Source organism: Cyanistes caeruleus, chromosome 8 (assembly GCF_971803275.1).
Source record: "Cyanistes caeruleus chromosome 8, bCyaCae1.hap1.1, whole genome shotgun sequence".
In the NCBI taxonomy this organism is placed as follows: domain Eukaryota; kingdom Metazoa; phylum Chordata; class Aves; order Passeriformes; family Paridae; genus Cyanistes; species Cyanistes caeruleus.
In genome coordinates this window covers 33,531,176-33,675,354 of record NC_141708.1, presented here as the reverse complement: position 1 = coordinate 33,675,354, position 144,179 = coordinate 33,531,176, and the positions used below count along the sequence as shown (strand labels likewise).

The 144,179-nt window shown below is 42.5% G+C and overlaps 1 protein-coding gene and 6 long non-coding RNA genes across 8 annotated transcripts; 3 read left to right on the top strand and 4 right to left on the bottom strand.

The window, feature by feature from the left end:
• Window positions 1-25,378: 25,378 nt before the first annotated feature.
• LOC111931521 (uncharacterized) lies at window positions 25,379-26,552 on the bottom strand. Its single transcript, XR_002865597.2, has 3 exons — window positions 26,377-26,552; window positions 26,043-26,100; window positions 25,379-25,479 (listed from the first exon to the last, which is right to left on the bottom strand). It is a non-coding gene; the product is annotated as an uncharacterized LOC111931521 (long non-coding RNA).
• Window positions 26,553-39,361: 12,809 nt separating this feature from the next.
• On the bottom strand, window positions 39,362-40,545 carry LOC147651984 (uncharacterized). Its single transcript, XM_086900654.1, has 2 exons — window positions 40,010-40,545; window positions 39,362-39,914 (listed from the first exon to the last, which is right to left on the bottom strand). Exons 1-2 carry the CDS (start codon window positions 40,375-40,377, stop codon window positions 39,848-39,850), a joined length of 435 nt encoding a protein of 144 aa, XP_086756780.1. The 5' UTR covers window positions 40,378-40,545; the 3' UTR covers window positions 39,362-39,847.
• A 295-nt stretch (window positions 40,546-40,840) lies between these two features.
• On the top strand, window positions 40,841-57,247 carry LOC111931522 (uncharacterized). The gene is made up of 5 exons (XR_002865598.2): window positions 40,841-41,043; window positions 54,423-54,578; window positions 55,287-55,351; window positions 55,899-56,172; window positions 56,964-57,247. It is a non-coding gene; the product is annotated as an uncharacterized LOC111931522 (long non-coding RNA).
• A 767-nt stretch (window positions 57,248-58,014) lies between these two features.
• On the bottom strand, window positions 58,015-64,839 carry LOC111931525 (uncharacterized). 2 transcript variants are annotated; one of them, XR_015290106.1, is made up of 3 exons: window positions 64,660-64,839; window positions 61,635-61,730; window positions 58,015-61,150 (listed from the first exon to the last, which is right to left on the bottom strand). It is a non-coding gene; the product is annotated as an uncharacterized LOC111931525 (long non-coding RNA). The 2 variants fall into 2 exon arrangements; XR_015290105.1 differs by having other exon boundaries at window positions 64,637-64,835.
• An 85-nt stretch (window positions 64,840-64,924) lies between these two features.
• On the top strand, window positions 64,925-84,877 carry LOC111931524 (uncharacterized). Its single transcript, XR_015290103.1, has 4 exons — window positions 64,925-65,175; window positions 65,259-65,311; window positions 81,559-81,745; window positions 84,618-84,877. It is a non-coding gene; the product is annotated as an uncharacterized LOC111931524 (long non-coding RNA).
• LOC111931527 (uncharacterized) lies at window positions 84,878-121,909 on the bottom strand. Its single transcript, XR_015290102.1, has 2 exons — window positions 121,365-121,909; window positions 84,878-86,299 (listed from the first exon to the last, which is right to left on the bottom strand). It is a non-coding gene; the product is annotated as an uncharacterized LOC111931527 (long non-coding RNA).
• A 2,720-nt stretch (window positions 121,910-124,629) lies between these two features.
• Window positions 124,630-126,739, top strand: LOC111931523 (uncharacterized). Its single transcript, XR_002865602.2, has 3 exons — window positions 124,630-124,733; window positions 125,964-126,039; window positions 126,164-126,739. It is a non-coding gene; the product is annotated as an uncharacterized LOC111931523 (long non-coding RNA).
• Window positions 126,740-144,179: the final 17,440 nt, after the last annotated feature.

The window sequence follows — 144,179 nt, the reverse complement described above, 5'->3', positions numbered from 1 at the left end:
CCATCAGAAAGGAAAATCCAATATGAACAATTTAGCAGTGGGCACTGGCATTTATTCCCACTGTAGGAAGTAGCAGCAACTAGAAACCAAAATAAATTTTTATGATGGAAATTGAGACAGATAAAGCACACTACTGAGGCCCTCTGCAGATCAGTCTATAACAGTCAATCTAGAAAGATACACACAGGCAAGGAAAAAAGTATTACCAAGGCTAAAAAGAAACAAATAAACAAACCCCCACAAAAATAAAGGAAACCCTGGGTGTCATCAGTTCAACTGATTTTCTCTTGATGAATACAAGGGAGCCTAAAAGAATGAAGAACAGAATACACAATAATTGCCCACAGGGAACTGCTGTAACAACTGATGTGCAGTAGCTAAGGACCGGGTTTGTTTTGGGGGTTTTTTGTCCAGGTTTTTGATGAGAATTTCCCCAGCACTGCAGGTATGGGTTTTGCACGAAGCAGACAGATTTCAGGATGTACCCTTCTCGTCCCACAGCGAGTGTGAAAGGCACGTGCACGGTTTGTGAAGGCAGTGTGGTGCCGATGCCCGGCAGCCCCCACAGCCCTGGCAGCCCCAGCAGCTCCCACAGCCCCAGCAGCTCCCACAGCCCCGGCAGCCCCAGCAGCTCCCACAGCCCCGGCAGACCCAGCAGCTCCCACAGCCCCGGCAGCCCCAGCAGCTCCCACAGCCCCAGCAGCCCTGGCAGCTGAGCTGTTCCATCCATTCCCCAGGGAGCCCTGCCCAGCCGCCCCTCCAGGGCCAGGATCCCAAACCTGCCCATTCCCATGCACACTGCCCAGCCCAAGCTCTCTGCAGAGGCACAGCTGCCACTGCTGCCTCTGCTACGACAGCACCTGAAGGGTCTCACACAGGGAGCCCTGAACTGAAGGGACAGCGGAACAATCAAATGATGCTCTCGGGCTGGAGGAGCTGCCAAAGTCAGCAAAGCAAACTTCTCTGCTCTGCATCAATTCAAGCTGCCAGCAGTCAAAACCAGAGGCTAATGAAGCATTCAAATGCTCTCTAATTACTTCCTGAGCCAAGGATGATCCTTCAAGTCCTCAGTTTTCCCTACAATCACTTAATATCATTAAAATGGAGAATCTTTCCATTTCACATCTTTTTTAATGTCCTTTTATTTTTTTTTATTTTTTTTTTTGGTTACTTACTACATGCTAGATTTCAGCTTGAGTGCAGAGACCTTTTAAAGTAATTTTGGACTCCTCTTTCTAGGACTTCTGCATACACATTAGAAAAAAGGAAAGGATGAGTAACTATGCAAGGACTCCTTCATTTACTTCGGCACAATGTTTACATAAAAAAAAATCTTCCAGGAAGGTAGAGAAAGAAGATTTGGAGAGCTGCTCTGGGACAGTGATTTTAAAGAGTTCCCTTGCTCCTCTTGACTTTTCACTCTCTCTTTAACAAGTTAGGTCAGCTGTAGAGTCTTCAAGTAGGACTTGTACAGCTGCCCCTCATTGTTAGGCCTTTCATGGATTGCTCTGCTGTGGAGCTGCCAGGTTTTGAAGGGGCAGCCTGGTCATCAAGGGAAAGATTTCCCATTAAGAGCTCCTCCAAACACAGAGGCTGATTGATTTCCTCCTCCGTGATGTCCTGAAGGGCATCAGCAGAGAGTACTCACAAGGCATCAGTGCCTGAAGAAAGCATACTGACTAAAGGCCAAGTCCTATTGTGCCATCAGCTGCAAATCCTTGTCCTCTCCCTCACATTTTCTTGAAAAATGGGAAAGCCACTAAATTCAGAGTCCCAGCTAACCATGAGCTGGTGAGATAAATCTTTGCTCACATGGGCAAATCAAGAAATTGAAATTAACTACATAAAACGAGCAACTTAAACCAGTTCTTCATCAATGATTTTTAGCAAGTTCTAACAGAACAAAATAAATAACAGCACTTTTCTACAGCTGACAGAGGCAGTTACAAAACTGTTATGCAGGAGATTTTACTTTCTGGTCTGCATTTTGTAAGTGTAGATTTAAAGTGAGATCTGAGGATTACAGGGCATTCTCTCCATTTTCCGTATTTGGGGAAAGGTACTGTAAAAACCGGGATACTCTTGAGCTTCCCCTTTTTTCCTCTTCAAATTATTCTTTGATAATCATTTCTCATTCCAGCCAGGTGTTGCCCTCCGTCCCTCCCTTCTTCCTCTCTTCAGACCCATCTCTAAAGCCTCATTGAGCCTCAGCACCTGTGGGAGCAATTCATGAACCTCCATCCATTGGCACCTTCCCACCCCTCTGCCCCAACCGAGGTTTCACGGCATCTCCTTGAGAACACCTGGATATCCCCTCCACAAAGAGATAAATCCCCAGCCCCTGCCCCTCCGTGCCAGGCTGTCCCCACCTCCTTCACACGTGTGACAACAGGAGCAGCCTCCCACCAGGGCAGGGCACATGAGCCCCATGGAAATGCAGGAGGAGGGAAGAGGCAGCGGAGTCCCCAGCAAATACAGGTTTGGAATGCAAGCAGGGAGCCGCTTTATGGAAATAAACCACTACTCTGCAAACAGTCAGCTTGTTTCCCAAGATGCCAAATCTGGACATGGCACTCCAGCAATCCTATCACTTCACAGCAGCACATGATTCATTAATGGGCTCATCTCTATCTGTAACATTCTAAGACAATTGGATAGGAATTGGTGTTCCTCCAGAGAGGCTTCTCCAGCTAAAAACAAAATAGAGCTGCGACAGTGACCGGCATTATTTATATCAACAATTCTACTGCAATGATAATACAGCAGCTTTCACATGCAAATATACATACGTACAGATGATTTAGGATGGATTAAAATAAGGAGCTTGATTGTTTTCTTTGCTTATGCCCAATCTTTTCATTTGATTAAGAATCTTACAAAAACTGCCTCTCAAAGCAATTCTTTTGGACTGTGAGATGTCATTATACTACACTGAAAATATTCTTGCCACATATGAAAGAAACAGCAAGTGGTTACAAAGACACATAAATAGCTTGTTCTGAAAAAGTTGACTCAAATCAGCATCCAACAACACACTAAATCTAAAGGAATAACCAAGATGTCATGTAAACATCATGAAGATACTAAAGCTTTCAACAGAGGACACGATCATTTCCACAAGATCTACCCTTCAAAGACTGACCTCATGAATAAATAGGAATCTACAGTAACATGGTTCTTAGCAGATATACAGTAACAAAGCACCACCAAAATGGGCTGGGTCCCACTGCTGTTATCCCGGCACATACAGCAATGGTTCCTGTCCAGCCTTAGACAAATAAAAATAGGGTTGTGTCTGAAACTTCTGTTTGTGTTTTCTGTGTGCCATTCATACATGGGAGAAACACTGCAAAAAAAAAGTTCATTTACACTGAATTTTCACAAGCATATTTTCTCCGCCAATTTTGACAGCTTTCAGTGGCTGTAACACAATGCTACAGAGAAACAGACACTAAATCAGAGTTCAGATACCAACATTTAATTGCTTGAAGAACAATACCTTGTCTCTGCAAATTACTGCAATACAGAGCTTTCCATATCATGATGTATAATTGCAGAAACAGCACACATTTCTCTGAAGAGCCATATACACACACAAGGTTTTCCCTCCTAGTTCATGCTAAATTCTTTACCTTCACTTACCCCAGCACTACCAGTAACTAAACAATTGCACACATCTCAACTTTTAAGATTTCTGATCCTCATATTCCTATGATCAATACTAAATTAGCACAGGCACTGAAGGGAGATTTCCATTCCACAAGACTAGAAAGGAAAACCAGAGTGAACTTTAATATGCCTAGACAGACATTAAAAACAAACAGATGTTAGTTTATACAAGAGAAAAGCCTCATACTTCCATCCAGTAGTAATTTTAACACTTCAGAACAGCAAGTGTAATCCTAAGTATGATTTTTAGTTTTCTCTGGAGAGTTAAGACATTATTAATTAGCATTCTTTGTGAGGTCAAAATTTTGCTGGTTGTTAAACGGTCTCAATATGTTTGGGTGGACTTATTTTCATGAAATTCAACGTTTGCCTTGAGTGTTTGTGTGGGGGACAGCATTTGTGTAATCAAATGCAGAAACATTTTTTCCTTCATGTTAACATCTCAAATTTAATGACTTGCATTTGTAAGTTAGTAAAAGATAAGTTTTAACAAACAGTTATCCAAATAAATAGAATTTAAGTGCCCTGTGAGGTTTCTTAGTTCTATTTTAAAAGGCTTACATAGAAGCAGACTTCTTCACTGAGCAAAAGTGTCTTCAAAACTGTGACTTCTTGCTGACCCATTTATCAGATTCTCCCTTTGCTCTCATGAACAGTGTCTCTCCCTACATTTAACCTCTAGGCAGCATTACAAAAGCACCTGTATGAAATCACTGGTGGTGTTTTCCAGGCTTTCCCAGGAAGAAGGTCAGTAGTTCCAGGTCTGACCCTGCCACTGAACACTGGCTGGCCCCCCAGGTTTCCAGCTCCAGGAGCACAGAGGGGCTGAGGCTTTGCAGCGGAGCCACTGAGGCACCGAAGGCTGACTGGCTCTGCAGAGAGCCCTTGAAGCCAAGGAGTGTTTCTCCAAAACTCACTGCTGGCTGCCACAGCATGCTTCCTTCACTACTGGGAGGCACACATGCCACCAAAAAATACAGGCAATCTTCAGAGCAGCAAGAAAAAGGGGCTCTTCTGATCTCTACAAAAGGAACAAGGGTAACTACTTCATTAGCCAAGATACTCTGCTCCAAACTCCAGCATCTCACATAATGCTGAGCCACTGTCTCCCTGGACTTGTCCCTCACACAGGAGGATAAAGCGTGGGGATAAGAATCAGAACCCACATCTGTTCTTTGGAACAGCTATGGGACTCCATTTGTGTGTTACCACATCATAAAGATAAGCATGATGCATTAAAGATGTGAACCCTCTCCTATTTTCTCAGTCCACTCCCATACACTCTGTATACAGATTAGAATTCCCTTTCTGTGCCCAAATGCACCTGATGCCCACAAACCTAGAAAAAAGTGCTGAACTGCGTGTCAGCACAAACAAGGGGTAAACTGCAAGCAGCATTTCAGAAAGCTCTGCAAATAGTCTATGGCATTTCCCCAATTTACAGACATCTTCCACTCAAACAGAGCACCAGGATTTTGCTTTGCAGGCAATGAAGACGTGACCTGGATTAGCTCTGAAGTGTTTATTGCCACTAATGATGGCAGCCCATCCATATCAGGGTATTATTGTGCCTCTAAACCCAAAGCCACAGACAAACACCTTGCCCTGATCATTCCTGGTGTTTCATTTCAGATCTTTAGTAAAAACCTGCAGAGTCCAATCAGATCTGTTTTACCACTGTCCAAAAATACATACCATATTCTGTATAGGAGACACTGAAAATCTGACACAATTTCATAAATCACTAGCTAAGTGTGGATGTACTTTAACTAATTGATTTCATTTACTTCAAGAGTACCTTATTATGTTTGCTTTACTTTAAGTAATAAACACAGTCTCAAGTGATAAACCAGAAATATTCCAAGGAGACTAGTGTGAGTCTTTCTCATTTTTTCACCTCTATCTAAATTGTTAATGTTGTGCCCTTGGCCAGACAAGCGTGTGATGCTTTGTGGAATTTCATCCCTTGTGGAAAGAAAAGAGTAATGCTGTCAGTACAGAACTATATTTTATTTGCTTTACTTATCCACCTCTACCTGTGTCCCTCCATAGCGAGTGTGAACTTCACCCTATTGCAGATACTTTTACTTACTGAACCATTTCTTGATGTATTATTACATATAATACATATATAATGTATAATATTCTTGTATAATAAGAAGTTAAGCTCAGCTTAGTCATAAAAGCTGAAAAGCAACTTTTGTCCTGAACATGGTACACTACTGTTTCATTTGTGTCAAAATAGATTTTTGACAAAACGAATTGGGTTTTTTCCTTCCAAGTTCTGTATATTTTCTTTCAATATAACTTTTGTTAAAAAAATAAAAAAACAAAAAAAATTTAAAACAGCTCTATAATGAAATAGATCTTCACAGTAGAAAGTGAAAAAATATTTTCAACTTCTCAATTATTTCCCATTTCATACTTGAAATAGCTTAAAAATTGCACTCACACCCCCTCCCCATCTGGCTATAAATATAAATTAAGAAAGCAACAAAACAAACCCATAGTTTGTTTTCCAAAAAAAGAGCAGTTGAGAGCAAGTCTGAAAGCCAGGAGATGTGCTGGGAGCTGGAATAGCAGCCAAGGCAGCTCTATCAGCCACTGTCACTGAGAAAGGAGACAGGAGCTGCACACATGAAGGGCATGAAGGATGGTCTGGATATAAGAATAATGACTCTAGAAATTAGTAAATGTGTATAAGCTGTACACTAGTGTACATTACATAAATGCAGAAAATCTGAGTGGTGAGGCAGACCAGCTGCCATCCATGGGTCCTTCTCAAACTACGTCATTTTTTAATTCTACAGAAGTTTCAGAACAGCCTATTCCTCAGACACTCTCCTCCATACCTTCTAACATTTAGTCCTCTTTCCCATTTCAGAATCTCAGATACTCTCTGGTTTTAAGCACTGGTAAGAAACAAAAACCCACTCCAACAGAAATTCTTTTACTTTAGGTCAAAAATATCCACATTCTTTTTTTTTTTTTCTACAGTTCACCAAACTGATAGGTGCTCATGACAGAACTATTAATAAAACTGCTTTACTGATCAGATTTCAAACTCCTGAATGGGAAGACAAACCAAATTATTCTCATTACCAAAAATAAGATTTCTTTAAGAAAGCAGAGATAGTCAAGGGGCAACATATGCAACAGGATTTGATTTTCGCTTGGGTCAGTGCAGCAACCTTTACAAGCACCTGAAATAAGTGGTATAAAACTTGGTATCTAATACAAATACTTGCTAATAAAATTTTAAGAAGTCAGTGGAAGCCTTTATAGGATTTTTTTTGCTGTTAACAGATTCTGACAGCTTGCAGGTGTATACTTCATTCATTTTCTGCTCAGAGAAAAACCTGTTGGGCTTTCTAGGATGATGGAAGTGTTCATTGCTGTCAACATCTAATTTTAACTATTCCAGCTAACCCTCTTCCCAAACTTACAAGGCTTCCAGCTGACAGTTCTTCCACTGTATGAAGAATTGAAACATCAGCTGTGGGTGACTTTGAATGATGCAGCTGCTCAGTGCCCTCAAGAAATCACATATGCAAGACTCAGGTGGCCAGATTTGCAATATAAATGGAGTCAGGTGTCAAGCTGCTCTTTTCAGTAATGAGGGATTCATTTCTCCTCAAAAGAACTGGAAAAATTGGATAGCTACAAACCCAAATTCAGTGCCAAGATCCAAGACTCCCAGCTGTTTGGATCTTCAAAACCTGTAACAGCGCATCTTGAGTTTACCAGGGAGAGTTCACACTTAAGGCAGGTATTTTAAATGGCAACAGACCACCTCAGCTTACTGAAACAACCCTTAAATACAACCTCACAAAGCTGTTGCAGAGCTTGTTCCCTAACGCGGATTGACACACTTAAACACTCTGTAGAAGGATGGAGTATATAAGGAGTTGTAAATTCTGCAGTACCGGAAAGTAGAGAATTGTACATCACAAACAGTGGGATTCCAGCTCATTTTCTCCATGTACTTAAGGAAAAAGGCAGCTACCTTATAAAAATGCATAGGGGGTAAACAGCTACTCTTCGTTACTGCTCACAAAAAGATAAAAACCCCTGGTTATTTTGGACACTTGGTACAATACACTAAAGGCCAAGAACTAACATGGTCCAAGCTTTCCTTTTCTAGAGCTGGCAATGTGACCACAAACCAACACAAACTTCAGTTTTAAGTAGCTCTTTACTGGAAAAAACCACTCCGACAGCCTCTGAAAGCTCCCATCAGCAAAGAAAGCCCCAAGGCTCAGGGGACAGACAGAGCAGAACAAAGGACCACACTGAATGCAATGTCTGAATCCAGAGTGGCTCTTTCCAGCCTGCTTTCAAAACCCACAACCTGCAGAGCCTGAGGTGAAGTAAACCCCTCCACTGTCCTCTCTCCAGGGGCACCTTCCTGTCACAACAGTTCCCATTCCCAGATAGGAGCCCTTTCACTTCCCAAGGCTTCTATTTTGGTCCAATTAACAGCACACAGGCTCCTTTGCTTTGTCCAGGCATCTGCCAGCCAAATTGCAAGTTTCTTTTCAACACTGCCCTCCCCAGACACACAGAAATGCTTTGAAGCCCAGAACACAGGAGCCAAGGGCCCCTTCTGGGGCCCACGCGGTCAATCTCCACTCATAGCACCCAAAATACAGCTCTCACATACCCAATTAGCGAGCCTGAACCATCTGTTGCACACATACTTTGGGTGAGATGCTGAGCAGGGAAGCCAAGAGCCTAAGGATGCCTCTTCCCCTGATCAGCTCCTCCAGCTGCACCTGCATGCTTGGCAGGGCACTTCTCTGGCCTTACACATCCAAATTATGTTCAACTGGGGTCATCCCACTCCCTGCTGCCATCCCACACAAACCTCACAGGGCTGCAGGGCAACCCCAACTATTCCCATGGTCTGCCAGAAACGTCTGAGCTTTTTGACCCCTGAAATGATCTGACTCTGGCACTGCTGAGTCCCTGCACACTGCTGGGAAGAACAAGCACAAGGTTAGGACTCCATATTTCTTCTACAGCTCTAAGTCAGGCTAAATTTGATATAAAAACATGCAGAGGTCCCCTATGTACTGAAGGGAAATAAGGCTTCCAGAGACCCACTTAAAGATTTCAGAAGCAGGATGACAACCCCTAATAATCTTCTTAGCTATTCAACGTAATCTGACAGGAGGAAAACATCTCTCAGGGCTGTGATTCCTCTCATTTTGGTCAAATACACAGCCCTCAGAAAACGCCTATTTCTATTTACTGCCTAGAAGTAGGAGATGATGAGCTCACCTCCTCACTTCCATATTCTGAATGTCTAAAGATAGGTAGGATGATTTCTCATTGAAGATTTTTAACTGAATTCCAACAGGCTGAAAAAGGATAATGACCTACCTAAAGGGGAAGAAGGGCAGAAGCAGCAGGGCATTTCCAGTTTCCTCTTCACTAAACTGAAATCCTCATTCTCAGCTATCTCCCTCTACTTGTGTACCTGGTTTATCAATCTTTGTACTTCACAGAAAGTCAACCACCATTATTACTGCATGGAAGACAAATACTGCTTAGAGATCTGTAAAGCATTTTTAAAGAACTCTTAGTAAAAGACTTTTATTAAAGGAGCATTCTTAGGTAGGTGGTGCTGTCTGTAAATACTACCAGGCTGCCATGAGCCAGCTATGAGTAAAAGCTTTTAAACTGGCTTCATCTGGAGATAACTATCAACATTATTTTATTCCAGCATTCCATACTGCTGATTCCAATGGCAATAGGCATGAAACCAAATCATTAAGATTTGGAATTTGCAAACTCCATCAGCCCAATTGCAGCCTTTGTTTAATTAGAAGGGTTCCAAATAATGATACCTGTGTGCAGGGTGAAGCCCAAGGCACTACTATAAAGCACATCTGGGAGCGCACGAGGGATCTGGAGGCCATGTGCCACATGAGGAGCTCCAATCGGTTAAAAACAGCAGTCCAGGAAGGAATTCTTAACATTCCACGACACAGCACAAGCACTTCCAGCCCTTCACAGGATGGCCTTGGAAGTGACTTCAAGATGATTGCCTGCTTTCACCCCCACTGCCATAGCCAGGGACACCTTACACTAGCCCAGGCTGCTCAGAGATCCAGCCTGGCCCTGAACGCTTCCAGGGATGGGGCAGCCACGGCTTCTCTGGGCAGCCAGTGCCTCAGCACCCTGACAGGGAACAACTCCTTCCTAATCCAAACCTACTCTGTTTCAGTCCAGATCCATTCCCCCCTCTCCTGTCACCGCATGTGCCTGTAAAATCTCTCTCCATCTCTTTGGAGGGCGTGCTTCAGGTACTGGAAGGCCACAGTTGGACCCTGCCTAAGCCATCCTTCTCCAGGCTGAACAAAGCCAGTTCCCTCAGCCTTTCCTCACTGGAGGGTTGCTCCATCCCTCCCATCATCCTGGAGGCCTCCCCTGCGTTCACTCCAACAGCTCCATGTCCTTGCCATGCCCTGTGCAGTAGAAGCAGAGAGCTGTGAAGAGTTCTGAGCTAATATCCTGAGCAGGGCAGCAGCCCTGGCACCCAGCAGTGACACCTCAGGCCGGAGTTTGCTGCCTTCTGGATTAATTGCTCAGCAGTTTTCTAATAGCATGGCTAGACTACATGGAACCTTCAATGTACAGGAAATAATTGTCTGCAACTGAGAACTAACTCATCAGATAGAACATTGAAATGTAGGCAGCGAGGAACCTTTCCAACCACAAAACTGGGTTAATCAGATAGGGTTTTCTAACTGGAAACAAAAAGCAGTATAACCTTTCTGTTGGGCTGCTAGTTCTTTTCACACACCTGTTTGACTGCTCAAGTCTCCAACAAACTGTTATTTGAAAATTAAATTTCATTTCCATATTTTTAAAAACAGAAATGAATATGCAGCAGAAACTTCAGCAAAGTAAAACAAAAATCACTTTAAAACAGGAATTGTTTTTTAAAATGTAATGAATTAAACCGTATGTGATTTCCACTGCAAATGCCAAACACTAATTTTTGGAAACCTTTTCAAGGAAAGCCAGCAGGCCAAATGTGTCACTTAAAGCCTGAAGGATTCTAAACTAACAGTGCACCAGCAGTGTACCAGCAGTGCAAGGAAGTGAAGACTGCCCAAGCAAGTGACATTTCGCTGTGTCTGTTCACAGCCAGCAGATGTAGTGCCACCAACTAAAACTCAATCTGCAGTGCTCTCCAGCACTTTGACAACTTCTGTGTTAAATCCTTAGTTGTGATCAGGAATCCTAGTTGTTTACACATGAAAACTATTCTCTAGAGGATACCATGTTAAACACTCTTTGAAACACAGACAGGTAGTACTTAATTAACACTCAACAGATCCTGAAACATTTCTTTGCACCAGAGCCTGAAAAATCAATCACATACAGCAACAAATCATCATAGCATCTGAAAACTACACAGAATTCACGTGGGAGAGAAAAATGGGTTATTTCACCAGCTGAATAATAATGAACTGTTCTATCTTGGATATGTAAACTGTAAGCACTGAGTAACCACCTAATTTCTTAACCAACCCAGCAGCAGTTTACAGCAGCTCTCTGATGGCACCAAGGCATGGATTCAAACCACAAGGTTACATATTTAGCTACAAGCTCCTTTGCCCACCCACACTGCAGTTCAGTACAGGACAGTCACAGAAGCAGATCCTGTGAATACTAATTCCTTCACTCCTTCACCAACAGAGCTCTCTTCCACTGAGCCACAGAAGAAACCTTCAAATAATTGCACTAAAAATAAGTGACTTCCTTTTGAAACAACTTCATTGTGAAATGCAACAGCTGTTCTGTTTGCTGCTCCACTCTAAGGCTCAGTGAACTTTGGGTATGTCAGCTCTGGAAACAAAATCCATCAAGAACAACAAAAACTGTAAATACACAATTTCTTCTTAAGCTCCCTTCTGCTGCTGCAGTCTGTCTGACTGAAAGCTCTCACTGCATTCCTCACCAATTTTGTTGTGAGGGTTTGCCTCACCAATTTTGTTGTTCAGTGCCATTAGTATGTGAGTCATGGAGAGAAATGCAGTCTTTCTAGCCATGAAATCTGGATTCTGGAAATCAGTGTAGTTTGACACAGTAAGTACTGCAGACAAAAGAAAAGGAAAGTTTAAAGTGCTGAAAATTAAGACAAGTGAAAAGTAAAAGATGGCAGAAAACACTTTTCCCTGGGGATTATTATAAGTTATTAAATCTTCATAAAGGCTGTCCCATTGCCAGCCCACAGAGCTTTTTTTCTCTCGTCACTTTGATTACAGAAAAATCTCTAGTAAGACAGACTTCAAAATTCAGAATTCCTTCTAATTCTCTATTCTTCAAAGACTATTATCAATTAATTTCAGATCTCTCTGATCAAAGAAACAGAAATTTATTTCCAACATTGTGAGAATATAGGTGACTGTCTATCAACACTAAGATCTGAAGAACAGATGCAATGTACTGAGGAAATTTCACTGCAGTAATCAACAACAAAACCAAAAATTATGGAATCACATCAACAATAAACAAACTTGAAATTCTGATCAACCACAGGGCTTACCATAACTGCAAGCAAGCAATTGTCAGACACCACCAAGTCTGAGTTTAGGAATTAACAGTCTAATAGGGAATGCCAATACGTATTTTTGACAATTATGAACTCAAGGGCAGGTCTTTCTTATGACGATTTGGTATTTCTTACAAGAACTGAAAAGCAGCAAAAACACACCAAACTGCTGCCTGTGGAGCTCTTGGGCTGATGAACTTGTACCAAAGGAGCACTGACAAGCTGGGGAGGTGAAGCAGCTCAAAACGCCAGATTTGTGATTTTACAGCCACAGCCACACCTAAGCCACTCCTGATAACCACAGAAGCGAGTGCCTCACAAATTGAACAAATGCAGCACGTGGTGATCTGGGGAGCAACCTCAAGAAGAGAGATGCAAGCTTGCCTCTCCAAGATCACACTGACACACCCTGTCAGCCTTTGCCCACAGCCAGCCCATAGCCTAGAAAAGGTACAAGATTAGGACACACTCGAGTCTCATCCTCTTGCCTCAAGCCCAGTTGTTTGAGCACTGCAAAACCACGCAAGCACTCTATGTACTTTTAACAAAATTAGATTACGAGTGCTTTGCTGCCTTTGGCAACTCTCATCATACAAGACAAGGCTGTTCCTTTCAAAGGGCTGGTTTGCCCGTGCAGAGGAAAACCCAGCACCTCTGAGGGAGCAAAAACCAGCTGACATTACCAGAGAAATATCCTTACCACTGGTCCTCTGCTGCATCTTGTATGAAGGACACTCAGATCAAATAAATACTAAATAAATACTAAATACTGCTCACAGAAAATTCATCAGCATTTTCAAACTTACGTCCTTATTAGAAAGACTCATAACTACACTGGGAGAAGGTATCAGATCTGCAGCAGCACCCTAGAACTAGTAGCTTGGCTTCACAGAAGAGAGGCTTAAGGGAAGAGCACTAAATCTCTCAAAATCCTCCAAAATTCAACAGCCTTTCATAATGACATGGTTTCTTATTTCTTGATAAGGATTTACACAAATAGGTTTTAGTCTGAAAGCTGATTGACACTTGTGTTTCCAATCAACCTATTCAGGCTGAATACCTAAGTACTTTGGGATCTTCACGCACAGTCTTGTTGTTAAGAGATTATTCAAACATCCTTTCAGGCTGTACTCCCACAATAGTCCTGTTTGCTGACTCTGTGCTAAAGGAAGAAAAATTTTGAAACAAAGAACATGTTAAGAACCTCCAGCACCACACAAGTTGCTCTAAGTATTTTTGTAGTGATGGATCACTTTTCATATACCGATTTTTTTTATATTTGCTGTAAACCTCCTGCCACATTCACAAAATTCTATGTTTAGATTTGAGAAACAACAGGGGAAAGAGAAATTGTGCATGTATATTAAAAAAACCCCTGCATGTATGTATGCATATCTGCATATCCTAGTAGCTCTGAGGAATCCTTTTAGTGTCAAGCATTCCTTGCAGATTCTATCAGAGAAACACTCCCAGAAGAAAAAAAAAACTAATCCAGGTCATTTCATTTCACTTCTTTGGAAACATCCATTTATTCATTAGACAATCAATTTACTGAATGCTTAGGGAGGTGCAAGATTCATGAACAAGCAGCTCCACAGTACATTTGCTGTTTGTCCTTTGTCTTTTCAGTGTGACTCAGTGATAAATTAAAAAAAAAAAAAATCATCCAAAGGAAAAACATAGTCTGTATTTTCATTCAGCTTTTAGTTTTTCTGCTGAAACTGATGACAGCCGGGGAAATCTCTTCTCTTATGTGAATTTTTATCCACTATATGCTGCACAGCTAAGAAATAAATCTACACTGGCTCCTCTGGTCTGTCCAACTCAACCTGAGCTGCTGAGGAAGTTCCCAGACAACCGGAATCAAGACACCTTAATTAACTGTCTCAGCCTTCCAAGAGCTCATAGCTCCTAAAAATCTTGTTATTTGACTCTCGAACTACTTGGGAACTGAAGATATTAGGATTTCATATACATGAAAGATGATGTCTGATACGGAAATCAGCTTCGTTATTAAAAGATGCAAATGAGAAGTCAGCGACAGCTGCTTCCGTCGATACCCCATGTGAATGATTTCTTTGTTTTAGTTTCTGGAAATCGTCTGAGAGCCCTGAGTGGAGGCAAGGAATCTTTTTATGGCAGAAGATTAATACTGAAACATTTAACCATTAAATCATATCATTAGGGGAAATAATTAGCACTTCACAGACACGACAAGCTGAATATCAAAAGGCAGTCTATGAAGTATTTTACAACATTTTGTTTGAATGAACTAAAGTACCAGAATAAAGACAGTAACCACATTTTATTTCCATGCTTAGGAAAAGCTTAAAAGGACCATGAAATAAGGTTTCACTGAGGGTCTAGCACTGGGGGTTTACCTCTGCTTTGTCCAGCACAAACAGTCTAATAAATGTCACTGATAAACAGACTTCTGAAATGGTTTGTGGGTTTGACCAGTGGACAAAATAGACCATTTCACATGTGGTTTATTTTTCAGTGATGCAAACATAGCTCTGAACAGTCAAGGATTGTTACCACATCAAAAGCCCAAGCAGTGACCAGAGGGAGGAGTGCAGAGCTCTGTGCTCCCTTGTCAAAGCCCAGGACAGAAAAGGTAATATTTTTACAGATCATGGCAGCGCTCAGACACAGCAGGAGCCTGAGGCAGATTTTTGTACTCTTGCCTGGCACGCTGCCACACCAGGCCCAATGCAGGCTCCTTTCCCAAGTTTCCACCTTTAAATACATTTGTTACTCAAACCCTGTATGCCACACAGGCGATCAAACCTCCTAAATGGGTCACCAGATGTAGGAAAGCCAGGAAATATACTGCAAAAAAGCCTGACAATGTCCTTCCACATGCACACCAAAAGAGCTGGACAATCCATATTTCAAGTAACATCCAGATTGTGGCTTTTATCCAACTTATCAACTTTTTTTTCCCAACTTTTCCAACTCTGTAGTACCAATTTTAATTCTGCAGCAACATACAAAATGAGTATATGCCTCCCCACAAGTTTAAGCCTTACCTACCTTCAAGTATTGAAGAAACTCCCCCAGAAAATTGTGAGGCTTACAATTGTCAAACTTTTTTTCTCAGTATTTATAAACAATTGAAAAGACATTACCTTCCCCCTCAAACTTACATCTGCTTGCTTTAGTTGCAACACCTTCGTTTATATTTTTGTTACTCTATTTTTACTGTATTTTGTTATTGTGAGGGTTTTTACTAAATTTTTTATGCACTGCCAAATCTTCTCTTGGCTTCTTGCAATGTCTTTGTCAAAATTCTACATTGACACTTTCCCAGCATCATTATACCTACCTCAGCTTTCATGAAAAATCAGGCTTGCTTGTAGGAAGCCATTCATCTTTATCCCTAAAATTGTATTTGGCTGTCATCTCCAAAAATTTCTGTGCAGCATTAAAAATAATGCAGTAGCACAGTAACAGAGAAATTACTTTTTTTTCCTAAATGCCTCATTACTGATATTTCTGGTATTGTGTATCTGCATCTGATACAAAAGGTATCTCAAGGGTAGTTTTAGGAACACAAGTGATAAATAATCTTGTCCTCATTTATCTAACAAGAAACTCATACAGATTTCCATATTCATAAGCCATTATAAGTATTACCAAATGCCATATTCTTTGATTGCCTCGTGTAAGATAGACGTCATCATCAGAGGTGTCCAGAAACTTCCATTATCAGAGGCAGTAAGAATGAATCCCATCCCCACAGCCACCCAAAGCCTGGCAGCAGCAGGTTTACTTCCTGCAAGGCAGAGCCTGTGAAAGGGGAGGGAAATCCCTCCAGTTTCATTAAGTGCACCAAATGTCGCCTTGATTTAATAATCACTGAAATAATATTAAGCCAAACAACAAAGTGCTGGTAACAGTCTGTGTATCAGGAGCAACAATGCTGTAAAGGGAAAGACTGGAAATTCAGTCCTGATTTTCACACCACACTTGCCTGCTTTCAGAACGAGAGCTGATGCTCCCAATCCACCGCTTATCATCTCAGCACTAAAGCTGAGCAGCGGAACGAATTCATGTTCATTCATTCTGCTGTACCACTTTTACAACCCAGTGCCCCAAATGCAGGGGTAGGAAGACAGACACAGCCTGCAGCCTGCGTTTGAACAGCACAGCTGTGACAGGGTGATGACCCTGCACAGGCACGGGCACAGAGATTGCTGTTCCATGACTCTGCTGTGCAGTGCTCTGACCATGGAAGGTGGCAATGCCTGCATCTGTCCCCTGTGGCTCCTGGTGGAACTCGGGCCTCACAGTCCGGTTTAAATTCCCAGAACACACTGAACAGCAGTAAAGAACACTCTCCTCTGGGAAGTTCATTAAGCAATGTTTGAAAGACTGAACTTAGAAATTAGTACCACAAATTCTTTTAAACCAAGCAGTTAAGGAAATCTGGGTACATCTGAAGGTTCTTCCAAGGGAGGCAGTCCTTCATGTAACACAGCCCTTTGCTTACATCAGATGCCCAGGACCACTACTCCTCTCTTAAAATACACCAAAATAGAATAAAATGTCTGCTTTAGACACTTCAAAATGATCTATCCTACTCATGGACTATATATTGCTGATATACTGCAGTGCAGCATAACCTGCTGGAAAGTCCTATGCTTTTTAGTTATTCCGTAGCACACTAAAATTGTGACAAACACAAAAGGTGCATGGGTGTTGTAGTGCATCTAAAAATCTTGGTACCTCCCAAGGGTAGAACTCACCTCTGGTTTGTGTAATGTTAGTTCCTACCTGAAAACCTTCTTTCCCTCCCCCTCCCCTTCCCATTGGCTGTGACCTCCCTGCATCCCCTAATCACCCCTGCCCCCTGGTATAAGAGATAAGATCCAGAGCATTTCGCTCTCTCTTGCCCCGGATGGACGACAGACAATAAACCCGGGATTATTCCAGCAAGTTTGAGCCTCCTGTGTCTAGATACTTTGAGTCCGTGTTGTATCCACTCCAGGACCCCCTCCGCCGCCTGTGCCCCCAGACGAGCAGGCTCCACAGGGGGTGGGACAGAGGGGTCCCATCGGGGAGCTGGATAGCAACAGAGTGGCGCCCAACATGGGGCTGAACAAGCCCACGTTAAAGGCTTATCGGAGCCAGGGTGAGCCGTTCTTTGGAGACTTTGGATGCAGTTAAAAAAATACAGCAAAAAAAGTTTCCGAAAAGGAGTCGAAAATCCTCCAGCACCAGAGGACCGATTCCAGGGCAACAAGTATCTTTCCACCGCCAGAAAACGACAGAAAAAGGTAAGATTGAACTCGGACACCGGGCTGGGAGGGGTGGAGTGAAACAGACCCCGGGGGACTGTGTTCCGTGTAACTCCTTCCCAGCGGCAGCAGACCCGAGCGTGTGGGGTTCCCCCAGCCGTGGGCAGAGACGAAGAGGGGGTGGGAGAGAGAATTCTCCCTGCTGCCTGTACAGTGTGAGTTTAATTGTAATCCTTTTGGTGCAACCTTGTTTTCTGTGGTAGGGAAAATAGACAGATTGTGTGCAGAGCTGCTGTGACCTCCAAAAATGGGATCCCGGCTATGCACACAAGAAAGGAGTCATACACAACAAATACAGAATTTTTTAAAAACCACAAATGTAAAAATTTCAAAACATAAGATAAAACAGTTTGTATCATATTTGACTCAGCAAAGTAAACAGATCGAATTGTTAAAATTAGATTCAGTAACTGCCTGGGATGAAATTGGAAATTTATTAACCTTAAAAATAGAAGGAGGAGACAAATCGGCCCTGAAATTCCTCCCAGTTTTTCTTTTAATTCGAAAAGAATTAGTTAACAGAGAAATAAAAACGGAAGACAAACAAGCACCTAACTTTCCTAACTTTTCCCCCAAAACCTCTGTTTCCCCAATGGAAAAGATACCCGAGACAAACAATACAAGTTCTAATCCGGTGTGTCTCTCTCAGTCACCCAGTCCTGCCTCACAAGCCATCAAGGCTCCCTCCCTATACCCTGTCAGTGTTACAGAAAATGTATCTTTCTATCCCCACATGGCTGAGAGCCAAGATGGCTCCGGCCACGTGTTACCTGGCCACATGGTGAATCCTCCTGTGTATCCCCTTTCTCCTACCCATAATCCATTCCACCCATAACTCTTATCACAACCCCTTTGTTCCCCCTGATGTTCCACCCTGCTCCACCCCCCAGCCCTGCCTGGCCCCACCCTATGACCCTGCCCCCCGAGGCTGTAACCCTATTCCCTGTTCCTCCAGTCCCTGTCCCGTGGGGAGGAAGAGCGGGGAGGGAGAGAGTTACACCCCTTGCTCCTGCAGAGGGGCAGGGAGAGGGGTGTCCCGGCTCTGCCCCCCGATGGGGGGGTGCCAGCCTCCCGGGCCTGGCATGGGGTGGGGGGAGACCCCGAGACCCGACGTGGGGTGGGGGGAGACCCCGAGACCCGACGTGGGGGGGGGTGGAACCCCGAGGCCCGGCGTGGGGGGGAGCGCCCCCCCGCCCGGCTCCTGCGGGGGCGGGGCTGGGGGCGGGGATGGGGTGGAAACCAGGGGCGGGTCTGGGGGCGGAGCCGAGTGGGGGCTGAGGGGCGGGGCCCCGCACAGTTCCCACGGTCTGGGGGGCGGGGCCGAGACCGAGCAGGGAGGTGAGGTTGCCTCACCACATTCCAAAGGCGGGTGTGGTTGTGCTGCTGCAAATTGCCCTGATGGCCCCGGGGGACGCCCCGGGGGATGGAGGGGTGGAACCTCACAGCCTGCTCTCAGTGTGGAGCCACATAGTGCCCCTGGGGGATGGGGGAATACGAGCTACCCCGATGTCCGAGCAGGACAAGCCTCTCCCCCCTCCCAGTTCAATACAACTGGGAATGGTAAAACAAAATAGTTTTGATTCAGCCTTTTTCCCCACTGCTGCTCCTGTCACTTTTACTGGAACGAGACCACAAAACCGTACTTACAAACCGTTTTCATACCAAGACAAAAAAGAAATTTGCAAAGTACAAAGCGAATTTGGCCGTAATAGTGAAATATTTAAAAGCATTGTTAAAACAACATTAACTTCAAATGATTTAGTTCCTACAGATATTAAAGATCTTTTTAAGTGTTTGCTTACACCATCTGAATTTGAATTATGGGAAAACACATGGAAGCGGTTTCTAAAAAACATACTGGTGGAATTATTAAAAACTAATCCCCAATATGTAGATTTATGAAATAATCCTGTTACTTTAGAGCATTTATGTGGTGAAGGAGTATGGGAAAAACCTGAGGACCAAACTAGGGCATTGCCAAAAGCTGCGATAGATAAAATCACTACAGCTGCAGAAAAGGCTTTCACACAGCTACCTACAGCTGACACTAAGGGCAGTTATATTAATGTAAAACAAATGCCCTCAGAAGGATTCCTGCAATTCTTAGACCGATTAAGAGAACAAGTTTCCCGTCAGGTAGAAGACCCCGTGGTACAGACAGAGTTAGTCAAGGAACTTGCTCAGAGAAATGCTAATGAATCTTGCCGTAGAATTATTTTAGGTTTGCCTGTGAATCCCCCTCCGACCCTGGCACAGATGTCAGCAGCCTGTGCAAGGAAAGCAGAGATGTTTTCGCAGGAAAAGAGACCTCCCTGGACCACCCCAAGACCTGTTGCTGCAGTTTCATCTGAGACAAGGAATGAACAGATGACGCCTGACCAGCAACAGCGAATTTGTTTTTATTGCAGAAAACCAGGACACTTTGCTAAAAACTGTCCTTTAAAACAACAGAAACACATGGATACCAGCTTGCCAAAAAACTTACATCACAGCGCTTATCCACTCAGCGTGCAGACATAAATGAAGTGGAAACGAATCTCTGTCCTTTAATAAAAACGGAGAAGGGGGGTGAAAAACTGCAAAACTATAATTGTGAAAAACGTTTGCCTAATAAGGTCTGGCAACCACAAAAGCGATTCAGACTTGTAACTTCTAAAGCTTTTTGTTTCAGATCTGACCGCTGGACTGTCGTGGGAGTAGATTTGCAGGATAATTCACAAGACCTGGCTGGACTGGATAGTAGGTATTTTGTTACTGGAGACACAGCACACACACCAATAGAGATTGAGGTGGCTCCCATGACAATCACGGGAGACCTAACACACCTCACTCTCTTAGCTAGGTGCCCCCAACCCCCTTTCTATATAGACAAAGGGCAGGTAATAGCCCAGGTAATCCCTGTTCCAACAGAAGTCCCAGTAGATGACAAAGCACCGGGAGTTTACTGGGCAGAAGTAGTGGGTGAAAACAAGCCAATTATAGGATGCAATTTAACACATAAATCAGAACATCTCCATGTAGAAGGGTTAATTGACACTGGGGCAGATGTGACCATCATACTGGAAAAGGTGTGGCCCTCACACTGGGAACTGCAACCAGTGGCAGGAAAAATACAGGGTGTTGGAGGGATGAAACTGGCAAAAATTGCTAGAAATATCGTCCAGATCGAAGGTCCGGATGGTAGGATAGCTAGTGTCCGACCTTTTGTAATTGACTACAAGTGCCCCCTGTGGGGGAGAGATACCATGTTGCAGTGGGGGGTAAAACTCACTATTCCTGAGACACCTCAGGATTTTTGATAGAGGCCACTGTAGAGCGTCCTGTCCAAAAATTATCTTGGCTAGATAATGATCCAATTTGGGTGAACCAGTGGCCTCTCAGCAAACAAAAACTTGGGGCGCTAGAAAAATTAGTGGAAGAAGAATTGGCTAAGGGACACATAGTAGAAACAACCAGCCCTTGGAATTCCCCGGTGTTTGTAATAAAAAAGCCAGGGAAAGATAAATGGCGTCTCCTTCAAGATTTAAGAGAAATAAACAAAAAAATACAAAACATGGGATCTCTCCAACCAGGAATGCCCTCCCCAACCATGCTACCACAAGATTGGCTACTAGCAGTACTGGATATTAAAGATTGCTTTTTTCAAATTCCCCTGCATCCAGAGGATGCACCAAGGTTTGCCTTTTCCATTCCTACCATTAACAGGGAAGCTCCAATGAAACGGTACCACTGGACAGTTCTACCTCAGGGGATGAAAGCCAGCCCCTTCATCTGCCAGTGGTATGTGGGGTCATTGCTGTCCTCAGTGCGTGCTGAAAAGAGAGAGGCTATCATTTTGCATTATATGGACGATATTTTAATATGCTGTCCCAATAACAACATACTGAAAGATACCCTTGACCTAGTGGTTAAAGTTTTAACCTCTGCTGGATTCCAATTGCAGGAAGACAAAGTTCAAAGGATGCCACCTTGGAAATATCTGGGCCTGCAAATTACAGCACGGACTGTTGTTCCACAAAAATTGGAAATTATTGGTAATCCTAAAACTCTAGCAGATCTTCATTCTCTATGCGGGTCACTAAACTGGGTCAGACCCTGGCTAGGTCTCACCAATGAAGACTTGGGCCCCCTACTCAGTTTATTAAAAGGGGAGAGAGAGTTACTGTCTCCCAGAGTGCTAACTCCAGAAGCAAAAACTGTAATTGAAAAGGCACAAAAGGCCTTGACAGAAAGACAGGCACACCGCTTCAAACCTGAGCTGCCTTTCAAATTTATTGTCCTGGGAAAATTGCCACACCTACATGGGTTAATATTCCAATGGGCTGAAGGGCAGAGAGACCCACTCTTAATAATAGAATGGGTCTTCCTCTCCCATCAAAGACCCAAGACTATCACCAAGCCACAAGAGCTGATGGCTCAGCTGATTCAAAAGGCCAGGGTAAGGCTGCGGGAACTGGCAGGTTGTGACTTTATGTGTATTCACCTCCCAGTCAGGCTCTCTGGAGAAGGCAAAAACTCCCCTGAGAGACTGACCAAAGAGATGTTTGAGCATCTGCTGCAGAGCAATGCTAACCTCCAGTTAGCTCTGGACAGCTATAGTGGGCAAATTTCAGTTCATGCACCATCACACAAATTGTTTCATGAGGAATTCCATCTCATTCCTCGTGAGAAAAGGAGCCGGAGGCCACTCAAGGCTCTCACAGTGTTCACTGATGCATCTGGGACATCCAACAAGTCGGTGATGACTTGGAGAAATCCACAGACTCAGCTTTGGGAAGCTGATGTTGAGTTTGTAGAGGGGTCACCTCAGATAGCTGAACTAGCTGCGGTCGTGAGAGCCTTTGAAAAATTTTCAGAACCAATTAATTTAGTTACTGACTCAGCCTACGTAGCAGGAGTGGTGTCCAGAGCGGAACAGGCAGTTCTCAAAGACATTGAGAACGAACATCTCTTTAAATTGCTTTCAAAACTGATTTACTTGGTCTCGAACAGAGAACAACCTTTCTATGTGATGCACATAAGATCGCACACCCCATTGCCAGGTGAAATCGCTGAGGGGAACCGGAAGGCTGATTCCCTTGCTGCCCCAGCTGAAAAGGTATGTCTCCCTGATGTGTTTCAGCAGGCAAAAATAAGTCACCAACAATATCATCAAAATGTGCCAGGACTGATTGGTCAGTTCCAGCTGACACGGAATCAGGCCAAAGCCATCGTGGCTACCTGTCCCAATTGTCAGCTCCAGGCAGTGCCATCATTAGGCATCGGGGTTAATCCCAGAGGCCTTAAGAGCTGTGAGGTGTGGCAAACAGATATCACTCACATCCCCAGTTTTGGTCGTCTTAAGTATGTACATGTGAGTATCGATACATACTCAGGAGCGGTGTATGCCTCTGCTCATGCAGGAGAAAAGTCTATGCATGCTAAACAACACTTAGTACAGGCCTTTTCCGTATTGGGAATCCCTAAAGAAATTAAAACAGATAATGGCCCAGCGTATAAATCCAAGGAGTTCCTGGAATTTGTCCAGCAGTGGGGAGTGGAACATAAAACTGGCATCCCCCACTCCCCCACAGGTCAGGCTGACACACCAGACGCTCAAACAAGTCCTAGCCAGGCAATGTAGCGAGACAGTGTGGATGTCTCCCCAACAGAAACTATGTAAAGCTCTCTTTACCATTAATTTCCTAAACTGCTCATTTGAAAACATGAATCCTCCTGTAACTCGGCATTTTAACAGTGGTGATCAGTTTAAATTGTCACAGCATCCACCAGTGTTAATCAGGGACCCTGAAACTTGGCAAACCAAGGGTCCCTATGAACTTGTCACCTGGGGGCGTGGCTACGCATGTGTATCCACCCCTTCAGGCCCCCGATGGATCCCTCAGAAATGGGTAAAACCTTTTATTCCAAAGAATCCAGCACCAGCAAGAAGAGAAGAGAAGCAAGTGGCTGTTGCTTCCAAGAGAAGATGCCGCTGAAGAGAGCAAGAAGAAACCTCTCTAGCCTCTGACCTGCATACTTTGGCTGCGAATATGTTTTAAAAAATTTCTGTTTCCTTTTTTTTGAAATAACCTACCTCTTACTCAAATCCATGTTTCTCATTTTTGTATAACAGAAAAGGGTGAGGTGTTGTAGTGCATCTAAAAATCTTGGTACCTCCCAAGGGTAAAACTCACCTCTGGTTTGTGTAATGTTAGTTCCTACCTGAAAACCTTCTTTCCCTCCCCCTCCCCTTCCCATTGGCTGTGACCTCCCTGCATCCCCTAATCACCCCTGCCCCCTGGTATAAGAGATAAGACCCAGAGCATTTCGCTCTCTCTCTTGCCCCGGATGGACGACAGACAATAAACCCGGGATTATTCCAGCAAGTTTGAGCCTCCTGAGTCCGTGTTGTATCCACTCCAGGACCCCCTCCGCCGCCTGTGCCCAGAGACGAGCAGGCTCCACAGGGGGTGGGACAGAGGGGTCCCATCGGGGAGCTGGATAGCAACACATGGGTACATAAATATGAATAAGCCTTTAATAGTACATAACCATCATTTAAACACCACAGAGCAATGCATTTCCTTTTAATGAAAAGATCATTTTTTTTTCACCAAAACTTCTTGAGGAGAATTCCGAATACTCCAAGTTAATGTACCCTAGCACTATATTTCTTTCAGGATTTCTATTGCACACTTAATAAACAACACATAAAAATCATCTGTATACAGCAAACAATATATTTCCATTACAAAAAGAAGGAACGGAGAAAGGAAAGACCAAATGGGTGTGCTAAAGCGTGTCACAACTGATTTAAAAACTATCTGGATAATTTAACTACTTATTTCTCAAACTGAAAAAAGAGGCGTGTACTCTCTTACGGGGAATGGACTTTTAACAATATAGTATTGGGAAAAATGCATACTCTGTAATTATTAGCTAAACCTGGTATGTGTTCAGTCAATGGATTCACTGATTTTCAGAGAAATCACCACAACAACAACACTAAGTTAAAACACCTGATGAAACAGAAACCAGAGCACATAATCTGCACCTCAGGCTCAGGAGAGACAGAACCTGTCAAGGACTAAAAACTACTTGAATCGCACAAGGAGACCAATTTTTGAGAGTCCTCATCCAAGGCAACCCAAGAAAGCCATCACCCAAGCCTTGGATTTACGGCAAAGGGCAGAGCAAGGCTAAGGACAGAGCTCAGGACAAGGTCTCAGTATCTCATGGACGGCTGTTTCCTCCACATCACTGCTACTGCTGTTGTTATGGGCCACAACAGAAACATCAAAATAAACTTTTTAACTGCCTATTCATTGCACAGTTGGCAGCTTGCACACAGCCAATAGATGTCCTTAAAATTCTAAATTCAGACAGTAAAGCTCTTTGTTTAACATAAAATGTTAAAGAATAAGTCACAACTAAAATTAGGCTGGTAAATATACATTTAGCTCTCAGAGCATGACATTTCCCAGTTTACTAATTTGGAATGAGAGCCATGGGGTGCTGTCAGTGGCAACTGCCCAATGCTCATCATTTCTCAAAATACCCGTCTGAGGTACCTTGAGAGGCTTTTAGGGATGGGCCTTTCAGGTACATTTCAAATTCTGTGCCTTTCCTTACTTCCACCTTAGTTGCTTTACAATCTAACCACAGGACAGGTTCTGTAAGTTACTTTCTTTACTCCCTCATTTGGTTAATTTTCCCCAACCCCACTCTAAGAAGTTGACCCTGTAAAACTTAATTTCTTCCCTCCTAAATCCTAATGTACTAGTACAAATGGATGCAATTTGTGATTAGAATCCAAGCTCTGAAAACAGCATAAATTTCCAAGTTCAAGTTACAATGCATTCAATTCTGCTTCTTTATTCCATCAGGGAACATATCAGAAGTCATTAGCTATGGTCACAGGAAGGTCCCTAAATATTTTCCAGTGCCAGGTTCCAACTACAAAAAAAACAAAACCCAAAGACAATGTAAGATGATCAGCTTGAATACACCTATGATGAGAAGGCTTTAATAATACAAGGTATTTTATTATTTAACTTGGAACCATTATTCTGCCCTTATTGATAAGAAAAGGCGTAGTATATTTGAAACTCCCTAAAAAGCTGTATTATCCTTTAAAGAAGTATTTCATCATTATTGATTCAGCAGCTCTCAGGAGCTCTATGTCACTGAAATACTGGTGCTTTTCAGACATCCACTCAGTACAGATGACTTTGATTCATGGAAACATTTTGACATTTATGCTTGGGGTGGGGGAGAGAAAGCAGGATGATGGGCAGGCACAGTGACTATGAGCAATACCGCAGGCAAGGGCCAACCCCAGTGCCCACAACCCTTTTCATCCATTTGCCCTTGGTGCAACATCAGCAAGGCCACAGCCTAACTTAGAGATGGTTTTTTGTTAAGCTTTACAGGTAAGGACCACACAGTAACACAAACCACCTTTCCACAGACCTCACAAAGAAATACATTGCAAAAATATTCTAAATAATCTCTCCTACTTTTTTGGATGTATCTTGTCATTTTCTTAGGCACATGGATTCAGAGGAATTCAGCTTTCTAAAGGGAAGGGGGAGGGAAAGGAAAATTTTGATTAGGAAGAGTCTTAACACTGTACATCACAAACAGCATTTCAGGACTCCATGTTCCCACTATGCCCATCTCCCATATGAGTAACATTGCACAGGCTTGCCATGTAACCCTCCAAGCAGCCACTGACTCGTGGCTCAGTCCTTGGGAGCACCCTTTTCCCATGGTCCCTGCAGTAAGACCATTGATTTGGAACCTTTACCGGAGCTCACACTACTCATGCCTGTGACTGCCACTACAACACACCATGAAATCGGAGCACCAGAACCATCCCAGCAGAACTCCTGGCAGAATAAGGGACTTTTGGAGCAGGATTTCAGTTAAGGAAAAAGGTTACTAAACTGTTTTCTCATACACAAAAAGAAGAGGAAAACAGCCTGACGTTTTACTGTCTCTCCAAGAAGAAAGCTGTAAGCACCTTCATGGAACACGTTCCAGGGCAGCGTTTAGCTCTGCAGTAACAATGGCCATTGTGAACAGCCGGCTGCGGGAGGGGCCCGTGCAGAGCTGTAGAGCAGCACTGAAGTGAGTTTTATGCTGGAATATTGATGCACATTATGGAGCCATCTGGCTGTCTGGAGTGTGTGGAAGAAGCAGGTTAAGCTATTGGACACAAACATCAGTGCAGTGCTGGAATGCTCTGCACAGAGAAGCACTTGGGGATGGAAGCACTCGACGTGCAAGAGACGGAGCTCTCAGGGAAGAACAAGTACGAGTCAAGCTGGAAAGCTTTGAATTTGCTCCCCTTAAGGTAGAACAGCACAAAAACTGTAATATAATCAATTACATAATAAATATAAATACTTATCTTGAACTATACTATTCAATATTTCAATCACCTATTTTTAAAGCATTCTGACAACTAAAACACACCAGATTCCTGCAATTCTGGTTTACTTCCAGCAAACATTAGATGATGCAGCCAGCACTATCACAGACATGCACAATCCAGAGGACAAGATCTGAGGATGCCTGGTGCTACTACATTTTCCCAGAGATGATTCATACCTAATATGGCCATAGATTTCACACCATTTAAGCAGATACTCTGGCAGTCATCCTTAGGATACGCACACCTGCAGCAGCACAACCCAGGCTATAAACTTTTCTTTTTGCAAATACTGCACTTGTCTGCTTTTCCACCAGGAGCAATCTGCGCTGTACTTTGGAAAAAAATCATTTACAATAAAAGAAATGGATTAACTTTTTGATTTTGACAGAACAGTAATATTCACAAACACAAAAAAACACCAACCAAAAATTAAAAAAACAAAACAAACAAACAAACAAACTCCCAAATCCACAAAGCCAGGAGACACTCAGCTGTCCTTCAACCCTGTATCTGAGAATATAGCATCATGGATATTTTGTAGCAGATGTATGAATTTGCACAGGAATCTAGTAAGTCTTGAATATTTTATGTAACAGAATATTTTAAACAACACAGCAATATTGTCCCTTTCTACAAGTAACTGCAATATTAATAAGAGATATTTCCACACAGTCAGTGTTAATAAAAATGTACATTTTCAGAAGAAAAACAGTTTTGTCAGAAGAACAATTGTGTGACAAGAAGAAATAGAATTTTTATGAAGGAAGTTGTGCACAGCAAAGCTGGTGGGGCAGTTTGCTTCACTTTGAGAATTATTATGTGCTGAGAGAAGGTAGGAGAGCAAAGAGAGAGGCAAAAAGGCCAGGACCTTGGTATAATATTTTGTGTAATGGCACCCTCATTATATTTCTCAAATGGATGTTAAGCTGGACTCAGTATAAAACCTCCTGTGTATGTATGCAGAAAACCTTCTCTGTGTAGAATTGATGTGGTGTAAGCCAAAGACTGGCCTTTCCTCCACCCCACCTTAATACCCAAAATAATTGGCAGATTGAGAGGGTTTTTATATTTATTTTGGTAGAGCTTTGAATAAAATGTCAGTGCATTTTCACTTGCTCGAAATGTCATGTATTTTACTTTCCAATTTTCCCTTGCTATCTAAGGGCAGTTCCTTGGATGATCTCGTTTCTTTATTAAAATGTATGAAATAGTTGTTTACATTGAGGACTAAGTGTTTCATATTTGATCTAGTCTAGTTTGCAAATGTAAACAGGAACATTGAATCTTGCTTTTTTGTTGTTGTTGTTTCATATTTCATTGTTGTCGTAGCATCTCTTGAGATTCAAATAAAACATCTTTATTACCTAAAATACCTGTGAGTTCCCAGCTAATTTTAACTACTTTTTAAAGCAGCTCAGCCAGGTTTGATCTGGATGGGAACAGCATAAAAACAAAATGATTTAACAAAGATTCGCTGAAGTGCTTTGTTTTGAGTGGCATCTAAACATTTGTATTGTAGCCTTTTCACATATTTGTTAATGTAGCCAAGGGGTTTCAAAGTAGGACTGCATTTAAAAGTAATTGCTGCTGTTGAGACACTTTAATTGCTTGAGATTTTCAGTGTTAAATTCTTAAATTCTTTTCAGTGTTAAATTCTTACTGCTTTGAAGCATTCTCAGCCACTCTGTGACTGACATGGAGATCCCGATTCCTTGTGGCCTAGCTCTTCAGGGAAGATACCTGAGGCTTCTCCTGATGACATCCAAGTAGAACCCAAACCTTGCAGCTTTCAGGAGTGGGAACTGTCACTGGAAATCAAAAGTTTGAGAGTCAAAAGGGTGCTAGACCCCAGATTGCCACATTTCTGTGACTCGGGCATTTTGAAATGGTTTGCTGTATGATGAACTGCTATGGCTATTTTATCAGCTTTATTTTGCATGATGGGAAGCTGCTGATGGATTGTTTCTCACTCACACGATCTCTGCCAGCCCACAGAGCAGTGTCTGAGGGGTGACACAGAAACCCAAATGCTCTCAGCTGATGTGGAGCCATCCCTGGTGCTGTGTGAGGCCTCTGAAGGGTTCCTGCACATCTGCTCCTCCAGCCTTCCTCATGGAGAGGGAATGGTTTCGCTGGACTCAGATGACAAAGGGTCTGCTCAGGCTGTGAGCCCAGACAAACCACTGCAATTTAGACTTCATTGCTCTTGCCCTTCGTCTTTCCTAGAGAGTATTTCGGGTGATTTGATGCCTCTTTAGCTCTTGCCTGCAGGCCCTTTGCTGTCACCAACCCTAAGTTTGTAGAAATAGCATAGTGCTGAAAATAGTTAAAGCTTTGTGAGAGCAAAAAGGCTTCCCTGTATTTCAGTATGGCATAAAGGAAACTGTTCTGTGTAATGGCAAGGACTTCAGAATTGGGTGCAAAACCAAAAGTTGCTTTACCAGGAGAAACCCTGCAGAAATCTGCAGGATGAGTTTCTGACAGAAGAACATGCAGGCTTTATATTATTTTGACAGTGAGAACTGAAGGCTGTGCAACAGGGAGCCATTTTTCATCAGTAAGAGTAAGCTTAATTTAAAATTGTATTAATAAATGTCATAGTTTCAGTCTTAAAGACTGCCTGTCAAAATGCATAGCAAAGTTAATTATAAGGAAATAACTGCACTACAAATTACAGTTTCTGTTATTAAATCTCTCAATCATTTTGGATTGCATACAGGTGAGTGAGAACCAACTAGTTGATTAGAAAAAATAGTTTACAAAGAAAAATACATCAAAGACTGGCTTTGAGGACTTTCAAGTAGAGAGAAGGTAAAATGCCATAGAAGAACACATAGTCAGTGACAGTGTGTATATATTGTGCTGGAAGGCTGTCATTGGTTTTGTCTGAAATTCTTTCTTTCTGTCCCATTTTTCCTTCAATCATGTGCAAGAATGATTTTTTCATTGTCATGACAGTAAGAGTGAGCCTCATTGCACTAATACCATTGTCTGAGCTATAAATACACAACAAACCATAGCAGGAGTCAGTATGAAACTGAGCTTTAAGCAACATTTATGGGTTTATTGGTAATTTCTGGAGCAATATTATTGAAGTATCTATAACAGTAGGACTTCTGCAGTAAATGTCATAAAATATTGAGGGAGGCGGAAGCACATTGTCCTGACCACTGAGATGTGATCCACCTGTCTTGTGGTAAAACTCAGAGGATCTCTGGACCTTCAGACACTGTGTAATGGGGTAGTATTAAATTGCTTCTGGTAATAAAGGATAAAGATCTCTCTGTGGGTTGACCAAAGGTTTTGAAAATTATAATCCAGGGTTTCCATCTGCAAACTGTGTAGAGCTTAAGTGTGGTTGAAGACAATAGGAGCAAGGATTTTAAATGCTTGTTGCTTTTTTGAAACCTTGACCCTAGAATTGCTTGGGTTTTTTTTAATTCTCTCAGCCTTAAAAGGCTTTTGTTCTTATTTCAGAAACATAACACGTCTTTAATTGTAAAATTCTTTGTAGATTATGTTCTTTACTGACTTAGAAAAATAACATCACAACAACACTGAGGGGATCTAAAAGCCTGGGTCTGCAGTGGCACATGTAGGATGGTGTTGTGCCGTTATTTTTCTAAATCACTTTGAGATGATCTGCTATGTCTAAACTGAAAGGATCATGAAGGGAAACAAGGATGGTAAAATGTCATTTGTGACAGGAATGATGTCTGATGTTTCCTAATTTATCATAGTGAACTGTAAAAGAAAAAGAATAAATAGTAAAATATTTGCGATAAAAAATAGTAGTAGTGTTAATACTACTGTTAATAAAAAAAAAAATAGTAGTGTTAAACTCTGAGTTCGAGAAGGCATTTAAATTCAAATTACAGAGCATAAAAAGTGTTCATTGACATTTGCCAATAAAGTAATTGTATTACTGAGTTCTCATACTGTATTTCTGAGCCAGACATAGGCTATGCAAAGCTTTGGGAGACAACAGCCTTCAAGCTGATTTCAGAAGCCTTTAGCATTCCAAAGAATCAGGCCTTGCTGCTCCAACTTTTCCACAAAACCTTTGTTTAATTGGCAGCCTCCTGCAAGAGAACAATGCTGGCAGGAAGAAAATGATGGCATGCCCCAGAGTCATTGAGCAGAACTACCTGGTAGTTTCTGGAGACACTACTGACACAATTCTTCGGTTTCCCTGCTGGCTCCCAGGCTCCAAACAGGACCTGATTAGTACTGCCAAATGCTTTCTGCTGCTGCTCCACAGGTCTGCCAAAGGCAGCAGAAACACAAGCCATTTTGTTGGTATAGGCTGGGTGTTGGGAAGGTAGAATTAGAAAGAAATTATAAATATGATTTTGTAGCCAGAAAGGCTAAGGAAGAAATACAAATGATAGCACGGTTTGAATAATTCAAAGAAACCAACCGGGCTGGTATGCCAGAACACATTCTTTCCTGCAATAAAACCAAGCTGAGACCCCTCATCCCAGCCTTATAAGGAAAGGTCTGAAGGACCCTGAGATAACTAAAAATATGCAAAAATAGTGATTTCTATAGGTTGTACACAAATGTTACTATATTAGTATACTTAGAAAGATTGGTTAGTTAAGGAATAGAATATTCAAAGGTATAGGTTATATAAGTAGTGGTATAGAAGAGCTCGGTCTCTTTTTTTGCTCTCTTGCCCTCTCTCGCTCTCTTGCTTGCTCTTTTTTTTTTCGTCTCTCTTGCTCTTGCCCTCTTTTTCTCTCTCTCTTTTTCTCTCTCTCTCTTGCCTGCTCTCTTGCCCTCTCTCTCTCTCTCTCTCTCTCGCTCTCTCTTGCTCTCTCTCTCTCGCTCTCTCTCTCTCTACCCCACGCCCTGAAATAAACTTCTAACACTTAACTCGATTATAGAGGTCTTTGCCGTGTCTCTGACCGTCCCCAGAAAGCGTCTCCTACAGATTGGCGAGCCAGGCAGGAGCAGATCGTTTTCTTCAGCTGTAAGAGACCCTCATGGACGGTAACTAACACTTATCTGTCGTGCCTGCTTTCCCAGTACCGTGAGCAAGGACCACGCTGCTTAGCAGCGAGTTGGGCCGAAGCTCTTTAAAGTTGCAAGGGGAGTTCCTGAGTCCAGAGACGCTGAGGATCGGTGTCTTTTGGAGCTCTGGGAGACTCAGCCCGGGAGTGGAGCACAGCGAGGTGCCTGGCACCGCTTGGTGCTGTGCTGGAAAGGGGTTCTGAGCTCGCTGCAGTGTTGCAAAGCAACAGCTAGAAGCGGAGCTTGGTGAAGGAACCCGAAAAGCAGCGTCTGGAGCCGCAGCAGGGGAGCCTGGCCAGCCCCCACGAGAAGCTGGGATTGGATACGCTGTTTTCTCCGGTACTGAGGTTAGTGCGCACAAGTTTTAATCATGGGACAATCTTACTCTATTCACGACAGAGACCTCTATAAGCGACTAAAACATTTATTACGCTCTGAGTCCAATAATTTACCGAAACAAGAGCTAAAAGATCTTTTAGAATGGACTCTACTTAACTTCCCCAACGCTGACCGTTCAGCTGTATTTACTAGAGATTTTTGGGACACGGTCGGTATTAAACTCTTTAATAATATCTCACACCGCGATATGACTGCCGCGCAGCTAGTCCCAGCGTAGTACGAGAGCTAGTAGAGCTCTCGTAGAACTCTTTCATAATAAGCAACAACCATCAGTGGCTGTCGCGTCGGATCCGGTCCCTACTACGCGTTTGTCCCTGGCCACGGAGACCCGAAACGTGGCCAGGCCCGTTCTGGCCCCCCGAAACTCAGTGACTCCAGCATCCGCAGTTTCGCGCGTCCCTTCCCCATCCCCCCCAGCCCCCGTGATTTCGCAATCTGTTCCGGTGACCCCATCCCCCTCGGCAGACCCTGCGGCCCCCGCCCCTGCTCCCCCTCCCCCTCCCGATACTGTTCCCACCCCCAGTGTGGCAAGCGGCGAGCTCCCCGCTCCCTCAAGAAACCCCGTCTCCGCTGTCACAACCCCCGCGCTGCCCACCCCCGGCTCTGCCCTCGCGGTGCACCCCGCCCCTCCCGCTCCCGTCACCGGTGCGACCCCGCCCCTTGACTCCGCCCTTGCGCCTCCGCCCAGCGATGTCATCGTGGCTCCTCCCCCCGTCGGTGCTGTCGCCTCAACTCCACCACCCCTCCTCCCCACCGGAGAATCTCCCGCTCCTCCCCCGCTGCACCCTGCGGCCGTCATCGCGGCTACCACTTATATTCTATCTGCGCTACAAAACCACACTGCAGCCTCTTCCTTAACTCTTCCACTACCTCCTGTCACCGCGGAGTCAGCCCCGCCGTCAGCAGCGGGTCACACCCCGGCCCCTGAGACGACACAGACCACTGCTGCCTCGAACATCTCGTTGTTTCATTTTTCTCCGCCTCCCGTTTTGCCGCGGCCCGCAGACGTTCCAGCCTCCGCTGCCCGGTCCACCCCGGCCCCCTCAGCTCCTTCTGCTGTTTCTCTCTGGCCACGCGGTCCCGAGCCGCAGCAGGTCCCGGTTCTGTCTGCCACGAGGGCCGCCACCACCGACCCTGGACCGGAACTTACACAAACGCAGTGTCAGCCACAGGTTTCCACACGGTCACAAAACACCGCGCTACTCCCGCCAGCGTCTGGTCCTGTGTATTCCCCCGATCCTCTACCAGACCCGGCTGTAATATCACCAAGAACTGCCGCTTCGCTGTCAGATGCCCCTGCGTATTATAACTGCGAACAACCGAAACCTGCTTCCCTGCCCCCAGCCGTGCCGCAGCTCCCAGAGGCTTATCCGCAAGTGCAGCATCCCGTTCTGCCCCCTGACCGTCCCCTATCGCAGCTACTGTCAGCCGACACTACAACTACAAGGCCGCCGCTACACCTGGCTACACAAAAGGTACAAAAGGAAAGGGGAATTTCTAACACAGTATCTGCATTAATAAATACAGGAGAGACAGTGAACTATTCTATGCATGCAACAGCTAATCCCCTGACTTTACCACTTCAAAGTGAGATTGTAAAATCCGAAGCTCCACTACACATAAATTCCCAAGAATGTTATGATGATAGCCAACTTACAAACTGGCTGGAAGTCAAAAGACAAATTTGCAAAGAAGAAAACATAAACCCCCTAGCAATGCCGGTGTTATTTAGCCAGCAGGCAGGCGGTCCAAGAACATGGACAGCTATTCCACCCCAGGAGATAAAAGAACTGCGAAAAGCGATAAAGGACAGTGGCATTTGCTCTCCATATTTTAAACAACTGCTGAAAAGTACACTAGAAGAGCATACTCTCACGCCCAATGACTGCAAAAATCTTGCTAGCATCACCCTTACAGATTCGCAATTTATGCTATGGGAATTGAAATGGAAGAGACTACTCAGAAATGTATTGGACAATTATAGACGTAGTAATGATCCAGATTTGCATGCTCTCACCCTGTCAAAGCTCACAGGTGAACCTCCAGATGACCGAAATGAAAATCAGATAAACCTGCCTAGGGTAGCATTAGATGACATCAAAAAAATGGCACGGCGAGCCTTCTTACAAATTCAGCCTGCTGGAACTTTTGAAAAAGCTAATAACCTTATTAGCCAAGAAGCCTCTGAGCCATTCACAACATTTGTGGATCGTGTAATTCAAGCTGCTGAACGCCAGTGTGGTGATGATATAGCCCGTCCAATTATGATACGGGACATTATCGAAAATAATGCTAATGCCGAATGTAAGAAGGTGATCAAAGCCCTGGGAAAAGAAAAGCCAACAGTGCCAGAAATGATAGACGCTTGTAACAAAATAGGAAGTCCACAACATGTCGCAGCAATTCAAGCAACTGAATTGGGGAGAACCTTAGGGGAGAAGCTGGAAAAAGCTCTTTTAGCACAAACATCACAAGCTGCAGTAATCGCAGCTCAAGCAGAGGCACGAGATCAAAAGCTCACTGAAATCCTAACTGCGCTACACCTGAATTCACAGAATACCCCTATGGCTGTGATGCCTGCTGCAGCATTCCCTTCGGGACCTTGCTATTTCTGCAAGAAGCCTGGGCATTTTGCAAAAAACTGCCCAGAGGCCAAAAGAGCTAATCCAACATTTGGCCAAGGTCCCGCCTACAAGAAGGGAAGCCATCATCCTTTGCAACGCCAAGAATATAAAACCCTACTGCACATCGAAGTCTGTTGAAACCTCCACACCAGCCAGTGACCCTGCAAAAAAGAGCCAAGAAGCAGACGCCCAAGCCTGATCTACGCAGAATCTTCAAGAAGAAAGTGATCTACCAGAAGCAGCTCAAGAAAAAAAATGGAGTTCTGTCGTTTACCCAAGTGCATGTTGTTTTTATCTTTTTGTTTTAATCTGTATAGTGAAGCCTTACCTGTGAATCAACCAAAAACTAATGTATGGGTTTCTTTAGCCAGGTCTGCAGGTTCTGACACTATATGTTTATCTGACACAAGCCCTGACAAACCTTTCTCGACTTGTCTAGTTGGGGTACCTTTTCCAGAAGGTTTTGATAATGTTACCTTTGAGAGATATTGGCCATATGATGATCACCCTGAAGCTTTAGATCCTACCCAAAAACACCAAACTTATATTGACAATTCTAAAGTTCATGAATCTGAAATCCAAGAACTTGAAATCCTAGGCTCAGTAACTATGGATATCTGTTACAGCTTTCTTCTCATGGAAGGAGAGGGTCCTCATTTAAATGTCACCCCATACCATCCAGTTTATAGTAATGTGACTTTCTGGTGTCATCAAAATAAGCTCATTTCATATGTTCAACCTTATGGAAAACAATTTAGCAAATTACCTATACGTTTTCCAAAAGGAATTTGGCTCATCTGTGGAGACAGAGCTTGGCAAGGCATACCCTCGAATATAGAGGGTGGCCCTTGTGCCCTGGGACAGCTTACAGTAATCGCTCCCAGTGTTAAAGAAGTAGTCAAAAAGAAAAACAGAAAAATTAGATCCCCCACAGGAAATAAATATGAGAATGATTGTGACAGCAACTTTCAGCCTTGGAATTCTGGAGAATCTATTGCTGCGAGTATCTTTTTACCCCAATTAAGTTCCACAATTGCATTGAAACAGTTGAATAAGTTAGGCTGTTGGCTCAGTAAAGAAGTAAATGCCACGTCAGTCATGATAAGTGATCTACTGACAGATGAAGAAGCAATCAGACATGCCACATTACAAAATAGAGCAGCCATTGATTACCTTTTACTGGCTCATGGACATGGCTGTGAGGATTTTCAAGGCTTATGTTGCATGAATTTATCAGATCATTCTGTCTCCATCCATAGACAGCTGCAAAATCTAAGAGACTTAGCAGACCAAATCACAATCAGTGACCCATCTTGGCTAGATGGTTTGTTTGATAATTGGAACTTTGCACCCTGGCTTAAGGAACTTTGTAAAATAAGCTTGATTATTTTGATAGTGATAATTGTAGTTTTAATAGCTATACCTTGTATACTCCAATGCATGCAGAAACTAATGAGTAGAACCGTATCTAATATCTTAGTTATTCATAGACAAAACGGGGGAGATGTTGGGAAGGTAGAATTAGAAAGAAATTATAAATATGATTTTGTAGCCAGAAAGGCTAAGGAAGAAATACAAATGATAGCACGGTTTGAATAATTCAAAGAAACCAACCGGGCTGGTATGCCAGAACACATTCTTTCCTGCAATAAAACCAAGCTGAGACCCCTCATCCCAGCCTTATAAGGAAAGGTCTGAAGGACCCTGAGATAACTAAAAATATGCAAAAATAGTGATTTCTATAGGTTGTACACAAATGTTACTATATTAGTATACTTAGAAAGATTGGTTAGTTAAGGAATAGAATATTCAAAGGTATAGGTTATATAAGTAGTGGTATAGAAGAGCTCGGTCTCTTTTTTTGCTCTCTTGCCCTCTCTCGCTCTCTTGCTTGCTCTTTTTTTTTTCGTCTCTCTTGCTCTTGCCCTCTTTTTCTCTCTCTCTTTTTCTCTCTCTCTCTTGCCTGCTCTCTTGCCCTCTCTCTCTCTCTCTCTCTCTCTCGCTCTCTCTTGCTCTCTCTCTCTCGCTCTCTCTCTCTCTACCCCACGCCCTGAAATAAACTTCTAACACTTAACTCGATTATAGAGGTCTTTGCCGTGTCTCTGACCGTCCCCAGAAAGCGTCTCCTACAGCTGGGTGCTTGCCTTCCTGAGAGATCCTGTGTTTTGGGGAGATACTAAGATCTCCCCAAAGATCTAAGAACAGCATGAGCTTAGAGAACCCTTGGGATTTGTGCTGCAGAACTTGGTGTGCTACCTTTCCCCTGTGCTGGTGGTGAGCAGGGCAGTGGATTCCCTGTGGCTTGTGTTTGGAAACAAAGATTTAGAGATAAGGAAAACAACTTCATTTAGTTTAATGTTTTCAGGTAAAACAGGTGCTTGCTATTTCTTTGGTGTAATGGGATAACTGAGTCTCCTTAGTGCAGCTGGAAAGATACTGCTTGACTGTTAAGAGTGTTAGAGTTTTGGATAAAGCAGTGCTGGATAGGAGGCATTCTGAAGCATGCAGTCAGATAGGGGGTATTACAGAAATTTATGAAAGACTAAACATTTGTTCCCAGAAAATGGGTCAGAGCAAAACTACAGCAGTGAATATACACAAGTGTTAATTCTCTCAGGAGGAATTTTGCCTCGTTCCTAATCTTTGGTTTATAAAAAGGTATTTGAAACTTCCCTCACACTGGTGAAAAATTGCATTGACCCCAAAATAGTTATTCATTTGTGTAGATTTATTCATGTGGTTGAGTCATTGCAGCCAGGGGATCTTAACAAGTTCTGGTTGCATTGAAATTTATAATGAACTTCAAAAGAATTATAGTGACTATTGATTTTCAGCCATTACATTTACAGAAAACTGTAACTATGGGAATCACTATGCTCGCAAATTGGCAGGCAGAAATGTTTGCTCAAAAAGTAAAAGGCAAATAAAAGGGGTGGTGATGGCCTGTAGTTTCCTAAGGTAAAACATAAAGGAGTCCCAGGAGATGTAATTACTAGGCAAGCACTCAGTTCTGTCTTGTGATCTTCCTGATTTTCACTACTGTTCCATTGAGTGGGATCAGTAGGGGAAGAGGTACACTGTGGCTCTCTGTTAACAGGGGAATTTAAGGCAGGACTTACTCAGGTCCCTTTGTAGTAATAGTATAAATGTAATAAGCCATGCCTTATGTTATATACTCAATTTGTTACACACATTAATAGTCAGCTTCCATGTGCTTCTAGAGATGGAAGATAACAAAGTGATATTTAAAGTCTCAGATAGCATTTGCCAATTCACAGTGGTGAATTGCTGCTCTTTGATTTGCTCCCCTCAATTTTCATAGACCAAACAAATATTTTTGCTTGGCTTCTGAAAAATCTCCTATCTAATTCTATATGGCAGCAACATCGGGGAGAAGTTCTGCTCACAATGATATTTTTAATTGCCAGTAATAGAGTATAGGCATACTGCCAAATGTGTATTGAAGGTTGCTGGCATGGGATTTAACCATTTCAAATAATTAGGGCAAAGAAGTTCACTCAAAAACTTTCTTGTATATTTTTAGGCTGATATTACCAGTAATATACGCCTTAGAGGAAAAAATCTTAAGGGTGAGAAATCTATTTTCAAAGATGCAGCAATTTTGTTACATAATTAAAATTTCTTAAGACAAAAAGTACTTCACGAGAAACAAAACCAACAAACAAAAAAACTGACAGAAAAATACCCTCAAACCCACGTACAGAGACAGAGATAATATACTCCTGGAATATATCAAGTTTTTTACAACCAGCTTCTTCATGTTGATTAGAGCTCAAGGTATCATGAATGGAGTAAAAGCTGTGTTTTGACTCAGTCCAGTAGTCCATACTCCAGTACTGGAAAAGTGATTGGGTAATTTAGACAAGGGGGAAGGCTTAGTTTCCTGAATGTTCTTGTGTGCTGGCCCTGCTGTGTGCAAGGAATGAGGTAAAAATCTGAAGCAGAATGTTTGATTCAGTTTAACTCTAGTGCCGAGTCTCCAGATTGCATTGTTATGCCCCAAGTCTTGTTGACAAAAAGGAAACACACGTAGATACAATAAATTATTGCTAGCGTAATAGAAACCTTCACCGTCTAATCAAAGAATCATTATTAGTCCCCATCCATTTACTGCAGGAAAAAGAGAGGAAATCAATGCTGCATACAGAACTACATCCCACTAATAAATAACACAGGTAAAACGGCTACAAACACACAGCACTAACTAGTTTCAATCCCTTTTCCCAGTGTTTTTCTCACCATTCCTTGCTCCTCTGGATGTTAAAATAAACAGTTTCAGTCAGGTATTTGAGGGTAAGGATGATGTAGCCCTTTGCCCTGGAGTATATTAGGTTGATGGTTTTTTTTTTTCTCTTTTTGCTTTGTTGTCCCTTTTAATTTATGTGGTAAACTACATCTGGGTGCAAAGTAAGTGTTTTTAAAGCAGCTGGTAACTTTTCTAACTACTAGATTTGCTACCTCCTGTTCAAGCAAACATGTTTTATTTTCTCCCTGAGAAATGACAGACTGTGTGTGTCATATTGGGATCTTATTCCATGACAGTCTTGCCTGGAATAGGTTCCCTTTCTGCATCGGGGCAAACTTCTGTGATAAGCAGATCAGAAGTTTCCAGAAGCAGAGAGATTCGTGTGCTGTAACTTTCCTAGATACCTATTCAAGAAAACATAGGAAGAAAGCTTACCATGAGACTGTATTTTAGTTTTTCTACCGACGACCCCTTTTCTTGTGGAACACTCAGTTTTGTTGATGGAAGGAGTATCAGCAGAGTTGTGGGCTTCTCGTGGTGACTGAAGGGTCCCTGTGGATCCTGAAGCGCCGGCTGGGCTCAGGTGTCTGTCTGTCTGTCTGCTGCCGTTAGAATGGGAAGCTCCTGCCACTCTAAGAGAAGAAGTCTGTCAGGGAAGGCAAGAGACGACATGTTTTAATTATTCGAATGGCATCAGCAGAGGAAAGACCCGAAGAAGTGCTGTGAAACAGCAAACATTACCTCGGGGCTGACTCCATAACGCGCTCCTTACTGTGAGGTGAGGCTGTCTCCGGTTCTGCGCATGCGCGCTGCCGCACTGCGGCCGCTCGGGCGCGTGGCACGCGCTTCCCGCCGCCGTGAGAGCGCGAGCGCCGAGCTTCTGGAAGGTTCCGGGGGCGGCGTGAGGGGAGGCGTGGGCCGGGCTGTCCCACCGGGGAGCGCCTCTGGGTGCCCTGCTCTCTGGCCACAGAGAGGGCTTTACTGCTGCTCTTTGATCGTTTGTGGGCTCGGGTACTTCCAGCCATAGTGTCGGCTTGCCTCAAGTGCTGAAGCGGCCTCTCCTGGAATGGGGAGCACGGTGCGGTCCGGACAGCGCTGTGGGAAGGCATCGCGACATGGCCGAAGCAGAGGAAGGAAGAGCGGCACCATCGCGTGCTGAGGCGGCGAGGAGAGCAGTGTTATAAGTATTTATAGTATTATGATTGTAATTGTTAGTCTTTTAGTATGTTCTTGTTCTCCCCTATTAAGTGTATTGGTTTTGACCCCAGTTGTCAATTATGTAAACCCCTCCCCTTATTCCCGAACCTTCCCTGCCCGTCACCCCGGCCTGCCCTAATCCCCCTATCCATCATTGTAAACCCGACCCTTTCTTCCAGAACCTTCCATGCTCCTCACCCCTACTTCGGTTCGCGATTGGTTCCCTAGTTGCCGTCCCGCCCATGACATGTCCCTGTTGGTCACCAGTAGTGTAACCGCCTCCCCTCACTCCTCCTCCCCTGATCCCTCATTGGACCCTGAGTTGTACCCTCCCCTGGGGCTCAAGCGGTATATAACCTTGTGCACAGCTGTGTTGGGGGCTCTCCTTCCTCGTCGGGTTGTGAGTTGCAGGGAGTCAGGCTAGCCTGCCTTCCTACTCCTGTTGGTATTTTTGCCATCGAATAAAGGTTTGGCTACTTCTTTTAACATCCAGAAGAGTCCAGACCCTTGGGGTTTTTTTGACAGCAGGGCTTTTGGCAGCAGTGGCCGGGAGCAGCAAAGGTCGCGCCAGGGAAAAGGTGGGTCTGGGCAGCGAGGAGGAAGGAGGTAGGAGCCCTGCTGCAAGGGTCGGTGTGGGGGAATGGGCGCCTGAGGGGGAATCACCTTCCTTGAGCTCCCCGTCGGCTCAAACTGGACTCTTTTGTCAGCAAAAGTGGTTAAAATTTAAATTCTTAGTTTTCTTTGCCAAACAAGATGGATGCCCCAGGGGAAACATGTGGGATGGGTGGTTTCCGAGTGGCGTGGCTACGCATCGTGCAACAGAAGGGATTTCTTCTTAAGTCGAGCACAGTTTTATTATTCTTCTTGTCCGTATAATAAGCAGGTTTTCCCTAAGAATACACATTAACATGTGGTGTGTTATAAATGCATATTATATCATTGGTTTTTTGCAAATATTATAATGAATGTTGTATGCAATATATGTTATATGTCGAGCCCGGGATCGACGCTGACAGTGATTGTGGTTGTTTCCATAACTCAATTTATCAAAATTCTTATTAAAATTCTTATTGATAAATTTGGCTACATTTCATTTATAGCATCTTTCTATTAAACTTCTAAATTCTACAAAAAAAAAATACGTGAACCTCGTTTTTCACAGCTGGAACCTGTCTCTGAATCCAATAATGTAAAGTATTGAGATGCATTACAAGACTGTGCATAGAATTAACAAAAAAACCAAAAAAACCAAAAAAAACAAGGCAAAAAAAAAAAAAAAAAGTAGATGAACTTAGATAAGCAAGAGCTAAAATCGCTCAGGACTCCATGGCTGTATAGGACGCTTCTGAAACGTTTTACCACCATTGCTGTAGCAGGATCACTGCTGGCTAATAATCCTGGCATGAGGTATTTTTTAAGCTGCTTTTTTATTTACCTAAATAACTTGAAGTTAATCAGATTCATTTTTTTCTTTTAACTGCAAGTTGTCTTCTTTCAGATTGAATATATTTTTACATATCTAAAATACGTAATAGCGTAATAAACCAGCCCTAATATGTGTATAAATTAGCTGATGAAGAAAAACTGTATATAGAATATCTAATTAAGTGAAACAGCATTCATATTTCTAACTCTCTTGTGCTTTAACTGCAGAAGTAGCTGCCAACTCTTTATAAAATCTAGATAGTGTAGTAATGTTTTGGGGGTGGGAAAAAATTGCTGTACTAGAAACCATCAAGTCTGTCTTTGTGCTTAAATTCCAGCAGATGTAAACCAGCAACGATGACTGTAATACAGATGGGGAACTGCATATGCTTTACTGGCTTTTAGTTATGTAGCAATATCAGTCGCATTGGTAAAGGTCACCAAGTGTCAATTCATTTGAAGTGCACCAGGCTCATTCTAACAGGGATGTAAATTCCCCACAAATAAGGCCAAAATATAGCCCAGGTTTTAGAGGGAATGCAGTCCCAAAGTCACTCATTCTTGAAGTGATCTGATAATCCATAAAGTTAATTTGATTTTGTTTCTTGTTACGTATTCTCTTGCCAGTGCAAATGCCGTGTCTTGCGTTTAGACGTGCACAGTATTTTGTGTGTTCTGTGTCTTTGCTAAACTTCACTTATTAATATCAGAAGTGATGTCTGGGTGTCGTGAACCGTTACCTTAGTTGGAAGAGGTTAAAGTGATTGCACCAGTTATTACAGGTGTACAAGAAATACAGCAGGGTGCCAGTGAGGTTTAGAGCTCTAGGAAGATTCTAAGAGACTGCAATTTTCTCCCAGCTGGCCAGGCTCAGGAGAGTAAGTTTCTCACCAGAAAAATGGCACCTTTGTTTAGAGTAATTGTATATATATCTATTCAGTAGATCCCTCAACACCATTAAATGTTGTTTTAATTTGGTGTCTTTACGATGTAAAAATTCTAGAATGGATAAATGGAGAGCGATTGACTCCAGCTGACAGATGCAGCGATTCACTTAGGCAGTGTCTGATTGTTGGGGCTGTTAATATCAGCAGCAAAAGGCATTTAACAGATTGAGGTGGGTTATGGTATTGATGGGATTTTATTCCATAAAGGTCAGATGGTGAAGAGTTGTTCCAATTTCTTGACAATTTCCACTGCTTTCTGTGCGTTTGGCTTTCTGAAAGCTAATTTAGAACAGGTCTGGGCACAGATGTGGGCAGTAGAGCTTCTGAGTGCCCTGCGGGGCTGCTGTCCTGGTGTGCTCCCCTCGCTGCTGGCTGGCAGAGAGCACTTGTTCTGAGGTGTCCCCTGCTGAGTAACTGTGACTCTTGTTCATCTTTGCACTCTACACATACACTCTGCTGTGGCTTTACACCTACTTGAGCAGTTAATTACTTAGTGCATGTGTATTTCGAATGTTTTGCTTCATGGGAGGTGTCGGTGCACTGCAACCATCCCTCAAAACTGTGTAACAGCTACTAGACTAATTTAAAGTTGAAAATTTGAAACTAGGTAGGCAGTTGTGGGTTATTAAAATAGATGTGGGAGATGATGACTGAGTCTCAACAAAGATGGTTTGAAACTTCAGCAGTTAGAATCTGTCTCCTTGCATTGCTAAGGTTGTCTTTTGTCATGGAACTGACGTGCTGGTAGCATAACTTTATAGCAGAAAAGAAAGACAGAAGTCTGCTCAGTGGAGTGGAAGCAAAAATGTCTTGTCAACTTACTTTAAAACAATTATTGGAGTTTTTCTTTATTTTTCTCAAACGTTTTGATTCCAGTAACTGAGGATTTTACACTGAACAGTTGTGTGCAATTACACCATGGCACTATCCAATTAACCACCCAAGGTAGCACTGCTCAAAGAGAGAGCTAGATGATGTGTCTCAGCAGTGGTTCTTGTTTGTTAACCAGGGGGCTGGAGCAATGTTCCTTTGGAGTGCTGAATCCATTTCATGGTGCCTGCATACTGTTTTAAGAATCGCAAATTTCCTTGGTGTCCACGTGTTCACTCTAATGATGTCTATATTTGTGCCTAATGAATTCAGACTAGAAAGTTTTCCATGGTGTCTTTGTTCCTTCTTTCTGCCCAGTGTGTGTACATGGAAGATGTGGATGATGTGATTTCAGTGCCTTTCTCCTGCCCATCTGAAACAGAGAACTCTGCTTCTGAACTTCTTTTCCAGCAGAGCAGCAAATGTTTTGCCCACATTGACCCTACCCACTCTCTTCCCTGCCAGCACAAAGCCTTATTTTTTTTTTTTTATTCTTGCAAGATGAGCAAGCCGATGATAGGGTATTGTGTTGTATACAATCTCACTAATTTCAAGTCTTTAGAATCATCTTCTGCGCATTTTGCCACCCTTTTGGAGGAACTCCAAGCTCATTCTCTCACTTTGTTGGATCTGTAACATGAAGTAGTAAAGCAGCTTCCCTCACACTCCCTTGCCCCCACAAAAAACAACCAGCCAACCAAAAAGCCAGACAAATGAACAGCCTCCCCACCCAAATGACTCAGTAACCTAAACTGAACTTGAGTCAGAACTGAACATGATTCCATATAACATGAATACTCTGTCTTTATTCTGAAGTTCGAAATTCAGCTTAGGGTAGTAAATAGATAAATTCCCTCATGCTAGGTCACTAAGATTTGGGAGGTTGCATGGAAAAAATTATGCAAAGTAAGGCAGAGGGCTTTGGAGACCTTTTGTATGTGTCCACCTCCTTTTTGATTTGGGGGTGAAATGGAATAGTCCCCATCTTGCAGCATTTGTTGTCAACATACTCTGTTGCTGTACAGATGTAGATGACCTTTTTTCCTGGAATATGCTTTTCCTTGTGCTTTTGGAGCTGTTCAGTTAATCCCATTTCTATTGTCTTCTGAATTACTTTTTTTTGTTTTTCTTCTCCTTTTTTTTAAACTGAGCTATCTATGTGGAACACAGATGATATGTTTAGCCTGGGTGGGAATAAAGAAATCAGTAGAAAGCTTCCCATTTACGTCAGTCAGCTTTAGGTTGTAAGCACCAATATTTCTAGTATTAGTGTAGAAAGCAGCTATTCCCTCTTGCCTAATTTAGTTGGCCCCTTAGGAGGTTTGACTGTTCGAAAAGTTGTGTGCCAGTCAAATCTGGATGTTCTGTTCACATAGCTACACTTTAATGAGTTTCATACAGCACTTGTTGACCTTAGAGCTTAGTATGCAGGAGAAGTATTTTTATTATAAAATAAGGCATCTTAGGATGACAAACACAGTAATTTAATCCTTTTTTGCTTTATTTTGACCTGTGGCAGATGTAGTCAAAAACCTAGTAACTGATGTGATGTATGTCACATGCAATAGGGAAAGAAGGCACTGAATAAAATGACATGGTTTATTTATTAAAACTCATGCATCCACAAAGTGCATTTCTTGTGAGTGTAATAATTAGTTTCTCTAATTAGATTGGAAAGTCTGTAGGAGCTGTAACGCTGAGTCAAGCAGTCAGACTTCACAGAAGTCATAACTGGTAAAATATTCCAGTTCTCTTCTGATGCTGTTTTCTTGCAAAAGCAAAATGAGCTAGATTTTAAGCTCACTTCACTGTGCAAGTAAAACACAGACATATTTAAGCTACCTGAGATGACAGACAGTTATAACTGCTTTTGAAAGTGGGTCAGTGTAATGTCAGCTTTACAAAATGAGCCTTCTCTTGACAGTGCTCTTGGATAGCTGGCCGCTCTTACAAGAAGGAAAAGCACGGATCTCTGTGCTATTACTTCTTATAAATGAGCTCATTAACCAAGCACTTTGTGTAGCAAAATACTCCTTCCCAAATTGCATCTGTCTGTATTGGCATGTGCAAACAGTATTGTACTCTTGTTCTTTACTAACACTGTAGTCTAAAGTGCTGCCTTTTGCTTCAAAAACTAGATCCTTGTCTAGGGAAAGGAAATACAGAGTTCTAGCCATGTGTTTAGGGTGATAAACCTCTTGCAAAATTGTTCCAGGGACCGAACAGCCCATCTTGATTGCAAAGTCTTTCTTGTATCACAGTGTATTGCATTCAATTACGTACTGACCAGCACTAAATTCTGATTTTGCCCAGCAATTAAGCTTCATGTTGCTACCAGTTTTTTAACTCTGATGTTGGTGTAATTCCTGAAACTATTGAGTCCTTCTTTTAGAACCACTTTCTGCTGTATTTAATTTTACTTTCCTCGTCATACTGAGATCAGCAACATCTTTACAAATAAAACTGTTTCAGAGGTGCTTCCTGTTGGATCAGTCTGGAGAGATGGAGCACAGTTCCAGCATCAAAGGGTATAGTCAAGCAAATGCTGATTTTTGAAGTGTGCAGTGTACTATATACAAAAATTGATCACTTTTGGTTGTCAATCAGATTAGACTAAGACCAGACTGCCCAATTTTCTTGGCCTTTTGCTGAGTTTTCTTCTGATGTGTCATTGTAAAATTGTTAGAGAAAAGCACAGGTTAATTTCAGCAGAAATGTAGCAACTCCCTCTGGTTATAATAGGAGCCTGGCACAGTCTGTGGGGACAAACTAGGAGATTTTTCTTTAAGCATTCTTGAGACACCTTTTTTATGTACTTCATATCTCTAAATATATAGATATTTTAGTTTTGTGTAGCAATTGCAATTCCCCTTTTGCTTGGACTGTTTCTGCTGTTTGAGTACATTTTACCCAGTCTTCTGTTGCTTAGCTCATTGTTAACCAAAACACACTCTTAACAATTTGAGTGGGCTGCCTTGGAGAGACCACTTGGAACAGAGAGAATTGATTTTTCACTTTTTACAAAAAGGTTACTGTAACCTTTTTGAGGCAGTGGACTCAGTATGTCAGCAGACTTCACTTAGGCTTACCTTTTTTTTTTCTTTTTAATTTCCAAAACTAAAAAACCTTCCTTATGCATGGCTATGTAAGAAGCAGATGCTAGGGTGAGGGAAATTACAGAAGTTGCTAACTAATCTTTTATTTTAGGATTTTTTAATGCTCTTACCTCTTTCTCAATTGCTGGGAGGTTTTTTTTAATGATATTACTAAATATAAATTGTTTTTATAAGCAAATAAGCAATATCTCTTATTTAATAGAATAGTTAAAGTGCTGCTCAGTCTGAAACTATTTTATTTCAGACGAGATTTATGATGGATTTGTTGTATCTAAGGCAGGTGCCCATAGATTCTAGTGACCTTGTGTCAATTCCAGACTGATTTTCTAACTTATTTAAAATTGTATATTAAAAACATATGTTGTCTTTGCTGGCAGATTAAAAAAAACAACATTCTGAAATACACAAAAAACATAGCGAGTCTGAATGGGCTCTACAGCCAGTGAAGACGTCTTTGTAGGAATACATCAATATCAATTTACAGTATTCTACTGAGATTATTCATGTATTGAAATTATACTTTAAAATAATTAGGTATTTATCTGGAAAGCACTAGGGGCTGAGGAGAAGAGCACTTCTATAAGCCTGATGTTTTTATAGCATTTGCAGACCATTAGTTGGAACATGCATTTCTCATTTTTTCAGTAGTGGAAGATTTATATTTTTCAGTTAATTGCTCATACTTATGATTTGAAAGCATATAGAACATTCACTTGAGATTATTTCTTTAGATGTACATGAGAAATACAAATTGTAGAGCTATACAGATAATCCAGTGTGTGTACTATGAGGTACAACTCCCATGCACATTTATTTGGAGTGGGGAGTTCCTGAAAAGCCTCTTCATTGTGTGATGCTGGACTGGCAGCCCTTCCCTGTGTGTACCATTGGCATCTTGGAGAGTGAGCTGCAAGGTGAAAGGAGCTGAGAGGCGACTTGCTTGTTCCTGCTGGAGCAGCTACCAGGAGCTGCAAAGCATGGATCTGTATCTGTGTCATGGTTGTCAGCGTCATAAATCTGCTAGCTAATAAGAAAATAGGAGTTAAAGATGGTCTTCAAACATGAAGGATTTATTTTCAAAATACGAAGGAAGAAAGATGGCAGCCTCTGGCAGTTACTAAATTGAAGAGAATTAAGGAAGGACTTCAGCAAATATAGGTGATGTTTGGCGACAGATACAGTCACTCATCCCTTTTAATGTAAGCACAACCGTGTAATGCTTTTAAAGCTTTAAAATACATAATAATATGAAATCTGATAAAATAGTGCTCTGAGGAGAAATTAGAGCTGAAGTATTTCTTGTTTGTGCTTTTGGAAGTTCAAAGACAAAGTACAAGAATTATGAAGAGTTAGTTACTTTGAAAATAATTGTCAAAATGTGAAGGCATTTCCACTGGTTTGCTTTATTTTCTTTCCCGAGGTAGTTGTAGTATTTTTTTTCCCCCTGGAACTTAGTGTTTCTCCTTTGTGCAACTGCAGAATTCACAAAGCTGTGATGTAGTAATAAGCACTGTGTTTAGAGAGCGGTGACATTTGTGGCTCTTGTGAGTCTCCATCAAGGGCTGAGTGCCACAGGGCTCTCAAGCCTTTCCTCTAGAGTTGACATTTTAGATTTTCCAAGAAGGAAATTTCCAACTCCAAACTACTGTATAGGGGAAAAGAAAAAAAAAAAGGTTTTGTTTTCTATAAGCAACAACCAGTAGTTGAGAGTAAGTTGAGTTACCAGTTAGTGATGGAAGTGACATGTTTGCTGGGGCGAAGGCAGCGCTGTGCAGTGGAAATACAGCCCTGCCTGTTCTGTGTAGTGACCCGAGCAGCTGCTCAGTCCTGCACTGGCTGAAAGCTCCTTGAATTCCTGGTAGTGCTCATTGTGTGGGTCCTTTCCACTCGGGCTCGTGCAGAGTGAAGTAGGAAGGTAAAAGCTGCTTGGAAATTCAGTCCTTCTGCAGGGTGATGATAACTTTCCTCATGCCTTCACCTCTGAAATCATCTGGAAAACATTATTTGGCCAAATAGTGCCTTTGATAGAATTCATCACCACAAGTGTTCTTGTCTGTCATGAACAAACCTAATAGTTTGTAAATTACAGTCTGGGAGAGAAGATTACTTTTGAAACATCTTTTCAAAGGAAAATTGTTCCATTAAAAGATCTTTTTCTTAGAAAGTAAACCTGTCTGCAAAAAAATACTTTTTTAATCCCCATATTTGAAAAAAAGTCAAAATATTTCAAGATGAGAATCAGCTCAGTGCATGACTTCACTGAAAGTAGTTTTCATTTCCTCCTGTCCTTTTGCTGTGTGAGTGGGGGTTTCTTACTTGTTACTGGTGATGTGCTAGAGATGGTCTTTCATGTGTGTTACTGTGGGGACTGGGGGAAATCCATTAGAGCAGATCTTGCACCAAGACAAGCCCATTGGTAGGGATGGAAAATGACAGCAGTCTTTAGCAAAGTATTTCAGCTTTTTGAAATGTATTAATATTTTATTTTCTTAATAAGCATTTTGTTTTTCTAAAAAATTTCCAGTCCAGTTGAAACCTAGCATTTGAAATCCAGGTCTGATACCTTGCTGTTGTTTAATAGCACTTCAGTGCTTTTAAACTCATTTTTGAAGTGTAGAATGTTGTCTTTGAAATCTGCTGTTTTGTGAAATGCTTTGACTGTCATATAAATCAAGAAACCAGCGTACAAAATCCTGTATAACGAAACACCCTCCTTCTTTTAGCAAGTTCCTGAGGATTTCAAAGAGTGTAAAGCCCTGAAAGTGCCTTGAGGACTTGCTTTCCAGGAGCTCATTGTAGTTGTTTAAGGTGCACGAATGGTTTTTGCTTATGAGCTTCTCAGAGAAACTCAGATTGCAATTCTCAATATTTTTCTCATTTCTTTCTGGTACAAGGGCTGGGTAAGTTGTTTAAATGATTCCCTTCTTTCATATTCTACCTTTTAAACGCACAGGCCTGACTCTGTCCCGTGTCAGGAAACTTCACAGTTTGCCTTATCATTTTACAGTACTGGGCTTATAACATGTATCATGCATTCCTGGTGATCCAGGGGAAACGTTTCCATTTCAAATTAAATGGCTTCGAATGTCAGGAATAGAGCCACTGAATGACTGGGCAGCGCTAATAATAATATGGGGCATAAACCTCTGAGATTTTTCCTACTCTGCCAGAATATTGTTACCTCTCTAAGGGGTTGCTGCTGACTCTTGTTGGGCTGATTTTCACTGGTAGCTTTACAATGATCCCCCAGTCCAGCTGCTGGAGCTCCTTGGGGCTGATGAAAAGTTTGAGCATGTTGTACAGGGCACTCTGCATGTGCCTGTAGCTCTGCAGGCTCGGTGTTCTGAGGGCTGGCAGGATGCTGCTTGCAGCAGACAGCCCAGGAGCTGCAGCTGGACACACCTCTGCAAGCTTTACAGAAGTCTTAGGGCTGCCCTGATGGCACCTTCCCCTACAGTAGGCTGCTGCTGATAGTGATGGCAATCCCTGAGTGAACTTGGCAGAACCTGTTTTAAGATGCCATGGGAAAGAACACAAAAACTCTGGATTACATGGCCTTCAGTCATCGCTGCAGTTTGCTGCATTGCTCTTTAGATATTTTAGAGGATTGCTTTGTATGAAGCATGTATTCCAACATGAATTTTCTTATAAATCTTTTCATTGTATATGGAATGGATAGCTCAGTGAGACATCCAGTGTTTGATGGGAGTCTGGTCATGACTGGTATTGCCAATTTGGTATTGCCAGTTGAGCCTGAATTTAGCACAGGAATAAGGAATTGTACATGACAGAGCGATTAATTACATCTGATAAGATTCAATAATGTGTTACTGGTTTCTCTGTATGTCCCCTTTGAAATGATGGATCTACAGTACCCACAGTATTTTTAAGTGGTCATTAGATGATGTGTAGGAATGGAAAGGTGGTCATGTATGTGAATGTTGTGTGAAAAATGGCCTGAAGCAATTGGTTGTATCGTTAACAATTACTTAATCATGCTGGTGAATGTTAATTACATCATTTGTTAGAAAACAAGGACTGTGTTCCCAAAAGACCTTCCTTAAATTTAAGCTCAAAATAGCTGGAAAATAACTGCAGTCATCATCTGTGTTCTTGGGGTTTTTTTGGTGTGTTTTGTTTTTAAAGTACCATGAATAATTAAAAATATAATCAAATTATTTAACTGACAGATAACTGATTAAAACAGAGGAAGGTATATGTAGTGATAATTAATTTCAAATCTTGGCATCTATAATTCACAATTACTGTTGCATCAAATGCAATTGTTCATTATTTTGATGGGATTCTGGGGAGAAAAAGATTCAGTATTTCAGGATTCTAGAAGAAGAAGTAAGTTAATAATTTTAAGTATTGTGCTCTGCATTAAAAAACCCACAAACCACAAGTGGACATTTACACCGTCAGGTCATGCTTTGCTGTGTGAATGATGAATGCTCTGAAAGAAATTGTCTCCGGATATTTTTTTAACTACATCTCTAATTTTCATCTTGTTGCTGTAACTTTGTGTGTCTTATTTTAGCCCTGTATTCCCTGCAGTCCAAATGGAGCATGTTGGAGAGATTTAGCCTCAGAAATGGGGTTCAAATTTATTTGTGCACTTATGGGCAGAACGCAATATAGCAGGGAGTATATGAAAAGTGAGTGGGTTTTTTTTTTAAAGTCTGCCTTCAGACTTGAAAAAAATGCCTGATGGATTTCTTTGGCTCTGCCTGATCTCTTCCACCTCTCTGTGTGAAGCATCATCAGCATGCTAGAAATTAGTTGTTCTGAAAAGAGAGATTGTTCTGAGAAGAGTGAAATTCCTGTAAAGAGCTTTTAAGCATTGCTATACCGGCAGTATTGTCTTTCTCCTACACCACTGTAAGTAGAAAACATTTTTGCATTTAATGGAAAGTTGAATCAAGGCTCCAGTCACGCTTCCTTGCGGTGGAAGCTGGAGGAGATGGTTGGAATCGGTGGAACAGCTTGTGCCAAGGGAGAGATGACAGCTCAGTCCTTGCACAGTTGTGCCCGTGTGTGCCCCTCTGGCCCCGAGGGAGCTGCAGGGAGGTGACACGAGTGGGCGGTGTGAGTGCCACTGGGTGGAAGTCAGCAGTGCAGTGTGGGGGCATGGAGGGAGACAGCGCTGCAGAGCCAGGCACCGAGTGTGTTGGAGAGACGTGAGCAGGGCAGGCAGTGATTCCTCAGGGTCAGCTTCGCTGTCCTCACAAGTGTCTTTAAAGCCTGAGCACCAGGACTGCTGTCTCTGCTGTTAGAACTTCATAGGAACAAAAGACAGCTTTTTGTTAGAGGAGAGGACATTGCTAAGCAACAGGTAGCACAGTAGCAGTTTGAAATACTTATGTGACATAAGCTTTATTTTTTGTGTGAAGAGTTTTGTATTTTTTAGCCAGCCTGTCCTGCCCTCAGATCTGTGTTGTTCTGATTTCCGTAGCTGAAGCTGCCTGCCAATCAGGTCTGTTTGGAAGGTTCTCTGCAAAAGCCTTGTGTGATGTAATCACTTGTTCTTTCCAAGTCTGTAGGGTTAATACATATATTTTGGCATTGGTGGTTCTCATAAGCAGATTAATGCTGTTTTGGGAGAGGCAAATGTCCATACTAATAAAGCCAGTTTTAAGGTAGGGATTGTAACTGTGACTTCACAAGGGTGTTTCTCCTGTTGTTTCTATAATTTTTGTCTTCTAAATGAGTGGTGCATGGGCTAAATGACACTGCTGGTTCCCACCTGTTGACAGACTTAATCTCCTGATACAATCAATCACACAGCTGGCCATAGGTTTTTAGAGTGTAGTATTCAGAATTTGTGGAGACTCTCTCAAGTGTTTAAATGGGAAATAATGTGAAGGGCATTAGAGAGCAACAGCATGGATTCTGAAATTTACCCTTTAAAATTCATCTACATGTTTGCTGCTGAATGTTCTTTCTGCCTAGCAGAGAATGGATATGTGGCTACTGAATGAAGTTCCTTGACTTCAGTGAAGTTGCGCCTGATCTACACTGGTGTATCTTCAGTGCAAATCACATGGTTATTCTGCTCCTGGAGTTAGGTGTCGCCTACTTCTGACACAGCATGTCAGATTCCCACACAGGCAAGAATGTCTGAATAGAGACATTTTAGAAGAGTTACTGGATATTTGTTTCTTACGGCAGACAATTGTGATTTGTATATGTGTTACATAGCTTCCAAGTTTTTTTTGTTCCTCTTCATTTAGAAATGCAGTAATTTAAATGACAGCAATGTCAAAACACTTAAAATATGCATTATTTTTTTACTTCTTTTGACAAAGATTTTTCTGGTTTTTAATGGTTCATGTATTTTAGACTTTTTCCAGTAATCAGTTCTTGGCATTGGCTTCCCTTTTTACTACCTAAAACGATATACTTCAGCTCTCACACTGCAGAGTTTCTACTGTTAACGGACATCTGGTTTTTTATATGTTTCTGTAGTTCCCTAATTCCTAATCATGTTTTGATGGCTAATCAAGCCTAATCATGGCTTGATTCTACAGGACAGAATAATACTAACCATGATTTCCCCCCTGCTGTTAAGTTTTTAATCCTCTGTGGCTTTTAAAGTGTGGGTGTCTCTAAGATGCAGGGAAAAATGCGTAGGCAGATGGATGGTTTAATGACCCCATAGACTTGCAGAAGTCAGATGTGAACTCCCTGGTGCTGGCAGGCTGGTGAGCCTCCATCAGCTGGACTTGAAATGCCAGGCAACAAAAACCAGGGAGAGATGGGTCTTGCTTTGCTTTGTGTGAAGGTAGTAACTTTGAAAAAGCTGTCAACAATATTAGATTTTAGGGGTCTCGCTTTCAAAAGGTTACAGAGTTCTCATGTTATTTCAGAACAGCAGCTTGTGGAAGGTAAGAGTTCCATAGAAAATACAGGCATGGATTGAAGGGGCTGCTTGAAGAAGACAATATGAAACTGGTGTATTTGCACTTCCTTTGGTCTCTTCTTAACTTTCAGAGAGATTCAGCAAAATCTCCAGAAAGAAAATAACAAGGAAAATAATCGTGCTAAGAGGTGGAAGTTGAACACTGAAAAAACTTTAAAAGTTAATTAATTAGGCTATTACTTTATCAAAAATAAAAATACCAGGCAAAGGGAAGCAAAAACTAATTTGGCTTTGGTGCAAATGTGGTGGGTGTCCAAAGGAAAACTGCAGAACTGGAAGTTTGTTATGGAGAGAAATACGATACAGTGGGGGGAAATGAAGCACAGTGAAATAAGGAAGTGAAGTTAAGGTGTTGAAATACCAAGGTATGAAGTATGGAGAAAGTAAGAATTTGGAGAACAGATGGCAAAATAACATCTGGCCAGGTTCTCATACAGCTGTTGAGCTGCAGAATGACTGCAGGTACCTTGTGGCTTCTGTGATGTGTCTTCAGCAGCACGGGAGGGCAACGTGTTAAACTGAAATGAAACTTTAATTATGTTATAGGAGTGGCAGGAGGTCAATAATATTTGTAATATGAACATTTGTGACAAATCAATTGTATAATGAAAGCAATTATAACATCATTAGAAGTCTGATAACCCAATAACTTTGTGATAATTGCTTCTCGGTTACAGGAAATAATTTACCACAGGAGATGCTGAAATACTAGGTATGAACACTAATAGCTGTAGTCACATCAGAGGCATATGTGCCATTTAATAGCAAGTCTGAATCCCATCATTCATTTGAACATTGCAGATTTTCAACAAGCAAGGTCTGCATTTGGAAAGGTAATTTTGCATGTATGTGGGTCTTTGGGTCCCTTAGTACTTGAGAAATAGTAATTTATTGTGTCCTTGAATAGCATGATGATGGGAGTTGTTGTGATTCTTGAGTTTCCTTTTTTGTCAGGTCAGCATGTGCACTAGGGCGGGGGGGGATTGTGAATAGGTGCTTGAGGGGAGGAGGATAAGAGAGTCAGTCTGCTTTTTTGAGAGCAATTAGCAAGGGCACAGGATTATAGCCAACATGAAATCATACCACATTTCACTTCCGAAAAGTGACCTAAAACTGTAACTAATTTTTGAGATGCACCCCTCACTTTCATTTACTTAACCTGTGAAGCTGAACAACCTGGTTACTTAAAACTGTGCCTGTGAAGCAAATGCTGGGTTATGCTCTGAAAGTAATAGAATCATAGAATGGTTTAGGTTGGAAGGTCCTGTAATATCATCCAGTCCCAAGCCTCTGCTGTGGCCAGGGACACCTTCTGCTATCCCAGGTTGTTCCAAGTCCCATACCACCCGGCCTTGGACACTTCCAGGGATGGGGCAGCCCCAGCTTCTCTGGGCAACCTGTGGCAGTGAATTTATTATTTATGAAACTGTCCTGTTTGAATAAAGAACAGTCATTACCTTTCAGAACAGTTTTTATTCCAGACTTTTTTTATTCCAGAAAAATTAATTTTTAGTTCTACAAATTTATTTTCTTGCTAGCAGGTGTTTTCTGTTGCTTTTATTGTGTCATGATGGGAATTAATGAGGACAGGATGCTTCAGAAAAAAGTAAGTGAAGAACAATTTACCAGCATTATTTCTGAACCTGAAGAGGGAAATCAGTGCGAGTGCAAATGGCTTTTTAGTCACTGCAACTACTCTGCTGGCCCTTGGTCTCAAGGTTGCACATAAGGTTGTGGTTTTGCAATTGATTGTTTTGGAGATACTTAAAATGGTGACCACAGCCACCTTCACACTAGAGATTTTAAAGAAAGGTTTTATAGTAGAAGAGAAAAGTAATACTGGAGTTACAGTAATAGCTTGAGAAATAACAGAATTTTTACTTGTGTGAAGTTTTAGTTATCTTCAGCTGAGTGTTTGTTGTATCTTTCAGTAAATAAATTTCCCAATCCTCAGGAGCACGTTGGAGAGGAGGAGTAGCTGGTTGTCACTGATTCTGGCACATTGTTTGGAGTGTAATGACACAGGGATGTTTAATTTCATCCCTCACCTTAGTGAGGAACTTGTATCCATCAGAAAAATGTATCCTGTCTTCATGGCAACCTGTTAATCCTCCTGTGTACACAGCCTTTGTTCCCGTTCTTTGCTGCCCCAGGAGCTGTTCTGTAGCTGTGCCTGTGCGCTGGGAGGAGTGCGTGCATGCACCAGCGTGTACAGAGCAGCTGTTTGAAATCACGAGTGTTAAAGAGCTCAAGTTCCTCCTTAAGGAAGAACCTGCAAGACCCAAACACTTCGGAGCTCCTACTGGTATCCTGTGCCACGGGGATTCACAGAGATTCCTTCTCCCAATGGACCAGAATGTTTGCATGTGTTTGTGATTAGAAGTATTAAAGTGCAAGCTGCTCTGTGTTTGTCCTTGTACATTCATGGTACACCTGCTTCTTGCTTTTTCCTGTCTTTTCTCCAGATTTACTGTTACTTTTTTCCACTGGGTAGCTAATTGTAAAAAGTAAATTACTAAAAGCCTGTAGAGCCTTCGGGAACCCATTAAAAGCCTTGCTTCCCTGATGAGGATTTTCTGCTACAACTTTCAACTGAGATTTGTCACTTAATTGGTTTTAAATTTGATTAGTGCGTGATATGTGTTTTTTTCATTTCAAGTTCTCAGTCAATGTTTCTGGAAGTACCAAGTCTAATTTATCCACATACAATTCTAGCCACATCAAGCAATTTACTTTTTAATATGAACTTTTAATCTCATCAAGTCAGTTAAGATGCTTTTCCCGTAAATGCGTCCTGGTTGGCATTAATTATGTTACCATGCTTTAATTCTTTGTTTATGAAGATTTAACTAGATTGCAGTTTATTCGTGTAAACTGTTTCACAGAGTGAAAAAGTAATAAAGATTTCTGGAAATAATTCCTTTTTCAGTCTGTTTTCAAACTGATGCCAGTTTGGAGTGTGGGTATTTTGTTGGTTTCTTTTTTTTTTTTTTTTTTTTTTTTTAGATATTTTGGTTGGGTGTTTTTGTTTGCTTGTTTTGTTTTTGGTTTTTTCCTTGTGTTTTGTGTTTTCTGTCACTGAATCAAATGTCCTACTGCTTAAGGTGTTAGCACTATCACACTTGGAATACAGTACTTAGTATTATGTGGGATTTGGATTGGCAGAGGGCATGAATGGAATTTTTTTGTTAATAGTAAAAATTTTTGTGTTTTTACAGGTGGTGGAGAATTGTTCTCAGAAGTTGTGGGCTGCTATTGGAACTTCAGGCACTTAGGACTGAGGCAAGAGGCTTGTCTTGCCTTCTTTTTTGGTACTCTAGATGTGAGATTTTTGTTCAAACAAAAATGGATGTGTGATTTCCTTGTGGTAGTACTAAACTCTGAGAGATGTTTACTTTTTTCCCCCAAGTTCTGTGACAGCAGGTTTGAAACAGATAAACTATATTTCCAAATACTTACCCTCAGTTACAGCACTGAATAAACTGAACTAAAAATTTGTGCATAGCTTCTGCTTATCCAAAATTCGTTGTGTCTGTCCCCATGTTCCTGTGAAGCCCCCTTCCCACCCCAAAAATGTTTGAGTTTTTGCTTACCTACTGTAAAACTAGTAAGAAATGGTTTTCTGTATGTCTGTATGTTATGGTTCTGTGTCCCGTGTGTCTGCTTTATGCCCAGACATGAGTCCTGTACCTCTAAGCTCAAAGGTGGCGAGGGCAGTGGAATTCTTTCAGTGGCCTGTGTTCAAAACAAGCTGTGATTGCAGGCTGTGGAATTCAACAGAGGCCCTTTATCTTACAGGAGATACCCTTCTCAGGACGTTGCCTCCTAATTTGTCTCAAAACTGAGATGCTCTGATATGACATAACTTTTTACATTAATCAGTGCCTTAAAACTAGTGAATTTTTGAGTGTAAAGCACTACTTAGGTCAAAATTAGGTAGAGAACCATAGTGAAAAGGGCTGTGTAAAGCAGTAGCCAGATTTTGAAGGCACTTCAGCCGTTGGAAGATCTGAATCTGCTTGGCTGGCATAAATGAAGTCAGTGGAAAGGGAGCCTGGATGCCCCTTAAAATGCTTTCAGGAAAAAGTGTCTCTTGGAGGCTCATGGGTCAGCTTCACATTTGAACCATTTCACGCTGGTTTCCTCCTAACCTTTCTAAGGAAGCTAAAGGTGCAATGCCGCTGTGCTTTTGTGACACCTGAAAGGGAAGGTGAGTCCAGCTTGTTTCTGATATGTGAATAGTACTTGGCCAGAAAGTGAACACAGAGCTTTCAGTCGGAAATTTCACTTTTATTTGAGTATCAGCTCATACTCAGTCTTCCTGTGTGTAATGGTTGATTCTCCTAACTGCTGGGTGTTTCCAAGAAGTTAATTTCCCTGCAGTGTTGGTTGTAACTGTGGCCACTTAAGCTAATGTCCAGCAGTGGAAGGGAACACTGAGATACTGAGATCTCTCCTCCTCCCCCTCCAGCTGGAGGTTGCCTTTGTTAAACTGTACTTAGGGCTGAGGATTAGCTCACAGCAATGGGCTGCTGCGCATCCTCCTGTGCATGCTGTGGTAACAGGTGCTGAAAATGGGGAGGAATACGTTGGCATACACTGTGTGCCAAATGGTTTATCCCGCTGAGAAGATTTCTGTGTCACTTTTGTCTTCCCAGAGGTTTAAAGTCACATTTGGCAGCAGTTCTTTATTTCCTAACTTCTGATAGTTGTGTTTTAATGTTAATGTGGGCACCTGAGAGTCTATAAGCTGAAGCTGGCATTAGCAGTGCAATTATATATAGTATTAGCTCAAACATTAACACAGTGATATGGTTCTGATTTTATTCCTAATCCATCTTTCAGCCTGTCTTTTGAATGACTACAGACTAATTTACTACATGCTTGCACTGCTATTGGATTTCAAAAGACACCACAGCAGGGAAAACTGCTGCAAAAATAAAGCATTTATGTTTTGAATTAAATGAAAATGGTAGTAAATGTGAGGCTTTTAGATTAAGGATACATAATCAAGGCTGCATGGATTTCTTTCTGTCCTTTTTTTAAGTTCTATGTGCAGTATGTGTGAACAGTAACTAAGTTAACCACAAATCCTCTCCTTCCTTGTAGGAGCACCCTCTCTTCAGTGCTTCCAGTTCTGGGGTCTCAGGCATTTACTTGATTGGAATTGAAGCAGCCACTACTACTTCTGAAATTCTTTTCGGAAAAACTAACAGGAGCTTTTTTAGAAATGGTTCTAAAACAGCAATTCTATTCTATTTCTTCATCCTATTTGAAAATTCACTTCATTCAGACATGAAAAAATAGTGAGAGTTTTCTGTCTTCAAAACTCTTTTCCATTCCTTTTTGCTTCAAGAGAAACAGCATGTGGGCCTGAATTAAGGGCAGGACAAGCTTTGAAATGAGAGGCCAAACATGCAGCTTAAATAGAACCACGATGGTGTGTAAGACTCCAAAGCATCTCCAGAAGTCATTGTGTCTAATTCTGCTCACATGCAAGCCAATTTATAACATTGCTCAGTAAAGTCACTGTTGAGCTTGAAGATGGATATTTCTTTGGGCTTGCAGCTTCATTGTTTCTGTGCTTCTCTTCACTTTTTGACATGGGATTTGTTATAAATAAAATTGTTTGGGGACAAGAATTACACTTTAGTCAGGGAAACATGCCCATTTTTTGGAACCAAAGAATTTATCATCCAGCTTTTGTCACAACTCAACGACAGCCTGAGAGAGCTGTGCTATCCCATTTCGTATCCAGACCAAGGGACAGCCAGCCCTTTGCTTGGAGTTTGCCTCTTCTTTAATCACCCATGGAATCTGAAGAGTACTGAGTAATCTTTAGGTTGGTGCATTGTAATTAGACACCAGCATCCCGATTTCTTACCAGGACACCTCATGCATTTTCCTCACTCTCATCTAGTTCACATGGAGTTATTTCATCCAGTTGCTATAGCAACCACCTTACGCTCCATTGAATTTTTATTATATAAAGTGTGCTATTAAATACTTGATATGGTGTATTTCAGGATCTAAAGTTAGGTGACGTAATTTACATAAGTGTTAGAGAATAGTCCTAGATGTTTTTTACACACTCCTGTTGGAACAATACTTTGTGACATTTAGGTAAAGGACTGCCAGTGTCCTGCAGTTTTTTCTGGAAGCTGGTGGCTGGTTAAGAGGGGCCACTGTGGGAAATGTGCACCATCGGTTTGGACAACAGAAAGAAATCTACTCTTACTGTCTCCTGTACACTTCCAATTTCCCTAGTAACCATCACATGGCCTCCTTTCTTTCTCTGGGTGATTTAGAATTACACAGTTGTTTGTATTGTACCCCTCAAAGAAAATGTAACCAGGAAGGTACAGCATGTAGGTGTGGAGTTCAATGAGAAGGACAGAAGATGATGTGGCCAGCATTCTGTTTAAAGGCTTGAGGCACTTTACCTACAACTGCTTCAGTTGCTACGCTGTAATTAATGAAAGGTAGCCAAAGGACACTCCCTTAGACAAGCTGATTTAGGGTAATTGAGCAGTGGACAATCTCAGTTTTAAAAATGCCAGTTTATTGCTGCAGTTAGGGTCAGTAGGAGCTGTATTTAGCACTTCCAGAAATTACATCTGCCAAGTTTATTCAGTGCAATAACTTTGTCTGGCTATGGTCAAGACAACAATTTTGTTTATCTAGAACAAGTTACTTGTTACAGAATTTCTTTTTGGCTTCAAATTATTTGGATGGGTGATCCAGTGTTGTATGTAGAAGTGATGAATTGTTATTAGTAGCAGAACTCAGTTTGCCTTTACACTACTAAGTTTTGTTGCCATATTTGCAGTAAACTCTACAAAATCAAAATACTTATGGGGCAGAGGAAATGTAGCAGCTAATCCAAATGCAGAGTTTCTTTGTGTCTTGAGCTATGAATTGCAGAAATTAAGTCCTTGCCATGGGCAGACAGAGACAGAATTAATAACACCAGTATCAGTAAAGAAGAAACAATTCTAAATGTATATGGATAAATAAACCAGCAGCAAAATTCTTGGCTAAAAAGTTTTGATCTTGCCAGTGCTTTTAATATGGCAGCATAGGACTTCTTGCCTAGTTAACATTATCAAATGTGAACAGAAATCTTGACCTAAGAGCTGGAGAATGAATTATTCAGAGCTGAGGAGAAGCAGCAGAGAAGAAAGTCCAGCCAAAGGTGAGTGAAAATGCGACCTATTAGGAAGGGAAGCCTATAAAGGGGTTGTGCTCATGTCCTGCTCTGTGACCTTGGGCAAGTAACTTTGTTTCTAACTTCCTTCATTATTTCACTTACCATTTGCTAGTCTTGGCTATTTAACCCGTGATCACTCTGAGGCAAGGATTGTGTCTTGCCACAGCTGACGTTAGTTGAGGCTTTGGCATATGACTGCAAAGGAGGGAAGAAGTAGCACGGTTTGGAAGCTGGGAGAAATAAACAGAACAGCTGCAGCAGTAGTTTGCCCTTCATCCTGGCAGTAGTACGTATGCACGCCTGACACTGACAGGAAAATGGAGGCCAGTTGTACTTGAGACATAAATGTACTTCCTAAAATTGTAATAATGTATTTCTTTTAAAGAGTCACTCTGGCAGCCTGACAAAGCACCATTTAGCTTCAGCCATCAGTTTGATGTTCATTCTGAGCAACAGACTTGTTGATTGCTTCAAGAAGACTGAAGTTGCAGTTGTGTTAGACTAGAATAAATTAAGGCATTGAAGTGCAGGGGGCCAGAACAGGGTGCTGAGAGGTCGCTTTTTCTGAGCTTCTTGCAGACTTTGGAGATTTGAACCAATCTCTTTCTGCCATGGAGTTTTTCCATACCTTTTTGCATATCATCTCTTGTCCTATTAAAACTTTGAGCTTCTTATGTACCTTTCTAATTGAATCCTTTGCACAGCACAGCTCTCCTTTACTAATTTCTGTCAGTATTCTCCATATTCCAGTGTCAAGAATGCAGCCCTTAAACACCTGTTGGAAATAAACCGTTTCATATTTACAAATTTAGAGTTTCATTCACAAAACCAACTAAGAATCTTGTGCATGTTACATTCCTACAAAATAGGGATTGGTTCCAGCAAGAGTCCTTCAAAAACAATTAACTAAAGCTTATTAAAACCTGAGTGACCTATGAGACCGTGACCAAACAAAATCCAACAGAGCTAAGCAGATGCAGCTCCTCTGAATATGTCTCCTGTGTGGAAAGCTTCCTTTTAACTGGTGCTTTAACCTTGGCTCTTTGTATGTAAACTGTAAGCAAGTTAGGGAGTAAATCTCTCCTCCCCTCCTTTTAGGAGGGTAACAAAGCACACCAACTGTGCTGTCACCCAAACTCTGCAACTCCTGTGTTTTTGTTGTAGCTTTTGTTTGTGCAAATGTTTGTACACATTAACTCTTTAGAACTGCTTATTTTGAACTTCTCTCAAGGGAAAAGACAGACTAATTAATCATTTTAGAATAGAGAACACTGTGCATGAAAACACTTTCCCAAGAGCTAGACTGAGTAACAAAACCAGCAAGTTGGAAATCTGGTTTGTCACACTGTTGGGCGCACCAAGGCAGTACAAGACAGACTCTTGTGAGTTGAACAGGAGAGCAAAGTTTATTATTCTTAACCTTCTTTTACACACATGTTTGAGAAGGTCCGAGAGGTAAAACTCTCATTGGTCATTAAAGCAACACATCACCATCATTGGTTAAGTGGAACACCACCCCTTGACTAAACAACACATGCAGATTGTTGTCCTTTACCAAGGACTGTTTGGATTCTTTCTCAGGCTTTCTCAGGCCAGACTGAGAAGCCTGTGTGACTTGGTTTCACACAGGCTCGGTTCTCCCTGCCTGCTTTCAGCATCCATACTGGTTCATAAGTTTTTCTGAGGAATACCTGTAACTTTGCGAGAAACCTAAAATCCTATTTTCAGTCAAAGCTTAGCTTAGCTCTTACTAGAGTAGCTGTGTATGTTTCTGTGGAGTTGGGAACACGATGGGGAGAAGGTTGACTACTTTTATCTACAGATCTTATATATAAATATATAACATTCAAGTCAGATACAAGGATAAAATCGTGTCTACAGTACACTAGTCCAATTCTTTCCATATTCCCCACAGATTCTTTTGCAGCAGTTTCCTGTCACTTCTGTAGAACTGTTAGGCTGATATTTCTCCCGAGTAAAGAAAATTTATTGGTGTAATTTTTTTCATATACACTTAATACCAAAATACCAGTTCCTGTTGCAGAATGAAATCTCAGTACATTCTTTTTGCACATTGCTTCTTGCCAGCTGTGCCAGAAGATAAAGTTATCTTAGCTGTCTGTCCATACAGTTAATGTTATTTTAAATGTTTGCAAAATACAGCCAGAGAAGTTAAACAGGTGGAAATAGGGCACTTTATATCCTTATAAGATGCTACTGACTTCAAATTTCATTTGCTTAAGGGTGTTTATTTGAATTAATCTCGGTACTTTAAAAAGATGGATGTATTGTGTGAGGAAAGAACTAGAACCTGTTAAAAATCTAAACCAGAATATATTTGTGTTCAGCTACCTGTTACTATGGAGTGCTGTTTCCAAATTGTTCTTCTCGTCCCTCTCTACTAGTATCCACAGATCTGTTTCTGAAGCTTATTACTTAGAATGGAAAAACTGCCCATAGGACACAAGAATTCTGTAAGGTGTCAGTGCTGGTCCTTCAGGCTTACCAACTTGCATTGTAGTTGCTTGTTTTCAGTTTGTGGCATCCATCCCAGGATCTAAACTGAGCTATTGGAGAATAAAACCACAGAACTCCTCGTGATACTTACTCCCTTTTGGCTTGAGAAACTAATTTTTCAGTATCAATATTCTTTAAATTACTTCTATAAACTTTTTTATACAGTCCAGTTACAGATACATAATTTAGATTTTCACAGGTTGTTGCCTAGGAGGATCTGTTTCCAGTTATTCTCACAGAAGAATCTGTCTGTTTGGCTTGACTAGAGTGTGAAGATTAGGACTTTGCCTCCAAGTGGAAGTAGGAACTTTAAATTGTCCACTCACGTGTGAGGAAAATGTAGGCAGAGTGGAAATCGAGCTCTATTCTGCTTAGCGTGTGCTAATGTAGTCTTCTCAGTGTAATCTTTTACCTTGCCTAAATAAACTTTTAAATGCATATTTCTCTCAAGGTGCTCGTAGAAGTTTATATTAGTCTGCACTGTGTAGCTATTCCCAGAAAAATAATACCAAGAGAAGTCACTGAGAATTGTGTTGTCATAAAAGCTAGAATCACTTATTTCCCTTTACAATTTAAAACTTTGCACAAGACTCTCCAGAGTAGAAATAACATCTCCAGCCAGCCTGATTTGTGTTACTAAAAGTAACAAATCCAAAAAAAACCACTGCCTTCTATAATTTAAAATTGAATGTATACCTTATTACCAGAGTAGGAGGAATGCATTTCACTGTAGTTCTCATGGCAGTGTCCATAAAGAGGAAAAGAAAGAAAACCACCAAGGTCTCACCCAATCATAGAATATCCTGGGTCATAAACCTTTGGTAATGAAAATTAGAATTCAGTGAAAATTCACTTGAAATTGTTCAATTAAAAGCAGTCATTATGAAGGATGAGTGTGTGATGCAGCCTTTCAAAATCTGTCTTCTAAAATTTTGCCTGTTTTGACATTCTGATTTGACTTTGTGGCTTCTTTGTCTCTGTGAACAGCCCTAATTGTCTCTTGCTAAAAGCCATGAAAACACAAGTCAGCCAAAAAGGATGTGAGTGAAGACACCCTACGGTGTGTGGGTGGGTTTGTGTGTGTGCAGAGGCAGCCGTGCTTCACGTGCTGTGTGAGGGCTGTCTGAAGCAGAGCAGGCAGGGCTGGGCCCTCGTGGTGCACACCTGATGAGAAACAAAGGACACACCCTGCAGTGCTCCAGCTTCCGGGCACTAGGGCAGTGCTCCAACCAGTTCCATAGGATCCCAAACGCCCTTACAGCCAAAGGGTACAGCTCCTTCAGCATTCACAGTGTCAGAGCCTCCTGGATGTCAGGGACTTAGCTCAGCTGCTACAGGCTGGTGTCAGGGCTCAGAGAGGAATGGGTGCTGTTACACAGCAGCACTGCTGTGTCACAGAGAACGGAGGGCACGATGTACTCGTTGCTCTGTGACCCTTCTGGAGCTGTGCGCAGGCAGCCCTGGTGGATCCGGTAGTTCCGGTGCCCCAGGCAGCAGCTGTGCTGCTGCACCCTTGTGCACAGGGGGGCTGCTCCCCCTGCAGCTGGGAGCTGCATTCCAGCCTCAGTTCCCTCGGGATCCTCTGAGCTCTCGGGCCCTTCAGCAGTGGCTCAGGCACACACACGTTTTCTTCAACCAGCACTGCTTTGGGGCTCCAGTTTGGGCAGATGGGTGGAGCAACAGCACTTGAAATTTCCACAAAGGTTTGCTTGTGTTGTTGTTCTTGTGCAAGAGTGACAAACCTTCAATTAATTTACCATCCTAATTGGTCTGAATTAATCCACAGTGCAACTCCATTAGCTTCAGCTGACCCTGTGACATCATTAAGATTATAGAAAGGTATTGATATTTCCCTAATGCAGCCAAGAGTTTGTAAACAGAGTTGTATTAATTCTTATGTAATGAAGCTAAAAATCTACATCTATCTTACTTTGTGTTTTGTAAATATATTCTGTTAAATAAATCAGGGACTATTTTACCCTGAAGCACTGGGTTTCTATTGGTATCAAACTCACTCATTTGCAAAGAGATGTTAAATGCAGTTTATGTAGATAAAGCGAAAAGCACAGGCTCTCGAGCAGAGGTTAAAAACCAGTAATGCTTTAATGGCAAACTAAAAAGCATGTGCATTGACCTGTTTGGAGTAGACAAAAACGTAAATTTTGTTTTTCCCAAATTAGAGTGAGTTTTCTGTTTACCCATACCTGCAAAGGTTGTACAAGGGTGAAAAGTTCATGTTGAATTTTGGAAGGGTTTGGGAAATACTGTTCCTCTGAGAAGGAAAATCTGATGTGCTCCCTACCAACAGCACATTCCCCTTTGTCCTGTGCTGAAAAGCAAGATAACCTGGAGTGTGCTTGAATCTGGACTTCCTTATGTTTGTCTGTATTATTTTTCTCTTCAATAAATACTGCTGCAGGAGGGTTGTATTTAAGTTCTCAGTGGTCATAACTTGTATTTGTGCAACGATTGTTTTGTTTTGGTTTTAATTCTCCTTTCTTTACAAAAAGTTTATTCAATTGATAATTGAACTTTGACCAGTGCTGCCTGACTCGTGTTTCTTGGAAACTGCTCCTTTTCTAGGAGTGTTGGTTGGGCTAGTGAAAAGTGCTGCTTCTAGGTAAGACACTTTCCCTGTGTTTATTGTAGCTGTTATAAAATACACTGCAGCAAAACATTTTTGTGCTGTTGCTACTAGAATTAGTTAACAAAACTAGCCACATAATTTGCCATTGTTTTTTTCAGTTAATGTATTTTTTGGAAATCATCCGACATACAATAAACCTGAATCTTATATCAAGATTCTAAATGGTGAATCTGTATCAGTTTCAGTGAGCTTACTGAATGAATACTGAGTCACCTGAGAGGTGTTTTAAGCCATGTTCACTGCACTGAGCATCCTTTTGGTTTGGTGATTAGTTTCCTGACATCATCCTTCAGGTCTGTTTTTCTTTCTGAGTATCTGCCTGAGACTGCTTACAGACCTGGAGCTAAGTAGACTCTTTCAAAGAGACATAAGAAGCAACTTTTGAAGTGTGTGTATTTCCACAATAACAGCAGAGTTGGATATTTTTTTCCTTGACCTTGCAGACCTTGGTGCTAGCGTAGCTGTGTAGGGTTGAATGCAGCAAAAGCAGGAGAAACAGTAAATGGGATTTTGCCTGAGGCAGGCAGTCTTTTTCCAGAGGATCTGAGGGCATGCTCGATCACTTCAGGTGGTGATATCAGGGAAAACAGAGGTTGGTAGATCTCCACTAACTGCTTTATAGAGGGTGTTTCTTTTGAGCTGTCATAGCCTCAGACAGTTCTTGTCCAGAATCTGTGAGATAGCCATAAAACTCTGCTTGACTAATCCAATTCTGAGTTGGGAATAGGGTTTTTTTTTCTATTTTCTCCCCATCCAGAGGTCTGGATGAGTGGGATACCTCACCCTAATGATAGAATTGCAGGAGAAGTATCAGGAAACAGGGCAACGTTCCTACTTTGGGTTTAACTCTAGCCTAGGCGCCATAGGTGAATTCTGTATGCCCTTCAGTGCCAAAAGCAAGTAGGTAAACTCCTGATTTAGGACTCTGGGTGTCAAGGATGTGGCACCTCTGTCTGGAATGCAGATTCTTTCTTGCCCCCTTCCATCCAGAGGCAGCAGAACCAGCTATCTTTGCAGTAGAAGAGGCATACTTCTGATGCAAGACTTACTAATTTTCTTCTTGACATCTGAAGGAGGATGTTGTGTTGTTTACTGCTTGTCACAGCCCCATTCCTGGCTTTGCTGGAAATGTCCTCTGGGTTCTTCTTCAGCACAGCTTGTCCCGTAGTCTGAGGTTTGTCCATGTCCTTTCAGGGAATGTGGAGAGCCTTGTGTTCTGAGTAAGCAATAGTTTCTTGCACAACATGCCCTAAAAATGGCAAGAGCAACATATCAGTGTGGAGAAAGACAAGGGTATTGAGGAGGGAAAATAGAAGTCTGCTGGGGGAATTGTCCTTCATTAATTTTACTTGCACTTGAGACAGAGGAAACATTGAGTAAAGACCTGTCTTCTTCTCTTCCCTCTCTTAACTGCTTCTGTCCAAATAATGAAAAAGCAACTATTCTCTTGCTCTCTTTTTCACTTTTACTGTTGTTTACAGGGAAAAAAAACCAAACAGACTCAGTTCAGTATGAGGCCTGCACATATATATTTCCATCAGATTTATCTAAGATTCTCCCTCCTCCCCCTCAACTGGCTATATAGAAAATACTTGGGTGGAAAATGAAGTCTGCTGCTCTTTCTGCCAGTCTGTAAATGCTCTGTGACAGCTGGGCATAGATATTTAGATTTCAAATATATTTCTCTGAATGCACTGCTAGTGCAGACTGTTTCTTGGTTTCTTCGTGCTTATTGTAGATGACATATTTGTCCCCATAAGCTGTGTTCCAACCTTCTGTGAATTCATTGGTTTTTCTGTGAACGCTTGTTTTATTTATGGTAATAGAATCAAAGCTTCAATGACTGTTGCTGAATAAAGTTTTGTTGTACGTATAAAGAACGGAGAGCAAACTTTTCACAAAATAAAAAAGAAGGAAATTGTTTTGTTGCATCATAAGGTCATTGGATAACTCGTTTTGGAAAGGATTTCCAGAGGGCTCTCGTCCAACCTCCTGCTGAAGGTGGTATAGAGACTGCAGAACCTCTCTGGGTAACCTGTTGCAGTACCTGGCTGGGTGTGTGGGAAGTCTTAACCTCTCTTTTCCATCTCCAGTGTACTGTGTGATATAAGTTACCTCCCTCTTAAAATCGTTGCTTGTTTTTGCAAGTAATCCTGGGGACATACCCTGGAAATACGATGCTGTGTTTGTTCTGACTCCAGGGGTTGAGGGTGCCAGCAGTACAGCTTGGGCTCACTTGGTGGTTGCAGCTGGGTCTGACTGCCATGAAGTAGGTGCTGTTTACACTCATTTTTGGGTGGTGTGGTTAGGAGTTGCTGTCCTGCTTTGCTTCTGAAAAGTTCACATAAATTTGAATGTGTCTTAGAAATGAACTCAAGGTATCAATGAACTGCCCCAGTTTGGAGGTAGGGAAATGTTTCACTGTTGATGATTTTGTTCTGTGGCTACATGAACATGCAGGGGAAAAAGAGCTCCTGTAAATAGATTTTGCTATCAATATGGGGTTGGAAGGAACTCTGACTACAGACTGGAGATGTGTAAAGACTCTGGAAAAAACCAGCCTTTGAGAGGAGTGTAATGTGCAAGATAAAACTGTGGCTGAGTGCAGAGAATAGCTCAGATGGGCAGGCTGGCCAGTTTAAATTGACACGGATTTTAGGCACAAATGCTTCCTTTGAAAGAGGAACTGACTCCAGTGGAGTTTTCATGATTACACTGAGTAGTTTCTCTTCTGAGACTATGGTAGAGACAATACTAACACAAAACTCAGTTTTGTTTGTGGATACCTGTTACTATGGAGCAAATTTAGTTCACAGATGAACTTCCATTTATGGATTCTGATGAGAAAGATGAGCAGGTAAGCTGGAGGTACTTCTGTGAAGCTGAATTAGTTATTTGTGTCTGTCCTTTCTTTGTGTCTGTCTGTATTTCTGTGAGACCCATCAAGGTTTAAATCAATGGGCTCGTATAAATGAGGCCTAAAGCATGAAACATTTCAAATGGGATTCCATTAACGCTGAGCTGAATTCCTGTAGAAATTCCTGCCTTTCTGACTAGAAGTGAATCACTTGTGATAAAATTATCTGTGATACAATCTAACCAGTATGTAAAATGAGCAAGAGCATGTTTCTCTCTCTGATAGGTAAATCTAAGATGGCATGTTGATCCTAGAAAGAATTTGCTTTGAAAGTCTGCACAAAGCAGTGATCGTCATGGTTGGATATGTAACTCATTAAAAAGAATAGGGATTTCTTTCCTCAAAAATGAAAGGTACCCTAAGAAACTGGGAAGGACAGTGGAGATGCTGAACACAAACTCACAGTCCAGCCTGGATAGTGGCCCTCTGAATTCCTGGGAGTACTTAATCTGAGGAAGACAATTGTCCAGGTGTTGGTTTAGTACAGTTATGTACTGCCTCAGGGTTACTCCAGGGGTCTTTGTGTGTTTCTGCAGTAGGAACTCTGTTCACCTGAAAGGGAAGAGGAAGAATGGTATGGAAGTGGTTTTACTGGAATAGAATAACAAATATGTAATCCTAGTATTGTTTTAGGTGAACACTATGGGATCATCTCCCTCTTGCATTTTGCTTTTATTTTGTTTTTCCTCTGTAGGTGTCTGAAACCCAAAGTAGTCATAAACGCTTTCCCATTTAGCTTTGGAGTCAAAATTCTCCTTAGTTACCTTACCAATAGCAGCTGTGCTGTTCACTTGTTAGTTTTGTGCACGAGGGAGCACAGCACAGGAACTGCTTTTCATTACAGTTCTTAAAGACATTGCGGTCTTGTCAAGACTTAAATTAGAATTATCTTCTCAAAAAGCCATGTGCTCTGGCTAGGAAGCCAGTGCAGCATGTGAATTGCCCCATGATGATTTACAATGACCATTTTTAGTTTATACTTAAAACTGCATTAGACAGTGAGAACAATGTCCTAGATGGGTATTTAGAAGGCTGTTGTGTTACTGTTGCTTAATAACGCAAATTTGAAAGATTAAATGTAATGGTCGAAAAGAAGAATCTGTTTTTAGTGCCTCAGGCTGTCAAAATGTGTCAGTATTTGTGCTTTAGCTGGCCATACCTGACAAAGGGACTTGCAAACAGAATCATCAAGTGTACTGTGAACCAAAATGTGACTTCTGCAGGGTTATGCTGCTGGTAACATTCATATACTTCCAGAAATGAGTGTGATGGCCTTGGGAGAGAGTTGAAGCCAGAGGCTGTGACACGAATGAAGGCACACTGCCCACGTGCAGGATGTGATGTGGCACTTGTGTTGGACTCCTGTGGGGCATGCACAGCTCAGTGGTGCTCTGAGGAGGCAGCATGGTTCCCAGCTCCACGCTGTGCTTCTTGATGTGCAGGGCCAACATCTGCATCCCCTACACTGTGCTAGGGATTGAAGGAAAGCTGCCTTTGGCAACATGTGCTAGTGCTGAGGCATAGTGGGGGATGCAGCCCAGTGATCCCCTGTGCCTCCCACGTTCCATGTGCATCTGGTTCTGCCCGGTCACACCCGAGGCACTGGCACTGGCATTCTGTTTTATTCTGTATATTTCTGAGATGCATCTTCCTCAATGCTTTTAAGCCATCAGCCTTCTGAGCCCACTGCAAATCTAGAGCAGCTGTGGGACAGCCATCCCTGGGTGACACAAGCACGGTGGCTTCCTGGAGCAGTCTCTGGAGGTGGGCATGAAGATGCAGCAAAGGAATAATACTGCAAAGAACAGAATGCAGATGTGTGGATATCCTGAATATCATGTGACTGGGTCACACCATGCTGTTACTGAGACCAAACTAAATTGGGATGTTCAAACCCTTTACAGAGAACTTGTGTGTTATAAGGAGCTATAGCCTCACTTTTGACTGCAGAGTAATGTCAATTACACTTATCTGGAACAATATTGTAATATTTACCAGGTTGTAAGAGATTTGCAGCAGGAAATTGAAACGCAGTAAAATTTGAGAGTCTCTTTCCCTTTAAGCTGGGAAGGCAACTGAGCAAAGTCTAAAATTCCATCTGCTGCCCCTGCACCTTGTACCTGAAGTTAATTTGATCTCTTCAGGACAGATCATGGAGGAAGTGTTAGAGAGGCAGGTTGATTTCCTGTGCTTCAGGTTGCAGTATCATAGTGCTGTATTTGCTTGGTTGTCTCCCCAAGTGACTGTAACATGGAATGTGTGTCGGTTTGGTGTCATGTGCATGTTGAGCTGTGACAATCATACTTGCTGAGTAGTGCCAATCAAGGCTCTCCTCATTCACAGCTCATGGAAAGGTGCAAGGCAACACATACATAACATGCTGGTTATGTATTTGCTGGACACAGACCTTGTCCTTTCCTGACACCGTGACATTGTTGGATATCTTCTTCTATAAATTCTGATGTCAGTGGGGGTGAATTGAGCATAGCCTATGTCTGTGTATAATCATCTAAAGAGAACAAAAGTGATTTTTTTCCCTGCTAAATCCCTGGAATGTATTACATTACTGTATTATCTGCCTCATCAGGAGAGCCTGTAAATTGTGACATACATCATCAAAACATTCTTCCTGTGATGATTCATAATGGCACATGGTGTATTAGAGGTAATACATTTTAAAATGGCTGTCAACCACCAGAATAATTTATACTCCATTTTTCTCTAGAAAGAAGAGCAAGCCTGCATACATTCTCTAGTATATAGAACTTACACCAAAGTTCCCAATGATAATGAGTATTTTTATGTTGTAATACCTGTTCATGTGTTAAGTACACATTGTACCAGAGGTGAGCAGTGTAAAGCTGCCTTTGCTCATATTCATTTAGGCAGATACTGCATGGAAACTAAACCACACATTATACCCAGGGTTATCCACTTTGTATGTGACAGAGAGGAAAATAAACACGCCTTGATTGACGCCATTACTAACGTGTGAAAGCATGCCAGTACAGACTGCTTGAAAGAGGAATCAAATAGGTTTCCCTCTGCCCTCTTTTATCTTGTGTGTCACTGTGGTGACATTGTTTGCTGAAAACCCCTGTCCTGTGACCAGTTCATTATCTTGTGAGGAGAAAGCCGGGTGAGTTGTGCTGACTTGCAGAGAGACGTCTCAGTGCCTGCCCGGGTGAACAGCAGCATTGCATCTTCTGCAGCAGCTGTTTAAAGTCGTATTCTGGAGAAGCAGCATGAGAACGTGGACAGCTTCAGTCAGAACTGTGGGCAAAGGTAGATCAAAACAAGTTCCTTTGCAAACACCAACTTGGGTGCAGTTACATGGAAACCTACCTGAGCATTAGGCATGTAGGTTTGAGGATTAAATCTTTGGCTACCATAAAGGAATGTCATATTTGAAAGAAGGTAAAGGAAGGTGACTCTGAAGGAATCTGAGGTTTTAGCAATGAAAATCCATAGTCGAATTGGAAAAATAAGATATCTGTATAGAATCACTTGTAAATTGCGAAGCTGCATAAGGACTAAAAAAGGAAACTAAAGAGTCTTTTTACATATTTACTCTGAGTTTTCTACTTATAAATGAAAACTAGTTATTTAGTCATGTAAATGTTTCCTTCTCCTTTCCAATTATGACAATTTAATTTCTTGTGGCTTCTTTGAAATGTTACATCAGCTGAGCAGACCCTAACTGTATGGCTACTAGAGAATTCCTGTGGATTGGTGCTGTGTGACAGCTTCTACACAATCCATGAAATCCTGACCCTTTCCCAATATATCACACCTATCTGTGAGCTCCCAGATTACCCTCAGAATAGTTTCTGGCAGTTCTCCATCTACAGGTGTCAGATCTGTTGGTGTGTTCTTGTCTCTCTGTCCTGGAGCTGGTTTTCAAACCCTTACATGTAACCCAGACCTTGTATTTGGGCACTTTTAAGCCAGAGGTTTCCCAGTGTAGCTGACAGTGCAGTTCTTTCCCCATGGGTTTGCCCAGAAGGTCACATATGAGTACCACCTGTGCCAATGGCTTGTTAATTTTAATGTTTGGAGTAAAAGGTGTCATCTCTTATTGAAGTGTCTTCCAGCAGCCTTTGATTGGAAGGTGGTGGAAAAGTGCTCATATGCTTGATACTGTAAGGGAATCCTGTAAGGAAATACCTTTAAGCTTCTTATTTTAAAAATCAGTTCAAAATTAACCAAAACCTGTTTTTTTAATGTGATAACATTATGTTCCCGGAGTGCTCCTTTTATGCCTTGAGCAAAAAAGAGTTTTTAGAGAAAAGTTACATGTTGGAGTAATGTTGGAGTCTGAGATACAGAGTGTGTATCTGCAGTCTAGATTCCTAGGCAGGTATTCTGTTCCTTTTGAAGGAGGACGTATAACTAGGTTTTATGAGTTCTTACGAGCTGATCTTAAACCACTTTGTGTTCTTTATCTTTGACCACATTCTGACATCTAGTCTGCCAGTATTTCTGATCCTCTGTATTTCCTTTAGATAAACCTTCAGTTTTGCTAGAAATGACTTCTTGGTATTTTAGCCACATCTGTTTTTTGTGTGATGTTTATAATGTTGGTGTGTTTTTGAAGGCAAGCATTTACCTTGAGTCTCTGAAGCCTGTCTTTATTCATGAAATGATTTGGATTGGAAGGGACTTCAGAGATCATCCAGTTCCACTCCTGCTGCCGTGGACAGAGGCACCTTCCACCAGGATGGGTTGCTCCAAGCCCTGTCCAGCCTGGCCTTTAGCGCTTCCAGGCATGGGGCAACTTCTGTGGGCAACCTGTGTCAGTGCCTCACCATCCTCACAGGGAACAATTTCTCATTAATAACTGATCTAGATCATCCCTCCTTCAGTTTAATGCCCTTCCTTCTGCCCTGTCCTGTCACTACCAGCCCTGGTGAAATAGCCCTCACCAGCTCTCTTTTACTGAAAAGTACTTTGTGGTTTTGTGTCTTTGTGTGTGAGAATTTAATGAAAGTGTCTTAGAACCAAAGCAAAAAGCTTTGATTTTGTGCTAGTAAGACTCTAGTGCAACATGATGTTTGCAGTATAGTAACAGAACAGAGAAGATAAAGAGGATTAAATCCAGACTGGTATTTTCCTCAATAAAGAAAATCTACATTGTTCAAGTCCCACACAATTCATGTACCCACTGCATTCTGTGATAAAAGAAATGAAGAATGAAATTTCTTGATCCACATCCATTCCTGGTCTCCCTAGCAGGCCTGATGAAGAATACAGGACTAATTCTCAACTGAGATAAAATTAATGTTGTATGGAACTATTGGCCTTTTGTATAAAAGCATTGAACATAACAGGGCTAGGATACAGTGCCTGTGGTCATGGTAAGGTAGTTCCTTTTTTTAATGTTTGGTTAGTCCTTTAATACATACTGAAAAAAAAATTTGTTTTTGGGATTTTAGTGAAGGATGGCTGGGAAAAATCCTGGATGTAGCCTGTCAGCAGATCAGCTTGCAGAAAAGTATTGTTGTATACGATAAGGAATTGAAGGATTAAAATCAAAAGTTATGGTATCTTTGGAGAGAACATGAAAGTTTTAAATGACTTGGCAGAAGAGTCATCTACTGTATGTGCTTTATTTGAAGGTAATTTTGAGAAGTGCTTGTATATTTAAGTGAAAAGGGGATTTTCCTCACAATCTGTAATGGGATGAGTTAAAAGTCCAGGCTGAAAATTCATGCAGATGCTCTGTTCCTGTAATTTGAATACATTGCAGCATTTATACTATGAATTTATATTTATATTTATTAATATTTATGTATTCAGTTTATTGTGAATTTCTCTAGTTGACCTATCAAGAAGCAGTTTTTCATTGGTTTCCCGTGTTGGTTAAACTTGCGATGCACTTTGTAGTTCCGTCTTGCTGCGCTGTCTCAGATCCATCCGGGGTAATGTTTGTGTTGCTGGCAGCTCAGATGCACAGTTGAGATTATGGAAAACAAACCCAGTCCTGGCAGTCGTGCTCAGAGCTCACTGCTGTGGAAGAGCCAGCCTCGGGAAGCTGCTTGCCAGAACGCTTTGAGAGGAAAGCCCTCAGTCCTGAGCACTTGAAGCTGATGCATGTCTGGAGACTTGTCCTAGAAGAGGCCATGTACATTTTGTTTCTTTCTCTGTACATTAGGATCCTGCTCATTCTGCTTCTCCTGCATATAAAAGTTTGGCAAAAGAACATTTACAAGCACACACAGTACAGAGCTGACCAAGAACACTACAGAATGGTGTACTGAATGTTTACTCTTGCACTGTAAATTATCTTTTTATGAGTCATGGCTAATGACAGCACAGTTTTGCATCTTCTTTGGAGCGGTTCAGTATCATGATTTGCAAGTGATCACATTTGTCATCATTTATATTTACTGGTAGAAATAGATCTAGTTTGGAACACATCCTCAGATTCTCTGGTGCTCTCTGGCAATATGAAGCGAATGCATCAGTTTGGGAATTCGCTTTTAAAGTACCAGTACTTCTCCCTCACCTGAATTAAGTGTTCCTGCTATCATAAAAGATATTTTTGAATTAGCATTGCTGTTTGCCAAATCTGTTGTCATCTGGCAGATGCATTTTAAACTTTTATTTAAGCTATTACTGAGTATTACAGAATGGTGTGAAAAATCAGTGTAAAACAAATTTGCAACATTATTTTTTACATTTATTAGATTTTATTTTTATGCTCCTTAGCATTAGGTGGCACTGTTTTCCAAGCTTACCTTTCACAAGCAAGTCTGAGATTTTGAAAGCTGAAATTGAAATGCCATCAAGTAATGGAGGTTTTAGTGTATTTACTGTAAGATAATTTAATTAAAATGTGGCATTGTGAATTGGAAAGGTATTGACCACTATCAGTTGGAAAGATAGAGACCTTTTACAATAATGCTGTAACAGTTCTGGATGGACACAGCACCCCTCCATGCACTAGACTTTGTACCACTAATGCAGCTAGGGGTGGGACCTCGGGAACTACCCTGCTGTGCTTGGGGCGGCTGTGACTGACACCGAACCAGGGAATAGTTCACTGCATTTCTACCTGGCTCACTTGGGGGCTTTTTTGTTTGGTCGTGTGTGAGATGCTTTGTTTTGTTTTTCTGGGTACTGGTGGGGTTTTTCTGGTATGTATTTGGAGGGATATTGATTTTCTTCCTTGCAGTCTGTAGGGTTCCTACAGCAGCAGCTTCTTTCAAGTGAAGCTCACCTGTGCTGTCTTTAAAATAATTTGCCTGTCAACCATTGCATGAGTTGAAGTTCGATCAGCATGCTTTTATTAGTTGGCACAGCAACAAGAGGAAGAAAGATGTCCTGGAGCTGTGCTGAGAAAGACGTGTTCCTCTGCAGCTGCCTGTCCCTGCTCTGTCTCCTGTCCTGCTGAGGGCTGTTCTCCTGGGCTGCAGGTGTGCACTGCTGCCAGGCTGCAGTGGGGCTGCGGGAGGGCACGGGTGGAAGGGCTACTGGGCTTAATTCAGGCTGTGCTCAAAGCCTGCCTCGTGCCTCAAGGGGTGAGATTGCCAAAGTGGTTTTCTTCCCACCACTGCTCTGGTCTGGAGGCTTTCTAGATCCAAATTGCATGTGCTGTGTTGAAAGGCACAGCCAGAGCTGCCAACACGAGTGTAAGTTGGAGCAGTGCAGTGCAGTGGCCAGCAGATGGGAGCTGCTGGCATCAGGAATCTGTACTCTGCTGCTCTCAACCAGGACTTGGGACCTCCAGGAATGAATCTTCTTGGCTCACTGGTCCTTTGTAAGATTTGGATACATTCTCATGTATGAACCATGCTATGAGTATCTTAGCAAATAGAACTTAGTGGTGAATGTGCAAAAATAACATTGGGGATAATAATGTCAGTGTGTGGCTTAAGTATTTAGTAGGGACAATTTGATTGCTCATGGAAACTCAAGTATGACCACTCTAAGAACATTAAATAAACATGAAACAGAAAAGCAGTGATATTGTTAAATTTTATTGTCTAAAAAGGTCAAAACCAAAACCAAGAATAATTTGTTGAACAAAACTCTAGCTTTACCATTCTGATTATTATTTTCTATTAATTCTCCTCCTCTTTTGAGATATCTTTTTACTTTCTGATTTAAGTAATGAGAAGGAGAACACTTGCTTTCTATAGTGGTCTATTTTGCAAATACCTAGAAAAGAGTGCAGAATTGCTGTGTTGACACCTGGGTGATTCAAGAGAAGTGATCTTGCTGCAGGAAATGACTCCTTTATTTTTCAGATGTCAGCAATGTTTAGATGAATTGGTGGAGCTCCCCAAGATGTGACTGGTCTCTTAGTGTGGAAGGGGCTGGGTGATGGTGTCACGTTCAGGAGCTGCTGCGGGGGTGAGGGGATTTCCTCCTTCTGGGGCAGTAGCCTTTATCACTCTGCTGTCCCATGGGACTGGCACCTTGGGCCCCCTTTGGTACAGGTGTAGTCAGTATCCTGAATTCTGGGACAGTTTGGGGATAATGACAAAGTTCATTAGTCACCTTTGCCAAGAGGTGCTCGTTACATACAGCAGCCAGCAGTGTGGAGTCAATGTGAGCTCCCCACTGCCTGCACTGCCCTGCCACGTGCACAGGTGGAGGTTGTGCACCACAGACAAACAAGAGCTCCTTCCCCAGCTGCCCTGAGTGGGAACAAGAACAAATGGCCCCAGTGCAGGACTGGGTGAGAGACAGGGGCTGTTTGTCCTCAGGGAGACTCTCACCGTGCCTTGGTCACACTCGGCTTTCTGCTGACTTGGAGCATGGACAAGGTTTGCTTGTAATTGCTTACAAAGCACAAAGGCACGCCTGGATACACCAGTCTGTCAGTTTGTCCTTTTTTTTGACTCAGTAAGCATCTGCATCAGGGCTAGTAGCCATTAATTCAGGCTGTCTTTTGTGTTTAATTGACTTTCTTTGGTTCAGGATATCTCTCCCCTTGCAGGGGAAAGAACTCGACAGTCTTGTCACTTGCTTCTGTAATTTATATTAATTAGCTTCTCCTTTCCCCTCAGACTCCAGTTTGCACAGAGAATTAACTTTGAGCACGAGTACAGATGATTGTAATCCTTGCTATAGTGAATATTAAAAAAATTGATCATTGTCTAGGGTGTCAGAGGCCTCTGAGTGTTTGTCATGTGAATGCTTTTAACACTCTGATTCCTCTAATACCATAGCTAGCCAGAGTAATAATGTGGTGTTAAACTTCTCTTTTTTAATACATGCATGTTCATTCAGGTTTATAAACTGGTTTATATGACACACCATTCTTGTAACCTCCTCTGTGTGTGCCTATGTTCTTTATGCCCTGCTCAGCAGAAAATCTCAAAATACATTCAAGTATCAGGAACTATTCTACAATTCTAGAAAATTTTGTACTGCCCTAGCTTATTTCAGGAGCTGGTTGCTAGTTGGCAGTTAGGTACAAAGTAAGGTGGGAGGAAATAATGTTTAATGTAAGCTGCTGTCTAGCAAGTACTTGAGTATCTTTAATAGATAATGCCAATACAAGAAAATGCCTGGAGAAACACAGCAAACCCAGATGCTTTGGAGAGTTTCTCCTAGCTGCAGTTGACTACAGGTATTTTCTGACATGCCTGTAATATCCTGAGGAAATAAAACATCAGCAGTCAACCCTTCACCTCAGAGAAAAGAGTCTGCAGATATGTGAGAAGTCTTTGCTTCAACTACAGGATCAAAGTTTCGTTGGTTTTGAAAAGGTTTTTCTGTTGCAGAGTGCATAGGGCTGTGGGGAGATATTTAACTGGGCCTGCTGGCCCTGAGTTGTGCAATGTTGTGTGCTTGTGCTAGCAGAGACAGGACTGGAGGCCAAGGTAGCTCCTTGGAGCAAATCAGAGCTGCACTTGTTCCATACATAGCTAAAAGGTTGTAGTCTCTTATCCCAGGTATCCTATGAACCAGGAATTGTGCTGCACGCTCAGGAACCCAGAAAGTAACCAAACTGTGCCCACACTCTGTTCCCTGCAGAGAAGTCCTTTACCTGACAGAGAACACCAGCGAGCACTCAATGACTCAACAGCCTTCCTGCCACTTGTCACTGTCCTTCCATGTCACAAGCACCGCCCATAACAGCAGGGGCTGCACTGTGACAGTGACTGGAGCCTCAGTGAAGTCTGGTCTGTTTGAAAGTCAGGGTTATTTTAACAAGGTTATTGTACCACTTAAAAATAACTGATGGAACCCAATTCTAAAATCCAACTGCACAAGTACAGAATCTTTAACCATTCTTTTCATTTAATGCATTAAAAACGCCTGATTTCATTTTAATATTTTTTTCACTAAAACAGCAAGCCATAAAATCTCCAGCAAACGGAAACAAATTTAAAATTTAAATGAGAACTAAGTCAAAAATTTGGTGATACAATCATGTATTTTCAATTAGATATTCAGAGTCTGCAAGTGATTTTATTAGGCCAATGTATCAGCATCATCAACAAAAAAATTCATCATAATTACCACTTTCATCTGGCACAAATTAGTAGCAGATGTTACGGAACTTTTCCACGTTTATATTCATGGATGCTTGACATTCCCCCATTGAGCTCAAAATACAAAAGCACAGTGAATAACAAACCTATGTTTTGCATCATAATCTGCACTTACACTTTCAAGTCCCCCCACCCTGGCCTGCAGCAGCCACTGCTTGTCAGACTCAGTCTTGGCAGGAGAATTTGCTGCACAGAAAGGGCACCAAACACGAAAGTGGAGCACTGGCTTGCAGGTCAGCTACTGCCCAATCACTGCCACTGTTCCCTGGCCACTGTGATTTACTTCACACCACCAATAACAAGTGTCAGTCCTACTCTGTAGCCCCCTGGAAACCAGAATATTCCATTTTACTTGTTGCACTGGACAGGTCTAAACTGTACATCAAACCCTTCTACATGAGCCCAGCCAGACTCAAAAACACAGACTGAGGAAATATTTATGAGTCAGGGTTGAAAACAAACTCACAGAACAATGCAGGAAAAACAAACACACACCACTACAAAGAAACCCACAATAACAACTCATTGGCTGTCCAAGCAAAATTATCCAGATTGTCCCCGTGCTCCCTGCTGGTCAGGAATCACATAGCTCATAGCAGTGACAAAGTTTGGGAAGGGGAGAAAAGAAGCTTCTTTAAGGTACCTGCATTGCAGACAGGGAAATCTCAGGAAATCATGAATTGGATGATGAAACTCCAATTTCTTAACATACTTACAGACTTTGCCTTCACATGACCACATCATCCAGGAACTAAGTGTACCAAAGGTAGCTTTTTTCTCCTCCCTCAAAGGATTAATTTTTCAGTGAAGTGATTTACTGCATGAACATGAACATTCAGACAAGAGAAGTGGCAGGGACCTGTGGCAAGGAGCACACAGAGAGGAGACAGCAGCCAGGGATTAAAACGCAAAGGACCCACCCTATAAAGATGTACCAGGAAGAGAGGGATTTCTTCCCAGATGTGTTTAAATCCCTTGCTCTCCCAGGTGCCAGGAATTGTCCTGGACTGCCGTGCCATGTTTCTCTGGTGAGCTGTTCTGCACTCTGCTCCATCTGACCCTGGAGCAGCCACTGTGCACCCCCAGCACAGCCACCAAAGAGGCCGGGAATGCTCTCAGGGGAAGGCAGGGAGAGAGGGGGAGGAAAACGTGCCCCAAAATAAAAATCCCAATTTTTATTTTCCTTCTAACCAGGCAGGTACACCTAAAAGATCCCTCAGGGACACAAGCTAGAGCAGGTGGCAGGAAGGACAAGAGGAATTCACAATCAACAGTGGCACTCTAGCAAGAAGTAAAAAGAAAGCTGTGGTGCCTTAGATAAAATACAATTCTAGCCCGTCGCTAGCAAGTACACAAAAAGTCCTGATGTGCCCTTAATTTCTATTTTACAGTACACAGCACAAGCAAAGGAGCAAAAGACTGCATTGTAGAAAAAAAATATACAGACCACATAAACTGGTAATAAACCTGAAATATTCATGCAATGCCACTCTGTCAAAGCATGTGTAGTCTACCAGCTAAAATACTAGCAAGAAAAAACTCACAGCACTGCAGTACTCCCATTTATGACTGAAAAAACCCAGAAATATAACTTTTATCTCACTGAAACCCTGTATTTCTTTGAATCTACAGATTATACTTTAATTAAAATGTAGTGAGTGAAGTATATTTATTTGCATCAGGTTACAATTGCAAATAGTTATAAATCTGTACTTGGCGTTAAATATTCCTGCAAACAGGTGTACAATGTCACATTTTCTGAACTAGATAAAGGGGATATTATTTGATGTTAAATTAAGAGGATATCAAGATAGAAAATGAAAAAAAAATTGCTGTATATATACCTTTAAGTATGTTTGAGCAGTTAAAATGTAGCTACATTTATAATTTTGAATTAATGGTGGATACCAATGTTTTTAATGCAATATAAATTGTTACTGAGAACTGGGAATACATGGAGCTTTGTGTTGTTGATTTATTTGGTGATCTGTTTCTTTTTGTTTAAATACAGTAAGAAAATATAGCCCTCCTTGCAAGCATCAGTAAGCAGAGACACTCTGCTCTCATCCCCAACAACTCCTGCTATTTTCAAGAGACAAATGCAGGAAAGCACTTCAGAGCTGCAGAGCATGGCCATAAGGCTTTTATCAGGATTCTTGGAGGTCTGCTGTTTAATGAAATACCAGTAAGAGTGGAAGGTAATTACAAACAGTAACCTGGAGGGCAGGAGAGTATGAACCAGCTGTGCTGTTTCCAAAGCTGGCTCAGACATCTACGAGAAAGATAAATCTGACAGAGTGTGAGCATTGTAATATTAACTATTAATGTATTTTAATCAATGTTTTCTAGATTGTTCTGGGAAATGTAACGTAGCAGGGGAAGGTAGCAAGCACTCCCATACCCCCGAGCTCAGCTTTGCTTTTCATACAGTACTGAACATTTGTCTATAAACTGTAGTTTTTACAAACACAACAGTAAAAGCACCTCAGGTCTGTGTGCTGCAGTATCCATGGGATTCCTCTGCTCCCTCCACAACTCATTCCTCATTCACAAAGCAACAATCCCCTCCTTCGATAACTATGTGCCATTCAATTTCCCTTTCGTCTTCTTGAGATTTTCAAACCCTTAAGCTACCCACAGATAAACATACCCAGCAGAATGCAGGAAGACCCACAAGTTTTCAAATAATTAATCTCTCCTTTCAATCAGTTTCCTTTTACAAGCAAAGAGTTTCCTCTTCTACCAAGTGAAATTTTGGACAAGCTCTTTGTTAGAAAGCTTGAGACAGAGGAGACAGATTGTCTGGCCTCCCTAAAGACAAGCAGGAATATTACTTCATGACACATATACCCTACAGTGTGTTCGGGGGGGGGGGGGTGTTACATTCCATGGCTGTAGAGATTCCAAGGATTTCATGACTATGAAGAACCAAGTGCCACATAAACAGAAGTTGTCTGTCAAATACAAGGAACGTGGCTGTTGCTCTCAAAATTTGTGTTACAGGGCAATAGACAAACCAATCACACACTGGGATTGTGGACTTCACACTACATAAGCTCAGGGAAAAGCACAAAACAGCCTCTGTGAAAATGAGAAACAGGAGGCAGCTGTATCTTAGGGTCTGTCTTACCTAAAATTCCAGTTCTCATTCTGTGAATTCCCATTAAAAAAGGGGAGGCATGGGGGGTGAAGAAAAAAATTCCAGTTTTAGCTCATCACCAATGTTCACTTTGTTTTCTGACAGCAGTTTCCTCTTGGAAGCAACTGTTTGCATTTCCAACTGGTTTTTGTCTTTGCTGCTGGACAGATCTTCAGGCAGTGTTAATGAGGTTGAGGATTTGCACAGTTCCACTTGTCTGAAGTACAGCTGTGCCAGCTCACACAGGTACCTGCCCAGCAAGCTGAGCAGGCAGATCCCAACAGCAAACATTCCACCCTCCCCAGAGGATCCAGGAGCGAGGATCAAACTACACCTCTCAAAGCACAGTCACACACGTGTCCACCCTCAACTACAATTCCAGGCAAAAAGGGGCAGTGTAAATTCCCTCAGGGAAGGGATACCCAGCACATTGCATGGGAAGGTGACAGAGAGCCAAGGAAATGTGTCTGTGTGAAGGCAGATCCATCAGCCAAGGGCACAGAGCAAAGAAAGGTCCCTGTTCCTGTGGGTGCCACAGTCCCAGGACACCTCACGCTGTGCCACACCACAATCAACCTCAGGGAAAGCCAAACAGAAGCTTCCTGTGTTTGCCCGAGGCACTCGGTGCCAGCAGGGACCCTGCCTTGCCTTCTGGCTCTCCTGACTCTGCACAGCCACTGCTGATGTTCCAGAGAGGGCAGAGATCCCTGGGCCTTCATTTCCCTGCTCAGAGCTCCACATAATCCCTCAAAGAGTTACTCTCTGGGTTGCAGCATTCCATAATAAGTATTTCCGTAGCTGAGTTTTCCCTTCACTGCTTGCAAACTGACATTGTTTAAAGTCACTGAAGCAGAGAATGCAAAAGACTGAAGTAAATATAGCTAGAGCTAGACTGCCTGATTTGGCTTCAGAAAGGGGGGTGGAGAGACAAAGAGAGCTGTGAAAATTACACACATTACAATGCTAATTAAACCTTGTCTCTTCCATCTCACTGGAATATTTCAAGTTTTCTACAAACTGTAGCTCAGTACCAACTTCAGAGCAATCTGTCACTTTCAAACTTCTTAAATACCCAAGTATAGATTTCAAAGCCTAAATTTAGTCCCCTGATATGCAAATCTTTATCCTGGAATGGATTCTGGAGGAAGCTTCTCGATTGTAAAATAGGGTCTGGTTGCATGTTCAGACTGAAGCAAAGGACGTGATTCAGGAGCAGAGCTTGTTTACTTTAGAACATCTGTGTGCTCCAAACCACACATTCTAACACATTTTTCAAGGGATGTAAGATTTGGGACTGATGGGGTAGGAAATGCAGAACTCTGCATTTTGGAGAACTCCCACATGAGAAGAAAGATTGCACTGTTTGGTTTTGAAATACTAGTAAGAAGGCACATCAAACCCCATAGAGAGAAGTTACCCTTAATTAAGCAGTACAAAGCCGTCTGTGACAGCCTGGTTGATAAATCACAGCACGGTGACTGACGACAACTACAGCAGTAGAACAAAAAAAGTCTTAAGTGGCTGGATGTGCTCAGCATTCAGAGACAGAAAAGAGCATCTTGCACATGTAAAAGAATGCCTTGGCTTTGGTGCTCTTCAGGACCAGAGCTGGTCAGGAAGAACCAGCCAGGCTCTCAGTAAACACTAGAAACAATCCATGCAACCTGGGAGTTGCATGTTAAATAATACTGAAAGCTCACATTGGAACTTCAACTATTTGGAGCAAATCACGGAAACTATGCATGGACAGGGGCCAGAAAGGATTGGATTGCAAAAGAAATTATCTGAATCAATGAAACTGTAAATGGAACACACTAAAAGGAGCCCCCAAGTGGTGAAGCAAATTAATTTCCACTGAGAAAACAAACCCCTACTTTTAAAGTTATTTTCTAATTTTTCCCGAGTTTCATAAGATCTTTCATTTTTGGCAGGACACCTTCTGCTAATTCAGCGTTGCTGGTGTAAGTGCTGGGTTTGTGAGAACTCTAAACACGAGCAGAATGCAAGATGCAAGCCCCGAGGAAGAGCCCAGGGCTGGCTGCTAAGGCAGGGCCTGTAGCTGGACACGTGAATTAAAATCCTCCCTCCCATTCTCTGCCTTTGTCACTGAACATCAGCAGTGCTGAGCACTTGCACAGCAGGTGATCCCGAAAACTCGGCTTGTTTATAAAAGCACTTTCACAAACCTTCATTAGACTGAGGATGACTGTTTATATGATTTTAGTAAACAATATTACACTTCTGTTTTATTATTTTAAAACTATAGAAGTTTAGGACACCTTCAAACGTGAAATGCATAGGAGTTTCAAATTTAACATCAGGCATTTGAAACCTTTTGCTCATTTTCCAAGGCAAACAACTGGGTATCTAGGAAACAGTTTTAAGATGCTCTTTAATTTACAGTCATATTTCATACAGTGTGTAAGGCTGTCAATTGCTGACCTCACAGATCAGACAGCCAGACAACTAACTAAGGCTTTTGCCTATAATGAATTGCAAAAGATGGATTTTAAAACAAAATTATTTAGGCATAGCTTTAAAATTACTTGAACTATGGTTTAACTTGCATTATAAAATGTGAATCAAATTATTTTGTAGGCTTCACAGCTTGTTTCAATACTCTTTTCATCACAGTACATTCAGACTGTTTTAATCAACATCATGAGAGCCAGACAATGTTCCCTCTTGCTGCCACATCCCTGCTCATGACCCTGCAATGGGGAACACAGCAGAAGGAGCATTTAGGAGCATTGTGGTAGAGAATAACAAAGCCTGGCTTCCACTTTCCAGGCTGCATAGACCGTGAAGCACCGACAGATACAAAAACCCCAAACAAACCAGCTTTTAGGGCCTGGCCCCTCAGTCTTACCCACCCAAAGTCTCGTGTGCATGTGGGACATGGGTCATTCAAGTTCACATTTTCTTCACATCAATATCACAGGCTCAGTTTTAAATGTCTGGGGGAGTTGCAAGGGGTTGCTACAGCTAGAGGATCACCCATCTGAGAAGGAAAAATGTCCAGATGCAAAGAGCAGACTTCATTTGGTTTGCAGTGGAGCTGAGGCGTGTTCCTCCCACCGCAGTCAGATCCGCATGAACAATGAGTGAGGCACAGACAGGGCAGTGCCCAGCTCTCCCAGTGCCAGAAGGGACAGGACACGCCCTGGCTGTGGATGTGCAGGGACAGACAGACTGCTGTTGCCCCTTCCTCTCCTGAGAAGGGGATGAGGAGCTCACAGCACTCTTTACCCACACCAGAGCGAGATGGATTTGATGGTTAGCAGCTTGTTGGAAGCAGCGGCAGCTGTGGATGTCCAGGCCCCCAGGATGTGTCACTGACCTCGCAGCACAGGCACACACAAGGCGGGGCCCGTGGCGATTATTCCCGAGGCAGGTTGCTAATTCCTGTCATGAATACACAGCCAGGTTCTCCAGGCAGCACCAGAATAACAACGAGGCTCCCGGGCCGTGCCTCTCCCGTGGCGGAAGTGAAATCCATCCTCGTGATTGCAGACATCAGCGCGCTGGCTCAGACCTTCAGCCGGCCTGATAAATGCGATGGTGCTTTTCCAAATCTACTGGGACGAGTCAGGTGACTAATGATTTCCATTAGCTTCAGCAGAATGGAAACAAAACAGATCAATACAAATGATTTGCAGCAAGTTCACATCATAAATTTCCTTTTGCCCAGTTCCATCATTTTAAAATAGAAGCGTTCCCCCCACACAATATGAGAAGAGGCAGTAGTGATCCAGAGACGTGATCATTCCAGTTACAACAAACTGCTCGTGATTGCAGCTCGGAGTGCTTTTTAATCAAGCGGTAATTTTACTCAGTGATACATAATGGTATTATTTTAAATGATATCAAACAATAAAACTTGTAATGACCACATTATTTTTGGAAACTGAATTGGATCCTACTGTTACGTAAAGCTATAGCAATTCTAAATTCTGCTTTTACTTTACTAAAATTACCTCAATTTTATTTTTCTCCTCCTTTTGTCTATAAGCATTTCTAAACCCTGTTTGTGAAGGATATTTTGAGAATCACCAGTTCTTGTATCCTTGAGATCAAACAGCAGATTACGAGCATGCACTGCATAGAACAGCTTGCACATAGCTCCTTGTTCTTCATAGCTGCCTATACTATTTAACAAACTAGAATCCCAAAATACACTCATCTTCTGTATCATAGAGGAGATACACTGATTTATGAATCCCCTCTAATGAGTAAATCATCAGTACTAATGAAAAAGAATTCACAAATGAAGGAAATTGGGTGAGGCAGGAGAACCATTCATTCCTTCAGGGCAGGCTCAGCGCACCCCACTTTCAGAGCTGCATAACACACTTGTACACCAACACCTTGTGGGGAAATTGCCTCGTAAAGAGTTCATGGAGTGACAGACAAACACAGATGTTTCTCATCTGCACTCACATTCTCCTGGTATTTCTGTACAGTCATAAATACTAGTGATGTCTCCTTAACTAGCTCTGACCCTGGGCTCATTGTGATGCCAGAGCTGGTTCCACAGGTTAATTACCAGTCACAAAGGGAAAACAAGCTTCCCATTGAATTAAGCAGTCTCCATGTCAGATTCAGTATATTGTCTTTACCTCTTATTACAAAAAAAAGAAAAAGAGAAAATTGTCTTTTTTTTTTATTAATACTTGAATAGAATCTTTTCAAAACCTTTCTCCTCTTGACACAAGGGAAGGAGGTGGGTGCAGTTTCCTCCTCAGGGCTGCTACACACCACCCTTCATGGGGGCACATCCCCACCTGCCTTGTCACAACACTTGACTCTTACCTCTCTCCACTCACAAGTCACACAAATTGGCACTGGGAGAAAACAAATATTCCCCTGATATAAAGCCATCCTACTTTTTCATTTTTGTACTTGACAATATAAACCAAAGAACTGCTGTAAATCACCAGTGGATTCATTTGAGTGCTGGGATCCTATCTAGAAACAAAGCTTAAGAAATCTGAACTGAATCAAAACAGTACCATGGGTTAGAAGTTACAGATCAAGTACTGTCATCCATTGGTACATATTAATACTTACCTGGAGGAAAAATAGTTCACCAAAATGTGATTTTACAATTTATTTCAATAAATTAGAGCAGTCTTAGCTGAAAGCTGTCTAATTATCTGAAAGCTAATTAGAATCAAATAGCCTCCCCTTTAAAAGGTAGAATAAAAGGCTAAGAAAATATATATTTTACTTAAGCCAGAATTTCAGCAATATCACACAATGCTCTGTGCTGTAAATTACTTCTAGCACAAAGCACTGTTAATTCATGAATAGTAAGAACACCAAATTCACAGATGCAGCACCTGATGAACATCCACCAGCTGTTGCATTTTCAAACAGGATACGAGAGGCATTAGCATGATTTTATTTAATGTGGAAAGCAGAATGGATTTCAGCACAAATTCCTGGTGCCATTATGAGATTTACTGTTGGACTCTGATTCTATCTCCCTCTCCTGCCCCTTGCACCCCAAGGTTCCTCAGCAAAGTGGGATTTTTGGCATGCACAGCTGAGCACAGAAGTGCAGGTTTCAGAAGAGGTTCCACCCAGCCCTGCTGCAGCCTGCTGAGCCCTGGAGCACGACGCTGGCTTGGTGTGACACAGGTACTGCAGTGACAAACCTGTGACAGCTCTGCTCTGCAGGACGCTCTAAGGACATTTGCTGAGGAGTTTCCCTGAAGAGTCACCTGCTGAGCACCTTCCTGTCCAATTCCTGCTAAAGAAATCAAGCACCACAGTGCAGACAGGTGGGTTAAACTTCACTTTTTCCATCTGTCAGGAAGCAGAAACTGCACTGGAGGGTGGGGAGCATTTATGTGCCGTCCATCAGTATTATTGGGATCTCCACACCTGCATTCACCCCCAGAGCCCTTCTTTGTTCAAGTCAATTCAAGTCATTTTACTGTTTGAAGTCAAAAGCTCTGATTTTTTGAATTCCTAAATTGATCTAGATCACAGAAATGGAGTTTTTCCCCCTCAGCAGATATGTAGTACCCAGTTCACAGGGTATTTCATCAGTTGCTTTAACATCCAGGAAGGTTTTTACATCAGTTCTGCAAGTGTCAGCTCACTGTAATGCACCACTTTGGGAAGAGTGAGTCAAATGCAGCCATTTTGAGTGTTTGAGAGGAACTGATCAGGAACACAACAATGAACTGCAATGTGGATTCCACACCTGCACAGAAATAAATGCAGTGCCTACAGCAGCAGTGCTGATCCTTCACAACTGAACTGTATTGTCAGCTGTGTGGGGGGCAGATACAACAACAGCACCAACAGCAAGGGCTGCAAGAGGCTGGTAGCTTTTCTGAAAGCCTCCATGAGGCTTCCAGCTTCTCAGGAGGGAAAGGAGGAAAACAAAGATGTGCCTCTAAAATGGTGAGCAAATGGTCACTTTAGGACTGCAGCTGTTTCTCTCTGCAGGAGGCACAGAGAAGACACCAGAAGAGTATTTGGCAAAGATGTTCAATACATAGAGAAATACATAATGTGTGATCTATGGTGCTCTGCTTTCCCCTTAAACAAATCCCATTCCCAGATGGCCTGCAAGATATTAAACTATTGCTTATGTTTGCAGTTCCAGCTGGAGACTGCATATAAACAAAACGACTTTTCTAAGTCTCTTTGCAATACAGTAGAATGTTTATTTTTCAATAAATCCCTTGAACAACATTAGATATAAATACAAAATATATCAAATTTCAGCACTAGCTTACCACTTCACCACAGTTATTAAAAAAATAAAATAAAGCAAGAAAAACTTCCCTTGGTCCAGCCTACCAAGAAGAAAAATCAGGGTTCTAACTAGGTCCTAACTGCCCTCCAGGCTTTAGAGGACTTCTCCAAACACCACTCCATGAATGAAAGCAGAAACAAAGATCCAGTGAACCCAGGAAATGTCTCAATTTGAAACAGTTTAATGAAGAACTTTAAAAATATACCACAAAGCGTACAGCCTTTGGTACTCTAATTGGCTGCATAATCTCTAATTAAACAGTTGCACCTAAAACAAAAATGGTGTGGGAGAAAAATCACACTCTGCAAGAATTCACGGGGTACAACACATTTGGAATTGTTTGGCTCCTAATTAAGCTTCCCTTAAGTACACAAGGGGGGAAAAAAGGGATGTCAGAAGACAATACTGAGAGTATCAACTAGATCTAGGGATGGCCAAGTATTTTAAAGGAACTAAAAGACAGAAGAGTGCTAAAGACATCCTTGAGGCAGCAAAACTGGACTCGGAGAGGAGGAGCAGCAATGAGCTCTCCCATCACATCAGCACCCAGTGACAGAGGCAGCTGGCCAAGCACTTGACAGCTCTGCAGGACTGCAGGAGGGGAAAACACTTCAGACCATGCAATTTAAGAAAAATCTTTCTCCATGGCTTTGCTTAGGGGGCAGACCTGAATAAAAAAGGAAGTTCCTTCCTCCCAAGTGGTATGGAATGGCAGCCCTGTTAAGCACAGAGCTTCTTCCCTGTTCTAATCTGTGCCATGAAACTCAGCTGCATCCTCCAGGCCTTCCAGAAAGCAACATGAACATTTAAATTTAACGTTTTAATCAAATGACTACCTTTGAAGGTCTTTTCCTTCCTGTAAACTTCTGTTCCTGCTTTTACTTTCTGCCCTTCTGAATTCTGCTAATCCCTCTGCTTGTTCTCTGCTGCTTTCCTTCATTTCTCCTCAGAGCTCTCCAAATAAAAGACTACATCAAGGCATGGCATTTCACACACAGAGTGCTTCTGTGCTCACCTGTTTGTTGACAGGAGTTCAAAGCCCATTCCAGAATCTGGAATTGTACATGGAAGTCAGTAACACATATGTGCAAATGATGGGCAGGAAAAGCCTCCCAGTTGCTGCAGCAGCTTCTAGAGCCCGTTCTATCAGGCTGGGCTCCGGGGAGCACACCGGGGCACTCCCTGACACAGGAGGGTATCGAGTGTTCTGCTGAGCTGTTCCTCTCTGTTCCCATCCCTTTCTGCTCCATCCCTCTCCTCCCCTCCCCTTTCTGTCTAGCAGCCATTCTTAGAGCTCACAGCTCATGCAACCCAGAGTTACTTTTAGCTTTACAGACAGGCACTTTTTACATTTTTTTTTCCTGATGCTGGTCTCTTCCTGCTCATTTTACTCATGCTCAACAAATCAGTATAACAAATCACTACAGGTATGGTAAACAGATAACAAAACCTATAGAAATAGAGATCATTCTACACGTGTTTTGCTTAAAGCAGTAAATCAAATGAAGGCTTCCATGAAGAGAGAAACCTCAACACTATGAGCAGCATTTAGCAGAACAGATTCCATCCATTCACTTTCTTTACCTTTTTTTGAGCAGAAGGGTGACTTTTAATATACTGTATAGCAAACATTAATATACTGACACAGCCCATGCTTCCATTTGTTTAAATCCAGTTCTACAATATATTTACTGCCTGCTGATGCAAGTTCCACTCCAGGGAACTAATTGTCTCCATTTCCCCTACACCTGTAATATGAAACTCTTTTAGCCTTTGCTGCACTGCTAGGATGATAGGGATCGAATACTCTAGAATCTAAGCCTGATTTGGAAGAGCACTTTTAGTCATTATTGAGAATGTTCTCATAACCTCAGTGCACTCAGCAGTACATTCCAAGCTGACTCTTTTATCCAGACTGCAGCACCTTTGGGTTCTTTGCCTGAATCTGTACACGTCTCCTGACAGACAAGGTCTGAGCTGCAGGCAGCCCAGGCACTTCCAGAATCTGGGAAGAACGTGGAGCTTTGTGCCTTGGCCTTCCTGGGAGCTCAAGTACAAGACACCAAACTTCAGATGGACACTCAGAAAAACAACAGCAAACAAAACCACCAAACCAAGCAGCCATCACCAAGCACAAATTGGGGTTTTTTGGGCTGAAAAACCCAAAGCTCACAATTGGCCACCTTACTTAAACACGAAAGCCTTTGAAAATGCTGTTCATTATGTCTGCTAACATCAACCTCCAAAGTGCAGCTCCCCCATTTCAGCTTCCATGGGCAGACAGAACAAGTCTCAGTGCATGCTTTACTTCTTGTTTCACTGCTGCAGCTTTACATAATCCCTAGCAAGGGGGAGGTGTTACCGAGGGATCCCTCAGTTGCCATGTTCCACAGGTTAGTGCCACAGGTCAGCTGCTATTGTTCCTCGCCTCCTGTACCTGCCAGTCTCTGCTGGCAGAGACCAAAATCCCTGACTCCCTTCTCACCTTCTTTAGGCAAAACCATTGCAGAAGAGCTTTCCAGGTTCAACAGGGCCTTGCTCTGGAGTAAGGAGCTGCAGCAGGCACTTGCCAGCAGATAAAAGGAAACATGACCACAGCCCCATCCCAGCAGAACCCAAAGTAACAGGGAAGAGATTAAATAAAAGATGAAAACCAGAAAGAGCCCACATAGAAGACCATCAGAATAATAAAATACACACAAACAACCTCAAAGCACAAACCCCCATAATTTTACACAAAGCCTCAAGACAATGATGTCCCCACCAGAGCAGGCACCCCTCTTTCACAAGCCCTGGTGGTGAGACTGCCACTGAAGTGAGGGTAGCAGAGCTGCGAGGGATTCAACTCCTGCCCTTCCCCTTGCAGACACAGAGGCCCTCACAACCTTCCCCCAGCTCTGCCTGTGAACCCACGGGTCCTTCTCTACCCCAGACAGCTGAATTTCAGTCAGTATTCAAAACCCAGCCTGCTGGAATTTACTTCTTTAGCTCTCAGTGACCTGAGCATTTCACAGCTGCTGTTCTCCTGCCTTTTCTCCTCTCTAGCTTTAGCGAACACTTCTCAGTTCAGTTCCATTAGCTGCATTGCCACTCTCTCGTTCCTAGGAAGCCACTACCTTTTTGACTATCTATCCTAAACTAAAACGACTCCCTGCAAATCAACCAAAAAAAGCACACCCAGCACAAAAAAGCTTTGTCTTCTCTAAACCAGGGATGTGTAACACTTGGATTAAACAAAAGCCTTTTGTCTTATTAACTATAAAAGCATTTCTGTTTAAGCCATCTCATGCTTCTGGAAGGAACCCACGTTAGTGTAATTCTGCTCCAAACCAGTCCTGTTAGATCGGTTTTAAGGGCTGGGAAACGGCAGAATTAGTGGCTGATCATGTGCTGAAGTCAGTGCATCACAGATAACATCCTACTGATCTCAAATAGAGATGGGAAAGTCAAGCAGCTCTATTGATCTGTGTGAGATCTGCTGCCAGCAGAGTACTGCAATCACCCCACACTGAGTTCTTACACACAGAGCAGGTACCCTTCAGCTGCTGGCAGCTGTGTCACCTGCACCAGCCCAAGTTAGTCCCCACAGCACACACCAACATCCAGAATAACAGCAGTTGTCAGAGTCTGCTTTAATCTCTGCATGGACTTGGGGTTTCTTTGTTAATAGTACTTGCAATTAGGAATAAGTACAAATTCTGCTGTGCCAGCCTATCAAATGATAACCAGCATAAAGAAGATGGGGAAGGGCATGGGTCAAACCGCTGCCACATTAAATTGGCTGGACTGCCAGGCTGCACATGGCCAGCATGAGCCACAGCCTCTAAAGCCAGAGCTGCCAGCATTGTTCCTAGCATAAAAAGCAGTCAGCTCAATCACTGAACATTTCATTTCAACAATGGGAAGCGGCGGAGTTGGGCACTGAAGGATTCCTATCTGCAGAGCAGCATGAACTGAGCACAAATCTGCACTGAAGCCTCTGGCTGGGGCTCAGGCTGCTGGGAAGCCAAGCCAAGGGCACCAAGAGCTCAGCAGTGCACTCCCTTCCCCAGGGAGGATGCACAGGCCTCTCCCTGGCAGGGACCTGTGGCTCAGGGGTACATCCGAGCTGCCTGAGCCCCTGTGGGTGTCACACAGCCTGGAGCTGTGCTAAGCTCTGTCCCAGCAGCTACATCCCAGCTGCCTGAGCCCCTGTGGGTGTCACACAGCCAGGAGCCGAGCTGAGCTCCGTCCCAGCAGGTCCATCCCAGCTGCTAGAACCACTGTGGCACAGCCAGGAGCCGTGCTGAGCACTGGCACCAGGGGACAGAGGTGCTGTGCCACACGCCGTGCTCTGGCCAGGCTGCTGTCCCCTCCTGGCTCCAGAAAGCTGCTCGAGCTGGCTCATTTGCTCCCTGGCTGACTCATTCCCTGCACACACGGTTCCGTGAACACCCAATGCTCCTCACTCAGCTGCCCCAGCAGCAAGTCCAGCTGTGGAAATGGCACTGCTACCCAGAGATGCTAGCAGGATATCATGGCCTTTCAAAGCACAGCTGACAAATGCTGTCTCCTGCTCCATTCTCCTCTCATTGGCATCATGAAGGAGGAACGAATTGGCATGTGCTGGAGGACTGGAAGTAGATTTAAAAACCAAAAAACTCACCATTCCCTGACTCCTAAAAAGCACACAAACAAAATACAAACTAACACATCAGCTACAAATAAGTCAGTAAAAACACACAAAAGCAGGCAATGGAAATAAAAAACCACAATAATTTGAGGTCAAAGTAAAAACTATCATTTCTGGTCACTCTAGAATTCTCCATCTTGCCACAAATATTTTAAATATAAATACTTGCCTGTGGAAGGTTACCAAAATTTAGCTCACATTAATATGCCTTTTGTTTGATGTTTGCCCTCTTGAAAGACTGAAGTCTTTTCAGAATGATAACTGTGATGTTATCTTTTTTTAATGTCCATTGAGAGTAAAGCAGCTAATACATGTAAATAGAACTGAACGTATACTTATTATAAATGGATTTGGAGTTTGAGTGCAAAGGAAAACAAACTATATTCCCTGAACAAATAGATACTTGGTTAATTCCTAGCAAGACCTAATCTCCACACCAATCCCAGAGCTCTGTGCAAGAAACTCTGCAAGGCCAGAGAAATCAGTTAGTTAATGCCTTGTATTTCCTCCCACATCAAATGGGAGAATGAGATTCCTCTACTGCACTGTATTATCTCATCCTCTTTAGAAAGTGAAGATAAAAACACACAGCTCTGCATCCTGGGAGGAGTGGAGGGAATGATATTTGAACAATTGCATTATTTTATCAGGTAAGAAGTGTGAGAGCCTTACTTGGCTTTTTCCACTGCAGATTCTTCAGCACCAGGACTGAAGTTCAGCCCCTGGTCTTGTGTCACTCTCAGCCACAGGCTGCAGCACAGAGACTTCTGACACAGAAGAGAACACCTCAGTCTCCCTACACCCAAGCTAATTTTTCTAAGACAAAACATTGCCAACGTGTTCAAGCACATCCACATTTTCCAGAGCATTCCAAGGTGTCAGATACAACCCCTAGAACTTATGTTTTTAAAAGTAACAGATGTGCCCAACAGATCTCAGTTGCCTTGCTATTTCACATTCGATAAATATCAGCAAATTTTCCAGCACTTGAAACATACCAAATGTTTCCTATGTTTGCACACTGATGTTTGTGCACATTTAGAAAAACACAGCATTTTAAACAAACAATGAAGTAATATTAAAACAGAGCCAAGTGCTTTGAGGAAAAAAAGATTTTCAACTTTCAACAGCATGTACAGATGGGAAATCAGATTTTTTAGATACAACTTCTTAGACAGCATTTTCATGCAATATTCCTAAAGTAGAAGCCAACTCCTCATTTTATTAGCAGTAGAAAAGCCAAAAGCAGAGTATGGTCTACTGAAATGCTCATTTTAGGTTCATATGAACAAACCAAAGCACAACCCCACTGGATCCTGTTGTTTCTTCCTAACGCCACAGAAGTATAATAAAATATTGAATGTGCTCATATTGACATTATTCTCTCATTTCAAGGAAAATGCTTTTCCAAATTCACCCTGAGGAGCAGAAGGCAAGAACTATGGGCAGATCAATGTTCATGTGATGCTGTATTTATTTAAAAGCAGCTTTTCAAGCAGCGTGTAGCAGTGATGCTCTGAGCAGCCCTGCCCTGCTGAGGCAGGCACAGGCTGAAGGAGCAGCCAGGGCCATGGAAAAGTCTTCCTTCTGCACCCTTCCCCAAAAAACCCATCCTGGGGGCAGCAGCTGGACACCCACTCATGAGCTCATGCTCATTCCCACAGCAGCTCCAGCTTCCTCAAGGGCCAAATCCTAGATTCTCTTGAGGAGCTCCGGTTGCTTCACTGATGCTTCACAAGCCAAGCTGGACTACAGGTCAGTTTAAGACTCCACACTACAAAACGTGCTTGTGAACTGCAGCTTCTGTGTAAAAGTCAGTTTGTGAAACAACCAAAATTGTAAAGAAATGTTTAATGACAAGTAAGATGGTCCTTTGTCAGCTACATTCCTGACAGTGTCCCCATACATTATACACAAAGACCCCAAAACCAAACAAAAAACAGAAGGAAAAGAAACAAAGGGAAAAAAAAAAAAAAACCTAAAAGAAGTGCCTGGGATTCCCTCTCCCAGAGCACGAATGTATTTTCAAGACTTGACTTACTCCTATCTTCCCTGAGAATATCTGGTCTCCCTCAAGGTAGCAATCACTAACATTTTCAGAAATAAATAATAAATCCACCATACACAGGGTCATAATTAAAATAGAAAATTCATCATTCCAGTCTATTAATACTCACAGAGCCAGAATCCAGTTCACAACATGCCTTCAAGCCTCGGTCTGCAGAATGCTGAACCTAATCTGTTGGAGGTGCAGTTGTTAAATTCTTGTAGAATTGCTACAGATGCTTGAAGGTTAAACCAACAGAATTATAATTTATGGGATTTAGAACATAACCACTAACTGATGGCTGCAGAATTTGATAAGGCTCTTATCTTTCAAGCAAGCCACACTATGGGATGTGCCAGTCACAAACCACTACCCTTTTAGTTTCCTCTTCCTCCAGGAGAAAGGCCAGAGTACCAGTGTTCAATATGGATGAGGGCAGCTCATGATGTCACCCTATTCCAAATTCCAGCTGCAGCAGATTCAACATGCAGTATGTTAAAAACTGAAGGTGTGGAGGTTTTCTGGTTTGTTTTTTTCCTTAAACTAGGGTCCTGTTGTGGACAAACTGCCCATTTCCTCTGGGGACAGAAAGCAGAGAGCACCTCAGAGCAAACCCACTTCCTCCGTTCCCAACACTCCCCACAAGCTCTCCTCAAGCTCAAAGAAGCAGCATCCTGAGCCAGAATGGCTGGTTCATATCATATCTCAAGTCCCTCCAGTTCCCTTCCTTCCTGCCAAAAAACCTGAGTGCAAGCTGTGTGCTGCCCAGCAGCCCTCCCTCCCTCCCTCCTGATGCCCCCTGGGTTCTCAGGCAGGCACAGCTCAGTGCTCACAGAGCTGCTCTGCACTGCCAGAGGGGCCCTGCTCCAGGACAACCAGTGCCCCTCAAGTGACTCCATCAGTTGGCAACAAAGTACTCAGCGTGTTCTGCTCCAGCCTGAAAGCAGCTCCTCCTGCCTATCGTTAACAATGCTCAGTACATCACTGCTCTGTAACAGCATCATGGACTACAAACCACTTGCACAACTCTCAGGGCTCTCATCTCCATCCCTTGCTACTTGAAGAATAAATCCAACCTTTTGGATATTTCCCATTCTCTGTGCTGAGACAAATGATGGAGCACGCAGAGCAAGGGACACGCAATCCTCACATTCTTAGTGCACTCTTTTCTAGGAGGCTGTGTGCTGTGATACACCTGCAGAAAACAGATCTGTGTTACAGGAAACTGCATTTTATTAGCCACCAAGACAAAGTACTAAACAGAAATGTAAAGATGCTCAAATGGAAATTAATCAATCTGATACTCTAAACTCACTCCAGTGACCTAACAACAGAAAACTATTTCCCTTAGGCTGTCCATGGGAATTTAATTTACCTCAGCAGCCACCTGCACCCACAATGTTAATATTCTCCAATATTTAAATTTTCCTTTCCTTCTGCACCTGTTCATGCAGGCCCTGCACTTTCCCCAGGAAATGCTCCTGTACACCTCAGAGAGCATTAATCATGGCTCCATTCCAGTAATGGATGCACTGTGGCCTTCCCAATTAAACAGCAGCCAGCAACTGTACCACAGTGTCCACAGGCAGCAAGTACAGATATTTACTTCATCGAAAAGCCTTTCTGGGTATCTACAAAATACATACACAGAGCTCCTAAGCAGGCTGTCCTTAAGTGTTCCTTTCATTTGTGCTTTACATGACTCCTAGTTTTTCACCATTAATATAAACCCCAGACATGCAGCAGGAGTGTTGTTACATTGCAGCTCTTGAGATGATTCCATCTGTGATCCAATACAAACCTGCCATAGCACTGGGCCTCTCTTCACATACAAAAGTATCATCCCTTTGTTCTTGGTCTGAATTTCACCTTCCCCAACCTTTTCCCATTTAGCACCTCCTTGGCTCTACCTTTGTTTCAAGGAGATGAATGTGACACACCAGGCCCAAGTCAGAGAGCGAGGGTCAGCTGGCAGGGCGATCAGAGGAGCATAGAGCAGAGGACACAGTGCAGGACACCAGCTCCAGATGAGCCATGACACCATCACAGCCTCGTGGCACCCTCCCGAGCCCCATCCTGCCAGCTGCTCACTAGCAGAGGCACCAGCACAGCACGCTATCGCTCCCCACTCTGCCAGCTCGTACATCTCTGTCCAGTGTTCCCGTGCATAGCAAAGCACACCTACTATTTGCTTCAATTCTACAGCTTATGCTAAACTTTGGCTTGTCAAAGCATCTGGAAGACAAGAAGTAATGTGGCTGACGCACAGAGGAAAAAAATTATTTTATCCTCTTTCTAATACAGATCTACCACTAATGCTGCAGAATATTTCCTCCTGCAACTCAGCACCATCTCTCTTCTCCTCACCACCCTGTCACTGCCCCTATATTTACTCTTATAAAAGTACTTCATCATAGTTTGCTTTAAAGTTTTTTCCCCGTGAAAAATCTCAGTGTAATGGAGCATTCAATCAAGAGGCCCACGGCACACAGCCAGGACTCTGAAAGGGGGTTTGGTGATAGATAAAGGTAATTATAGTGTAACATTTGCCATACCACAATTTAAGGCTATGTCAGCACTTTGCCCCCCTTAAGAGGCTTATAAGTCTGAAAGCCTCTGGCCTGAAACGTGATAAATACATCCAGTGAAAAATAATCTGAATTGTAGAGTCAGTGAGATGCCTTGAATTGAAAAGCAGTCATGCCAAAAGCAGTCTCGAACTCGTAGTGGATGGAAGATTAGATATGAGTTGCAAAGAGATCTAAAAGTAAATCACTTCATGCATATGTTGAAGAACTGCCAGTGGACCAAGTTTTTAGAATATATACTCTTAAGTTTCTCAGTAAAATTATAACTAAGAATGAAAAATATGCCTGAACACATGTTCCAGACCTCAGCAACTGCTGGCCGAAAGTTTTAGCAAACCAACAAAGCCCATCCTTTCTCCAAGGCAGCCTTCCCCCACCCAAGTGTTTTAGGGAACCCACTGGAACTGTACAATAGACATTTTCCCATTAATCCCCTGTGCAAACACCCTGAAATCACAACTGCCCTTCACAGACACCACTCAGGGCCTGGCCACAGAGCTGGGTACACAGAGCACAGAGCTGATCCCCCCTGGCCATGGACACAGCACAAGCCCAGAAGTTCTGCAGCAATCAGCTGGGTGATGCAACTGAGCCACTTCTTCACTAGTGAATACCCCAGAGAGAAGGAATAAAAACACAAAGGAAAAGGAAAAAAAGAGGAAAGGAAAAGGGGGGAAGGGGCTGGGGGAGGAACTCCCAATCACACAAAGTGAAAATAAGCCACAGCCTTCTGCAGTTGCCACAGTCTAAGGGTGGTTCAGTTAGTGCCAATACAGTTCAATGCAGTTTAATTACAAATCCAGAAACACTGAACTGGACTATCTGTAATTTGGCTGCACACCCCTATAAACAGGCCCAAGTAGCTGAATTCAAGCATCCTGAACCTGAGCTTTATCCAGGCTCCAGCTCATTTGGCAAAGCAGCTTAGCCAGTGTAGAGATACTGATCTGCCCCAATTTCCATCAAAGCACAGGGCCTGAGATGGCTGGCACAGGTCAGGACATGGCTGTGGAACCAAAGTGCCACTTCAGCTGTGAAAGGACTCAGCACTGGCACCACACACATTTTGGATCATGCCTTGCTAAGTTGTCACAATGAGCTGCACTACATTTTTTAAGTCCCAGAATCCATTTGTTTTACCATCAAGCATCTATCAATTCTACAGCATTTGATGGAGCAGGACAGAAAACAGAAGCCATGTCAGGCCTGCCTTCCCCTCCCAGGCTGTAATTTCTGCATTGAGTCTTCTACAAAAACAGCAAAAAAATGTCACTAGTTGTGTATTCAATGCAAATAAGAAAGAAATTTCCTGTAGTCATAAAACATTGCCTATAGCTGCAATCTGTCCTCATTCGATATGAAACAGAATCTCTCCTTTTCACAGGAATCTCTCATACACGGGGAAAATTCCACTCAAGTCAATAAAGTTACACTTTTTTTGATTTTTAGAAACTAAAGAAGAAATTCAGTAATCAGCATTTCTTCTAAAAAACAGCAGGAACAGTTCCACCTCACAACAAACCTCAGAAAACAACATACCAGAAAAAACCCATTCTGATAATCCCATCCCCACTTCAGAGCCAGTCCTTGAAGGAGCAGTTATTCGGCAGACACTATAAGAAGACAACCTGGCATCAGGCATGTTAATAAAAATTATGTCAGTGGGCAGAAGTCCCTCTCTGGTGGAAATCTGCAGGGTACAGACAGAGCTGATAACCCTGCACTACCCCTCTTAGAATAAACTTTTGGGGAATGGTGACCTTAGAGCAGGTGGTGGTTCCAGGTGTACGGGCAAAGGAAAGAATGAACACACCTCGCAGCACTAGTTCATGTCTGATACAAGTCCAGGCACAGTCATCCCAGAGGTTGGTTTGGCTGATCCAAGTGATCCTGGGGAGGTTTTATGTGCTTCCAAGGGCCTCCCTGCCATCCACACCCACGTGAGGGAGCAGGGGAACCGCTGCCTCCAGGGGCTTTGGGAGAAGGAGGGCAATAGACACCTTACATGAACTGGACTTCAAACACAGGCTGCAAAGGAGAAACCACAGCAGCAATGATCCCAGGAAGGCTCCTGGAGGAATGAGATACTTATCAGAGATTTAGAGAGGATGGAACCAAAAGGACATGGGAATGTCACTAAGAGCATTTCAGAAGAGCTTTTTGATATGGGTGGTTGGAAAATGAAACACAAACTCATTCTGACATCATCTTTTGCAATGACAGTAAGAAAAGGATAAAGTAAAAAGAGAGGAAATTATTTTTCTCTATGAGGAAATATAATTTTTCTTATCTCCAAAAGATCTCCATGTTCCATGGAAAGTCCATGAACAAGGTGATCTTATTAACTCACTGCATACATGAGAATTATATTGTAGAGAAAGGTGACACCAAGTACCCATGTGTCAAGCAGAAGGAAAAAAATTGAGGAAAATCTCACATGGACTGGAAACAAGGACAACGTACAAAGATAAAGTAACAATGGGAAAAAAGGAATATACTAACCAAGCTTATACATGAAACAAAAATGACACAAAGTTTATTTTAAGTGAAATTACATTACAGTAGCAAGAATCAAGTCAAAAGAAGACAGCACTCAGTAGTTAAAGAAGGTCCAATTAAAATTCACAGAGCTATTGATCTTAGCCTTGCTCCAGTGAACCCTCTTTCTGCTTGTAGCTCATAAACAAGATGACATAGAAAAGAACTATCGATTTTCATATGATATCTTTTGGAGACATTTTCTTAGAATCTTAAAATTGCATCAAGTGTTCATAAAACAAATAAGACTTGATGTGGTCACGTCTGGCAGACAGCACAACCCATTTGCCAATTATTTTACATGGGGGAGATAAAGCAGACAGATGGGCTCTGCTCTCAACACAAACTCCAGTTTTCCACCTGGAAACCAACACACGTTATCATTCTATATCCCCTTGTCTTGTAGGTGACAGAGCTAGGACTCTGTACTCCAGATAAGTACAGGCTGGTGGAAACACCCCCAGCTGGCACTTGTTGTGACCCTGAGGAGGCTGAACCTCTCTGGCCACATTGCAGAGAAATGCTCCCCAGAGACTGGCACACCTGTCCCTGGGACACCTGCCAGGGGAGCACCTCGCCTTCTTGCTCACCAGCCATAAATATAAACTTGTAAAATAAACCAGACTTGGGCCCCAACTTGCAGCACTTCTAGGCAGCGAATTATGAAACAGCTGAACTAAGGTTTAACATTGAGTGGGAAAAGGCAGTTAAAACACAAGCAACAGAGAAAACAAATGTCAGGGTGCTTAGACAACAACTGCCTGTGCCCAGAGAGCTCTGCAGGAGGTCAAAGCCCAGCCCATCTCCCTGACATCACCTCCCAACAAGTTTTGGGTCACAGTGCCCACAGAGGTAATACCAGGAATTATATCTGCCAGCATTAGAAGAGGTAGGAATCCTCTCCCCTCCCTCCTTAACCCACCAGCCTTTTCTGTCAGGCTGGGTCAAAAGGATACACTGACTTGCCATTCTTAAACTATACCTGCAGGAGAGAATTGTGCCTGTGTGGGATAAACATTATCCCACCTGGGATTATCATTTCCTCACTGGGGAAAGGGCAGGAGCTGAGGTTGAGATGGGAGGCGCTAAAACTGCTGCTTTTACTACTGCCCTCTCAGTCAAGGAACTCATTACTTAAACCAGGCAGCCAAAAATCAGTCATTGTGCAAAAATTTGGCTTTCTTATCTACTTATTTACAACCTGATGCAAAACTGACCATGCCTAGATACAAGAATCACTCTATATATGAGCATGTCTAAACTAGGATATTTGATAAACTCCAATATTATGCACCTTTCATTGGAGTGAATTTTGAATAAGGGACAACATAGTGGTAATATTAAGCCTAAGAGAGCAACAAAGACCATTCAGGGTATAATGTTCTACTTGCAGGAATAAAAAGTAGAAAAATAGTCCAAGGAGTCCTTTTATCTGTTAATAGTTTTGCTCTTGTAAAACAGGGAAAAGAAACCCACACAAGAAATGGCAGAATATTTTGACAGAATTATTTTGTGATCTCCTGTTTTTAAGCAGAGACCACTTCAAAACATTAATTTGCTTCAGGGATTTGTTTAAAGCTGAGCAGGTTCCTACACAGTTCCTTTTCAAGACAGAGACTAAGTTGTGGACTGTTTTGATTCCCCTTTCCTTGTAATCTTGCTTCATATAGTATAAATAATTACAGAACTTACCTATAAACAAATAAAAAAGACTCCTAAGCCTTTACTTTCTGCTGTACTAGTGATTTTCCTAGAAGGCAGTATATAACCTGATTCCTACCACTGAAACTCAGTTGGAAGGGATGCCCTGACTGACAGGTTTTTACCTGGCCTTGAGCCAGCACCCTCAGGCACCGTGTCCTTGGGGCTACCTTACTGCCAGGAGGTTCCCAACCGCTGCCTTCTCATGCCAAAACATGACTTGTTAACTTTCGTTTGAGCCAGGACAGAGAGGGAAGAACACCTGAGACCATTCTATTTTCAGAATCCATTTTGGGCATTCTCTCCCCATCCAAACACTCTAATGCCTTCAAGCTTCATTTCTGGACAGCTTTTCTCAGCCACACTCACAACTCATCTGTTCCACCACCCTATTGAATTTCCAGATGGGTCATTTACAGGCAAAACTGTACCTAGCTGTAGTCATTTCATCAATGTTTCCATTGCTGGTTCTGGGGAATCTTTTATGGGATATCAAAAGCTTTACTAAAATTACTGCCACTGTTTCTCCTGGAACAAAGCACTATTTTTCTCCTTAGAGGGAAGTCAAGTGTGCTTACCAAGGACAAATTGTGTCAATGTGGGCTACTACTTCCTTATCATTGCTGACAAGAAGATTAATTCTGAAGTCCTTTGCTTTCATTTGTCCTCATAGTTAGATATAACATACTTGTCCTTGGTCCCTGTGTATCCTACCTGGCCCAAGAGCAGTAAGACGTAATGTCTGTGCATTGACAAAACAGTTTAATAACATCAGCTAAGATGGAAACCAGGAACCACAGACCTTACACATTTTACAGCTTTCTGATTATAGAAGTACTTGAGCTGAAATCAGAAGAGCAGCCCCTACCACAGGAACAGCTTAGGATGGCTGCACTTCCTGCAAGAAAACAACCAAAGACCCATAAAGCCATTAAATCCTCAGGCCAAGCAGTTCAATTCAGCATTAACCCTGTTTACATTGCAAACCAGTGCCACCTGTCAGGACCCCACCTTGCAAGCACCCTCAAGAATGACTGTCCTTTCTCTTTACTACTCACAGCAGAGGTCATGACAAGGGACAGAGGGAGGGCAAGTTGTGAGAATATGGGAAAAGTGGAAAAACTATTTTTGATTGTCTGATAAGGGCCTAACTCTACAGAGTGCTGCTAGGAGAGCAGAAAAGGTGCAACAGGAACTGTTAAATTCTGTCAGTTGAGAAGTATGCATCCTCCAATTTCACATTGCAACTTTTAGGCTCTATTTTGATTCATGGACTAATACTTTCTGCAGACTGAAACTTTGAAGCATACTTAAGTTTAAAAGAAAATGCACCCAACAGCAAAGTCTCTAACAGAAAAATTATGTAACTCAATGGTAATTTCTTTAATGCAGTTTGTGCTGCTTTCTATGATCAATATGTAAGTAAAAACTGTTTAATGAAACAAATGGAAGATTTCTTGATTTTTTCAGACTAGAAAAATCAAGTAGAAAAAAAGACTTAACACAAAGGCAAAAACCTCAGCTGAGGAACTCGGTAACAAATCCCTGAGATTTCCACTCTCTCTGTGATAGAGAAGATGTGGACTAAACACTGCATGGGTAGGAATCCTAAGTTGCAAAAAAGGTGTGAAGAAAGAACACATGCTACATGAAGTAACATGTGTTTTCTTTTGGTAACTATTACAGAGTAGAGACTCCCAAACAGTCACCACTGCTTTATTCAAGCCATAATATAAGCAAAACCCCCAAGAACCCAAAGCAGTGCTCACAGGTGACGTTGGAAGGCAGGCAGCTCCTCCTGAACTCATCTTGCTTGTACTGGAGGCAGCTGGGATTTACCTGCCCGAAGAGCAGCTGTGATGCCAGCACTGTGCAAACACACCTCGGGGGCTCTGAGCAGACCCTCGTGGACGAGCCCATGGCTGCAGGTCCCACGCCTTGCCTCTCTGGCAGTGCTGGGACATTCCCAGCAGGAAGGTTTGCTCTGCAGGTTATGCGGGAGTATGGATGGCCAGCGGATTTTCTGCTGTCCTGTTCCTGGTTATAGCTCTTGTTACAGCTGCTGTGAAAGCCACAGGACAGCTGATATTCACAAACTCACATTCACACACTGCAACACTATTAAAGGACTTGGCCATTTCTATGCCTGTTGTTCATAATCAACCCTTACCCATCGCTTCCACATCTGAAGGTGCTCTCTGTTCCCTCACAGTTTGTGCCCAAACAGCAAAGAATCCCAGCACAGACTGCAAGGATTCAGCCCCAGAGGGAAGAAGTGTATTTTTCTATCCTTAATATTTCTTTAGCAAAACATTTCATATGGAATCCAGCACTTGATTCTCTCCTTCATATACAGATTTCTCCAGCCATTCCTCCTTAAAGCAGAGAAACAGAACACTGTTAAGTTCCTCTGAATATACCAAAGTGATGATTTCAGGAATATAAAACAAATGGCTCTAACATTGCTACAGAGCTAGTACCTGCTGCATTCAGAAATAAACTAGGTATTAAAAACTACACATGCAGGAAGAATCATCACAGATTGATAACAGAAGGTACAACTCTGATTTTAAGAACCAGAACAACAGCATCACCCAGTATGAGCTGGAATCCAAACTACACTGCATTACAACTGAAACGCAGTGAAATGCAACGGTGTGACACAAATGCAAAAAATAATAGTATCAGCAGTGCTCAGATATAGCCAAGGCTTATCCCTTCTGCTTTCTTAGATCCACATATCACCTTCTTCAGGCATTCTCTCAAGAGAAACAAAAATATATCACCTTCCTCATTCCAACCATGCAGCTTGAAAGAGAAAAAATTGAGGATGGCATGGAGTACAATGTGCATAAACTTCTTACACTTCACCGCATGATCCAGATTTGTGAGATGTGAAAGTCCAGTGCCACCATCTGGCACCTTCCAAGTTTTGAATCTTTCTTTCTAATCAAAAAGGAATTCACCCTTAATCTAATTCAGAACAGGAAGGGGGGAAGTGAAAGAGAAGCAGTTCTGAACAATAGATCAGGAGGCTTAAAGAGTCCTTCCAGCACAGCTGTTGCAAAAGGAGGCCAATGTTTTGATGGAGCAAAACAAATACTGGAGGTGGAGGAGGATTAAGAAAATAAGCAAGGTTTTATCAAAGAAAAAAGGCTAAGAATTAGCAAAGACTAAGACCATGATTCAAATAATATCCATACTCATCTAAGGAGTTATGAACTTTCAAAAATATTTTTCCAAGCATTGCTAACAAGGAGGTCAGGATCATCCAGAAAAAGCATCAGCTATTCTTATGAGTTTACACACAAGGAAAAAAAACCAATCACAATTCAAAAGTTCTTATTTTCCTTCCATTATTACTCCCAGACAACAAAATCAGTTCCTGGGACTATATTCAATTTAAGAATTTTTCCTAAGAAGCAGCTAAGCATATTGCTTTTAAAACTGTTTTATATGGCCATCAACTTATTTTACATTTGTATCTGATGATGTTTGGGAACCCTCTGGGATAATCCCACTCTTAAGGTAAGGAAACATGACAACATTAATTAATATTTCCTCCCTCCCTTCTTGGAGCAGATCCTTGAAGTGGGAGCTACTTAATTTCTGTTCTTTGCTGGCTGAGATGAGCCCTCTCAATGCCGCTGGAGGCGGTGCACATCCCGCATTCCCATCTCCCACGGGCCCTTCCCTCTCCTGCCCCCTGTGGCTCACCCTGCCCAAAGAGCTCTAAAGGCTACAGCAGGTACCCGGGGTTTCACTCAGCTAACAACAGAAACACTCTCTAATTCTTTGCAAGTGGGTAGGGGAAGCTGTAAATCCAAGTATTAGACACGGATAAAGTTAGCAGGTGAGGCAAAACTGAGAATAGGCATACGCACAGCCCATCTAATTCCAATCTGGTTAATGGAAATCCAGGCTCCTTAACATTCAAAGCACGGACACATTCACTTTTCCATCTTCCTTCAAGTGAGAACTGATCAAGCTGCAGCTTCAGAGCCCCCAGCAGGACACACAACTTGTGCTACAGCAGAAGTCCTTGCAGCTTCCAGAGATGCACCCCTGGCCAATTAACCAGCAATTCATTTGTAAAGCCATCAATCCACAGGACATCCTTATGGTTGTGGGTTTTGTCATCCTGACTCTACTCTTCAGATTCCCTCCTGGAGGCAAGCCTGAAACATTCTGTCACAAAGCTGTAAGGATGAATTATTGGGTGGATATTGCCAATACAGCTTTGCATTAATTATACATAATCATGGCAAAATATTTCCCACATTCATAACTCAGTAAATTACTAATTTAGGTTCCCGTTAATCCAAAGAGGATGATTCACACAGCAGCCCATATGATGTTGCACTTAATCACTCCTTGAAAGTTAGGACACCTGTCCCATGAAGTTTACAAGAACAATGCCTAAACTACAACAAGTTTATAGCTAAGAAACACAATAAATCTATATTCATATCAGAACAGTTGGATCTGTCTTTGTCATCTCTGCCCAGCAGCATCATTTAATTGCTTTCCACTGCTCACTTCTCATTGGGCCAGCTAAACTGAGTGGTTTACGTAAGCAAGTTCTTTAAAACATTAACTTCTAAAAAGCCTTGAGTTGGATAATGATAAATGGAAATCACACATGCTGTAATTGATATGCCAGAACAACAAAGTGGTATTTATTAACCTGCAGATTTGAAAGGTGCAAATAAGCAGTATTTATTTACATTGTCTGTTAGCAGGTATCAATATTTTTGAAAACCTAAACTACTGCTCAGGTAAATTGAAACATTCTGGGTCTATCAAAACAAGGTCTGAAGCCCAAAGCAGTAACCTGTGGATAGTTCCCCTCCCAATGCCATGTAAGGGTTTTGCTATATATTAGCTCCTAGCAAAGTTTGCTCTTTGAGCAAAACACAAATAATCCCAAGACCTTGCCACACAAGACACATTTTATACAAATCTGATTTTCTTTTCCCCAAAACTAGAAAACACTATTGTTCTTTTATACATGACATTCAGCTTTTTGCTATTTCAGAAGCAGGGTTAGGCAAGTCCTAGGTCTGTAACATTAAGGACCTACTTCATGTCTTTCCTGATAACATAAGAAACAAGTTTTTTTTGCAGTCTGAAAAATCCTTCATGTCAGCAGAGACACCATCACTGGCAGTTACTAAGACATGACTGGACAAATAACTAGATTAAAAAAAGATAACCTCACCTAGGTTCCCTTTCCCACAAAAGCTGGGGCAGATATCTCCACAATTCCTTCAAACTTGGGCTTTTCCATGGTGATTCTAAGACATCTGGCCCAGTGTCTATAACACAATCCAAGAGCCAAAACCTATTATTTTTTATAAAAAAAGGGCTTATCACTAGCACACTTTCCCAGCTGTCTGGCCAAGTCCTTCCTGCAGGAGGTCTGGCATTATTCCTTGTCCCTAGACACAAGGAGGGGAGCAGATCATTACTTGGAGCTCCACGGATCTCTCTTGCATCTGAGCGCTGGTGTCTTCTCCAAGCCTTCCTGTTTAGTTTTATATTTGCAAACCTGTGCATACATAGCTCTTCCAAGATCTTATTTCACATGCCTCTCACCACTCTTGTCTTTCCTCCAGCCTACTTTTGCCTGGCTTATAAGCTGCTGTTAGACCAGAGCCTGACCTAGCTGCAAAGCTCCAGGCTGCACCTGGCAGCATGACAAGCAGAGTGGGCAGATGACTCCCCCTTTCCTGCAGAAACATTAATCTCCCTCACACATCTCAGCAATGTTAATAATATTCACCAAGGCTCGACCTTGCTGGCATTGGGATTCAGGTGAGCACTGTAACTCCCAGCATTCCCTGCTGATGGTGTATGCTGTATTCTGCGCCTGTGCGGATGCTGTTCTTACACTCGTCCCTGTCCAACTGCTCAATCTACTGTGCCAGTACAATCGGATGCTTTGGCAGGGGGCTGTTCATTTGGAATTCCAGTCCTTCCAAGTTTGGTACGGTGCCCATTTGTTAAGTGCACTCTCCATCCATCCCTTCCTTTGACTGGTTCACAAGTGAAAGCGGTGCTGAGTGGTGCCAGCCCCAGGCCAGCCTGCTGAGGACAGCCCAAGGGTGGTTTCCCAGGCGCTCTCCCCAGCAGTAGCTGCTCTCAGAGCCCCTCAGCAGCCCCCCGATACAGCCGGGACTCTCCCACCGCTGCCTCCACCGCAGCTGGCTCCAGCCCACAGCCGTGCATTCACCTGTGCCAGGGGAAGAGGAGGAGGTGCAGCAGCCTGCAAGAGCACACATTGACTCCAGCAGGCAGAGCACTTTTACAGCTGCAGTAATTGATTGCCTTCGCAACAAGCACACTCCGCCAGCTTCATTTTTCAGGGAAAAAACATCAGATTGGAACAGATGGGGGCAGATCAAAACAGATTGCACAGAACAGCCACAGCCTAATGGCGAGTTGGGAATACTGAGCAAATATAAGAGGCCCATGTGCTTTGTGTCTGAATTGGAAACAGAGCTCTTTCATTGCAGCTCTCAAGTGCTGGTGTAAACGCTCTCCTATCTGTTCTGACAGCTAATGGCAAACTATCACATTTGCAATAGCTTTACTTGGGGCTCAGCACTGCAGTTATGGCCAGGATCACAGATCTGCATAAAGATGGGCCCAGACTTCTCTTGCTCACAGAAAGCAAAGACGTGCAAGCACAGAGGGTGTCCTCAAGCCACAGCTCATCCCTCGCCTGGTCACCAAAACTGCACCCACAAAGTCAGCTGTGCTCAGCAATGCATTCCATCCACAACCATCTTTTGATGAACATGGAACCAATCATCACTTGGGAGACAGTGATACAGAAGGAAATTCCGGTAAACTTTTTTAATGAGGCTTTCTACATCAATGAAAATAATTTCTGGTACAGTGAGGCAAAACAGGAATCAAGATAAAAACTTATGTAGCCTGTCGGTTCAGAATTGGTTCATTTCTATTCCTTCCTCCTCACAATTGTTAGATGCTGGCTCTACCCCCTTCACCTTTTATTTCTAATTTCCACCTTAAATCTTCATTTTTGGTTTAATTATATTGGTGGAGTATTGCAGTTAAATGATTATCCATCAAATTGTCCTGTATTTTCACTCTGAGTGATCCTACTTAGGGTTGGAGCAGGCAGGGTTATACTCATAGCACTGTCTTTTTCTTTGGTGATTAAATCTAATCAATCAATCCTTTCTTTACAGGGCAGGCTAAACAGTGTTTTCACCCAATTCTGTACGGCTAAAAAAGCTTAACAGCCCTTTGCCAAAAACTTGTATCAGCTACAGCATTTGGACCCACCTTTTTTAAAAAGGAATGCACCAAGGAGCTGGAATTTCATTACCAGATATACAAAAAGAGATTAAAAACTTCCAGGAATCCATGTGGGAAAAAAACCCAACAAATTACAACAGTAGGCTATCACTGAATGCATCAAGCAGAAATAATTAACACTTGTTTCTCTTTGTGAATAATGCATAGCTGTAATAAGAGCTTTGCTTTCAAGCAATCACTATGCCACACAGCCAGCAGATACATCTAGAAAGTAAAGCACACTGCAAAAGTTGTGTTCTCCTCATGCTCTTCCCAACAGGACTGATTTAGGCACTGAGGAAAACACAGACCTAGGGGGAAGGACAGCTGCCCCTCAGGCTTTCTGACAGGATTTTTACGTAGCTTTCTGCAAGCCAGTGTGCAAAAATCCCACAAGTAGTAATTCATTATGAAAAGGAAGCTTCCACTCATTGGAAATTTATTTTTCTTGTCCTACTGACTTTTTGGTCTTTGGTGCTTTTCCTTGCATTATGAGTGCCTCTGCCAAGTACAACAATACAGCTTGCTAATGGAAAACTTGAGGATAAACCAAGCTCTGCTGAACTGGTTTTCCTCACACTGTTGCTGCTTTTATTCCAGCTCCTTAGTCAATGTTTCCAGTCACCACCACTAGTAGGAACTCAGAATATTCAGTGCCATTTGGGAAGGGTGACCCTCACAGAAGGCCAGATGGCAATCATTGGTTTACTTTAACTATTTATTTGGGCCTACTCAATTTAAACAAAAAGTCTGCCAGGCCAATCAGCCAGGCCACTGCTGGTGCTCCAAGGCACCACTTGTGTCTTTATCTCGAGCAGGGAGAATAGCCCTGCTATGGGGAAGGTACCTGTGACCTACAAAACGCACCTACCCAAAAGCTGCAGATGCTGGGAAGCCACAGGCTGCAGGGACAGAGCCCTCCCAGGCTCGGGGTGACACTCCCAGCTCCAGCACCACCTTCCCTTGCCACCACAGGGGCAGACAAAGCCTAGGATGCACCTCTGCTGTGGGCAAGCATCTTCAGAGGGTTTCCAGCAGCAGAAAAGCACCAGGTTTGCTTCCAGGATCACTCATCCCAAAAGAAGCCCCTGTTCCAGCAGGGCAGCAGCACGTGCATCCCACAGGCAGCGTGGGGATGGGCCAGAGCCATCCCTGGGCACGGGAGCCCAGCACTGCTGCACACATTGTGCTCAACACAACTGTGAGCCGTGCACCAGCACTGCCTGACCCTCAGCTGCTTTTCTCTTTGAAGAGACCTTTCATACAAAAAGGTAAAAGAAATCCTCACAATTTGTTTTGCTTCCAGGGCACACTACTAAAAAAAACAAACAGTACAGCAATACCGCAAACCAAACGTTTGAATCCAAACATCTTCAAAGAACAAAGCTAACGGCACCTCTTTCATTCTTTTTCATTTAAATTGAAAAAAATGGTTTGCTGCATACATGCTGTTCACTTCAAAAGACCATTTTTAATCCATTAATAAATGGCAGCCTAGAAGGAATCATACAAAAGTAAATTTTTAACACATTAGCCAAAACAGCAGCCAGCAGATGGGCAGGACTGAATTAACTCTGTGAATCCTTCTCACAGGTATCTTTGCAAAGTAGGAAATGAACATCAGGAAAGTACTAGAAGGCAAAAAGTTTTTTATGGTTTTTTGTTTTCAATTAATGAAATAGGTTTCATTGCACTCCAGGTTAGGTGGTATAAAATATGAATCTGCTTTTAAAAAGACAATCAAACTGTATTTGTACCTATCAATTATATCCAAAGAGTAATGATGACATGAAAATGATAATGAAAAGAAAGTAAAAAAGCCCCATCTTGTCACATAATTGCTCCCTAGTTTCAGTGATTACTTCTAGCAGATTTGACCTGGATACTTTTGAGTATCACACCTTACAATAATACAAAGAAAAATATCTGTCTGAAGACTGGTTTAGCAAGTTCATAAACTGATAATTAAATAGAAAAAAGTTTCCACTTTTGGTGAAATTCTTCCTGACTCATCATTGTCTCTGAGAGCTTTTTGCACTGCCTTGTCTCCAATCACTCACCAGATAGACAGCTGAAATCTGAATTTCAAAGGAAAGCTCTCTCCAATACAAAGGACTTCCTTGCCTGCAGGAAAACTATCATTCTCCACACCTTATCATGTTTATTGACAAGCAGTTCATTAGCTTTCCAGCACAGACCAACATCTACCCTAATCCCCCACTTCCACAAAGCCCTGGCAATCAATTGACAGCTGTCAAACCCCAGCCACACTCTGGAATCGGAACAGTTTTGGAAGGACTCCTTTCAACCCTTTTTGGGGGTACCAGCTTTTGAGATGATCACCACTGAGTTGTTATCCTGATGGAAAGACATTTGAGCTGTGACCCCTCATCCTCTGAATTTTAAGAGCAGTGGTGACCTTCAGTGATTTTGGTGTTTATCACAAAACCAAACAATTCCATTATCCCTGTTTCTGTTATGGAAGTAGCCCACATCTGCAATACCATGTTCCACATGTCACACTCCAATTTAAGGCCAAAAAAAGTCACCCTGGCTGAGTACATAATCCAACAAGCACCACCGTGTATACTCAGAAGCCTGCACATATCAGCTCATTCCTAACTTTTAGTCAAAAACACCCAAGCAAGCTTGTGAGTTCAAAGAGAGCCACACATGTCAGCACCCAGCCTCCTCCTGAGTGCTTTGTACAGATCCAGCCTCTCTGAGAACAGGCAGTACTGTGGGTTTAGGAAAGCACAACAGTAGAGTGGATGATCAGAGCTCCTGTGGAAGGAACAACTAGGCAGGTTAAGGCTCTCCCTTGCAAGACTCGTGACTAAGCAGCACTGTCACCAGGTTCTGCCAAGTCAGCAGTGACATGGGAAGGTCAATAAGGAATGACCATTAACCATCTAACATCCATCCACAGCATTAGCTGTAAGAAACAGGGGACATCAAAGTTATCTGATACAGAGCCAAACCAAGGAAATACACAGACTTCAAAAAGTGACTGGACTGGAGAATTCATTGCCCTGGTGGCTGCAATGAGAACATTTAAGTGGGGTCAGTAAGCAATCATTTACCTGAATAGATTGTTTAAAACTTCCTTAGGCCCTAAGTGCAAAGGTGCCATCACCTCTCTCTGAAGGTATCTCTGCTCTGTTTCAGGAGACAGTTCTCTGAATCATCATTCCTACTCATTTGCTTTGCTTCCTCAGGCATCTGCCACCAGTCACTGCCAGACAGAGCCACTCTTACATCTTGGGACAGGTGTTAAAGCAGGCTATACCTTAAAATAGAATGTAATCAAACATGAAGTGAGTGCTGAGGCAACAGCCCTGATGCCCAGGAGCTTTGTGATCCACATGCAAGACAGATTCCTTCTCTGTGTTAGGGCGATCCCTTTTAATGAAAAAAACCTCTTCTTCCCACAATACCAAGACCTCTCTTATCCTTCAAGCCTTGAGATACAAAAATAATTTTCATTTGCAGCAGGACAGTTTAGTTTACAGTGTTACAGCCCAGGGTGTGAGGAACTGGCTCTTTCCCTAGGAAAGGGTCACAGCCCAGCTGGGACAGCAGCTGTCCCACAGCAGCCTGGGCTAGCAGGAGAAACCACAGGCACACCACAAACAGCTTCAAGTGATGCAGACACACCAGGAAAGCCCGGCTGCCGGGCTTGGCACAGAGGCAGGACAAGGAGTCCTACCCTGCACTGCTTGAGCGCTGCAGACACTGCTACATAAAATGCATCTTGACACCAAAAACCCATCCTTTACACCCCTGGGAAAAGACTGCACCCTAGTGACATCCTATTTCACTTGGAAAAAAGCAACTTTCACCTTTGCCCTTAAGGACCTTCAACTTTAGAAGGGGAACAGGAACCTTCCCCTTCTGATTTAATGTATCAATTGATTTATCCAAGCTGGGTTTTTGCTCTTCCTTGGGGCAGACACGCAGTGCCTGTCTCATCACTGTGGTGAAGGCCCTTCTCCCCTCAGGCAAAGCCTTGCCCAGGCTGTCACTTCCCTCTGGCTCAGCCCCAGGGCCCATGTGGTGCCCAGCCCTCACCTCCGAGGTGTTCCCATGCCTGGTCACTCCCAGGCCAGGCTGGCACAGCCACCTGCAGCTCCTCCCTGCCCCTCTGGCTCTGCAGGACAACACTCAGGCAGGTGAGGCCCTGTGACATTTCCCTCTCCACAGAAGGATTACAGTGTTCCTCCAAAACCTTACAACACACACAGAAGCTGTTTGACTGGCAATTCTCGTGTCTGTTTCTCCTCCAAACCAATAAACAAAGGACTAGCCCTCTTTTTGCTTTTCTTTGTGATCATTATTTGAACTGCATATAGCTTGAATATAATTTTAAATTCTGCTTAGCTGATTTTTATTATCTCTTGTTCTCTGGGCAAGTATATATTTGATCTTGAGAGTAAAATTGTTATAATTAAATCTGTGTTTTTAAAGGTAATATGAATTAGAGGTTAGAGCTGAAGTAATACATAATGGCTTGCATGGATGGAATAATAACTCACTTGTCTGAGCAGCACACCAGGACAAATTAGTCTTTACCCAAAGAAGTTTTGTTATTCACATTGTAGAACCCATTGAAATACTACATGATGCTTAAATATAGTACAAAAACGTAAATATATTACCAAAAAATTTTGTAATATTAATAAAATTTATAAATATATTTAATATTATTTACAAAATATAAATATATTACAAAATGTATTATATAAAAGCCTCTACAGAAATACAAGTCTATAATACAGATGCAACAGGGAATGTCAGCCTTTCAACTCAAACTGCAGTTTTGAGCACTCACCTCCCACCCTAAATACCCAAGATGACAGTCAAGGTGCTGCCTAGGGCAGAGACAATCCTTTAGCCTCTCTCTTTACTTCACTGTGACACACAGGTTGAGTAAACAAAAAAAGATGGGTTCAGGGAAGGAAGAATGAAATCTCAATTTAATTACTGCAACCCAAAATTTCCTGTGCTTTGTGTTTAGGACATCAGGTGTTAACAGCTTAAGTTTGGCCTGGAACCAAAAGGCCACTTTTTACTTCAAAATCAGCACCTATTTGTTTAAGTACAATTATGTGAACAACTTTGCAGCATAAGACTAACAAATGCACAATAGATTCACTTGTCCTCTTTAACACAAATGATATTTACATTTTTAATTCCTTTCCAAATTCTTGACAAGCCAATGAGAATGAGGCAAGTGCATGGGAGGCCTGGGCTACTATGTCAGGCAATTTAGCTTCTGAAATGCATTAATCTGGCACTTGCACATGTTATTCTTTATATAGCACATGTGAATTCCATGTGACTTGTCTATTCCACAAGTTAAATTATGCCCCTAATTGGTACTTCATAATAAAATGTCTGAAGGAAACCAGGCTGCTCTGATATGTGAGCAATTTTAGATTTAAATTAAGTTAGGGATTGATTTCCATTTCAAAAGTGTTTTTGAAATTTAACATGAGAAATACAGACACTGTTTTCAAAAAGGGACACGAAAGATGCGACTGCTAACTGGTCAGGCAGTTAACACGGCAGAAGCGCTATACATGTGAAAATGTTTTTCATCGTGTTACTGCACTTGATTTAAGAGAACAGTAGGGTGGTCATTTTAACAACTCTTCTATAGGAGCACATACTGATGCGTGGAGTTTAATTTTCTGCGACTTTATCTAGCTCTGAGACTTATTTCATAACCTAGAACTGCATTCTTTCTGAAAACACAAGAAAAAGTTGTAAGTTGTGAAATAAAGATCATAAGGTAGTTTTGTAACTGCTTAGCAGGACATCCTGTAATGACTAAGAAATGCTGTTACTGAAATTAAGAGGAAGACACTTGTTGGCTTTGAAAGCCATCAAGAAAGGCAGTCTCCCTTTTGTAGGGTTTATCCTTGTAGAAATTCTGTTTACACTTCCATAAACTCCACAGCACAACTGCTCTCTTCCCAAACTCAGCACAAGCTGGGTTTCTTCTATTTTCAAATTCAAGTAGTTCCTAAAAATACTCAAGAAATTTTAATCTAATGCTGCTGGGAATGAAAAGGCTTAAAAATGGAAAAGTGAAGGAAGATTTGGCTTATTTTGTTCTCTTCTGCCAGAATAAGAAAAAAAAGCAAGGTTATCTTTTTGAAGAAAATGCTTTACTGGTAATTGAAGCACCTGCCTTCTGATTCCGCCTGCCATGGGCTTACACTTGCTGATCTTTGCTGGCCCCTCCATTCTTCTCAGGAAGATCTCATTTCTCCTCACCTACAGAAGGTTGCTCTGAGCTGCTGCTGCTGGAGCTGCTGCTCCACCACTAGCTGTAACCCAGCTGAAGAATTTCCCGCTCTGACAGAAGCTACAAAGGAACACGGGAGCGTTTGCTGCAGAAACAGCGCACAAAGCCGCAGACGCCTGACAGTGCTGGGCAAGAGCAAAGCCTCTCAGCAGGGACACATCTGGATTAAAAGAGAGGGGAGCAGGGGAGGGAAGGAGGGACAGGCCTGCCTCGGGTAAGATTTACACACACCAAAGGATATTTGTATGCAGGATGTTTTATTAAATTGAATTTGTTTGCTTTGTGTTGCACCAAGGTATCACCTAGCAGTTTAGAGAGAGATAAGAGACCAAGACAATGCTTTAGAAAATTGGATACTGTGACTCAAAAGGAAAAGAGGAAAATGCACAAAGTCAAAATAAACAAAGCCATTCAGATAAAGGAAAACTGCTGAATTTAAAAGCATCTAAAATACAAGCATGTGTTCTTACAGAAGACACACAACTACAGGAAAAATGAACAGCAAGCGATTAAAGGCTCCTTTAAGCATCTAAAGCCCCAGTGTTTATCAAAGCATCTCTGTACAAGTATTAGGTTGATGGAAAACAATTTTAACCTGGTGGAACTGGAACCACACAAAAATCTCAAATTTTCAAGGCTTCCAACACCTCTCTCTGCCTTAGGCAAAACTTTTAAATAGATATTTAAAAAATAAAACTGGACAAGATTTTCTGAAGCATAAAACCCCTTGATTTGGAATCAGATCAATTTGGATTAAATCTTTTTATTTAGACAAAATGTCATAAATTCTATGTTGAAGCAAGGGAGAGGGGAATAAAAAAAGGCATGATAAAAGCATGAGTCAATCAAGAGTAACAAATATAATAAGAGAGCTGAAAGCACAACAGATTCAAAATTTCTGGATGCACAGAGGTAATAAACCTCTATTTACATGCAAAATTTCATTTGAAAATTGTGACCACACCACATTTTTAACAATAACTTCAGAAAAAGGAACAGGCAGGTCACAAGGTGAAGCACCAGGGGCAGAGCTCGAGAGGACTGCACCCAGAATCTGTCTGGGCAGCTCTAAAGCTTGGGAAGCAGCAGAGCTGGGATGCTGCCCCTGGAGGTACCAGCACAGAGCTGTAACACACCAGTACTGGGGGAGGCTGCTCAAGAGGAAACCATGCCCTGAACACTGGGAATCCCAAAAGTACCAGCAGGAGGAGCATGAAGGATGCTCTCACTTGGAAAGGCAGATGGGCAACACTTCAGGGTTGGAAGGGCAGGACAAACAACCAACACAGCCTTGGCCACCTGCAATTTCTGCTGCTGGCAGCTCAGAGCTGCACAGGGACAGCTGAGGGGAAACAGTGGCAGGATCATAAAGGCAGGGGAATTACTCATTCTGCCAGGTGGGAGATTTTACCCTAGAAACAGAAAGTAGTGGAATCACGAGGCAGCAGAGTCTGGATGAGAGATCAGTGATTACGAGGTACTAAGACAGGGACTGACAGCAGTGCAGAGAGTATCACCTGAACAAGCTCCATTATCACTTTCAAAACTAAACTTGTGAGAAGTGCCCAAGTGTGGCACAAGCCACTGCAGTTCTGGAAACCAAATTACAACCTAAGGTTCCCAAAAGGTGGTGCCAGAGCAGCTGTGACAATGGTCACTGGCCTGGCCATACCCATACCCCTCCAGGGCAGAGGCCCAGCCCTGCTGCACCTCGCCAAGTGCCCCGCTCCTGACCTGCAGCTTCTCACTCATCCCTCCTCTCTCCTTGTGCACACCCATGTGAAAAACCCCCAAACTTCCTTCCAAGACTAGAGTGCCCCTGCACTCATGTTCCTATCACGTTTCTCTTACTCCCAAGCTCGCACAGCACAGCGTTAGCTCTGCTTTTCTCAGTGTACAAGCTCCAGTCAGCACCAAGCACAGCAAAAGGCCATCTCCTCTCACGGGAGCCACTCACCTGGCAGCAGGTACTCCCACCCTCCCCTGTGCACCAAGGTCCCTCAGCCTGACTGCACTGGAGCAGCAGGAGCTGCAGCTGCACAAGCCACGACTCCCAGGCAACCACTGCCACTTGTTCTGTCCTAGGTCAATGAAGGAATTCATCTGAAAGCTAGACACAGCTTAGAGCAGCTTTCCAGGCTGTTTTCCCTATGAGCTCTGCACTCCAATGTTCAGCCCATGAAGCAAAGGTGAGGATACATGAGGTGCCCGATGGAGTAATGCTACAAACTCCTTTCAAAACCACAACACACAGCCACTGTTTCCTCCAAAAAGAAAATGACACCAAAATTAAGGTGTTCCAGTTCTCATGGAACGCTACAGTACAAATTATTATCTCAGCTATTCTTCTATGAGCACCTTCAGGAATATTTTTTGCCATTGAATCCTGTGAAAAAAACACATCTTAGGAGAAAATGTATGCATTGGATCTATTTTTCTTCCAAGAAGGACAAAAAATTCCTCAATTTTGCAAGCACAGTAGTCTCATGACACTAAACATACTTTGCATCAGCTCAAGCTGTTGTGTATACTAAAATGATCAATGTTGAAACCTCCTGAAATTATTTCCACAGCTAGATACTGCATGGCTTTTTCAAGGCTTAAAACAATTTCCTTCTACATTTTTATAGGTTGGGAATCAGCCATTAAGAAGAATATGTTCAAAATACTAAGTGATTTTCTGGCATTTTCATTTCTCCAGTATACAAAACTATTCTGAATATCCCAAAAGTCACACCTGCAAATAAATTAAAGTACCTAATTAGCTCCAAATAAACAGAAAATTTCCTATGATGTTGCACAGTAACAATTTAAAACATTTGAGAGGTTAGATCACAGATTGAATTAACCTAGTATTTTATGAAAAACCAAAAGGTGACTATATTTATTGAGCAACAGCACCAGCTGTAAAACAATTTTAAGATACGGTGATTAACTTTGAAAGCACAGGTGAGTCCAATTTGGACTGAAAACACACACGGCTGACCCACAAATAACGAGCTCAGGTCACTGTTGTAATGCTTCAGCACCTGATCCCCATGATGAGAAGTGTGAAAACGAGCTTGCTTTTACAACCATTTTCTACTCCAGAAACAGAAAACTCCCCGAGACAATTAGTAATTGTGACAGATATGTCCTGGAAGTGAAAGAACTGCCATTACTTTCTACATAAGGATATGTGTTACAAATTTCAGTAGTAAAGATGACAAATTAGCTATGCTGAAATCATGCATTTCCTCAAAAGCTCCTGCTCTACACTTGTGTTTGTACAGAGCTGGGTTGCTCCCTTATGGACGCAAGCATATGTAAAATTGAAAAATTATGAGTTAAACTGGGACTCTTTAACATCTTTCTGATGTGCTCTAAGAGTTTGCACAAGACAGGTGATTTTGGTGCAAGTTTCAACTGCATTTCTATTAACCTACTGCAGCCATTAGAGGTTTATTCCATTAATTTACAGTAAATGATGTTGGTTTGCTCACTGATTAAAAGCACTTTTGAAAAGCAGAAGCTACGCAGCAGTACTCACTTCTACAGCAATAAGGTAAATACTTATTCCAATTCTGTATATGGGGCAAAAGATAACCAGTCAATACTCAAGGACAGACCACTTAAGTGCCTTGAAAATTAAATTACATTGCAGCTCAACGTAATTTAAAATGTCAGAGAAATCAGGTTCTCACAGATTTTAATTAATCTCTATATTCAGACCTTGCCTTTTCTCCACCCTGCTGCTGCTATTCCTTTAATATTTATTCACTGCACAAAGCCATAAAAACAACCAAATTTATTTAATCTTATTTACAGTAGAATAGTTTATAAATAAACAAGGACAACGTTTCCCATCATAAATAAAGAACTGATTTGGACAATGGCATTTGAGAAACCCAAGCACGCTCATGGCATAATTTCACTGACAAGTTGCCATAGAAATAGCCAGCTCAAACAGATGCTAAATCTCAGTCAGAGAACAAAAAGTAGTTCAATATTCTTCAACTAGTTTCAAGGGGGGGATGGGGGGCAGGAAGCCTGCGGACAAAGCAGCAGGTAAAAGTCAAAGTCACAAAAAAGAGGCTTTGCAAGGAAGCCAGGAGCCTGCAGCACTGAGGGAAATGCAGATGTGGGGTCACACAAGGCACCCCAAACCCTCCCCAGAACACTGAGGGAAGCTACAGACAGGGGGTCACCCCAAATCCTCCCTCCCCAGAACACTGAGGGAAGCACAGATGTGGGGTGGCATAGGGCACCCCAAACCCTCCCCAGAACACTGAGGGAAGCACAGATGGGGGGGGGGGGGGGGGTGTCACCCCAAACCCTCCCTCCCCAGAGGGGCTCCAGGGACCCTGCAGGACCCTGCAGCCTCGGCCCAGCCCTGAGGGCAGCGGCACCCCAGGAGCAGAGCTCAGCTCCCAGCCCTGCTGGAAGCCCTCCTCGACGGCTGCGAGGCACCTCAGAGGCAGCTCTGTGGCTACTGAGGTAGAGAGGGATGGTGAATGTGGCCACAGGCAGCACGAAAAGTGAGAAAAACCCAAACAACCCCATCCCAGAGGGTGCAACGCACCAGAAGGGCCCTACAGAGCTGGGCCGGAGCCGAGCAACCAAACCCTGAGAGACTTAGAAAGCCCAACGACCTCCAGATGCACACAGCTCCCTTAAACACAGCCAAGAGATTCCCTGACAAAAAAAGCAAACACTCCTAATCAGCTTTCCCTTACCTTTTATACCGGAGAGCACACGGGGCTCAGGCAGCAGCCGGGCCGGGCCGCGCTGGGGGCAAACGTGAGGGCACAGAACGCTGCCCACAGAAATGGGGCAGGGGAGACGGGCCCAGGGGCGGCTCCTCAGGGCAATTAACCTCGCTCAGGGTAATTGGGGCCGGTTCCAGCCCAGGAAAGGCTCCTCAGGTGAATTAACCTCGCTCAGGGGGAATTGGAGAGGGTTCAGGCCCAGGAGCTGTTCCTCAGGATAATTAACCTCTCTCAGGGTAATTGGGGCAGCTCCTCAGGTGAATTAACCTCGCTCAAGGGGAACTGGGGAGGGTTCAGGCCCAGGAGCTGTTCCTCAGGGTAATTAACCTCTCTCAGGGGGAACTGGGGCCGGTTCCAGCCCAGATGTGGCTCCTCAGGGTAATTAACCTCGCTTAGGGCCCAAGCAGAAGCTCCCAGGTTTTCTCAGATGTTTTCTTCCCAGGCAACATCATCTTCTCGGCTGGAGCTGTGCCAGCATAATCCCATGATTGATAATGCCAAAGGCGACTCCCAAAGGCTGGAGTAGCCTTTTCTATATGGCTGGCTGCAGCCATTCATTTTCTGTGACAAATTCCACATCTTCCTCTAGTTTTTAATGTATTCAAAAATTAATTTGTAAATCAGGGCTATTCTCCCGACCATTTCTAGGGGTTGTTTTTTCTAACTTGTTTCAGTTCCCCAGGTGAAACAGTTGTGATTGCAAACTTTGTATCTGCACTCTGCAAATATATTAAAGTATATGTTTCAACAGCTGTTCAAGAGACATTGGATAGCAAGGAAGTCTGTCACCAGGAGCCTTGTGGAGATCAAATTTAGCTCACAGTCAACAAAATTATAATAAATTTAATTAGGAATTCAACGTTTTTCATAGTCTGCAGGCCACTTAACAGTACATATAGACAGCACCATTAACATTTATTTGCAAAAGGTCCCCAATTGCACCACTTCCTTAGGAAGTAACTGGATTTCTGCTACAGTGTATTTATCTTTTCTACCTTGCTTGATACATTTTGAATCCTTTAAAGTGAGAAGTAATCTATTTTCCTTCCTTGGTAAGGTTGTCCTGGTTACAGTTGGTTGAATGAGAACAATTTTTTGCTGAGTGAAGGTTCTTGGGTTTTCAGTTTCTGGGTGAGGCAACATATGCAATTAGGAGCTTTCGTGTGCCATAGCTTAATCAACCTCTCATTAATATTCTTATCATCATAATTTTACAAAAAAAGAATTCTTTTCATGTGGAATAATCTAAAGGGAAAAAAATCAGTCTCAAGACTGCATTGCAGTGTTCTCCTCTTTTCCCAGCATATTAAAAGTGTTACTAACTGTTGTAGTAACAAAAACCTTGTTACCAGCATTATTTACACTTTTGAGCAGGATGCATCACCACCCTGGACTCATAACCACCTTTAAAACCTTTGATAATTTCTGTTTCACTCTGGATTACTCCTGTCATGAAGACGATGACACTGAATAGACTGTTCCCCCTTCACAAAGCCCTTTTTGTTCCTTTTGGACTACAGAAAGAGGAGTTCCTACCCCTGTTGCTGTGTGGCAATCTCCATTGCAGTATTTCTGCATCAGAAAGAGCAGGCAGACAGAAAGGTGCCCGAGTCCCAGTGCTATGGAACATTCTGGACCCCAGACACCTGGAGACTGTCCCTGCCTCACCAGGTGCTGGTGGTGGCCTCCCCACTGCTCATCTCAGCTTGGGGCAGGCAGGCTTGGGGCTGGCTTCAGTTTCAGTGCAGACTGTTCCCTCTCCTCCAGCCCCCTTCCTCCCCCAGCCTGTCCTGCCAGCTCCAGCCCCTGCTTTTTGGCAGTTCTGTCCTGTCACCTCTCCTGCTCAAAACAGAGCCTCATTTATATAAAGTCCTAAAGAGGACTAAAACTGAAGGAGTTTGGATAAACCCCCACCCTGCTTACTCACCTCAGCCTTTAAAAGGAGGGGCAGAGATCCAGGGGAAGGAGCCAGGTCCTTCTGCAGAGATAGTACCAGGAGAGCAAGAAACAACAAGCACTGGGTCCTTCCTCCAAATATCTGCTGTCCCTTGTAGCACAAACAACTGGAACTGAATTGTGACCCCAGACCAGAGACCTTCACCTCCACCTGCGTTACTGATTCCCTGACTCAGGGACCCTCGCTTAGTGAGTGTTTGGGTCTGGGGGTTTTTGTGAGTGCAACAGGAGGTAAAGGGTTACATAACATTTGGACATGAAAAAGGCATTTCCTGACTCACAGAAAAGGAAGGAAAACCCCAGGATCCTCATAAGTAGTTAGAGATGTGGCAGGTTGCCCTCATGTTCCAAAGGAATCTAATTTTCTTTTGTGGTCCTGAAATGTATCAGCTGACATTTCTTGCTATTATGGACTTTAGTTTAGACCTATGTCTTTATTTAAGCAGTGGATAAGCCAGACACCTGCAATCTAGAAAATCATATGTCAGTATTGATTTTCTTACTGGTAATAATTCACTACCAGTAGCAGCAGTATCAATGCTGTGAAAACTACTTTCATAATGGTATTTCAACATCCTGGGACATTTTGCAATGAAAAAACCAGAAACCACAGTCATACATTTACCCACTTAAAGTGAAGACAAATTAGATTAATTAGACTAAATTTCTCTAATATAGCTTTAGTTCTAAGAATACTACACCAGCACTTTGACTCAGAAGTTCCTCTGCCAGGTGCAAAATGAAAAAAAGCACAATTTGAACAAGAGCGAGGAAAAATGTGACAAGAAAGGCAAACTTTAATTGAATATATGAGGCTGTGGCTCAAGTGAGAACACAGCTTGCTTCTGCAAAAACCACTGCCAAGAAGAGATGCTTTATGAAAACAGAAGTTTGATCTAGCACAGCCCCAAGCATGAGGTAGACTCAGGGCTGGAGTTCAAGTCTGGACTCAGCTCATGTTCAAATGCAGAAGAGCACTGCAAACCCCCTGCAAATGTCCCTGGGTAATTCCTACACCTGCAGCCAGAGCATTACTCCATCAGCACCTCCCTGGCCTGGGACATGGAGCCCCAACCTTCCTCTCTGACCAGCTGGACTCAGAACTTACCCTAGTGAAAACCACTTGAGAAAAAGTCCATGCTGTGGCAAAGGAGGTTTAGTGACCAGCTTCAACAGGGGTCCACTGTGGTTTTAGCATATGGCTTCACATTTCAGTCCTAGAAAAAGTTCAATTTGAATATTTACTGCATATTACCATTTGTTTTTTCTTTTGTAGGTTTCCCCAGAAGTTTCAGGGGATACTATTTCCTTGAAAGATCATTTTCAAGGCTGCACTAACGATCAGCAGGTTTGCTAAAGAAGCACCTTCATGTCAGAGTTGTGAGTAGCAACCTCTACTGACCCCTGCAAACAGAATACAGTGCAATCCAACGAAAAAAATAAATACATTAGTCCCAAATATTTCTTTCCAGAAGTTCCTTTACAGCTCAGTAGTGAAGATGGGCCACAAAAAGTAGGGCTGGGAAAATGAGACTGGCAGTGAAAACAGCAGAGCTATGGATGAGAGGAATGAGCTGTGGGGAAGATAATCAGTGGCATTAGTGTGAGACAAACACAGAGGATGAAAGAACAGGGAAACATGAGAAGATGGAAAAATGACAATTGCTTTTGATACAGAATACAGTCAGAGTACACTGATGAATCTGACCAAAAAAAAAAATGCAAAAGAAAAATCCCTACCATTATTTAATACTATTATGGCTTAAAGCTTGCTTAGTTTTCACTGAAATTTTCTTACCTGACCTTAACAAAGCCAGGTCCTGGGAGTTTCCTGGCAGAAGCTGGCTGATGGCAGCGGTCTGGTTTGGAATCGTGCTGCCAGTGTGCCATAAAGTGCCTCACCTAACCTGACAATTATACCCAACCCAAATGTTAGATGCTGGATTTGAGCTTGGACAGCCATATGGCCAGTGCATGGAGTCACTGCAGGGTATTGTTAATGCAGTTTGAGTGTCCAAACTATGCTCATTCACATCTTGTTGAATTACTCTGAACAGTTACAGATAATAGTAACCAACTCTGGAAATACTGGTTGCAAAGGTCATTGGCTTTTCAGTAATGGTAATGCTGTGTCTAACCACTATATTCTGAGCACACCAGCTCCATACCACATAAACATGCATCCACAGAGTGGCTCTGGTCTGGCTGCCCCCACAGGAACGTGCCAGTCTGGAAAGAAGCCCAGGAAAACACTCAGGTACAGGTTAAATTACTGATGCAGGCGTGTGTCATTGTGCCATGGTACCACTTGGACACAGTGCACAGGGGCACTCAGCATCTTATAAAATTAATCCCTTATTTATTTTAGAAGAGTCACAGGTCAAAAAACAATGAAGTAGGCAGCACAATATATCCCAAAACAAATCAGAAAACTAGTGGAGTGGTTCAGTAGAGAGCCAGTACATGCAAACATTGATTTCAGATGCAAGGACAGATGAAAATAGTTTAGAGGTAGCAGAACTTTGTTTCTACGTGATATTCCAGTAGAAACTTTAAAATATAAAATACTTCAAATGTACTGACTGCTGTTTTGGTTGTGTTCCACCTCAGCACTTGATGCTCCAGAAGACAGATGTTCCTTTAACTGGCCAGTAATGAGGAATAAAGGCAAGACACTCAGCTGAAGGTAGGAAAAGTCCTGTGTTATACGGCAACACTTAATAATAAATGCTGGAAAAGCGGCTCATAGGCAAACAAAACCAGTCAGTAAATTACTTGTTGGCTCTGAACCTATTTGTGATCTCTCCTAGCTGGACCTTTGCCTCCACATCCATCAGGAGGACCCTGGGGACAGCAGCATTTCCCAATGAAGCCACCTGCACGAGGATGGCAAGTGGCCACTCCCAGCAGCTGCCCTGGCTCTGCTCAGCGTCCTCCCCTCTACTGAACAAGAGATTTGGGGGGCACAGAGGGGGAATGGCACAACTAGGAGCATTTTACTGGCTATAGGGAAAAAAAAAGTAATAAAAAAAAAGAATTATGGAGGAACACTTCTCACAGAAAAAAACAGGGAACAGTTTCTTTAGAAAATGAAAATGAAAAGATATGAGAAGATTTATAAAGGATGAAGTGGTACCACAAGTGAAGAATGATGTAAAGAGGTTCCTCATTCCATCATCTAGGATGTTAGAATATGGGAATAACATTGCAGACAGCAGAATTTTTTGTTTTCCATTACCTTTCATTCAGATTTTAAGTTAAGAAAGATTAAAAAACCTTCAAGAGCAGTATTTTCTTTCCATGTCTACTAGAAGACACCGCAATAAATCAAACACAAGCTGTACCTCCAGAGCCCCATTATTATCAAGAATTGCCTGTTATTTCTATCATTGTCCTTCTTTTTATTTCCCTTGTGTGTTTCAGATCTATCTCCCATTAACTAGGGGGACTAAAAAGCTGAGAAGGGAGACAGCAGAAATAATGAAAAGAACGTTTTCTGCTCTGTGGCTGCCTACAGACTGTGGTACACTGGGCCTGCTCATCTGCCTGCTGCTCCTGTTGCTGCTGTCCAAACTCACTAGGCAGGATATTAAGGAACTCCTTGTTCCTGAAAATAAAATAAAATAAAATAAAATAAAATAAAATAAAATAAAATAAAATAAAATAAAATAAAATAAAATAAAATAAAATAAAATAAAATAAAATAAAATAAAATAAAATAAAATAAAAATCAGAGAAACTGAAATCTCACCAAAAGATCCTGCTCAGCAGAATATTCTAATTTGCACTATTTTCTTATCCCTATGAATAAATTTAATAAACCAAACAATATTGTCAGCACACGTTGATGTACTCTGAACAGTGCATATAGGGTCCTTCTGACATTGATAAAGTGAATAGCGTATGAAGAAACACAGTGTTTCTGAAACCTGCTCCAAAACACAGATATATTTGTAACATGAATTCCTGATTTAATTATCCAGAAATTCTATATCCATGAAGCCAACAACGTTTCTCTTCCACAGAATTTCTCCCTATATTGTTTTTTCTTAATATTATTTCTTCTATATATGCAAAGTAAACGTCTAGAAACAGCATTAGTTTAAAAGTTAATTTGAAAACCATGTCAGTTGTTTTACAAGTTTTCAAATTGAAATTTCAAATTACTCACCTGTAATTTCAAAAACATAACTACAAAAGTAGTATTTCAGTGCAGATAATTGTGATTCAGTATGCAGGAACAGGGCTTCACTGGGAGCATCACTGAGCTATAATCTCCACTAGAAGACAAAGCATCCAATAATAAACATTACCAAGATCCAACCAAAAGGCAGAAAGAGACTGAACCCTGGACTGCTTTAAATGATGTGTAAGAGGTATTGCTGAGACAATTTAACCATCAACAAAACCTCTCTACACGCAGGTCTAACTAAATTATCTCTATTGTCATGGCAGAGTAAATGCTGTTGAAGAAAATCATGGGAATGTGCACTCAGTAGAAGTTTGAAATGCTTACAAAAGTAATTCACATCAAAATTTCTTCCCAATGGATCTTTAAATCAATTTAAAAATATTTTTTTCCTGCTGGGATATAGCTGGCCTCAGAAAATTGTGCCACCTTCCCTTGAGAATGTCTCTTTGACAGTCTAGCAACAGGTTAAGCAGTATTGCATAGCAAGTTGTGCAGGGAAAAACCCTCACGAGAACAAAATAATAAGAATAAAACCCCCCTAGAACTGTGTAAGCACATTAGAAAAATGCAATCAGCTGTGCTTATCTCACACACAGAGAATCACAGGGAGGTGTCCATGAAGGTACAGAAATGAATGGGGCTCTGAGCAATCTGGGCTCGGGAAGGTGCTCCTGCTTATGGCAGGGCTTGGAATGAGATGAGCTTTAGGGGCCCTTCCAACCCAGTCCCAATCTGGGATTCTGTAATCAGAGCATTTTACCTACAATCTGCTCCTAGATCAGAGAAGCACAAACCCTTCAGGCCTCCAAAGAGGGAGCTGGCAGGGAGCTTGTTCCCTCAGCTCTGGGAGGCTGCCGTGCTGCGTGCCGAGAGCGCCTGCAGGATCCCGAACGAAGCACAACTTTGGTGACACTCTGGGATGTAAATGTTCTTCCCCAGACCATGCAGAGCACTGCTCTAGCCCCTGTGTATCTGCCACAAGCTGCACAGCGGTGCCACACACCCCAGGAGTGCTGTAACTGCGGTGTGGAGCAGGCAGAACACACGGGCACAGCCTGACGCTCTGGCATGGTTTGTCTGGGCACAGCCAGCCCAGCTGGAGGCTCATCCCTGGATAAAATAACATGAGTGATGGCAGGGTGAAATGGAAGCTGCATAATTAATCTGGCAGAAAAATAAAATGCCATGCAGTATGTTGGATGTATTTTAGAAAACAAAACTGCTGTCAAACCAAATTGTTGCTCTTGTGCCTCTCCTGAGAATGTGCCCTCCTATTCTGCATTGTACAGTTCTCCACAGGACAAAACCTTCTAATTTGGCAAGTTAACATAAAAACACATGAATGACATATTAAAAATGTACAAACCCAGTATCACAGCTCAAAGTGTGATGTTAGTCTTCCAGCACAAGTTCTAGCCATTGGCCCTCCTCACTATTAGGACAGTCTGCATGACAGAAATCTCCTCTTGATCACATCATCCTTTTGCTACTAAAAGAAGATAAAATTATCAGTAGCACTAGTATTAAGAATTGCCAAAGTGGGGATAGGCCCTGATATTTTAAAACCTTTGATGCTTTTGTTAATTGAATGAGAGCATTTCTCTTTTGCCACATCTGTTGTGTTCTCCCACCTGCACACTGCTCACAGCTTTCACTGAGCGATCCCACCTCACAATAAAATATTAGCTCAATAAATCAAATAAAATAAGCAAGTACCCAAACCTGAGAATATCAGCCAGAAACTGGCTGTCAAAATGACTCTCCCCCTCTGGCAGCAGGGTGTTGTTATAAATTTTCAGGTGGCTCCATTCAGTGACACTGGTTATGTTAATTTAACCTCTGCTCTCGTTAATTTATTCTCGCTTCCTCTTTGCTCCCTTAATTGCAGGTCTTAGGTTACCCATATCTAAATATGGATGCTAAATCTGAACCACAGTGCCTGTACAAATTGCAGGCCACATGGCTCCTCAAGCTGCCTGAGAAAGTATCCTGGGAAAAATATGAGAAGGAATTAAAACAATTCTCAGGGACACTAAACGGCCTTGCAGGTGTTGTTTTGCAGCCTCCTGTTTCTCCTTGCAGGAGGGAGTCAGAGGGGTTGTGTGCCACTGACCAATGATGGTAATGTAGCACTTTGCTAACCAATAAGAGTTTCTTTTCTGTACTTTCCACGTATCTGTCTATAAGACAGGGCTGAACCAATAAACTAAGGAATTCTCCTGCTGTGACTCCCTTGAGAGTCCCGTGTCGTTCTTTCTAGCCGTTCCCAATCAGAACGACATCTAAAAACAAAGAGAAAAACAATAACAAGTCAAAAAAATGAAAGGAGGCATTGGCAGTGCTTCTCTGTACTTACCCTTAATCCTCCTTCTTCAGAGGGATAAAACATCCTTGTTCAGTAGCTGGCATCCATGTTAATTGTATTTTTTGAAACCTAATTTCAAAATACACAGAAATTAGTTATTCTCTCTGTGTATTACAGATCTAAAGATCCAAGCCCTGGGCTGCTCCAGAGATTAAAGCTGATCTACCACACTCTGCCAGGCTGGCAACATTTAAAGTCAGCAAGTACAAGGCCTGGAAGCAGCAGCACTTGAGATTTCAAAGTTCTATCACTTTCTGTAATTCTAACTAGTTCCATTTAATTCATGTGCAGTTACCACCAAAATCTTTTAGGAGATTATTTTAGGATTTAGGTTCTTTCAGAAGATTTATTTATTCAGACTGTTACATTTTTTATTTTGGAAATACAGAACAATCAATATTTGAATGCCTAACTAATGTCTACTTTCACTTGACCTATGGATTTGCTCTAATGGGACTTTTGACACAAATATTTTAGTTTAGGGTTGTTTAATGTCTGCAGGAATTTTTACTTCAATTAGTCTGTCTTAGTAAGTTCCAATTTCTTGATTAATTAAGGAAGCCGTATTGTTAGAACAATAAATATATAAAAACAAAAAATACAATTCAAGCATACAAAAAATAAAAGCAATTCTATATAATTCCAGTACTTCAGATAGGATTGTTATTTTTCAATTCTTCTCTACAAATGAAAGTAAAAAAGAGTAAATATCTCCCCTTTTACAAAGACATGGGTGGGATATCTTTATCCATATATTTTTAATATATGTTAAACATTTATCTTTATGTTTAATATGTTAAATACATATTGTTTAAGTTCATGGTCGGAAGGAAGAGGCTGAGGGAAGTGAAACTACATTTCCCATCAGCAGTCTGTGGAATAGAACAATAAGCACATATTGTCACAGGCTCTTTCTGAATGCACACCTTGGGCCCAACACTCAGAGGCCACACAGAGCCTCTGGCACAAACACAACAGAAATGGCTTTTTCATACATTTTCCTGGCTCCGGGACTCTCTGCATTTATTCTCTTAGAAGTTTGGCAGCAGAAAAACAATGCCCAGTCAGACTCAGCTTGGACAACACTGCTCAAGTCTGGGACCAAGAGTGATAGTGACCATACTGGTATGTTCCCTCCTGCTCAAAAAAGAAATCTTGGAGCTGTTTTGGGGTTTGAATGGCACCTGTTCCAAACAGACAAGCACAACCATTTGTTTGGCTCATTCGTGGAGGGACTGTGGGGAATCTTCCACTCCTCTGAGTGAAAAACACTTACCAAGCAACATCTGAGCCCTGAGAACAGCACAGAACAAAGGCTGATTCAGATGCTTCACAAAACCTTCAAGAGCTGGCTTTTCTAGTAGTAAGAGACAAGAAGATTTTTATGAGCCCTGAAATGAGGGAACAAACAGGGATGCCACATTCCTCTCTTTGAGTTCCTTGCTGCTTTCTGTTGAGATATGAGCCCTTTTTGTGAGCTGGTGAGACTGAGACCTGCTCGAAAGAACACAGGTGGCATTAACTCGATAACCTCAAACAGATGGAGACACTTCTTGCAGTTCAGAGGTGAACTCAGTCCCATCCTATGTACCCACCACATTCCTAAACAAAACTCATGCTGTGTCAAAGACCAAGCTTTGCCCTCTAACACCAAGCCCTGGATTAGCACAAAGGCAGGAGGAAGGAAACTGTTTTCAGCTGCTACTACCAGCATGTTCATGTGACCAGTGCTTAATTAGGTTGTGCCACACTCCAATCTGACACTTCATTAACTAAGAATGTTACCTGGTTTTCTACTGGAAAGCCCAAAAAGCTTTCCATGTCTGAAAAAAGAACTTTATCATTCTACCCGTTTCATTTGTGCTCTCGCTCAGCTGTGATCTTTGCCAGCTCAGTGTCAGCAGCCCCAGGGGTTTGTGTGTGTACTCCTCCTTCTGCTAATTCTGCAACTCAAAAACTCTTTTTGCAAGTGAAATCCCAGTTCCAGACAAGCTGCAAATCTCTTGCAGTGGGTTTGTACCTCTGTGCACTGACAGATGAGGGCTGGCCCTGCAGAATGGCCAGGTCAGCAATCCACACACAGCGACTGCGCTGTGTCCTCAGCCTGAGAGTCCCTAATCTTTCACCAGGGTTTCACATTAACATAGAATTCAGGCTGCAAGAGCTGCCCAAGGGAAACAAACACCCACATTTTCTGTTTTCAGGGCACTTTAAATCCTTCTGGTAACTTTGAAAACCTTGGCCTTTGTAGTTACTACTTCTCTGTACTTAGGAAAAGGGAGAAGAGGACTCTTGCTCTGAGTAAAAGTCACCATAAGTTCTGCTGTTGATTTCAAAGACACCAAGAATTCCCTCAAGCCCTGCCTGACTTGGACCACACATTTGTAACCATGGGGCAGCATTTCCTACAGCCACAGGCACCACCCAAGGCAGTAACACCCTGCCAGGGGCTGTTCTTCAAGTTCTGCTCATTGACACAGCTGCTCTTGTTGTCTGGTTGCTTCTGCCATGCTCAAGTCCATTTTTATCTGCTCTCCAGACAGTCTGAAGTGAACACCCCAATGGACAGACTCCATCGCTCAACCCCAGATTCCTCTGCTCTCAGTGCTGCTGCTCTGGAACTCCTTTGCAGGTGACTGCCCCGTGCAGTCTGTGGCACTCAAACACAGCATTCCAGATCCCACTCCAGAGCTGGGTGCCTTCTTCCATAAATACCAAAATACACACAGATTTCTATACCTTTGCATGGGTAGCTTCATGTATATTCTTTTAATAGAAATAAAATACAGAAAACACTGCAAATGTTGATTTTCCCGCTTTTTAAAAATACCACCAATTTTAAATACTCTTACTGTACCTTAGAACTGGACAATTTACCTAGCAAAAGACTTGGAAAGGTCAATTTACCTAGTATTTGTGAATAAAAAATACTAATGAGACAGGCATGAGTTTGAATCTACATTTGAGAAGGTAACAGGCCAAGAGACTCTCAAATGATGAGAAATTACTGAACCAGTTTAAACAAAACAAGCACACCCTTGAGACAGTCCAGCCAAAACTTTCCTTTAGGACTGGGAGTGCTCAGTACCTGGCAATTTCCAGCCAATCTGCCAGAAGGAATTAGCAGATGTGCTTTCACTGTGCATCTCAAACGCAGAAAATCCATCCCTAAATGGGCACTAAGACAAGTAAAACCATCAAGAATTGCAGGAGGCAAAAAAATCCCTTTAGAGGAAAGAAGTGCTACTATTTTGAGTGGTACTGAGAAAATCACAGGTTTTAACAAACTGAATACGATGCACTGGAAAAAACCAAGCCAAGCAATATATCTGTTCCCATCCTCCTCCCATCCCACCCTTTTCCTGGCATTAATGAAGAAGTTCTGATCTGCCATGCTAGGCCTGTTCCCACTGCTGCTCTCTTCAATCCTGTGTGTGCAGCTCATCACACACACGTGTCCACGCCACTTTGCTGCTTTCCCATTGTTTTATAGCGCCCTGCTGACACTTAACAAAGTCAGCTGCAATTTAAAATGCATGAAGATGTCATTATTCATCAGAAACCTGTTTAGCCTTTACATTAAAGAAGAGGCTGAGTAAACTACAAATATGTTTTCCATCCAGTGCCCTGGGACAATTCCAGTTCACTGCTTTAACTGTTCTGAATCGCCTAGGGTATTCTTAAATGCATTTTATAGCAAAAAGAGAATTTCACAGACACTACTACACTTCAATATTTATTCAGGTCACACAAAATTCTGCCATTCATTGAACAGTCAGCAGCAATGGAAAACACTGCTTACATTATTCATCAGATGCAAGAAGGGGAGTGGAGCTCAGGAAACACCACCCTGTGCTAATGTCTGGTTCAGGGAGTTATCAGGTGTCGAAGCTGAGCAGGTTTTTCTGCTAACAGATGGTTGTACATCACACCTTCAGGTACCAAATGTCAGTCCTGAGTGCACACCAGCACACCCAAGGAGGGCCCTTGTTTCCATGAGCAGTATTTCAAGCTTCCTCAAATTCATAACTTAACTGCTTTAAGCTACTTCTGAACTCTGGGGCTACGTGGGAACTTGGGAGGGTCTGTACAACTCTCAGCTCTGTTATGCAGGTGTCAGCCAAAGGCACATCTTAATCTTAACCTTCAGGAGTGGAAGTTAGGGGGAATTACCCTAATCTCAGAGGAATTACCAGAAATAATGTGTAGGAAACTGCAAATGCCTCTAAGAAAACGCTGGGAAACACAATTAACCTGCAGTTTAATGAGGAGGGTCCCCTGAATGTTCAGTGCACCTCAAACTCCTCAGAAGGTTTCCTATTGCAGCAGTGAGATGAAACACCTTTCCTCTGGTCACCTTCAGCACTATGAGAATTGAGACAGAGCAGGAGGTGGTGTGAACATGGATGAGGCAAATGTGCTACAACACTCATCTCCAGACAAGTCTGCTTCATGCTTTAATGCCACCACTTTTAAGACAGAAACCTAGGATTATAAAAAGCTGTTTCTTCATCAGTTACAAAAGACACAACCAGTTACTCTGAAAGACATTTGATTAACAGAACATTCCTCAGCATTTCAAAGGTTAAAATAACAAATTGAAGAGGCACAAGGTAATTGCTCTGGTGCAACCAGGGCTAGGGGATTTTTTTATCTTTAAAGAGAGAAAAGAATTTCAAAGCTCCATCATATTTTTCTGCTTTAGCCTCCAGCTTCTCCCTTGCAATGCTGATAGATAATAAATTACAGTACCTAATGCTTCCAGCAGGATGAGAGGGAAAGTAAATTGTAGTGGATCATTTGCCTTTTGGAAGCATCATCTTCCAGAGACACAGTGATGCATCTGCAGGATCAGGCTGACTTGCACAAGGTGCCACCACGTGGACCTGTCTGTTGCTCTGTCACTATCTGAGAACGAGGTCACCTCCTTGCACTCAGTTTGAAAGAAGTTTCCAGGCAAAGGCTCCCACATCTGAACTGCTGAACTCTCCACTAGCAAGGCAGAAGGAGCTACATCCCTGATATTACATTGCTCTCCAAGCAAACCAAACTAAAGCCACTGCTGGCCAATGCCAGTGCTCCACCTCTGATTCCATTTTCATTTTTGCTCTTCCTGCGCTTTGGAATGTCGTTCCCCAAATGATGCTGCTGGACCAGGCAAATCTCAGCTGTAAGGCACAAATCCACAAGAGCAAAAGGATTTGAATCTAATCCAACAGCTCCATAAACCATTTTCAAAGTTTTAGCCAGAGCTTTTGTAGATTTTTGTTGTTTGCTTTTCTTAGCTTGGTCAAAGAAGTGACAAATTAATTATTTGCATAACTGTTCCCATAGAGCAGGCAGGGTATTTTAGTTAACCTGACAAAAGGCACCATCTGGCCCAGAGGAACGATTTGTTTCATCACAAGCGTTGTGAGAAGAGTTGAGAGAAAATCCTAATTAATACATAAGGCAAGTCTAATTTTGAAATCACTTCTCTAGAATTTATCAGATATGAATTTAAAGTAAGCATGGCACACTGGGTGCAGTCACCTGAATACCAATGACCTGTAATGTTTTTCCAACTCACAAGTATGACACAGCAGTGCCATATTAGCTGAAATTAAGGAACAAGTTTTACTGAAATTTTCAGATACGTTTATTTCCTGTGGGATTTTGATGTCATGTAACAGGAAATGCTATAAAAGGAAACATATCTTACTGCATTAGCTGTTATGTTCCCTTTGTTTTAAATGAGTACAAAATTCATTTTTTTCCAAATGCATCACTTTTTAAGAAAAGAAACAGACAGTCCTTTGTCAACCATCTAATGCCATACTCTTGGGCAGGAAGATGAGTGGGAGTGCAGTGAGAGGCAGGCAGCAGGACAGTCCCCAGCAGCTTCAGGAGCCCCCCTGGCCCCACAGCTGTGTCCCCATGCAGGGGATGTGCTCCTCTCGGCTGAGTGTGCTGAGTGTGCATCATTAAACCTCTGCACCGCTCTCATGGAACCTCTCTACAGCTTCCAGACACAGCAGCACATGTACCCTGCTCCCCTCCCCGGCTTCCTGAGACAAACACCCCACTGGAAACAGCCCTCAGGTGAGCTGGGCTTTCCAGCTTTTCCAGCTTTTCCAGCTTTTCTCCATTAAACTTTCTAAGTTGCCTCTACTGATGCTCGTATCATCTGTCTCAGTATCTAATCATGTTCCTTGACACACACCTAATCTGGTTGGTGTTTGCAGCAGCTGAATTCTTCTGAGGATTACAGGCCACTCAAAAGCAAACCAAACCTTACATTGTGAAACAGATTCCCAGATTTAAAAAAAAAAAAAAAAAACAAAGTATTTTAGTTTAAAGGTAACTTGTTAAGGTGAGGAATATGCTTGTGGGTTTTTGTGTCCACCTTCCTGTAAAACAAAGATTTAAATGGCTTTCCTTTTTACCCAACTTCATTCACTTTTAGACAGACTGGTCTTGCTGATGGCATGAGTAGGACAGTGATTCTGGCACTGCCCGTGAAATAAGCTGAATTTTGAATAATTGAGTGAAGACATTGGAGGCAGTTTGCCTGGAATTCTTCAGTTGCAGTAAACCTCTATGATGGCCTGCCTTAGGAGAGAGGGGAAACCACGGTTTTCCAGTCAGCTCTCATTCCTCCCAAAAGGGTGAGTGCAGGCAGAAGAAAGGCAGCAGCTGTGCTGAAATGGCCACAGAGCCTCCTGTGCCCTGTGCAGCAGCAGCAGTGGCAGGTGCCAGGTGCCAGTGCAGCCATCCCTGCCCTGCCAGGCTGCGGTGCCACAGGCACTGTGGAACACAATAACACAGTGCAGGGGTGCCTGAGGACAGACTGCACTCACCTCCCAGCACACGCTTCCCTCCCTGGCCACATCAACCTCTGAGGCCAGATGGAAACAAGAACCATCCTTGTAAATAGCACCAAGAGATAAAGGCTTAAGCTTCATTTTCCCTGGAAAAATTGGAGAAAAATGGCTTTTTTCCACAGCACCCTGAGCAGAGAGAGACATTTATCCCCTCAGTGGTTTGTCAATTAGACTCCACAAGAGCTGCAGAAGGGCACGGCCCCAGACACTAAAATACTGTTCTGCACCAAGCCACATCATGATGCAATGGGCATATATAGATCTTACTCCTATTTCTATAGGAGACAAAACTCATGACAGCTGATTTTTTCTGGTTTACCTCCAGGAAAGATGAAGTGAAAATGACCTTCCTCCCTACTTTTCCTCTAGGGAGAAGGTGGCTGCCTTGGAGCATGGCTTTATCTCATTGGAATATCTGGTAGCTGATTCTATTAGCCTTCATAAAGTAACAAAATTGATTTTTCTGTGATCTAAAGGATGGGGATGGCTGCACCTCTCTGAAAATTTCACCTGGCATTCCCCTGTGATATTCCATCTCTGCTGGGTTTGGTAACAGCGTAGGCTTTAGGTCTTTCTTCCCTTGAAAGAAATACAGGGTATTAAAACGATGTAAGAGAGGCAAATGAATAAAATGAAAAGGCTGAGTCAGAGATGAGTCGTGTGCTAACAGTCCTCAGGGTCTGGGCCGTGGTTGCCACATGCAAAGGGGAACACTGAAGTGAAAGGAAATGCAGTGACAGAAAACAAAGACAGCTTTTAGCTTCAATTTATGCTTTGAAAATGGAAACCACAGAAATGCTGCACTTTAGAGAGCAAACATGCTATAACCCTCCTGCTGTCCTCTGCATGGAGGTGCTGAGAAACTCCACGCTTGGAAAGGATGTAATTAGCAACAGTGATTAAGAATCATACAATAATTAGTACTTAAGAAAAACACTTGTTCTTGAGAGCTTTCAGTTAACAATGAGAACAGATTAGAGCAAAAATGTTCAAATCAGTAATATGATACTTTGGAACAGAAATGCTTCTGTTGAAATGTTTTGGAACAGATCTGCTTTTACCTGTGGGAAGCCAGGCACGTCCTAGGTTCTATCTGCAATTCCAGTATTGGAAAACTCTGAGGACAGACTGCACTCACCTCCCAGCACACGCTTCCCTCCCTGGCCACATCAACCTCTGAGGCAAAAGACAGAGAGCACAACTCAAGGATATTCTGGGCCAAGAAATAAATAAGCAGGTATTGACTGATATGCAAACTTCTGCAGTGAAAATATGTGGGTATCATTTAGAAACATAATATAATGAACTGTTAATTCTAACAAAACTTCTTTGCCACTGCAGGATTACCCCAAAGAGACCATATCACATTGCTAGGATTCTGTGTCCAGGTGATCTCAGCTTCTCACCTCCAAATCCTCATACCCACAAGCCTCACTCACTGGCTTGGCTCTTGTGCTAGCAGGCACTGCTACAGCTCTGGCTCCTCAAATACCCACCAATATCAGTCTCAAACAGAGATCTCAATCTCTTTTTTTCATAAATCTAATCTCTTTCCTCTGGTCCTTATACTGACTTCTAATAGTTTTTCACTGACTCCTATCTGCAATTTCTCTGTCTCTACTCTGCCCACGTTACTGTGGTGACTTCCAAGCCTTTCTGAAACTCCTCTTTCATTGTTCTATACCATATGCTATTGCTCCTTGGAAGGCTGAGAAGATCTTGTGAACAACTAATAAAGGCACTAGGCTGTTCATCCTCACATAGCCACTCTCTCAAGATGTGTTTTCATCTGAAACTGTAAGGCAGAAATCAGAGCAGAGCAGGAAGGGAATTCATCATTAGCACTGCTAGGGCTGTGAATCCACCCTCATTCCTTTCACAAGTTATTGTGAAAACACAAGACTATCAAGGCCACTGGGCTTTGGTGCTTTTCTCCACGGATTTTTTTGTTAGTCCTCACTTCAGTTAATGCACCCTGCAGGCCAAGACCCATGTGCTTGCCCAAGCCACAGGTTGGGCATTCCCTGGCACACTCAGAATTCACAGGCCAAGGAGAGGTTGGAGCACTTCATGTCCAAGTGATTTTTGGAGTGAGTGTTTCACAAACTGCGCTGAAACTTTTTAATAAAGCAGCCAGAGCATTCACATAATTAAGCCTAATGTCACTTCCAGGAGATTTCCAAGCCAGAGAGATTGGTTTTATAGCAGGCACTCATGCAGTGTTCCCAGCCTCATTCTCCCTTATTCAGGATGTATGTTCCTACCTGTCCAGAAACTCATTGCTTGCTTTTAACCTAAATGCATTTTACTCCTTCACCATTCTTTCACCAAGTCTGTAAATCTGTTCACTACCTTACACAGTTTATTGCCTTCCTTAAATACTGCATTGTTTAGCAGCTTTTGGGTACTATTTCTGCTTTCAGACCTCTTTTTAACACTTCACCCCTTTCTCAGAGCTTCAGAGTCACTGCAGCCAAAACACAGAAACTCCCTGTTCATCCATGATGCATTGCCCCACACTTCAGTCATCCTCACTGTTTCAGAGATGACACCCCCTCCTAACCAACCATCTACTTGCCTGGCTGAAAACAAGCCCCCAGTGCTGAGCACCACGGCTCCTGTGCCAAGGGGTTCACTCTTTCTCTCCAGGTTTTAATTCCCTCTTCCAAGAAGAAGACGAGCCCTTCCCCTCTGCAGTGGCTCACCCAGCAGGCACTGACCATCCTGTGGCTGCTCACTCACTCCCCACAACAGATGGGACAGAACTGGGGGAAAGCAATCGCTCACCAGCAGCCCCTGAGCAGCAGCCCCTGGCTAGCCCCCCAGGTGTGCTGGCAGCATCATCCACCTCCAGCTGTACACACAAAGTACCTCAGAAACAGAGGCTGTGTTTGGCTGGCTCTGAGGAAAGCTGTGCAGGCTCCAGAAGATGAAGTGTACTTGGCTTTAAAGGCTGCCACTTGTGACTCTCCCCTTCTTTGACAGCCCAGGCTGTTCCACACATCACACAGCTCATCCGTGCCAGCCAGGAATCATCTCCCTTGTGTTCAGTTTTACACTGATTCGAGTAACAGAATCTGACTCATTGGCAAGGTTTGTGCATATATGGCTGAAGAAAACCTACATATCCAATTTTCTATTCAGTTTGTTGCTTATGTAATACCACTCCATGTTTTTGGAGATGTGGGAACAAGGACACAGAAAAGAGAAGACAAAAGATCCTCCTGAACAGCTTCACATTGTTTCTTACGCATAACGTGAAAAACAAAAGTTATGTTGGTCACCAAAGGGCAAAATCTGTTCCCTGTGTGCCATAAAAGGTTTCATCCTTTCTCCTGCCCTTATTTCCTGCGCTGCTTCCAGCAGAGTCATCATCCAGCAGCAGCAGCAGGCAGTGCCTCCTCTGGCCCAGCACAGCACAAGAGGGCTGGCATACACACGGTGCCCCAGCTCACAGCTGCCCAGAAAAATCTTACCACTGCCTAAAGATGCATTTCCATTACCAGGTCCTCTGTTTCTTTCAATCAGCTTAGTATTTATGGGGTGGCTGGAAAAGAATCCTGTACATTATTTATAAGCATTGATTTTAAGCGAGTCATTCAATTAATAACCATGAATTACCTAAGAAAATAGAGTGTTTATCTTAATTTTTCCCTCCAAAGAAAATTAAGTGTTAAATTATTGATAGGATTTTACTGTTGAATTCAGCAAACAGGTCCTTAAAAGTAAGAAAGGGGGACGGAGATAACTACCCATTATACAGCTAAACAATGTCAATAATAATTCCAGTGTTCACTGTATTTCTTAATGTAAGGAAGTATTGGTGCTGATTTAGAAAGAATGCTGCATCTAATAAAAGCCAAATAGTCCCTCATTCCAGTATTTTCTGTATTTACATCTGAAAAAGGCTCATTTTCACCAGAGGCCTTTATCTTCTGCCTAGAGGAGTTCTGCTGTGCAGACTGCTCATTATGGACCCAGGCTGCTCTGAAAAATGCAGATCAATTACTCAGTGCCATTCACTTACTGATATTGATTAGGCCATGCATTGTTTGACTTCCCCTGTGACTCCTTCTGTCAGAGGAAATGGTTACACCCCTCCCGAAGGGCAGAGGGAAATGGGATTCATGAAAATGAAATTACTCTGAGGTTTATAAAAACCCAATCTAACTTGGATGGAAAATGGCCAAAGAAATATTTAAAGAGTAAAACACAATAAACAGCACAGTCCCAGATCTTTGCTCTGACCATGCTGCCCTGTGGTGAGATGATTTTGCACAGTATCTGCCATATAAGTAATGACCAGAACGAGAGTATCCAGGGATGCAACTCTGCCACAGCACTGGCTTCCAAGCACTATTTTAGATAATTTTTTTTTTCTCAGTCTTGATCTCTTACTAATTCACACAGCCCCAGTTTCAATTTCTCGGATTTTTGGTTACCCCCAATTTTGGGTTATCCTTAACCTGTAAACACTGTCATCTTCTTTATGTCATATATAGCCAAGACTATACACAGCTGTTCTGCTAGCACATTCTTCTGATGAATCTGTTGCTTTAGCAGCCCTTAAAATGTCAGCTTTTTCATTACTGCAATATTTTTTACTCCATTAAAAAAACTTACAACTAACTATTAATTTTTTACGGGTTATCAGTTACAATCCATTTATATCCAGGCAAAGCGCAACAGTTTATAAAATTGTGTGTTGTGTGGTATGTGACTGATGAGATGCTGTAACCTATTAAGCAGAAAATATTTCCCTTAGTCTGCTCTTCTGAAATGATCCTTTCAGCTGAGAATGTGTCACGGTCAGGCCAAAGCCTGCCTGCCTACACCTGCACTCATGCTCATGTTTACTGCTCTGCCTAAGGAAGGCATCAGCAGGGAGCTGTGGCCTGCCAGAACAGGACAGCTTGTGGTGTTAGCTCTCCTGCTGGCCTCCTGAGCCTGCAGAAGCCACAGGCAGCAGAGGCTCTCTCGAGCCCCCAGGGTGACCCCTGTGCAGCCTCTCATGCCCTGCCCCGTACGTCCCTGTTCACCAACACTGCTGGAGCCACAAGTCCTCAGCTGTGCCTTACCCTGCTGTGCCTTTTACCCAAACCCCTGCCATGTGCTGGGAAATCTGCTTTTCAAGAGGCCACTTCTGCAGCCCAGCTTACACACACAGCAGTGCCCATCACCACAGCTCCCTGCTCAGCTCTACCCGTGCCTGCTGGGCTTCCCTGCTGTGCTGCCCTTTTCCATGCCACGTGTGCCAGGCAGCTCCAGGCCTGCTGAGCACACTGCACACACCTCTCACAAGCACCCCAAATACCTGCTTCCCCCCACAGCCCCGCTGTGACCCTGCCCTTCAGGCTCTGAGCCCTCCCAGTGACGCTCCTCGCTGCCATTTCCCCCAGGAGGGCACAGAGACAGCAGAAGGCAATGCCAGCCCCTGCTTTTGGAGGAGTTCACTTCCCATCGCCTGCCCACACCTCCTCCCTCCTCTCTCATCTTCTGCCGTGCCAAGGAGGCCACAGCTTTATGTCCTGTGGAAAAAATATGAAAAAATGCTTCTCCATGAAGGAAATGCTTGAAGATGCTTCATTCTTTACAGCTGTGCACAGAACAAATCCGGGCACAAGAGGGATGAGGGCTGCCCGTGGGAAGGGCTGTGAGACTCCTGCCCACAGAGCTACCCGGAGCTGGCAGCATCACCTTGACACAGGTAATTCCTCTGGAAAGAAGGGCTGTGTGCTGCTTTTGGAATGGCAGCTGTGCAAGGGGGAAATGACAGCTAAATCCCAGAGGCAGACTGCAACGCAGAAAAAAACCTGGGCATTACTTTGAAGCTTCTAATGCAGTGCTCTGGAGTTTTAAATTGGAATTAAGGGTGCTTTTAGAAGAACATAGTGTAGGTCTGATTCCTTAGCTCAGGGAACACTGAGAACAGAAGATGTTCATGTATTTTAGGGACTCAGGGGTGCTCCAGGATTTAATACAAAAAGGAAAATAACAAGAAATTTACCAAACAATCCAAGGTGGTCAAAAACCTCTTCATGTTGGCTGGAGCCTGCTCTGACTTTTTCTCTGGTCCGTTTCACATTTCTGGCTCATCTGTGTCTCCACAGTTCTGTAATTTGAAAAGTAAGGATGATTTTCGGTTGACAAAAGATTCACACAGAAATCCTTCAAAAGAAATTTGAAGCAAGCCCAAGACAATCCTAGGGCCACTGGGTAAAGAAGCCTGTCCCTGCTGTCTCTGTCGATGAAATACAAAATCCAAAGAGCAGGTGCCTCCATACATTTGCATCAATAACGTTTTGAAATGATTTTTTCTTCTATTAATGTCTTGTTAACTGCCACACTTGGACATTGCTTCTGAAAGCCACTGCATTGCAAATACCCCAATGCATTCTTAACTAAATGAGAAGAAAGACAGTAAAGTTGTTTTGTTTGCTTTGTATCCCATCCAGTTTCATCAATCATTACTTCATATTACTTGTAACTCTCTTGCTTTCATAAAAGCCTTTTATTCATGACTTTGGGGATATATTTTGAGAAGCTCCTAAATTTAGAAACTGTCTGCCTCTGTAATTTTTAACTTACCAAAAATTATCTTTTGCTCACACAGAGAGGGGAAGAAATAGAAAAAAAAACCCAGTAGGTGTGGTGTAAGTGAACTCAAGATATCATATCCTGCAGATTCCAACGTCCAACACAGTATTTTATTTTATTTTATTTTATTTTATTTTATTTTATTTTATTTTATTTTATTTTATTTTATTTTATTTTATTTTATTTTATTTTATTTTATTTTAATTTAATTTAATTTAATTTTCCCTTTCCCAGTCTCTAGCAGAGGCAGGCCAGCAGCCCCTTGAATGCCCCACACAGCAGCTGGGGAAGGATGCTGGATTATAAAGCCCAGGATAACCCCATGAGAAGGTAATGTGCCTTCCTTGAATGCCCCACACAGCAGCTGGGGAAGGATGCTGGATTATAAAGCCCAGGATAACCCCATGAGAAGGTAATGTGCTCTTTACAATCCCTGCTGTCTTCTGCATTTAGGTACAACCACCTTGATTAGAGGTGTGAAATGCATTTCAATATGTCTATGAACTATTTTTCTGTAATTTTAGGTTTTATATAATTTTAGAGCATAGGTGTTCTTTCCCAGCTAAATAAAAAGGAGCAGATAATGCATGGGCAGATTTATTTAATAGTACTGTAGATATGGGCTCTAACATAGCTTAGATATCACTAAAAATAGAACAGAGCAGTACAGAAGTTGTTCTGCTTAAGTGTTGTAACATCTCATGGGAATGCTTGAGAGGAGAGAGAAGTACAATATTCACACTTGGAATTCACAGCCTGTTCATTACACATTTCTAGAAATGTGCCCCCCTCCTCCATCCTTAATTAAA

Bases quoted from the DNA above. Each gene is read 5' to 3' on its own strand.
- LOC147651984 (XM_086900654.1), bottom strand. From the start codon at position 40,377: ATGCCTTCCCACAGCGCTGTCCGGACCGCACCGTGCTCCCCATTCCAG. The intron at 39,915-40,009 runs GTAATGTTTGCT...CTTCCCTGACAG, and splicing joins GTTATGGAGTCAGCCCCGAG to ACTTCTTCTCTTAGAGTGGC.